Below are 109,533 nucleotides of genomic sequence, written 5' to 3'. Positions count from 1 at the left end.
AAATTTTAATTAAATTTGAAAGGAGTTTGATTATTAAAATTATTATTTAAATTAAAATAAGGATAAAATGATTTTTGCAGGTTAACAATATTATCCTTGTCAACTGCTCAACCAACATTTGAATGAATTGATGGAGTTGGTTGTATTAGTGATTAATTAGCCCACACTCTTTCTTTTTTTGGATTATATATGTGTGTGTATTTGAGTAAGTTAAGCTATCGTGTTTCTTCTTCTTGAGCTTTGCTTCTTGATACACCTTTCCAACCTTCCACATTTCATATGCCTTGTTATGACTACACAAAGCTAAAATTATACAATTTTTCTCTATTAAATGGAAGAGTTTGTTGGTTATGTACCTAATTTATTCAAATTTATAAGTTTTTCTATGGATGGACTTTTCAATTTTAATCACTTTTACCATATGCTTCAAATTCCAAATAAATTATGAACCACTATAAGAAATGAAAAAAATATCGGTCAAAATTATCAATCATTTTGAGTAAAATTTAGTTAGTAATTTTGATCACGATGAAATATTGACTAAATTTGGGTTGTCCATAATTTTATAATATGAAAAGTGAATCTTATATAATTATAAGAGATTATACATATGCACCGATTGCACCAAATAATCATACTTTTACATTATTATTTAAATTTTTTTATTTTTAAAAAATAAATATTTAAAATATTATTAAAAAGTGATTAAAACATATTAAATCTAATTTTAAAATAATTTTTAAATATTTTTCAATAATTGTCAAATAATAATGCCAGATAAACTTATATATTTCCAAATTATAGAAAACAATAAACTTTTGCGAATCTGTGGAAATGAATTTTGCTGACTCCAGTTCTTGGATTTTTGTTATAAATCATTATCTTCCATCCATAATTTATAAGAAAATCCATTGAAAAAATTGGATTTAAGTTTCATTATAAAATAATTAACTATATATTATTAGATTATTAGCTCAATAGTTTCTCTTGAAAAAAGTTTATTAAATTAATAACACAAGACCTTAATTTCATGCAAATAATAATTAAACCAAGTAAATTATATTAATCCATTTCAAGTAATTAATTAATAGTCTCCTGTCCAAGCTTGGTCCTATCTATGATTTCTCTCTCTCTCTCTCTCTATTATACATCTCTCTCTCTTTCTCTTTATATTGTATATCTCTCTCTATTATACATTTCTCTCTCTTTCTCCCTCTCTCTAATATTTGATAGTTTCTTAAAAAAAAGTGTAGAAATATATTTATTTATTTACTCTACTTTCCATCCACACACAAAAATATTTCTCAAATAATAATACCCAACAACTAAAAACCAAAACACTCCAAGTTATGGTGGACAACTTGATACATGAAAATGATGGAAATCTTACCCTATTTGGACCTTTTAGTTTAGTAAAATAAGGGGAAAAAAAATTGCACTTTTTAATGCAAGTTTTAATTTTTTTTTTTTAACTTTGTTTTAAATAAGATAACCTATATGTTTCTTTCTATTGTTCTATGAATTATTAGTGTATTAAGTAATTATTAGTGGATTAAGTTGAAGTCCCTTTCATATATATATATAATTTTTTTTTATTGGATTTTCATATGATTATATTTTTAAGAGATAATTGTAAAAAATTACCTTTTAATTTTATCCATTTTTCATTTTAAAATTTATGATTCACTTTATAATAAAAATATATATATGTGTGTGTCGTTAGTATCTTTCCATGTCAATATCTTTCAGCAGAGGCAAGATAAAAAGTTATTATTTATTAATTATATAAAATCTCAAAATTCTTTAATAAAAGTGTATCACAGATCCTAAAATAAAAAATAAATAAAATTATAGGATATTTATTTTTTATTTTCCTTATTTTCAATTACTTATAAAGCAATGATAATGTTTACCCTTACTTGACTTGATTGAGAAAATGGCCTGGCCCTATCATGACAAGAGATAATCAATGGTCATGATGATGTTATATATTTCTGTAATGTCAATATATATATATATATATATATATATATATATATATATATATATATATATATATATATATAGGTTGTTGTCCTCAGAAACACTAAAGGGATTTTTTTTTTTCACATTTAAGATTTTACAAGTTGTGTTCTAACTTCCGTTATTACCTCATTTCTTTTGTCAACCATGAAAATGACATCATAAATTCCATATATTCTGCTGGTGTTCATCTTAGTAAAATTTTTTATATAAAATTGTCAATTGCAGATTATACAAATTAAAATATGCAAAATTTTTACCCTTTTTATTTTAGTGATTTTATATAAAATTTTGAGATTAAAATTTCAGATTTTAATCATTAATCAAATACTTCAAATAAATTCAATTAATAATTCAAAATAATTAAATAAATTTAATTTTTAAGGGTAATTTTAAAAATAACTTTAAAATAGGATCGGAGTCAATAAAATTTATAGATGTATATGTCTGAAAAATAATGAAATATGCAAATAAATAAATAAAATTTTAAATTTTAAGGAAAAAAAATTAGATTTTTGAAGCCAATAATCCAATGTCACCTCAATAAATAATAAAATCTAATATTATCTATTAATTAGAACATGCATGCATGGAGTGATCTATTTAATTTATAGTGAAGTTTTTCACTCTATAATTTAGTATGTAATGGATAGTTGGACGCTCACTTTTGGATCTTAGCTTTTAGGTTGGCCATCTAATCTAACATTTCATATTTGTGAAAGAATTAATCTACATTATCTAATCAACCCGAATTAGTCTAAATTATCTAATCAACCCTCTTAACTTATCTTTTGAAGCTTACCATAAGATATATATAAGCCAATATATACTTGTAGGCTACAAATGTAAGCTTATATATTCAACGGGAAATGATGATAGCTAGTTTTATATATATACATATCAGTCTTGTAATATCTCACATCAATCGATCAGTATAAGATAACAGTGTTAAATATAAAGATTTTAGTAAATATCTCCTTTTAAATTATAGCTCATTTAATTTTTTTTAATATTTACTTTTAGCTCCCTCAAGATTAATTTATAGTTCGCTTCTCTTTGTATTATATAAGAGTTAACAATCAAGTTGCAAATCAATATTGACGGCCTTTATAATCTTTGATTAATGTTGATAATAAATCAAGTTGTGGTGGGGATTTAAAAACAATGATTAATGAGTATCTTTGCTGGGCAAAAATAAAAGTCATCGTCATGTCATGATTGAGAATATAGATAATGGCTTGATGGGTGCTTTCCAAATAATGGCCACCGAACCATTTGTTCAGTACTTATTGCTTCATTTTGGTTTATCAAATTAAGGACGACATGTTCATCTTCCACTAACCCCAGTCTAGCGACTTGGTATTTCTTAATTCACTGAATTAGATTTACTTATATTGAGGAGGCTCGTTGTAGGATAAAGTGCTCCTAATAAAATTTTTTTTCATTTAAATGATCAAACATTCGACTTTATTTAAGGAGTATAAAATTCTTTACTATTTGTATCAACCCCGTTGATTAAAAATTCAATTTCTGAATAAATACCAAGCTTTGTAATTCTAGAATCTATTTTCTTTTGTAGAAAATAATTTATATATAAAAATATTTTTTATTAAAATTACTTTTAATAAAATATTTTTCAAAAAAAATATTTTTATTTTTTAATTATAATATTAAATTAATTTTATGCATTTATATCACGTACGTCTAAATATTTTTATATTTTAATGAGATTGTTAAACCTCAAAAAATGACTTTTCTATTGAAAATATTAATTTGCAAAATATTTAATTTTTATTTATATATTTATTGAGAAAGCTCAATTTAATTTATTTTAATTTTTTTATCTAAATTAATAAAAAAAATTTCAATTTAAACTTAATTTAATTTAAAAATTGAAATAGATTTTTTGATATAAATAAAAAATTAAGAAATTTAATTTTTTTATTTTTAAATTAAATTTCTTGATTTAAATTTAAAAATTAAGAATTATTTATTTTTATTTTTAAGCTAAATTAAAATTAAATTAATTTAAATAAAAATTAAAAATCAATTAAATTAAACTTTTTCAAGTTCAATAATCATTATTTACAATTATATAATAAAAAAAGAACAAGTGGGGTTTGAATTAATGGACCCAAAACCAACAATATTATAAAATTCCCTTTTTTTTTTTTTGTCAAACATTCTATAAAATAAGGCCTGCAGTTTCTGAAATGAAAACCAGGGTTAGAAACATGGGATGGGGAGCTTTGCTTTGTGTCAAATCCTTGTCATGCACTGGAAAAAGACCCCATTTTCTAAAACCAAAGATGTGCTTAGCTTTAAACTATCAGATAGAATTTATAGTGATTCATCCTCAATCATCCACCCATATCACTGTCAATTTTTCTTTAAAGGAAAAAAATTAAACAAATTCACACTCCATAAATCCTCCCATATATATTAATTTGACCCTCCATATATACCACCAAAATGAAAGAATAAATTTATATAAAATATGAATTTCTTTTCCTGTTGTGTTGTTATTTTCATCTCTTTTGAGCTTTAAATCTATTAAACAAATCTATGTATTTAATTAAGATTAGTGCAATTAAACATTAGAGTTTTTGTTTGATTTGGCCTAAAAAGAGCTGAGATTAGCTTTGCATCAGATGAAGATTCTTGAAAGGTTTAAGTTGAATTGATTGTGATGAAGGTGAAAAGTGAAAAATTAAATTTAGGAAATTAAATCATCACCTACCAGTGCCACTAGGAAAAAGCACTAACTATCCTTGCTTAGAGGGGGATGTTCCCTTGGAAAAGCATGCTTTTATGCCTTTATGTTTGACATACCCCAGAAAAGTCTGCCAAATTTGGGCTCCAAAAGAGAGTCTTAAACCCCACAAGAGGAATCATGAGACTCTTTTACTTGATGATTCTCCACTAAATCTAATAAAATCTCTCTCTCTCTCTCTCTCTGAAGCAACTTGTTGGAAGCATTTTAGAGGTCTCAAAAGGAGCCACTGTCTTGGCTTGGGTCCTTTGTTCATGTTCTCTTGTGGGGAAATTAACCTTTAAGTCTAAAAGACTAGACCCCTTTATTTAACAAAAGGGCCTTATGTTATGTGTGGCCTAAAAGGTCAACAATTAATGAATTTCATATACATTTATTTAACATTGAGATTAAAATTAGATTAAAAAAAACAATTTTTTTATAGAAAAATTGAGAGAACAGAGATTCAAATTTACATCTGTCAGATGAGTGATATGCCTTCAACTACTGAATAAATAAATTAGGTTAGTTTATTTTTTTTTACCAACATTTAAAATAGTGATTTTTTAAAAAATAATCTCAAATCAACTTTTTAACCAAGTAAAATTCTAAATGGAGCCTTTAACTTAGTGCATGTAATTTTCAAATATGAAGTAATATTAATCCAAGTGGGATAGAGAGTCAAAGATCTTCTTAAATTGGGTAGGAATCTTGAATGTGAGTGTGTGCAAGTGTTGAAAACTATTTCAATGGTAGAAAACCTAACAAAGAGGTGATGAGAATAATGGGTGAGAAAAGAGCAGTCACAAAGTTTGAATGGTTGAGAGGTTGAGGAGTGATGATGAGACAGGGTGTCCAAACATGAACAAAGTTTGACAAAATTGAATGCTAATGTAATGAGAGGTGTGGTTTGCTCCTTTCTTGTTGGTTATAAAGCTATTGTTATTATTGCCATTGCTAGCTAGTTGTCAATACTTATTGCCTCAACACATGCACTCTGCTCATTTACCCCCCTAATGAATAGAGAAGAGAAAAGCCTTCATTTTTACATTAATGGTTACTTGGATATTCATACTTCTTGCCACATCTCGTGAGCATGAATTTATTACTCTACTTGTCATACACCATTGCAATATGGTTGAACCCATTTAATTTTTCACCCCCTTCTATATTTTTTTTTATTATTATTATTATTATTATTATTATTATTATTATTATTATTCATTCAATAGGAAATCCAACTTAAAGCTTTATAATCTTTAAAATAATTTCAAAATTATTAAATAAAAAATCATGGTATTTTTACCTTTTTTTATTATTAAGAATAAAAATTATTATGATCAAATATTTATATTTTTTTATATAATTGAATTCAATTGAATCTTATAATTTTGAAGACAATCTCAGCAACGGAATGTCTATATTACAATGTATGAGAGCCAACTATTCAAATATTAGTGTCACTTTCCTCTTCAAATATTTTTTAAATACTAAAATAAATATTAGTCAAATTTGAATTCAAGTTCTATTTTTAGACAATCTCATTTTGTTGCTTGATTAACATTCCATATTTGAGCATTCATAATAATTAAGTATATACTTGGTATAATGCAGGAAATCAAGAGAATTCTATTAACTCTTTCTTTAAGTGTTTTCAAAATATTAAAAAAAAAATGAAAATCCAGTTGAGCAAATTTAATTTGTTGCTATCACCATAAATAATTCTCGTTGAATATGAAGAAAATTTATCGTAGTCCCAAAAAGTTATATGAAGTTAAAAGAGAATATAAACAAGGAGAGAGTCAAATCTAATTAACTTAAGTCATTATAATTAGCAGAAACAATTCCAAACTCAATAATCGAATAATTCCAATAGTTTTCAACACACCCAGAGTCTAGAATTTCACAAAGTTCATGGCTTTTTATTTATCGCCAACACACCCCGAGTCTAGAATTTCACAAAGTTCATGGCTTTTTATTTATCGCCGGCCTTTTGACTTTTTAATATTTTTTTTCCCTTTTTCCAACATAAGAAACAAAAAATTTTGACTAATTGGCTAGTTTATCTTATTTAAATTTCATAATGTTGCATTCAATAATGATAAAACAAGAACAAGAAAGAAAAGCTTTTGTAATTTGCAAGAGATGAATGTATTTTTACATAACTTTGATAAATCAGCCTACTATGGAATTGTATATTTGTATTGTAAGTAGCCCATCAATTTGATTTCGCTATCACCTTGTAGCTTTCAAGTTATCCTCAAGAAATAATAATAATAATAATAATCAAAGTAAAAAAAAAAATTATTTAATCTTCAGACACACTTATATAATTTCCATTGTTGTTCTTAATTAACGATACATATTTTTTATTTTTAAAATAATTTATTTATTTTTTTAAGTGGAAAAGCCAAAATCATTGACGAGGCAAAAATATTGACATAGTCTAATATTTCATGCTAGAAATTTATAAAATAATGCGTTTGTTATAATACTATCAATGAAGGGATATTCTTTATTGCATATATAATAGCAACCAATTTAAAATAAAGAAAAATCATTGGTTGATTGATTAATAAATATCGAATTTTAACATAAAATTTTGTAAAAATTAATATAAGATTTTTTATATAAAAAATTTTAAAAGATAAAGTTTTGATTTGATAATAATAAAATATACAATAAAGAACAGAAATATATATTATGGATCATTTTTACCACAAATTACAGAAATGATCTAAGCTTAAAACTCAATTTCATCCCTGTATTTATTGATAAAGTTTAATTTAATTTATTTTTATTTTTTTATTTAATTTAGTTATATAGTTTCAATTTAAACTCAATTTCACTTAAAAATTTAAAAAAAAAAAAGAAATTGAGTTTGTGAATTTTTTAGCTTAAATCAAGAAATTATGAAATTTATTCTTAAAATTAAGAAATTTAAACTTATTATTTTTTATTTAAATCAAGAAATCAAGAAATTTAATTTATAAATTTTAATTTTTTAATAAAATTGAGCTTATATTTAAATTTTTTGATTAAACTAGATAAAAAGTTAAAAATGGACTAAATCGAACTTTCTCACTAAGTATAGGGGCTAAATTAAACATTTTACCAATGATCAAATATAAGTAATTATTTATAAAGCGTGTAAGAATGCTTGGAAATAAAAATTATATAAAAAATAAAAAAAAAATTCAATATTTTTGATAAATATGTATTTTCTGTGATAATTATATAAAATTTACTTTTTATATTTTTAAATTTTTTTTATGAGTATAAGGTAATATATTGAGATTATATTATAATTTTCAGTAAAAAACTGTTTGATTAAGAAGGTTTAAAAGTTCCAGAAGCCAACACAAATGGGCATTGGTGAGTGATGAATGAAGTTTTTGTGATGAAAATAAATTAAAAAATCTTATGTTTATTCAATGAAAATGGACAGGAATTAGTCCATTACCAAATCTGGATGTGAACACAGAAGCAAGAATGTGTATATATATATATATATATTCATTTCATTTCTGGGTTGCTTCTCAAACCCTCCAAATTATTGATGATTGAATGATAATTCAGAGATTTGACGTTAAACATTTGAGACTCTGATCTGGAACTTGATAATTAAGTTGACCTTTTTTTTTTAAATAATTTTTTTAAGAGCCTTGTGTAGATGCCTTGTGGGATCTGATAAATCTTATGTCATATATATTTACAATTCTTTGACCTTATCTCTTGAATGAAATCAAGCTTTGAAATCTTCCTGATAAAAAAATAAAATAAAATAAAATCGGCGTAGAGTGTATTGGAACATCTATTGATTTAATTTTAATTATAATATTTGTGTTAAGTTTTTCTTGAATAGAATTTTTTTTATTTATCAAAATAAATAAAAAAAAATAAAAATCTCCTTTTTTTATATATAAAAAAAGAGTTTATTAAATTTGGGGTTTGGTGATTTATTTTATTCTCTCCATTATGTGATTGAAATTATAAGATTGAAAGCCTCTCTCTATTGTATGATTGAAATTTTGGGTCCAAAGGGAGGGTCTGAAATTCGAATTTCTTTATTTCATTTTTGACAGCTAATATCTCTTTGTAGACTGAATGATAATGTTTCTGAGGCTCTGGGCCTTGGCCGTGTGCGGCCCATGGAGAGTGAGAGCTTATGAGGAATTTGGTGTGCTATCCGGGCAGGATATCCTTGTCATGGCCTTTTGAAAGACTGATGGGGCCGTCTTAAGAGTTGTCTATAAATTTTGGATGTTATAATAAAAATACCTCTAAATTTAAAAATATAATATAGAATTTTAAAATTTTACAAAGTAATATATTGATATAAATAATTTTGAGTAATGATAATGTGGATAGTTACTCTTATTTTTTAAAGATAAAGTCCCTTTAATCAGTCACATCTTATTGTCTCATATGGTTGAGATTATTTCAAGGTTGATCTATGAAAAAAATCATAATCAGTTTTGCTATTATCACTTAGAAAGAATAAAATTATCCATCTTATCGCCATTTGAAATTATATACACCGACTATTTAGAGTCAAAAGAATTTTACTATACAAAATTTCAGAATTCAAGGGATTTAACATTATATTTTTAACTTTATAGTTCTATCCCCTAAAGTTTAAAAATAACTATTAAAATTTATTCCAAAATTATATGATGGAAAGTCTCTCTCTTATTTTATTTTATTTTATTTTTTTTGGGCTTTATAATACTCCTTTTCTCTTTAGGTTTTTGTTAAGTTCAGGACTTCTCACTTCTGTTCCTCTATTGGAGTTGTAATATTCCCTTTGGGTTTGTAATTGGGCTCTCCTCTAACAAGATGGGAGGAGGGGGTTGTTGAACTTTGGGTTTTGTGATTTATTTTATTCTCTATAGTTTCTGAGAGGCCCACTGCTTTACCACTTCTAGGCCTTAATGGATTACAAACTCTTTATGGTATTGTACAAGATCTAATGATTTATTCTAACTTAGAAATTGTTTCAAAATTAATCTATTTCAATAAACCATTCATATCCCACTTTAGAAAAATCCACATTATTAATAAAAAAATATTTATATTTATTGCACTCATATATATTAAGAGATTTCATCAAACTTATGTCGATGTTAAATTAAAATTTTCTTCAAATTAATCTATTTTAATAGACAGCTGAGATTATAAAACCAAAGTTTTTCATATTGTATTTTTAAAAATTTCATATTAATAATAGAGACTAATATACATTTGGAGAGTCTCATTACACTTAGGTAGGGTTTAGTATAAATGAATTCTATAAAATTTTGTAAAATTCATTTATAAACTTGAGATTTTAGTATTTGACTTAAATAAAAATTTATTTAAAATTCTTAATAATTAATTTCATAGAATTTATTATAATTAAATTAAATTTAATTAAAATTAATAGAATTTACAAATGAATTTCAAATTTAAAATCATATATATTTAAAGTGATAAAATTATTCTCTCATTATATATTATATTATTTTATTTTATTTATTTCGAATATAAAATTTATTTTATTTGAAATAAATTTCATATTTAGTATAAAATATACCAAACAAAAAAATTTATTCATAAATAAATTCTATCATAACATTCATTTGTAAATCAAATAAATTTTACCATAAAATTAAACCAAATAGAGTCTTATATCGATGTCAGAACTTCAAATTTCCTTCAAAATTAATTTATTTTAATTGACTGTTGAGATTACAAAATTTCATTTCTCATACTATGCTTTAGAAAAATTCATACTACTAATAGAAAATATTACATTTATCGCACTCCTATATATTTGGAGATTCTCACAATATAAAACTTAAAATTTCCTTAAAATTAATTTATTTATTTTTATGGTTTTTCTAACGATTGTAATAATATATTTATTAAAATTTATTAAATATATTTATTTATTACTTAATTTTGTATTGGTAAGATAAAAAAAAAATTTATAGCTATCTTGAAAATTAATTTATTTCAATAGATAGATGGTTGAGATTGCAAAATTGTAGCTTTCCATATTATGATTTAAAAAAAAAAGGAAGAAAAAAAATATCATATCATTTGATGGATTTATCCTCCAATAAATTCCAAGATTCGAATCTGATGGAGTAGCTAGCATGTTCTTTTCGACAGGGAGAGAAGGAGGATTTATGCCATTTTAGCTCAGAAGTTATTGCCTTCTCTTGTCCATCTACATAAATGTATATACACATATATCAAATCCTTAGTTTTTTTAGGCGTATTGATTAGGTATCTCTCGTCTCTGTTTTATAGTTAACGGTAGATGAATCCTTTCTCGGGTTTTGTATGTGCAAAGTGAGCTTTTTTCAGGCTATCAATTTTGACAAATCGACTATTTGATCAATTCATATAGTGATATAGCGTGCATGTTCACTATTATGCCAAACCCACTTATGTAAATTCTTAATTTCTTAAGAAAAAGAACAATATAAAGAGAGAAATCCATCTATCTCTGGCAAAACCTCAATGGGTTTATTGCCAATTAGGAGAGCAAGATGCATAAATATGGTGCTTCCCTGTCCAAGAAGTTGGCAAAAAATTGAATGCTTGACTGCTATTTATGATGTGATGGGGATTGGGGAGCAAAAGAGGTTGGTATATTTAGTAGAACCCATCGCTTATTCTCATTTTGCTTTTTTGGTTTAGAGCTGATTTCAATGAGATCTACCTATTAAAAACCCAATAAAGAATTTGTAATGGAGAATTCGGGAGACAATATATATTACACACATATCTATTGATGGTTAGCTTAGTTAAGCAATTGTAATTACGGTTTGGCCTCAATGATATACTTGTTAGAGATATAAAATTATTATTAAAATCTTCACCTGCAAGTTTAAGTTTTTAGATAAGAAGTTTTATTTTATAATATTAGAAATTTTTTAGACTAAAATATTTAAATTCCAATCCTAACAACTTTCATTTATTAATTAAATGCTTTATTCGTTTACTTTTATCGGTTACTTGTCAAAAGTTATTTTATCCAAAATCATCTGTTATTTTGAAAAAATTAAAGTGCGTTAATTTTTTTTTAATTTTATTCTTATTTCCACTAAAAATAATTATTATTTTTAAAATTTTAAAATGAAGCAATACTTATTCACATTTTTTTCATAAAATTTGATAATGTATGCCCCATATTTAATACTTTTTCTTTTTTTCTTATTGACGACTTATAAAACATTTCATGTAGTTTTTAGGTATAAAATTAAGTGATTGCATAATTCAGCAACTGCAAACACTTACCGATGGCCAGCAGTTAGAGATTAAACGACACAAAACATTTGCCATGATCATAATTTCAAGAACACTTTATTATAATTTTTTAAGATTAATCTATTATGTCATATGGATTTAAATTTTGAAAACATTATAGCACCAATTATAATAGAGATTTTCAATTAATAAAAAGATGCAGTGCCTTAAAAAAATTTTCATGACAAGAACAATGATATGATTTCAAGGTCAAATTAAATTATAATTATTATATGAGAGAATAATTTTTTTATTATAATATTTTAGTTTTAAAAGATAATTTTATTGTAGAAGTTGTATGGTTAAATGTGAATAAAATTTTTTTTCTCTGAAATAATTCAATTTTATCAATGAATTTTTAATGTTAATAAAATCATCTCCAAAATCAATAATATGAAAAATAACAAAATGCATCTAATTAATTGGCTATTCATTGGAATTATTTAATGCTTTAAATTGATTGAATATGTAATGGTTTGATATTGAGATTGAAGGCTTAAAACTTTTTCTCATGAAAAAAACCATTATAATCTATTCTTGCCACCTTTACACATGCAAAAGTCACTCTATATAAAGTAAAAGATAATTAATAATTTCAATATATGAATCTGATCATAAACTCAATAAAAATTCATTATAATCTATTTATACTCGTCATAAACTCAATTATCCTCATTCAAATGTTATCTAAATTCATTTAGTTTTTACATATTTTAATTTATGGTTTATATAAAATATGTATTATTGATAATTATATTTTAAAATTTAATAAATTTAAATATTTAAAATTTTTTTAAAAATATAATATTAAAAATGTAAAAATATTATTACAAAAATATATTTTATATTTAATTAATTATTTATTGAATAGTTAGGATAATCGGTGCGAAAAAATATTAAGTAAATATCATCTTATATAATATCTATGTGAAAACTAAAAATTTAACATATTTCTATGGAGAATATATTATTAATATTAATGGCAATTTATAAAATTGAAAATTTTTATTATTTAAAAGTATATTTATTTAATTTTAAATTTTTTTATTAAAAATAAAGGACAAATTATTAAATATATTCACCGCACATGCGCCTTTATTTATAAAAATATAAACCTCATTTCTTTAAATTTAAACTCTAACAAGACGATTTGTCCACGTCGTTGCATGAATTTTTTTAATATATATATATATATATATATACATATATATATATATATATATATATATATGTATAATCTTATTGTAAAATTTTGTTAATAATAAATTTGGTAGTTTATTATAATTTTATTTTAAGTGTTAATAAATAAATTAATTTATTAAATAAATTGATTAGTATATATTTTTATTATTCTTTAAATTAATTGACATATATTAATAAAATGATAAATAAAGTAAAAAAAAATACATATGCCACATGAAAGTTTCTTAAGCATCATTCTTGAACTTTTTAAACTTTAAATGTAAGAAATATTTTTAAAAATAAAATTTTAAATTTTATAAATAATATTTTATTTGAATAATTATATATATATATATATATATATATATATATATATATATTAAAGAATAATTCACCCTTTTTCTTATATGATCAAAATTTAATTAAAATATAGATTTTTAGAGATACATAATATAATGAGCAGAACTTTATACTGTTTGAATTATAAACTTAAGAATTTTAAAATTTTTAAAAGATATATTATAAAAGAATTTTAAATAATAATTATTTTTTTTATATGAGATAAGATTTTAGTGGTTAAAATTTGAAAATATTTAAATAAATAAAAAATATAAAAATAAAGATAAAATGGCACACCCTTATAAAGCCTTTTTAAGGCTCCACTTTAAAATGTATAGGCTTTTTAAAGTATTTGGTGTAATGCAACCTATAATTTGCCAAAATAGAGGGGAAAGCCGAAAACAAAGCTTGCCCCTTAACCTTTTTGTAAAAAGTCATTTTACCCCTTCAACTTTTATTTCACTCAACTTTTGTTTCACCCTTTTTACCATTGAACTTTTAAATTGTGGAATAATTTGACCCCTAAAATTCTAGTCAAGCAAAACGTGTAAGGCCATGCTCTATTAGATGAGTGACAATGAGTTAACATGATGACATGGAAAACAAAAAATAAGACGAATGCATACTTTGCCCCCTCAGCTTTTCACAAAAAGTTATTTTACCCCTCAACTTTAGGTTCATCCCGTTCAACCCCTACATTTTTAAATTGTGAAATAATTTAACCCCTAAAATATTAGTCACCAAAACGCATGATGCTACATACCATTAGAGGAGTGAAGAGGATTAAATATGATGACATAAAAAAAATGCAACTGTTAGATCCCTTACCTTTCAATCTTCAAGATGCAGAGTGAGACCTTACCCTTCAATCTTACTTCAAGTTAAAGCATAAAATTCAATTAAAATCTATAATCGAATAAAATTGTAATACCCTGATCTCTACTGATATCTCCTTTTTTGCTTCCAGAACCTTGGAGTCTAGTCAATCTGAGCTCTAAAACCATCAATTGACATTAATATTCACCTTATATCACCTACAAAACTAATGAGTTGGGAGGAGTGAGTCCAATTACTCGGTAAGCGAATAAATAAATAACAAAGAGGGAACAAATAAGGTTTTGGTACTTAATAATAACAATATGCTATGCTAGAATAAGTTAGCTTAGTAAATATCATTTAAATCACATAACTAAGCTAAATAAAAAAATTCATTCTGTAAAAATATTGTAAAATTAAACTTGTTAAAATATCATAAAATCTGTAATATCCTTATATACTCATAATATACTTTTTATAGGTAGTGCTAGTATGGTACATATAATAAACTATGATAGCCTGAGAGCAATATTTGTATTTTGGGCTCTATAATGACTGTATCAGCCCAAAAGCAACAAAGATGATGGTCATACACATGTGCAGAACTATCCCCAAAGGGCAACCACTTGATTTACACTCTAAAAGCTATGTGTATATCAAGTATTGTTTTAAAGATAATATAAATATATGCTGAGTTAAAAATAAATCACCTATCATCAATGTTTCATTTATTCGGTGCATATATTGAGTGTATTCGGTAATTTATTCAACTGTAATTGTAAATCTCATTTTATTTAACAATGAAACATAAAATTACCATTCTTTTTTCCTATTTACATAATTAGAAATAATATAAATAGTTTACATTTTATAAAATTTCTATGTTATATATTTATCTATTTACTTGTCTGATAAGGTACCACCGGCAGACATCACTTTCCCATTCATTTAAAATCATAACTCCTAGAAAACAATAATATAATTATTAGAATCAACCATAACTTCACTTTCATATAAAATATCTAATGGAATTTCAAAAGCATTTTTTCTTAAAATTAAACTAAACTCCATATCACAAATTCAAATTCATAATTCAATAATTATATCAACATATCCAAATTTCCAATCATATCTCCATATAAATATTATTTCCAACGTTTCATACTCAAATCTCAATTATATCACTAAAAATCCAACTAAAACATATATATATTTGCTAAAAAATATTCTATAATCACTTAAAAATCTAACAAACTTCATATCCCATCTCAAAATAACTTTAGAATCATCATATATTTTTCTTAAAATTTTTCTCCAACTTTTATAGTCTAAGAAACATTGCAATAAAATACCATAAACTAAACAATAAGGATAAAGTCATTATCCAAGTTTATCTATTTCTCAAAAATTCTAAAAATTCATGAGAAAGTTTTTGGAAGTTGAATCACAGCCAAAGGTCACCGGAGTTATCATCGGAGCTACTAAATATGGCTGCTGGTAGCCATTCTCTGGCGATGATCACCGGATCTAAAGGCACCAAAATGTTCCTTTCCTCCTCTCGATTCCACAAATACTAATTTTGTACCATAACTCTTGCCTATTTGTTCAAATCAACTTCCAAAACTCACTTTCTCTCTATTATTTCTTTATCTATTTCTCTTTCTTTCTCTATCTAATTTCTTACTTTTCAACTCACACTCCCTTTCTTCCCCTTGTCGATGTTCACTCTTTCCAGAGAACCCCATTTGCTCAAATCAACTTCCAAAACTCACTTTCTCTCTATTCTTTCTTTATCTATTTCTCTTTCTTTCTCTATCTAATTTCTTACTTTTCAACTCACACTCCCTTTCTTCCCCTTGCTGGTGTTCACTCTTTCTAGAGAACTCCAAAAATCGAGCCAATTTTTCCCTCTCCTTTTTTCCTTCTTCTTCTTCTTCTCCTTCTTTTCTTTCTTCTTTCTTTCTTCTTCTTCTTCTCCTTCTTTTCTTTCTTTTTTCCCTTTACTTTCTCTTTCACAAATCTTTTTCCTTATATATATATATATAAATTTTATAAAACCTACTAGAGAAATCACGTGGGCTATAAAACCAGTCGTCCAACTTTAAAAAAAAATTCTATTTTGGTCCTGGAACTCTCTAAAAGTCTATTTTCTATCCAAAATTTCTAATCTTCACTTATAAATCCAACTTGATATTAAACTTTCTCCTTAAAATTTTATTAATTTTATTTCTATTACTAATAACAACTAATTTAATATTTCTTCAAAATTTAAAGTGTTACAATTCTCTCTCCTAAAAAGAATTTCGTCCTCAAAATTCTATAATTTGAGATCCATAAAGTCTAATCTAAACTACCCCGCTTCTGCTATATTTAACTTATTTTCTCCCTATGCTCAAAAGAATTATCATATATCAATCCCTTGAGAACCTAATAACACAAAATAACACTTATTGCTCTGATTACTAGAGTCCACTCAAAACCTATGCTTTGATACCACTAAATGCAATACCCTGACCCTCTATTGATATCTTATTCTTCCTTTGCTTCTCAAGACCATGGAGTCTAACCAATTAGAGCTCTAAAACCATCAACTGATAACAATATTTACCTTATATCACTTGCAAAACTGATAAGTTAAGAGGGGTGAGTATAATTACTCAATGAGTAAATAAATAAATAAATAATAAAAGAGGAATAGATAAAGTCTTAGTACTTAATAATAATAATCTGCTATACTAGAATAAATCACTTGAATAAATATCATTTAAATCAAATCACATGAATAAATTAAATAAAAAACTTAATTTTATAAAAATATTATTAAATTAAACTTGTTGAAATATCATAAAATGAAAAATTCTCGAGTTTCAAACCTCTATGCATAACTCCATTCTCATGACACATTTTGATTGCCTCAGCTGTCATCCTGACAACATTCGTCGCCACTCCCTCTTTATAATATTAATGACAACTTTTACATCCACGTGGGTGCGCGTGAATATCACGCCCATGGATACACCAATTATAGGAGTTAAATTATTTCATAATTTGAAAGTTTAGGGGTAAAAAGAATGAACCTAAAGTTGAGGGTAAAATGACTTTGTGAAAAGGTGAAGAGGGCAAATTAAATCCTATCCTACGTCGATAGCTGCTAATGACAAATGTCAATTTTTATGTCTATACAGGTGTGTGTGAATATCACACTCATGAGTATGTACCAATTATAAGAGTTAAATTATTACACAATTTTAAAATTTAAGAGGTAAAAATGATCAACTTGCTGATATATATAAGATCAACTTAAATGGTTGAGAAAGTAAAATGACTTCCTATGGAAAGGTCACAATTGGGAGTTAGTAACGCCATGAAGGGCAACAAGGCAACTACCTTCTAAAAATTAGAAGGATAAAGACAAGGATCACGCAATCCTTACCCGCGTATATGCTTCCTACGTGCAATATCACAGCCCTTAGATTGCATGAAGATTAAACGGCCAACAATTCGTTTCAAATAACACACTCAGCATCTATCTCACCTATTTAAAGACTAAATTGTTTTTCCCTTCGAAAGTTCCGAGGAGCCAAACAGTCAGCCAACCAGCTCACTTGACACCTTTCTTGCTCAGCTTACAGGAAAATTATTCCTGACCTTGTATGATCTCTCCGCCAAAATACCACTAGTTTTACTGTTCCAATGGAGGTTTCCGACGGAGAAGCATTCGGAGATCATATATGCAGCAATGGGTTATGCGTTAATAAGGATCCATTGAACTGGGGTTTAGCAGCGAAGGCATTGCAGGGTAGCCATGTAGAGGAGGTTAAGAAAATGGTTAGGGAATACAGGAAGCCGGTGGTTTGCCTGGGGGGTGAGACGCTAACCGTAGGGCAGGTGGCTGCGGTGGCGAGTGGAGGCAATGGAGTGGTGGTAGAATTATGTGAATCGTCGAGAGGTGGTGTGAAAGCGAGCAGTGATTGGGTAATGGAGAGTATGGATAAAGGGACAGATAGTTATGGGGTTACTACAGGGTTCGGTGCCACTTCCTATAGAAGAACCAACCGAGGAGCTGCCCTGCAGCAGGAGCTTATTAGGTCAGTTTCTTTTATTTTTAATTTTTTCCTTTTCTTTTTCTTTAATATATCTTAATTTCGAGTTATTTTATTTTATTTTTGAGTTTAGAAAGCTAATATATTTTTTTTTCTAGTTTGTTGGTAAATTTTATATATAAAAGTTAAAATCTATTAATTTTCTATAATTTCTTTATGTAAATTTGGCATAATTTAAATATTTAAATCTCTCAATAGAGATATAAAACATGTATAAAGATGTATTATGAAATATGGATATTATTGGGAGATACATATAATGAAATATAATGAATTTCATATGTTTATATATTGGATTTATGATATACTCAATGTAGGCTAGAATTTCCATAAAAGATAAGATATTACTACTTTTTTTTTAATATGCAACTGTGCATTCAAAGCTTAAATAGGTAACAATACATCTTGAGTCTTACGACAATAGCTAAAGAAAGAAGAACGAGCTTATGTCTTATGGCTGGCACCAGTCCAGTTAAACCAACACAACCTGAATCCATCAAACCCAAATCCCCAAACAAATCAAACCAAAGCCTAGAAACTCTAGACACTAGGATGGAAATATTGAATAAGATTCATTGCCACCACCAGGACTTGCCATCACCAGGGAAGCTAAATCCAGACGAAGCCAAATCCATTGTTGGCAACCAAGGGGCAACAAGAGCCCATTCAAGAAAAGCCTTTTTCCCATAACAACATAACTCCCCCTTTTTTCAACAGAAAATGAAGCCCTGTTCTATCGCCGACAAAAGGAGCTACCATAGAGCTCACTGGCGCTCAAGCCATCAGGAAGGTCTTTCGAGCTATAGTGCAGCTAACAGCAAGAGATACCCTTCCACCATGCAGAAGCAGTCGTAGACCTAAGAGATGAGACTCTAAAAGGAAGCTTCCAAATTGCAATCAGTAGTCAAATCCTTTCCATCCAAACCCTCAACCATACCCAGTACACAAAACCGCCATGGATGCCCTCTCATTGAAGACCAACTTGCATGCAACCAAAACAACACAAACAAGCAACTCTATATACACTAGCTGGGGGAGGGCTTTCCCTCAAAGCCAGATCAGTGATAAAAAATGAAGTTCTCTCCTGCCGAAGGCAAGGAATCTGATGAAGAAGTAAACTCGGCGACTCGAAAAAATTGACAAAGAAAACCCTAAACGAGAGAAAATTTCCCTCTCTTATACTAAGAGAGAGAGAATGGTCTGTCATAAGATATTACTACTAGATTTTGTTCCCTAGCCATCCCTCATAAATTTTAACCCAAAAGCCATGCACTAATGGTTGACTAACTACTTTGCACAACATTTACCTTTTTTTCTTTTCTTTCAGGAATGAAAGGCTGGGAGGCTTGCTTACTTTGAGGGACCAATTATACTTGCCACAACTAATGAGTGCACTGTAACACTAAATTTTATTATAAATTTGGGCCTTTCCTTAAGTGAAAAGTGAATCCCACACTTGCGTAAGTGAAAGAACACATGCTTTAAGTGTATTACATAATTTGTCTATATTTATATAGAAAAATAAAGTTTAAAATATATTTATGATGCAACATTTAAGATATTTAATTTTTAATCCAAGTCGAATGATTAATTTTTTTTTGTCCAGTTGATTTTGAAATAAAGCTTAAATAAATTTAATGAGTTCAAATTTGAGCTTCAACTTGGTATATTAATTTTACATATTCCGCGTAAGATTTGTAAATATTATAATTTATTATTGAAATGTAACATTTTTAAATATAATATAAAAATATTAATTAATTAGATTTGTGAGATTTTTAATTTTAAATATTGCGTAACTTATTAGTCAATGTGTTCGAGTTGGAAATGAACTCGATTAAAATCTAAGTAGAATTAAATTTGAGATTTTGTAAATTAAGTGCGAACCGCAGAGTAGATAGCAGTAGTCGCTGATCTTTCACAAATTTTAATGAATTAACCCCTTTGGATTGAGTGTTCTTGTCTTAATATTGCATAAATCTGGTGCTTCAGGTTCTTGAATGCTGGAATCTTTGGCAAACGAAAAGAATCAGGCCACACATTGCCACCTACAGCAACAAGGGCTGCTATGCTTGTGAGGATCAATACCCTCCTCCAAGGCTACTCAGGCATCAGGTTTGAGATCCTTGAAGCAATTACAAAGCTAATTAATCACAACATCACTCCATGCCTGCCTCTGCGCGGCTCAATAACTGCCTCAGGTGATTTAGTCCCCTTTTCGTACATTGCCGGAATCCTGACCGGCAGACCGAATTCTACTGCAGTGGGGCCTAATGGAGAATCTGTTGATGCCAGAGAAGCCTTTCGCCTGGCGGGTATTGGTGGCGGGTTTTTTGAATTGCAGCCTAAGGAGGGTCTTGCACTTGTTAATGGCACAGGAGTTGGCGCTGGCTTGGCATCTATAGTTCTTTTTGATGCTAACATTTTGACCCTTCTATCAGAAGTTTTGTCTGCTATTTTTGCTGAAGTAATGCAAGGAAAACCTGAGTTTACGGATCATTTAACACATAAATTGAGGCATCATCCTGGACAGATTGAGGCTGCAGCTATAATGGAACACATCTTGGATGGAAGTTCTTATGTTCAGGAAGCAAAGAAGTTGCATGAAATGGATCCCCTGCAGAAGCCTAAGCAGGATCGGTATGCTCTTCGTACTTCACCACAATGGTTAGGTCCCCAAATTGAAGTGATTCGATCATCAACCAAGTCCATTGAAAGAGAGATTAATTCAGTGAATGATAATCCACTGATCGATGTGTCAAGGAGCAAGGCCTTGCACGGAGGGAATTTCCAGGGCACCCCAATTGGTGTGTCAATGGATAACACTAGGTTGGCATTAGCTTCCATAGGGAAACTCATGTTTGCTCAATTCTCAGAGTTAGTTAATGATTTCTACAGTAATGGGTTGCCTTCGAATCTCACAGGAGGAAGGAATCCTAGCTTGGATTATGGTTTTAAGGGTGCTGACATAGCCATGGCAGCCTATTGCTCTGAGCTCCAATATCTTGCCAACCCTGTTACCAACCATGTCCAAAGTGCTGAGCAGCACAATCAAGATGTCAACTCATTAGGGCAGATTTGTTCAAGGAAAACAGCAGAAGCAATTGATATCTTAAAGCTCATGTCCTCAACTTTCTTGGTTGCACTTTGCCAGGCTATAGATTTAAGGAATTTAGAAGAGAATTTGAAGAGCACAGTTAAGAACACCGTGAGCCATGTGTGGACAAAGGTTCTAACCAAGGGAGTCAATGGCGAGCTTCATCCTTCAAGATTCTGCGAGAAAGATTTGCTCAGGGTAGTTGATCGTGAGCATGTGTTTGCATACATTGATGATCCATGTAGTTCAACCTACCCTCTAATGCAGAATCTGAGGCAAGTCATTGTGGATCATGCATTGACCAACAATGATTATATGAACAACATAAAAGCCTCAATCTTCCTCAACATAGGTGCTTTTGAAGAAGAATTGAAGTCTGTCTTGCCAAAAGAAGTAGAGGCTGCAAGAAGTGCGTTCGAGAGTGGAAATCCTGCAATTCCAAACAGAATCAAGAAGTGCAGGTCTTATCCACTGTACAAGTTTGTGAGAGAAGATTTGGGGACTCAACTTCTAACAGGAGAGAAGCTTAGGTCTCCTGGTGAGGACTTTGATAAGCTGTTTACAGCAATTTGTGAAGGAAAGATAATTGATCCTCTTCTTGAATGTCTAAAGGATTGGGATGGCACTCCTCTGCCAATTTGTTAAGACTTAAGAGGACTTTTTCTTCTGCAAATCTTCTTTTTTTAAAGGAGCTGTGATGAGAGTGTTTGGTTTTGTACTGTAATAGCAGTCTGCTTATATGTAATTCAAAAGTTCGTAAAGCAAGGAGTTTGACTCATGATATCACTTTGTTTCAATGGATAAATGCAGTCACTCAAGTATCTTCATAAAACTTTAATTTTTTTTATAAAACTCATTAAATTTTAATTTAATTTCATAAAAATGACTATAATAAAAAATTTAAGGTTTTTAAATTAATCTCTTGACTTATCAACTATTTTACAAATAAAATTATCTAACTAGTAGTTACTAATAGTAAAGAAATAGAGAAAAGGGAGAAGTTTGATAGTAAGAGGAGGTAGCTAGATGCGTTTTATATATCTTATTTTCTTTTCTTTTTTTTTTAATAATAAAATAAGATAATTTTATTTGTAAAGTAGTTGGCAAGTAAGTATGTTAACCTGAAAATTTTTAAAATGTATTTGGTAGAAAATTAAAAAAATCAAGGATTAAATGTTACCTTTATTAACCCTTACAAGTTTTAACCTTTAAAAGTGAAACTATTATTCTAGGTCTCCAAAGACTAACATTTAACTTCCCAAGAAGGTATAAATATTAATAAAGTGAAAAATTAATTTATTCTCTTTTAAGTATCCAAACAATATTAATGAAAGTTAAAAGTTATAAACATAACAATTATCTCTTGTTAACCTCATACCAAAGACTTTTTTAATTTTCGGTTACAGTACATTTTATAAAGTCAAATTGAAATCCAGTTAGTTTTATAAAAGAAATTAAAATTTAATAACTTTGATGAAAATACTTATAAAGTTGAGTAATTGCGTGTGATATTTACTCTTATTTCAACTGCAGTAATTACTTTTTTTAAAAGTAAAATTATAAGTATAATGTTAATATTTTTAGAAGCCACAATTTTTTAAGTTGAGCTAAATCCATTCTGCTAATTAAGATGTTTAAATATATATTCAATGTAAATGATACGTAAACTTAAATGATTAGTTTTAATTTATTGATTTGTGCCTAGTTTAGTTGGTCCAGTGGCTAAAAGCGTATTACTCATCTGGGAGGTACCAGGTTCGAATTCCCAATCCCCAATCCCATGAAAAAAAATATATTGATCTGTATAATCTAACCCAATTTATTGTTGACCTAATTAATTTAAATTTAACTCAAACATTTTTCATCAATAATGAATCATCAAGTTTATCGTGCTAGTTAAACCCAAGACAAGTTATGAAGGTACTTTAGAGAGTGTTTGAATTAGCTTATAAGAAACTAGCTTATAAGCTCTACAAATAGGCCGAATTATTTATTTATAAATTTTTGGGCTTATAAATTAAGTTTATAAGCTAAAAAAATAAACTGAGAGATCCAACTATTAATTTTGGTGCTTATAAACTTAGTGCTTTTAAACTAATTTGATCAAATATTTTATTATATTATCCTCATTTAATTTTTAAAATTTCATCATAAATCTCATTTAATATCCTTTTTGATCATTTTAATAATAAATGTACTTACAAGCTATTTTTTTACCAAACACATCAACTACTTGTTAGTCATTTATAAATATTTTAACCAAACATATAATTGCTTAAAATTTTAAATGCTTATAAATTCAAATTAATTTATAAACATTATATGCTTGTAGGCGGATTTTCATAAGTTAAACCAAATATCTTCTTAATTTTTAAGAAAAAGTACAAAAAATTATCATGACATTTCTCGTTTTTATATTTAATGGTTCAATATGAGTAAATTTATATTCAATTCAAAATAATGTAAGCTTAAATAATTAGATTTAATTTACTGATTTATCTAACTCAACTTAATATGGATTTGATAAATTTAAATTTTAACTTCAATTGAATTATCATTAATATTGTATCGCCAAGTTAATTGGATTATTTAACCCAAAACAAGCTACGAAAGTACTTCTATTTTTTAAGGATATTTTTGAAGGTAAGGTATGAATTTTAAAATTACAGGTTTATTTGAAAGTAATTTTTTTTTTTTAAAGAAAAGATAGAGTTTTTAGAGTTTTCAAAATTTCCAAAACTCTCACTTTTAACTTATTAAATTTATAGATCGGATAAGTTTTGATACTTTATTTTTCCATTACCTTATCATATGTTAAAAACCCTATATACACTCTATCAAACATAATCTTCAACAAAAGAAGAGTAAAATATTTGGCATAATCTAATTTGGATCAATGGTTAAAGGTGTATTACTTATCTGATAGATTTAGGTTCGAATTCTTACTCCCCCTATTTTTCTACTAAAAAATGAAAGAAAAAACTAAATTGTATTTTGAATTGTATGTACCAAGTTAACAATTTAAAGACCAAGCTCTGCTTGGCATGCTAGAATTCAAAATGTAGAATTGATTTATAAATGAATTCTAGTAAAATTTATTTGCAAATGAATTTTTATGTTTGATACGCTAAAATTTAAAATATGTATTTGAATCAAATTCTATAAAATCATGTTTGGAATAAATGCAAAATTAAAGATTCATTTACGTTTATTTTCTAAAATATCATTGACATACTAATCTTGTAAAGTAATAATAAATTTATTATTATATTTATTTTACTTAACATAATAATCTTGTATTTATTTTTTTTAAGATACATAATATACTTCTATTTTATATATTATTATCCTTAAAACAATATCTATCACTATGTAAATTAAATAATTTAAAATGACAAAATATGAATAATGATATGAAGATGATAGATGCGGATGATATAAAAAAATGATAGATAAATGTGAAAAAATGAGTTTTGTGAGGAAATAGAATGTTGATATGAAAATGAGAGTGAAAAAATGGATTTTACGAGGGAAAAGAAATAAAAGGTGGAAGTACATGTGGCTTTATCATAAAAATTTTTATGATAAATTTTATGAAATTTATTCGAAAATTCTACCTGTTTTGATAGAATTTATGATAATTATATTCAATTTTATAGAATTGAAATCATAAAATTAAATATATATATATATATATATATATATATATATATATATATATATATATTATTTCTAAACACAAAATTTTGGATTTGGATTTGCAGTCCCTAATGTCTATTGACCTTATTTTTATTGATATAGCAATATATAATAAATAAATAAAATACTTTCTTTTTATTAAATAAAAACAATTAAGCATAACTCTCCAAATGCAATTACTACCAAAAAAGGATCGGTGGTCTGATCCTAGACTCAGTTGGGAAAATGACTGTTCATTCGATCAAACAACCAGCTTGAAATCATATAATTTCCTTCCTCCCACCCAGAAAACCTGATGTGTAGGTGAAGACGTTGAAGGAGAATCCTCTTTGGTTTTTGAGCATTGCCTCATATTTGCTGGCAAAATCAGATGTTTATTGAGGACCCCAGATTAAGGATGGAAAAGGATGGCAATGGATGAAATATTATATTAGGAATTAAATCAAGTTACATCATCACCACCTTCTCGTTCGTTTCTTCTTTATGAAGTGTAGTCAAGAGTCCAACTCATGCAAGCTTCTACTGCTAGGAAATTATTAGCCGGATCCAAGAAATGCCAGTAAATAATTTGCTGGTGAGTCGGGAAATTTGGGCTCAAATATCACCACCTTTATTTTTCTATATATAGGACCATGTGTTAAGCATTTGTAACGTAAAAAAATTTTAAGAGGATAGTTAGTGAACTTAGTTCCAACTAGTTAAGTTAAAAAGCTCTTACGAGTTGAGTGGGGTGAGAAGTATTTGTACTATTTTTCAATCAATAAAATTATTTGAGTGTTTGTGTGTGGATTAATTAAATCCATTTCATATAGGCAATTATATTCTCTTTAATTACCAACATTTGGTATCAAAGCCAGTCACAACAAGATGGCTTTGAGTTCAAAAACAGGAATACAACAAGTTCAATAGGTGCAGGCAACAATTTTCAAGTTCGAAAAATAATTTTTTGGTGTGGAAGCATTTGATGGAATTATTTTGAAGAGCAATGGCCATGAAGAAATTTTGGAGAAAGGCTTTGTTGAAAAAGAAAAACCATCAGATGAAGAAATACAACAATTGGTTCATGATCATTTGCTCAGTGAAAAAACTTTGTTCTTGATCTGTCAGTCCGTTGAGTTTATAGTACTTGAAAAAATATTTAATGCCAAAATAGCAAAGGAGGCTTGAAGTATTCTACTCAAAACATATGAAGGTGCAGATCTAGCTAAACGAACCAGATTGAAAAGTTTGAAAAGACAGTACAAGCAAATGGAGCAAGGTAAAGATGAAACTATTCATGATTATTTTTCACGAATGCAAAAGCTAGTCAACAAAATGTGAGATAATGGTGCCAAAACAAAGGAGAAAAAGGTGGTGGAAAAAAGTGTTGCGAACATTGATGAATAAATTCAATTATGTGGCAACTGCTATTGAGGAGTCTAAAGATCTTGAGACTATGATTTTGAGTGATCTACAAGCTTCATTAGAGGCACATGAAACATCGATGAACGAAAGGTCGCAAAACTCAATGGAGCAAGCATTAAATGCCTAGGTGAATTTGAGGAGTGAAAAGGAGACTACTTCAAATAGAATGAAGTAGAATCAAAGTGGCCTAAACAATACAGGCAAAGGAGGCAGAAATTTTAGAAGCACTAGTAGACAAGGAGCAAAAGACGATGAATCTTCTCAGGACAAATCTAATATTCAATGCTATAAGTGCAAGAAGCATGGCCACTATCAATTTGAATGCAAGCGCATATCCAGTGCCATAATTGCAAAAAAATATGGCCATTATAACAGAGAGTGGCATGCTCAAAGATTAGAAAATAAAGAATATCATGCTACAGTTGCTTCGAATGATGATCCAAAGACGTTATTGCTGGCTAGTCATGAAACTAGTAGCAGTAACAATAGCCAGTGGTTGCTAGATTCAGGTTATAGTAATCACCTAATTAAGTGGAAATAAAGAAGTTTTTTTTTTGAGTTAGACGAATCCTTTCGCTCTACAGTGAAACTTGGTGATAATTACAAAATTCCAATCTTGCGGAAAGGGAGGATTGCTATCAAAGTCAAGGATGGGTCCTTGAGCTATATTTTTGAAGTGTACTATGCTCCTAGTACCTATCAAAATCTGTTGAGTGTGGGACAGCTAGCAGAAAAAGGTTATAACTCGTGTTTCAACAAGCACAGGTGCACTGCAAGTGATATAAATTATGGTAATTCTTCTTACTGTAATTCCATAATTGTTGATGATAATTGGCTATGGCATATGCGTCTTGGACACTTGAATTTTGGTAGCATCAAATTCCTTTCAAATAAGGAGTGGGTTCTAGGCTTGCCAACTATTTAAGTTCCAGACCAGATTTGTCAGACTTGTGTTGTGGGGAAGAAGCACAGAAATCCATTTCCTACAAGGCAAGCATGGAGAGTCAAAGAACCACTTGAGCTTGTGCATTCAAACTTATGCAATGTGGAGGTTCCATCTAATGGAGGTAACAAATACTTCATTACTTACATTGATGATTTTAGGCATGGGTTTTTTTCTTAAAGCAAAAGTCTGATGCATGTGAAGTACTCAAAAATTTTGTAGCATATGTTGAAAAGTAATATGGTCACTTTGTTAAAACTTTGAGAATTGATAGAGGCACTAAATATATTATTTATGATGATTACCTGAGAAGACATGGAATTAAGCATCAGTTGATGGTTGGGTATACTCCTCAACAAAATGGAGTGGCAGAAAAGAAAAATAGAACTATAATGAATATGGTGAGAAGTATGTTACATTGTAAGAAGTTGCCTAAAAGTTTCTGGGTGAAGGCCATGGCTTGTGCTATTTACATCCTGAACAGGTGCCTTGTTAAAAGTGTTTGTGATAAAACTCCACAGGAGGCATGGAGTGAATGAAAGCCTAATATTAGTCATTTGAGGGTGTTTGGTTGTATTGCCTATTCACATGTACCTGATGAGTTGAGAAAGAAGTTGGATGACAAAGCAAAAAAATGCATCTTCAGTGGTTACAGTTTAGAGATGAAGGGGTACAAGCTGTACATTCTAAAGACTCAAAAGGTGATTATTAGCTGAGATGTTACTTTTGATGAAGAAGGAGTATGGGATTGGTTAGAAGAAGAAAAGAGATTATTACTAGTACTAGTGTTCATAAACAATGAAGTGGAAATAGTTAATCAAATTGGTGAGTAGGCTTCTCCTTTAGTTCTTGAAGAATCATCTCCTCCTGCACCCGGACGTTCACAACGTGAACGTCGTCCACCTGCTTATTTACAAGATTATGAAGTTGGTGATGATAAAGATCCTGATGGTGATAATGACAAGGACAATGTTGCCAATTATGTCTTCTTTGCATATTGTGATCCAGTAATGTTTGAGGAAGCAACTAAAGATGATCGTTAGATTAAAGCAATGAATGAAGAAATTCATGCCATTGAAAGAATAATACATGGGAGTTAACTACTCTACCAAAAGGAAAGAAGCCACTTGGAGTCAAGTGGGTGTACAAGACAAAGTATAAGCCTAATAAAGAGGTAGAACACTTTAAGGAAAGAATGGTGGCAAAAGGGTACAAGCAGAAGCAATGTATTGATTACTTTGAAGTTTTTACTCTTGTTGCCAGGTTAGTTACTATTGGTCATTTCTCTTACTGCTCAAACCATTGGAAAATATACCAAATGGATGTCAAGTCAGCATTCCTAAATAGTGTACTTGAAGAAGAGGTTTACATTGAACAACCACCGGGATATGAAAAGTAGGGTGAAGAAGATAAAGTTTATCGCTTGAGAAAAGCTTTGTACAGTTTGAAACAAGCACCAAGGGCATGGTATGCTCGTATTGACTCTTATTTTCTTGATCATGGTTTTCATAAGTGCCCATATGAGCATACTTTGTATGTTAAGACCAAAAAGTATGGAGATACTATCATTATCTGTTTGTATGTGGATGACTTGATCTTCACTGGTAACAATTCAAAGCGACTATTAGAATTTATGGAGGCTTTGATTGCTTAGTTCGAGATGACAGATATGGGCTTGATGTCTTAGTTTCTTGGTATTAAGGTAAAGCAAATAAATGGAGGCATATTTATCTCACAAAGGAAATATGCACAAGATGTTTTGAAAAAGTTCAAGATGGAAACATGCAAGCTGATTCTAACTCCAGTTGAAGGAAGATCAAAGCTTGCAAAAGATTGTAGTGGTGATTTGGTTTGTGCAACAAAGTTTAGAAGACTTGTTGGATGCTTGAGGTACCTAACAGCAACCAGATCTGACATTGTCTATGGAGTTGGAATTATAAGCAAATTTATGGATTCATCATAGCAATTCCATCGGCAAGCTGCAAAGCGAATTTTGAGTTATATTAAAGGTACACTTGATGATGACACATTTTATTCAAGTACTAACAGTATAGAATTTGTTAGTTATACAGACAGTGACTGGGCTGGAGATATTGAGAGACGAAAAAGCACTTCAGGATATGTGTTTTTTTTTTTTAGTTCGGGAGCATTTTCATGGTCTTCAAAGAAACAAGAAGTAGTGGCTCTTTCAACAGCAGAAGCGAAATATATAGTAGCTGCAAGTTATGCTACTCAAGCAATTTGGTTGCAGAAAATGCTAAGTGAATTACAAGATCAATAAGATCATCCAACGACAATCTACTGTGATAATAAGTCAATCATCACACTAACAAAGAATCCAATATCTCACGAACGTAATAAGCATGTCGATATTAAGCATTACTACATTCGAGATTTAGTGAAAGATAAAGAGATCGTGGTTGAATACTATGCATTTAAAAATCAAGTTGCAAATATTTTCACTAAATCGCTTAAAGCTGATTATTCTTAAAATTAAAGAAGAGCTTGGAATGAAAACTTAATTTAAGGGAAGCAATGTTAGGAATTAAATCAAGTTACATCATCACCATCGCCTCCTTCATTTCTTCTTTATTAAGTATAGTCAGAGTCCAACTCATTTCTTCTTTATTAAGTATAGTCAGAGTCCAACTCATGCAAGCTTGTACTGCTAGGAAATTATTAGCTGGATCCAAGAAATGCCAGTACATAATTTGCTGGTGAGTCAGCAAATTTGGGCTCAAATATCACTGCCTTTATTTTGCTATATATGGGACCATGTGTTAAGCATTTGTAACATAAGAAAATTTTGAGAGCATAGTTAGTGAACTTAGCTCCAATGAGTTAAGTTAAAAAGCTCTTACGATTTGAATGGGTGAGAAGTGTTTATATTATTTTTCAATCAATAAAATTATTTGAGTGTTTATGTGTGGATTAATTAAAAATTCATTTCATATAGCCAATTATATTCTCTTTAATTGCCAACCTATTATATAAAATGCATGGTCCTTATACTTCCCAGCGCGTGTAGTCCCCGGGAGACTGTCCATCAAAGATGTACGTGGGGCTAGCCTCCTTGCTGCTGAGTTCCTTCGCTTGTTTGTTCTCCAGCCCTAACTGGGATTCTTGGGTTTGGACTTGGGCCCTTCGAATGGGTTGGATGTGTAGGATCCTTAGTTTGGAGCATGCTTGGGGTAGATTTGTGGGCTCGGACTTTATTAGATGTGTGCCTGTTTGTCAGACTTTATTTTTAAGCCTCTTGTAACTGGGTTGTAGCCCATATACTAAATGATTCTTCCGATGAATGCTTTTATTGTTTGAAAAAAAAAAAAAGTGGCATCTATCCTCATGTTATCCCTCATGATGCCTTTGAAATTTTATAATTGAATTTGTTAAATGCTCATTGGAAGCAGACTTTGTGACTAATTGACGAGTGTAGTGGTTGTATTTTGTTTGTGTTAAATTGATCATAATTGAGTGCTTAATAGATAACAAAAGGAAAAGGAACAAAAGGGAACAATGTGGCTGAGGATTGTTCATTATTCAGTAAAAAAGACAAACAGAAAAATCTCCTTGGAGGCAAAGACTATAACAAACGACATTATATGTCTATTCTCAGTTGGCAACTAACATATTGGCTGGCCGGCTCTTAATGATGCTTTCAAGAGATCCATTCTCTTATGGAAATAAGTATTTATTTATTGAATTGGTGCAACAGTTTTGAGTCTAATAAAATAAGGTGATTATTCCTTCAATTACTTTGCTACATTCCCTTGGAATGTGTTTGGAAACATTTATTGGAGCTTAAGTATGTCCTACCAGAGAAATCTCATATCAGCTTGATTGATTTTTCTTGGGTCTATTCTCTTGTTTCATTATTCTGAACTGTTCATACCTATCTTGAGTACTAGTTGAGACTTCTTTCCATTTGCTTGGATGAACATTTAGAAGAATGCTTTCATCTGATTCCACAAATTAACCATGTTGTTTCTATGGTTTCTGTCCTTGACATGCTTCAATCCAATCCAAGCTCAGCAATACTATGACTCCTCGGATTGTTCAGCAGATACCAGCTATCCAGGTTCAAGATACATTTGCAATTCCTCACAGAAACCATGCTCTACATTTCTAGTCTACAGGGCCAATCAACATTTCAAGACTATCTCAAATATCTCCCACTTGTTAAAAGTAAATGTTCGCGTGCTGCTTGACTTAAACAGTCCTTCATCTGCGTCAGGCATACTTGAACCAGGTAGAGAAGTTCTTGTTCCTGTTACCTGTTCTTGTATAGATGATTTCTTTCAGGTTGATTTCAGCTATGGGGTACCTGAAAACACAACTCTCTCAGAAGTTGCTTGTGCACTTTTTGAAGGTTTGGTGAAATCACATACCCTTGTTGAGGAAAACATGTCTAAAGAAAATGATGTTAAGGTTGGTTCTGAACTTCATGTGCCTTTGAAATGTGCCTGTCCCAATAATTTCAGCAGTAGTAATGGTATTATGTACCTTGTCACATACCCTTTGATAGAAGGAGATACACTAAGTATCCTCAGCCAAAAATTTGGCATCTCTCCAGCAGATTTATGGGCAGTTAATCATTTTGAACCTTGGCCTACTGTTTATCCAGAAACCACCATCTTACTTCCCCTGAAAAAACGTCCTGTCATCAACTTCAATATCCCAAATTCTCCACCTCCGACTCCTGGTTTTCTTCCCACAAACACAGTAGAAAAGACAACCAATACAAAGTTGATGAATCTGTACATTTCAGCTTCAGTTATTGGGTTTTTTCTGCTACTTACAGCATTGGTTGCATGTGGGTGGCATGCAAAGGCCTTATGCAAGAGAAAATTTAACAAGTTACAATCCTTCAATACTAGAAGCTCTCCGCTTTCTTGTTCAACGGTTAGAAGCTCTCCTAGATCAGGTCAAACAGGTAGAAGCTCTGCAATTTCTTGTTTATCCCCTGATCTTCTTGTTGGGATTAAGTATTCCTTGAAGAATTATAGTATAGAGGACCTCAGAAGGGCAACTAAGAATTTCAGTGAGGAAAAGAAGATTGGAGATGGAGCCTACAAGGGGTTGATTGATAATTTTGAAATGATGATCAAGCAAATGAGATTTGAAGATACTGGCCAAGTTATTGATGCACATTCCAAAGTCAATCACATCAATATTGTAACTTTGCTTGGTGTGTGTTATGGAGACAATGATTCCTCTTGGTCTTACCTTGTGTTTGAGTTACCTAGCAAGGGCTCCTTGAGGGATTGCTTAGCTAATTCATCTAGTTCTCTACAATGGCATAGGCGAACACAAATAGCTTTTGATATTGCTACAGGTCTTCACTATCTACATTACTGCATTTTTCCTTCATGTGCTCACATGGGTGTCAGCAGCAGAAACATTTTTGTCACGGCAAACTGGAAGGCAAAGCTTACATATATCAGAACCAACTCTGCTGCTGAATCTCTAATTAAAGGAAATGATAATGTAGATATTGATAAAGGATGGGTTGCACCAGAGTACATTCTCTATGGCTCAGATTCTGATAAGGTAGACATATTTGCATTTGGAGTAGTTTTACTAGAGCTAATCTCAGGCAGAGAGGATATTGATGGAAAATCATTCAAAGATTGCATTGGATTTTTAGGAGGGGGAGCTAGTGAAGGTGGTTGTTTTGAACAATTGAGGAGCTTCATGGATCCATTTCTGAAACAGGATTATCCTCTTGCTGAGGCCTTGTGTTTAGCAGTTTTGGCAAAGGCATGTGTGGAAGATGACCCACTGCATAGACCATCTATGGATGACATACTTAAAGTCCTTGTTAGATTGCTATGACTGCTAGAAGCAGAAATTGGAGAAATATTATCAAGAAGCATCACTTTAGGCCAGTTCTGGTATTATCAGTTTGTAATTGTATCATATCCCACAATAAATTACATGTATGGTATATTGTAAATTCATGAAAAATTATTATTATTATTATTATTATTATTATTATTATTATTATTATTATTATTGTTTCAACAAGTCAGGCAAAATTCTATAATTGTGGTTTCTACTTCATCTTCACTTATTTTCATTTTCAAGATTATTAATCATACTATAGTTATCTCCAAAATCATAAAGTCTTAAGTTTGAACCCAGTACACATTAAATAAAAAAATAAAATAAAATTATGCATGTATATATTATAGATGATGGGGTTGGTGATCTTTGTATTACTTACAGATGACAAGGAAAAGTCTGGACTTCTTATTTTGTAAATAATTCCAATCATAGCAACCTTTCCATCCTGGCTCTTCTGAACTATATGTGTCTCCAGATCAAACCTGCAATTACATATGAAAGATATATATATTATGTGGTCTAATTTATCATAAAATGCTAAAATAATGAAAAAATGTTAAAAATATTTTCAAAAAAAAAAAAGCTAGGAAAATAACCAAATATTGTAAAAAAATATTTCTAAGCAATAAGCTAGCACACCTCTTGCCGTCGATGGTATGCTTGGAAGGTGAACGCCAGGAACACTGTTGAAGAACCTATTCAGTTCCAATTAATTCAATAGCTCCTGCCACCATTTTCCCATTGATTCCAGCTGCGTCCACAAAACAAGATATCTTTAAAAGGGAGAAATTAAATTAATTATATTACAACCTCATAAACCAAAATATTATTTAGGTGAAATTATTATATTAAATAAGAGATAGCCTACCAACAGGTATTTGACATGAGTGGTTCGGTATTCTTATCCCTTAAGCGAGGTCGAGGTTTGATTTTCGTGGATGGAGAAAATATCAATTGGAAATGCGTTACCCCTTAATGAGCCAATCCGACGCGAATAAAGTTTAATCTTGTTTCATTCAGCTGGAGACACCTAAAATATATATATATATATATATAAAGGATAGCCTAGGTTCACTGGACATCTCAAACTATAGTTACATTTTTGTATTTTTCTTACCATAATATGACGGCCCCTATTCTTAAGAGTGCCATTGGAAGGTTTGTAGTTTATATTTGTTATAGCAAACGCCTAAATTTAAAACATACACAGTCATATAATTATATTAGACATTATTAAAAAAAAAAGAATAATAAAATATTTACATAATTCTATTGTAAAATTTACATTGGAAGATGAGATGTATGATAAAAAAGAATAATATATAATCACTTAGAACTTTTAAACTCTCAAACACTCTTATCCCTTAATATTGTCACAATATATATTCATTTTGGTTTATTTATGTATAAATTAATCCAATTTGAAGAACATCAAATCTGGAATTACCTTGTTTTTTTCCCTTTTCTAATAAATCCAATTTGATCTTTCCCCTTTAATTGCTTTTTGGATAAATTATAATTTTGTCTATGTAATATATGATAATATTAATAATTTGATCTTTATGTTTGAAAAATTAAATTAAAAGGTTCCTAGATTTTAGTTTAGTTAATAATTTCATTTTTGTCATTTTATATAATTAATTAATTATTTTAAATATTTTTAATTATTTCCTACTGAGATAAGTACTAAAGTCTATTAGAGAGTTTTTCTTTATTATTGTTCTATAATTATATTTAACATTACATTCTTATCTTTAATTAATTCTACTTATATTAAATAATTAATGAATATAGTCTCTAAATATTTTTCTTCAATAAAATTATTCTATTGTTTTTAGAATTGCATGCCAATCAGGTTCAACTGCATTATTTGTTGTCTGCCGAGATTGACTAAAAAAATGAAAAGCTAAAATAATTTTAAAAATTCTGCAAGAAAAGAAATAACAGATGAAGAAATTAAGAATTATTTTTATTGTTATTAAGAAATCCAGAATAAGCAAGTGCAACCAACAAGAATTAATGAATAACGAATGAAATTAAGAAATAATGGCAAGAGGAACAGCTCCCCATTTTGTTTAACTTCTACCCTAAATAATCTCTCTCCATTAATGACAAGTAATTAAATTGAATAAATCAAAGATTTTAATCATCTTTATCTTCATCTGGATCATTAAGTTGCACTAAGCGTCCATTTATTGGTTGGATTGGTCTTGCATTTTTACCAGATTCCTGTATAACATATTTATCAGATTTATCATCACCATATTTACACACACACACACACATATATATATTATCAAGAAAGATTCATACAAGGAATTTATAGAACTCACAGCATGAACTGCCACGCGAAGCAATCTCACTTGTTCATTGGTAACAGTCCTCACCTGAAATTAATTAATAAAGGGTTAATAATATATCTTTACAAGAAGAAAAAATCATATAGCAGAAGAATTTCATTAATTAGGCAAACCTTTCTGATAACAGTCCAGGTGACATTCTCTGTGCAATGAGGAGTTGTCAGAGATCCCATATATCTATAATACATTCTAGCCGTCTTGATATCGTTATGTTGGAGAAATAAAGAGAGATGGTGGTTTTTATGTAGAACTTACAGATGACAAGAAAGAATCTGGATTTCCTATTGTGTACATAATCCCAACCGCAGTAATCTTTCCATCTTGACTCTCATGAACCATATGCAGCTCTAGAGAAAATTTCCTGCCATTGATGGTGTGCTCAGAAGGTGAGTGCCAGTAACATTGTTTGAGAACATATTCAGTTCCATCTATTTCTATAGTTCCTGCACCATTTTCCTATTCGGGAAATTGACCATACAAGGGTAACCTAAAAAATAATATACTGAAATTGGTTAGAATGTTGGATAATTACGGGAAGGAGTTGAGGAAACACATAAGCGTTGATAAAAATAGCGTCCCAACAGAAAAACGCTATTTAAAATAGCGTTCCAAAGAAAATGCTATTCAAAATAGCGTCTTGACGTGAAAACGCTATTCAAAATAGCGTCTTGACGTGAAAACGCTATTCAAAAATAGCGTCCTCATGTCAAAACGCTATTTTGAATAGCGCCCCTGATGTGGCCCAACCGCAAGTGCACGAGTCGTACAAGTAATATAGAAAAGATATCGTTCCCACGAGGAGTTGTGTTAATGATTGAATTTTTGATATAAAAAAATTCTAACTAATTTGGACTATTTTTGAAATTAAAGTAATAAATTGATGGGTATTGGAGTATGAAATCTATATATGCAAAATTAATAATCTATTCAACTATGTAATGATTTAACTAAATTTGCATCAAATTAAAATAAAGCAAATTCAAATATGGCAATATTCAAAATGGCAAGTAATTAAATTCGATTAGAAATTAACAATGATAAAAAGGTGATTCCGGAGTTCGGGATTTCATATTCAAGCTATTTTGGGATTTTCCCTAGCTAGCCCAATCCATGAAATTTATGGGTTTAAAGGAGATTAATTCTAAAATCCTTTGAAAACTCTTTCGAGTGAGACAAAGAGTGCCTTAATTAACTTAATCCTACTTTCGTGGAGTTAAAATTAACCAAGACCCATTAGGTTCTTTAATCAATCTATTAAAACCCTCTTAACCCTTAGTCTATTTCTAGATCTAAGTTAATTAAGTCTAATTTCTTGATTAACTATCACTTGGTTTTCTCCTTTCGGTGTTTCAACCAAGGATTAAGAACATAACTTAATGGGGCCCTTCATTAAGCATGTGAATAAGCACACAAGAAATGGATTAAACCTCATAAATTCATTAAATTGGGACTAACCCAGTTCAAATCCACAAAAATAACTAAAATATTACATCCCTTACTCCAGAATCAAAAGTAAACTACTCACTATCCATAATGCTTACAAGATATGATGAGTTTAAATGGAAATAAAGCTTTAATCTAAGCTAAGAAGTAAGAAATTAAACACTAGAAATGTAGAAAAGTGTAAAGAAAGAAAGAAATCTGCAAATCTTAGTTGAAAAATGGTGTGGAAGGTGAAGATGGCTCTTCAAATTCTGCTCAGCCCCTCTCCTTTTCTTCTTTGCTCCTTTTCTTCTTTGCTCCTTGTCCCCCTCTAAAATGGGAAAATGAGACTATATATAGCATTTTTCTGACATGGAGCCCTAAAATAGTATGTTCTAGGAGGAATACATTAAGGGAATCTTCTGCCAGCTCATTAATGAACTATTTATGGGACTGCATAAGTGGACTGCATAAGTTATCCCCTTATGCGATTTCTGATCTTCCTCCTTATGCAGATCTGCATAGCTTATGCGGCAAGTTATGCACAGTTTGGTCAATGCATATTTCAGCTTGAAAACTTGTTTTTGACATCTTTTTGCTGTAGAAGACACTCCTCAATGGCAAAATTCTCTTTAGTCCTTCAAAAACACCATTTTTCCTACAAAACAAAGTAAAAATTACAAATTAATCCAAAATCGACAATTATGAAAAACTAACTAATTAACTAATAAAATTAGCTAAAAATGACTAATAATCAAATAAAAATGGTTATGAAATTAAACCTAAATGATTATGCAAAATGTATGCATCAAATACCCCCAAACTCAAGCTTTTGCTTGTCCTCAAGCAAACTTTAAAATGAAATGCAAAAAATTTTTAGGGGTACCTTATCCAAAGAGCTATGAAAATTACCTATTAAAGTAACTAAACACACCTTCAGCCATACCAGCAATCCATATACCCATCCTTCAAAATGCAAAGAATCTAATGCTTATCCAAGCTTTCACCGCTTAGCCATCAAGTCAATTATCATTCAAAATCCCCAAACCAACAAATCAAAAGAGATAGTCATGCTCAAAAAGAATTCTAGGACAATTGATAACCAAAGTATCTCAACATGGAATGATAGAATTGAATGAATAGATGAATAGTTTTCCAATCCCATAGGCAAATTCCCTACTCCTATCTCCACTAATGTAGCAAGTACTATCAAGAGATCAAAGGTCTTTTTAGGGATGTAATGAGGCCATGGGGTTTAAAATGAGGCTAAGAAGAAAGATGGGTAAAAGTATTCAAAGCATGAGAATATTTTCAATTTTTAAACATAAGGTACACTTCTTATTTTATTATAATTTTTTTCTTTTTCTTCTTTTTTTCTTTTTTTTTTTGTATATATGGAGGAGAGAAGTACACAATGAGAATTGTCAAGTGCTAGCATAGTTTACAAAACACATAAAAATGGAGGGACATTTTGATACTTTAGACTTGTATTTTGCATTTTCTTTTGATGATTGTCCCTAAAAATGCCACCCCCAAACTCATTTCTTTTAATACTTTGGGTGGATTTCTTTCATTTTGAATGGCAATAGTGAAAAGCACATATACTAGCACTTTTACAAGATGACAAGCACTTCTTCTCCCTTTTATTGTATATTTTTTTCTTTTTTTTTTATTTTTATTTTTTAGAAAGTGTACCTAATATTCAATATTATTCTCATGAAAAGGGTTGGAGTGTTTGGTTCATTGGCTAGGTAGCAATAAGGATTTCAAGAAAAATTAGGGATAAAAAGGCTCAAAGGGGTTTTCAAAGGTCAATTTTAATTAGGAAAAAGGGCCAAAGGTTTAAAATGAGAAGGTTTAAATCAAAGAATGCCTAATCATCTCTCTTTTCAAGTATAAGCTGATATTTCGCCTTGAAAGGTTTAGAAAATTTGTTCTAGGATTGGTGAGACATCATTTGACTACCTTATATCCAATAACTCCCTCTAAACACTCCAATCTCTAAAGGACTAGTTGGGTGGCTTTTTGGCTAAGAAGATATAGGCAAGGGATAGACACTTCAAAACTTTGCACCTCTTAGGAAACTTTCAATCCACAAACCCAACTAAAGGTAAGTCAAATCACTCTCATAGGCAACTTTTCAATACTCAAGGGATTTGGCAAAAGATTTTAATGCATGATGCATGATTCTACAAATGAGCAATGCATTAACTAAATGGAAGAAGTCTATTTGTGTGCAAAGTGTATAATTTCTAAGTGATGTATAATGTGTGTGTAAATGTGTTATGTATATGTATGTATGGATGTATATGTAAAATATTTACAATATATGTAAATGAAATGGGATGAGATGTTCCTATACTCAAAATGTAAAAAAAATGAAGCAAAAATCAAAATGAATGTGCACCCCCAAACTCAAAATTAGACATTGTCCTCAATGTCTCAAGTAGTGCATTATCAAAATTCAAAGTAAAGAGAAATTACCAGGAATTGTGAAATTTAAGAGCAATATGAAAGAGTTACCTGGTATAGAGCAGATGAGAATTCAAGGAATAATGGTGATGCATAAGAGGCTGTACAGGTTATGCAGAGTAAAGTGATGTCCAAAACATGTGCATAAGTAGGGTGCATAAGCCGTGCAGTTCTGCATGAGTGGCAATAAGGGTTGCATAGGCTATGTAAAATATTTGCAAAATTTTTTTTTTTTTTTTTGGTCATGCGGAAGTGCATAAGTTATGCACTCTCCTTATGCACTCTTCGGTGGGTTTTGAAATTCAGAGTCTTTGGTTATGCAGAAGTGCATAAGCTATGCACATTGCTTATGCAGGTCTCGGCAACTTTTGGAATTTTCTGATTTCTGGTCATGCACAAGTGCATAGGTTATGCACTCTGCTTATGCACCCCTCGGCAGAATTGGAAATTCAGAGTTTTTGGTTATGCAGAAGTGCATAACTTATGCACCTTCCTTATGCACCCCTCGGCAAGTTTGATTTTTCTGGGTTTTACGGTCATGCGTAGTGCATAGGTTATGCACTCTGCTTATGCACCCCTCGGCAGAATTGGAAATTCAGAGTTTTTGGTTATGCAGAAGTGCATAGGTTATGCACTCTGCTTATGCAGACTTCGGCAGAGAGAGAAAATGCAGAATTTGAAGTTGTGCAAATGTGCATAAGTCATGCACTCACCTTATGCAAGTTTTGACAGATATGAAATTTGACAAAATGAGGTTATGCAGAAGTGCATAAGCTATGCACTCTCCTTATGCACTTGCAATAAAGGTGGAAAATGCAAGAATTGTGGTTATGCAGGATTGCATAAGCTATGCAGTTGCTTATGCACAAGTTAGCAAGATCAAGAATGCAATAGAACATGGATTGCAAGTGTGAAAAATACCCTAGAATGAGGAAATATAATTCCATGAAGCATAAACCATGAGAAGTTTCACCAAAAACACATCAATATATACAAAGTATATCAAAAAGGCATCACACAAGCATGTAAAAATGGATCCTACATAAAAGACCTTTGAGAACTATGCCATTTTAAGACAAATTCTGCAAATCAACATTTAGCACATAAAACTCCATAAAATTTGCATGAAGTTACATCTAACCACAAATGATGAAATGAAGTCTCCAAGTTTTGCCAAGAAAATGCAGCATTGTTACCTTGAATCCTACAACCCAAAGAAGCTCAAAACTGCAAAAATGACTCACTTACCACCATATTAAGATTAAAATCACACATACTTAAAAGTCTCACACCCAACCTCACCAAAAACACAAGCCATCTGCTGCAAACACCCTCTTTGCTGCAGAATTTCTTCTTCCTCTCTGCATAAACCAGTTGCGGCTCAAGGAGAATCTATCTGCTGCAGACTTTTCCTTTTCTGCAGATTGCATTTTTACTCTGCAATAACCAGATTGCAGCTCCCAATAGTTCACCAGCCTTTCTTCATTGATATACATCTACAAGGGACAAGATTTAATAATGTCAAAAATTGAATTTGAGGAAATTTAAGATAAAAACAAAATTAATGAAAATGAAAGTAAATCAACAAAAGCAAAATAAAAGGACTTGGGATGCCTCCCAAGAGCGCTAATTTATAGTCCTTAGCTAGACTCTTTTCATGTTTCATGGTGGCTGAAATTGGAATTTGTTGCCTCTGTTTCCAATAGGTGCTTCAATGAATCTATACTTCATTTTCTTTCCATCACATGAGAAGATCCTTGTTGCTTTGTCTAAAAATCCACCATTTCTTTCTTGACAACCTTTGGTGCATCTTTTCTTTGAGAGATGGTTGCTTTACTTCACTTTTCTCCACTTGCTCAACTTGAAAGATTGGTGCCATAGGACAAGGTGGATTACTATTCAAATCTTGTGCAAATGCAGCCTCTTTTGGATTTTCATCATTGATACTCCCTTCATGGATAAGACAACTTTCAAGAGAAGCCTTCGGATAGCTCTTTCTAAAGTGCTCTTTTACTAACTCATCAACTATATCAATTCTCAAACAAGAGTCTACATCTTCATGTTGCTTCTTCTTATCATTGCCAATATTGAAGACTAACTGATCCTCTCCGATTCTAAGAGTAAGCTTTTCACCTTTCACGTCAATCAAAGCACCAGCTGTAGCTAGGAAAGGCCTCCCCAAAATGATTGGGATATTAGAATCCTCTTCCATGTCCAAGATGACAAAGTCAACAGGTATATAGAATTTCCCAACCTTCAGAGGCACATTCTCCAAAATCTCTTCAGGATACTTAATTTATCACCAATCAAGAGAAATGTGGGTTGGCTTAAGATCTCCCATATTGAGCTTCTCATAAATGGAGAGGGGCATAAGGCTAACACTAGCCCCTAAATCACATAAAGCTTTTACAGAACATGATTCCCCAATGTGGCATGGAATTGAAAAACTCCCTGGATCCTTGAGCTTTGGAGGAAGTTTCCTTTGGAGGATAGCACTGCATTCCTCGATTAAGGCTCTGATCTCATAATCTTCAAGTCTTCTTTTGTTTGAGAGAATTTCTTTCAAAAACTTAGCATAAGAAGGCATTTGGGAAAGAGCATCGATAAAGGGCACATTTATATATAGCTTCTTCAAAACCTCTAAGAACTTCCCAAATTGCTTATCAAGCTTGGCTTTTTGAAATCTCTGTGGAAAGGGAAGCTGTGGCTTGTAAGGCTCTGGAGGTATATATTTCTCTTCTTTCTCTCCAACCTCCTCTTTACCTTTTCTTGCACTCCCTTTTTCACTCTTTTGTTTTTCATCTCCCTCAAAATCTTCCTCATTTTCTCTCTTTTCAACTTTTTCACTCTTCTCATTATGCACTATTTTACCACTCCTCAGTGTGATGGCATGACATTGCTCCCTTGGATTTTCTGTTTGACTATGAAGTTTCCCCATAAAATTGGTACTTGATGAGCATGCTTGTTGTGCAATCTGATTTTCCAAAGATCTGTTGTGTGTTTGCATTTGTTCCAGCCTTGCTTTCATCTCTCTCAACGCTTCATCACGCTTAATTTGATTAGCAAGAATTTGTTGTAATAAAGCCTCTGTGGTGGAACTTTGTTCTTGCTGTCTTGGTAAAGGTGCAGTATTTGCATTCTTTTCTTTGAAAACTAGGTGGTGGTTGCCTAGGTTGTTGGTATTGATGCTCTTGTTGTTGTGATGGAAAGTTACGAGTTGAAGCTTGATTTTGCTGATTCTCCCATAAAAATTGGGATGATTCCTCCAAGCATATGAAGGATAATCTACTCCACGACTCATTGTTCCTTACGCATAAGTAACTTGTTGAGAACTTCGAGCATGATGATGAACCGACTAGCATACTTAAATCCTCCATTTTCTTAGCAAGGACATAAGTGAGTTAATCAAATATGGAAATGATCATGTAGAATGTATAAAGCTCATACATTCCAAAGAACTTGCCTTTTTGAGTTGGAGTTGACCCTCTTGGACTACTCCATAGATGACTGTTCTTTGCTATTTTCTCTAATAACTCATAAGCTTCATCTTCATGCTTAATGATGAATTCCCCTCCAGTTTGAGCATCAATGATTCCTCTGATAGCAGGAGTGACATTTGTGTAAAAATTCTGGTTTATCATCCATTTAGGAATGGCGTGATGTGGACATTGTCTCTCCAACTCCTTCCATCTCATCCATGACTCATAAAGAGTCTCATCTTCTCTTGGTCTAAAAGCAATCATTTGATTCCTCAACTCTTGAGTTTTTCCAGGTGGAAAGTATTGGGCAAGAAATGCATCAGTGAGCTGCTCCCAATTTGTAATTGAGTTGTGAGGTAAAGAATCAAGCCAATCCAATGCTCTATCTTTCAAAGAGAATGGAAACAATTTTAGCCTTCTTTGCATCATCGATACTCCAGTTGTTTTGCATGTCACAAATCATAGCAAACTTCTTCAGATGTGTGTGTGGATTTTCAGAAGGATGACCCCCAAATTGAGAATTCTGAATCATTTGAAGGACTCCAAAATCCATCTTGTAACTATTTGCATCAATCCTTGGTCTTACTATGCTCTCTCTCAAGTCATCAAAACGTGGAAAAGCATGATCCATCATACTTCCCCTAGGCACGTTAGCATTAACAACTTCTTCACCATGGGCTGCATTTTCATTATTTTGACCATTTCCAGCATTACCAACACCAATTCTAATTCTTTCATCAGCCATGTCTGCTTCTAATTCAGTTTCTATCAAGGCTTCTTTTCTTTTTCTGGTTTCTTTCTTGTTGGCCTTACAAAATTTCTCAATTTCAGGGTTGAATAATAAGGATGTATCACTTGTGCTTCTAGCTCTTCTCATAAAAGATTAAGAGTACCTGAAAAAGAACAAACAAACACAAAATGAAAAGATAACAGAGATAAAACTAAAAAACAACTAAAATAATCAAGAATTCAATCTTAAACAAACAACTCCCCGGCAACGGCGCCAAAAACTTGATGTGGCCCAACCGCAAGTGCACGGGTCGTACAAGTAATATAGAAAAGATATCGTTCCCACGAGGAGTTGTGTTAATGATTGAATTTTTGATATAAAAAATGCTAACTAATTTGGACTATTTTTGAAATTAAAGTAATAAATTGATGGGTATTGGAGTATGAAATCTATATATGCAAAATTAATAATCTATTCAACTATGTAATGATTTAACTAAATTTGCATCAAATTAAAATAAAGCAAATTCAAATATGGCAATATTCAAAATGGCAAGTAATTAAATTCGATTAGAAATTAACAATGATAAAAAGGTGATTCCGGAGTTCGGGATTTCATATTCAAGCTATTTTGGGATTTTCCCTAGCTAGCCCAATCCATGAAATTTATGGGTTTAAAGGAGATTAATTCTAAAATCCTTTGAAAACTCTTTCAAGTGAGACAAAGAGTGCCTTAATTAACTTAATCCTACTTTCGTGGAGTTAAAATTAACCAAGACCCATTAGGTTCTTTAATCAATCTATTAAAACCCTCTTAACCCTTAGTCTATTTCTAGATCTAAGTTAATTAAGTCCAATTTCTTGATTAACTATCACTTGGTTTTCTCCTTTGATTGCTTCAACCAAGGATTAAGAACATAACTTAATGGGGCCCTTCATTAAGCATGTGAATAAGCACACAAGAAATGGATTAAACCTCATAAATTCATTAAATTGGGACTAACCCAGTTCAAATCCACAAAAATAACTAAAATATTACATCCCTTACTCCAGAATCAAAAGTAAACTACTCACTATCCATAATGCTTACAAGATATGATGAGTTTAAATGGAAATAAAGCTTTAATCTAAGCTAAGAAGTAAGAAATTAAACACTAGAAATGTAGAAAAGTGTAAAGAAAGAAAGAAATCTGCAAATCTTAGTTGAAAAATGGTGTGGAAGGTGAAGATGGCTCTTCAAATTCTGCTCAGCCCCTCTCCTTTTCTTCTTTGCTCCTTTTTTTCTTTGCTCCTTTTCTTCTTTGCTCCTTGTCCCCCTCTAAAATGGGAAAATGAGACTATATATAGCATTTTTTTGACATGGAGCCCTAAAATAGTATGTTCTAGGAGGAATACATTAAGGGAATCTTCTGCCAGCTCATTAATGAACTATTTATGGGACTGCATAAGTGGACTGCATAAGTTATCTGATCCCTTATGCGATTTTATGATCTTTCTCCTTATGCAGATCTGCATAGCTTATGCGGCAAGTTATGCACAGTTTGGTCAATGCATATTTCAGCTTGAAAACTTGTTTTTGACATCTTTTTGCTATAGAAGACACTCCTCAATGGCAAAATTCTCTTTAGTCCTTCAAAAACACCATTTTTCCTACAAAACAAAGTAAAAATTACAAATTAATCCAAAATCGACAATTATGAAAAATTAACTAATTAACTAATAAAATTAGCTAAAAATGACTAATAATCAAATAAAAGTGGTTATGAAATTAAACCTAAATGATTATGCAAAATGTATGCATCAGTCCCCACGATCAGCAGCAACACGCTACTAATACTAGCGTCCCAGCGAGCAAAACGCTACTTATAGTAGCGTCCCAGTGCCCTCTCCGCCATGCACCCCATGTAGCTGCTAACCCAAAAACACGCTAATATGATTAGCGTCCCAAGTATCATAATTTTTATATTTTATTTATTTAATTGATTTTATAAAATATATTAAATTTATAATATTTTGATCATTTAATTTTATTTATTTATTATATTTTATAAAATATATTAAATTTACATATGTTAGTTGTATACATTGATTTTTTTTTAAAGTTTGTTTTATGTTTAAGTAGTAGTAATATTTATTTAATATTATATATTTATGAAATTAATTTTATTTATATATTGTAAATAGAATATAATTGTACGGTTTAAAAAATATTTATATTCAAAAAATTAATTTTATATTTTTGTAAAAAAAATTTATTAATCATAAAAATATTTCTTAATTTATAGATTAAAAATATAAATGTATAATATTTGAAATAGTATATTTTATACATCTTAATGGGAATTTTTTTTGTTTCTAATATTTAGAACATGGTATATTGATAAATTTAAAATTATGTTAGTTATAAACATTAAAAGTTATTAAAGTATAACTAATATTAATTTTTATTCTTATTATAATTATGGATAATATATTTTCTTCATAGCAATTAATAAATGTAATTACTTTATTACTTTTAATTACTTTATTATTTTCAAATTAATTAAAAATATATATATAAAATGTTTACTAACATGTCATACGAGCAATTGGCTTAAAGCAAGATATAAATTAAGACAAGTATTCATAATTATTATACAAATAAAAATAAATATTTAAATTAGTCATGTGCCACAACCAGGTCTTTGAATCTGTCGTCTCGATCGAAGAACTCGATGTTGTCCCCCTTCTTGCTGCTCTTCTGGATCACCTTGTGCATCTTGGGGTTGGCCAGGTTGCCCTTGTTGTTGTCCTAATGATTCCCCCCCTGCAGTATAATGCATAGCACCTTGTTCATGGTGTCCAAATAGACCTGCACCAGATGGAATATGGCCTAAGGCACCAGACTGATATAGTGCATAGTATTGATCTGAACCATATCCGCCAAATTGACTCGAAGCATATTGTGATGGCCCAATGCTAGATGGTCTGCCAAATGGAGCAAATAAGCTACTCATTGGTGTTTGTGGCTGCTGACTCTCAGTGAAGTCAAATGTGCTTCTGCTTTGCACATGAGAATGATATGACATCCATGGTGTTGATGGGCCAGGTATTGATGGGGTAGGCATCCAACCAGTATAATGTGGGGGGATAGTTTCTGAATATGGTTGGAATACTGTGGATGGACTAGGATGAGACGGTGCAGGAGCTAAGGGAATAGGACCAGGCGCTGATGCCATGCAGAAAGGGTGAAATGCGACAGGTGGGGGCATAACATCATCAGGTGGAGAGGATTGACGCATTGGATGTTGACGACGTCGAGGAGGACGTGATCGACGTCGTGCTGGTCTACGTGAGGGCCCAGGTTGGTTGATGGGTTGGTCCTCTTCCAATTCATCATTAAAAGTTGCTGCTTGAGGTGCAGACTGAGGAGGTGGCATTTGGCAAAGCCTACTTTCTTGTTCCAGAGCAATCATCATTTTCCTTAATGTACGCTTAACTTCTGCCACGTTTTGTGTTGATGGATTTTGTAATTTTATCAAACAATCCTCAATTGCGTCCTCCTGTAAAAATAAAAAATATATACATAACGTTACATTTTAGGTTAAAAAAGATAAAATTATTATTATAAGTATTTAATAATGAAAAAAATACATGTTGTTAATCATTACCACACAACCAATAGCAGCTCCACTTATTGAGATCCAACGTCTAGCAGCTCGACGGTACCACTCCATATATTCAGAATGATGGTGGAGTGGTTGTCCCATTTGTTGCCCTTGAACAATATATTGTTCTCGCCTATTCCAACGATTAATATATGTTGCATGGTGGTGTGCCCAATTACTCTCACTGAGTCGGAGAGTAATATCGTGCAACTCATCTGTTTGCATCGGTGGTGCTGGAATAGGCTGGGCCAAACCAAACTGCCTCATCACTCTGTCAGGTTGGTGCCATTCAATAATATGAAAGCAAATTAATGGCACCACTGTCTTCCAACTGGGACGACCTTGGATACACATGTCTGGCAGCTCATCCAATAATTCCTCGCTATATGGTTCCCATGTGATCTGCAAGTGAATATTAGCAAAACATGAAGTGATTATAAATGTACGGAAAAATATAACATATTATTTTTTGTCAGATTTATGGAATTTTGACTTATGTATGGAATTTTATGTCATATTATTACATCTTCAGGTCGCATCCGGTCAAGGTTATACCGAATTTGTGGCAGTACATGGGTTGTTACTTCAGTGATTTGTCGAGCTCTACTCCACCAGTTAGTTGATAAGAAAATTAAAAAAATAATACAATAAAAGGTAATTTATTCATCGCTTAATGGATAAAAATATAAATTTAATGACATACCTAGCACCTAGAGGTGTATCATGAGGTGCTGATGGATCCCTTATTGATGGAGAGATTATTTTAAATCTCTCCCAAGCCCAGATCTGCAAAATGAATAGTGGTCCTAAAATCTCCTTTGTTTCAGTAACAGCAACACGGCATAGCTCACGATAAAGGAAGGCTAAGCAAGCTCCACCCCAACTGTATGTCGTAGCTTCCCTCAAGTCTTCTAGAAGGGGTAGAAACATCAAGTTGATATGTGAGTTTGTCTTGTCGGGAAATATCGAACCAATGAGTCGTAATATGAATGCTCTTGCATGCCATAATACGGTTAAATCATCAGCCTGATGTGGAATATCTCCAAACTCATCAGCTAGCCATGATAATTTTAGTGTATGTCCTCGGATCATTTCTGGGGGTGGTTTAGCTCCCAATAATGTCTCACAAACTTACGCCGATGGGCGTGACATTCGATTCTGAGACCCATGTACTGGCAAACCGGAAATAATGCTGACATCCTGAAGAGTGATTGTGCACTCACCAATTGGCATCATAAACGTATGGGTTTCCGGTCGCCATCGCTCTATAAAGGCACTGATGAGGTGCCAATCAAGAGAAAAAAACCCTAGTCTAGCAATACTAATAAATCCAGAATCGCGAAGATGAGGAACAATTCGGTCATCAATGTCAATATGTAATATTAGCCCCTGCCTCCTGCATGTAACCACTTCATGCTCAACTGTACCATTCCAAATCCCTTCAGAACGGTGTCGTAGCTGGAGACGAAGAAGCTCTTTATCAATTGGGCCAGGCACAATGTAATCTCTTCTTTCTTGTTGTGTAGTCATACCTATTTATTATTACAAAATATACATTTTCAATGGATCTTTTGATAGGTAAAACAATGCACATATGTTTCTTGTACATTAATTAATACACGAATGGTAACAAAAACATATAATGAAGGAATTAAATTATATAAATAAACATAGTCAATACATTACTTAAAAGTACAATATTGTTGAGTACATCATCAAAACATATAAATATACATGAACAAAACATATAAATATACATCAATAAAACATATAAATATTGTTTAGAATATTAGAACTAATTAGGTCACCCTGACTATTTGATTCACAGGACATGATCTAATTAGCTCATCATAAAGGTCTTTGTCCAATGTGTAGTTGATTTTAGGTAACATGGGCTTCAACAGAGTATGTTTGTTACTATCACGAATTTTTATACCAGTTGACCAACACATTGTCCGCTTAGCGACCCAACTAGCATATTCTTTTGCGAATCCCTTAAGTAGCAGTAAATATGATGGGGTACGCTTAGCTTCTCATTTTTGCCATACGCGGTCAAGTATACCCTTGTCGTGGATATAGCTAAAAGCTGACCTTAAAGCCAAATATCTAGGTTTATCTGTTAATAGCTCTCCTTCCCATATGATTTGTTGAATGAGCCCGTTGACCCTTATCATATGCTTAACAATGCAGAGTAGGTAATTCCCTGTAGTTGAGGGTGTTACTTCCTTTGGTAGATTAATCAAATTCATAATTAGACCATGTACCCTTGCTCTCTATTGTTGATTGACAATCCTTTTTGGAGTGCGCATTATACGAGCCATTATATTATCTACGACATAAACAAAATGGAGCACAAATAAATAAATGAGAAACACATGATAATGCAAACATTATATTAAATAATGCAATATGGACCTATCATCACTATCATGAGGGTAAGCAATGTGGGAGATAATGTACTTGATAATAATACATGTTACATTTACACACATAAAATTAAAATATAAAAAGAAATACAGTCCGCAACAATTTATAATAATGATACATAGTAACATAATTAAGTTATGTTGTTCCTTCGCATGTGACAACTTTTTTTTGTGTGTCCTTGTCCATGACATAGCGAACAATGATTTACACTCCAATCCATTTCATTCTTCTTCCTTGACGAATTTGGTCGTCCTTTAGACCTTTTCTGGGTTGGGTCAGGTAGAAGAACTGGATAATTATCTGTTGGCCAATCATCAGGATGTCCAAGAGCATGAAACTGCCACTCATAGCACTTAAGCGTTCGCTCCAACGTGTAATAATTTGAAACGTATTGCTCATAATTAATTGACATTGCTTGGCATGCGGCAATCACATGAGAACATGGAATGCGTATTTCTTCAAACTTCTTGCATGTGCATATCCTTTCATCAAGTTTGACCACATGCTTCGTTTCAGATCTTCCCTTCCAAACTTCAAATTCACCACAATCGCGGTTAAAGATTCGGACATTATATGAGTTTGCTTCATTTAAATTGTCAAGTAATATTTGACGACATGCTGGTGTAAATTTGAAGCCCATTTGCAGTTGCTCATGGAGGGTCGTGCGGCGTGTGTCAAAATAATCAACACACTGGAAAAATATTTTTTCTACCATTGCAGTTATTGGTAAAGCACGGATCCCTTTGAGTATTCCATTAACAGACTCAACAGTATTAGTTGTCATGGAGTCATAACTTTTCATCCATCATGAGAACGTGTCCATTTTTCCAAAGGTATCTTTGTAGCCCATTCAAATGTATCAGGATGCTCATTCTTGATTGTGTTCATGGCCTCATAAATTTTTTTTTTCCAATTGTTGTGCTGTAAAAATAAAAAAGCCATGTTATTTGTTTTTTACTATGTGAAATTTATATTTAGATTACAGTAACAATAACTAGTCAACTTAGAAAACTAACCTACCTTTCGGAGAGCTTCTTTCATATTAGTATTCTTAAACTTTGTGTTGTAATTGCTGAGGATATGTCTTAAGCAGTATCGATGATGCCCATCAGGGGGCTGCCACCAATCTTGATTCATTGCCTTTTTTATGGCAATATGTCTATCTGATATAACACATATTCCTTTACGATCTGTCACAAATACCCTCAAATAAGATATAAACCAATCCCAGTTCCTTGTATTTTCACTGTCGACTATTGCCCACGCAATTGGGAAAATATGGTTATTACCATCAAGTGTTGTTGCACAAAATAAACATCCTTTGTACTTCCCATATAAAAAAGTTGAGTATATGAATATAACCGGTCGACAGTTCTTGAATCCTTATACTGTTTGTTTATATGCCCAAAACATTCTATCGAAAACCCGATAAGCAGGATCTAATCTATTATTAACAAAAAAAGGATCATCTTCAATGAAGAACATACTTTCAGGGTTCTGTTTTTACAAAGCAAGCATAAATTGTCGCAACCTTCCGTAAGATTCCTCCCAATCACCAAAGATCTTAAAAATTACATCGTGCCTAGCCTTCCAAGTCTTTCGATAACTTGGCATATATCCAATCTTATCTTTCATTTCAGACTATAACGCTCCTATCTTCACATTGGGTTGTTCACGTACAATGGCAAGAATGAAATCAGATATAAATTTGTTATCCAATTGCTTATGATCTTGTGACAGTGATGGATTAACACATGTATGTGGTCCGTTATATCGCGTAATTTTCCATATATCACTTCCTTTCCCTCGTGAGGCACGTAATCTCCACTTACAATTGCTCTTTATGTCTTTGCACCTGATGGCATATGTTCTACTCTTTGTCTCCTCATTACAAAACTCATGGTACCTATGTAACTGATATTCTTTGGTAGCTTTTTGGACATCCTCTCTAGATGAGAATATCAGTCCTAATTCAAACTCTTTTAATGGATCCCACATTGAACTACACTGTGGTGTTGACCATGGATCAACCGTTAGCAATGAAAAATCTATTTCACTATAAGGCGGAGGAGGGACAAGCGGCATTATTGGGTTTGCAACATGAGTATTATAGTAAAAAGGCAAATCTACTACTAACTCATTATGATGACCACCATCCTCATTCATGTCCCAATCATCACTATCAATCCATTCTTCATCAGACTCCGCATCATCCTCATCATCATCGGGACAATAATCATTGCTAGCGGATTCAAAATCATCCGTACACTTAAGTGCTTCAGTGTAACAACTATTTGATGGGCCCGCTTCATCAACAACATTTGCAGATGGTCGAAAAATGTCAATATATAATTCAATCGATGACATACCTCCAATTTCATCAATGAAATTAAACATAATATTCACATTGTCATCGTTTGCCAAACCCATGCAATCCCATTTAAATGAGCTATTTTTTTCAATGGGTTGTCTGAATAAGATTTTCGATATAAATTCATGTCCACCTTTAAGATTAATTCCACGTACAATTTTCATCCCTAAAGTACCAAAATCCATACGTTTACCAGTAGTAATGACGGTTGATGAACCCCCATAATATTCATAGCCTTCATCATCCATAATGATTTCTCCATCCCAATATAAAGTAGCAAAAGTTGGAATTGACATTTCTAATAATTACATTTTAATTAAATATGCAATGATTTCGACAAATTTTTATGTTACTATTGTTTTCAATTCTTAATCATATTTTAATAATATTAATTTTTTTAATAATTACATTTTAATTGTTATATTGAGTTTTGCCAATTTTTTTTATCTTACTATTTTTTATTTCTTTAATATTATCTAAATAATATAATTTAATAATTTATTTTTATTAATTACATTTTAATTAAAATGCTACTTATTTTTGGCAATTTTTTATATTACTAATTTTTCATTTTTTAATAATATTTTATATAAATTTATATTTTATTTTTATTATATACTTTTCTATAATATATTATGAACTCAATTTTCTATTAATAAAGAAATTATTTTCAACAACATTTTACATTTACTAATTTTTCTATTTTTTTAATTTTAATTAATAAAATAAATTAATATTTTATTTCTAATAATTACATTTTAATTAAATATGCAATGATTTCGACAAATTTTTATGTTACTATTGTTTTCACTTTTTAATCATATTTTAATAATATTAATTTTTTTTAATAATGACATTTTAATTGTTATATTGAGTTTCGCAAAATTTTTTTATTTTAATATTTTTTATGTCTTTAATATTATCTAAATAATATAATTTTATAATTTATTTTTGTTAATTACATTTTAATTAAAATGCTACTTATTTTTTCTGGCAATTTTTTATATTACTAATTTTTCATTTTTTAATAATATTTTATATAAATTTATATTTTATTTTTATTACATCCTTTTCTATAATATATTATGAACTCAATTTTTTATTAATTTTTCCTTTTCTTCTATAGCTTTTACTAATTTTTAAAAACTTAAACTATTATTTTACTTTATACTAATATTCTCTGTTCAACTTATTAAACTATTATATTTTGTGATACAAAAATTATATGACTTAATATAAAATTTATTTTGTAACATAATTTACATTTATAATTTTTATTTTCTCTTTCCTAACATTTTCTTAATACTACAAATTTATATTATTTTTTCTTTACCTTCTTTACTATTATACACTAAAAATATAATTTCTTGTATTATTTTTCCCAATAACTTTTACTCATTTTATCAATATTATGCTATTACTACATATATATATCAACTTGCTCACAAACATACCAACATGCATGCATAAAAAAATATATATTATTTTCAGAATAATAATTACATTAACACTCAAGCATTTTATATATTGCATGTTAAAAATTATCACGAAATTTTATTTCTTAAGTGATGCTTACAACAATATCAACTTGCTCACCAAAAGTTTCTCACAAACATGCACAAAAAAAAATACATTATTTTCAGAATAATAAACATTATTATCACCTAAGCATTTCATATATTACATGTTAAAAATTATTAAACAATTAAAATACATACCTGAATATAATTTTTTTTCAAATTTCTTCTTTCTTTCTTTGTGATCTACCACTGCAACTGCACCAGTCTCCTCTCCTTCTTGCTCCACCCGACTGTAAGCTGCTCCACCAAAATGAGACAATGGATGAGGAATGAACGAGCGTTTTGAGGGCTTGAGGGCTGTAAGCTGCTTCTTAGAAAAAATTACGAGATGGATGCCGTAAATGAGAGCGCAGGGAGAGAGAGCAGGGGTAGATATGGGGAGTGGGATTCACACAGGACGCTAATAAAAATAGCGTCCCGCTTCACTGGAGATTTGGCTGCAGATTGGACTTGGGATGAGACCGGAGATTTGCCACGCCACGAACACAAGATGCTAATTATATTAGCGTCCGGAGCTACAAGATGCTAATATAATTAGCATCCGGAGCTACAGTTGCACATACAGGACGCTAATAAAACTAGCGTCCCGCGCCCTGTTACAGATAGGACGTAATATTCTATCTGCAGGGGTGCGTGCAGGTTCTTGCAGGGGTGGCGTGCAAGGCATCAGGACGCTATTCAAAATAGCGTCCCAACTTCGGATGCTAATATGAATAGCGTCCGGAGTTCAGACGCTATTTTGAACAGCGTCCGGAGTTCGGACGCTATTTTGAATAGCGTCCCAGGCGCTGACCACTGACACCCGCTCTCTCTTCGTAATTTTTGGAGTTGTTAGCCCATTTCAGTATTTTTTGTTTCCGAGTTACCCTAGCACGGTCATTCACCCTTCCCATTCCATCTGCATAAACAAAACAAAGAATTAATATTGAGTAAAACTTACATATATCGAGATTATTGCAACCCCATGGACCATGGGATATTATAATATATACAAAAATTAAATTTTTTTTGGGTGGAAAGACACAAAAATTAAGTTACTCTTTGTTTAAAGGAGATGAAAATCATGCATATCTGAGAGAGGGAATACGTATTTCAAAGCACTTACTAATCCCTCATAAATCAAATATTGATAAAATAAAATTATTATATGCATTGGTCATAAAGTTTTAGCAAGTTCATTGGGCTTTTTTACCCCCTGCCATCATATCATGGCCGCTATTCCCTAGAGTGGCATTGGAAGGCTTACAAGTTCTGTTAAGTTTCCCTAAACGGGAAACTATTTCAACTTTTTCATTTCGTAAATCAATGGGTGACTGCATCGTTCCAATACCACATGTGCTCCATTCTGGATATAGTTCTCCCCATCGATCTGGCCCCCTTCCACCACAATCAAACTCTTTTTCATCCTCTGAAAAAAAAAAAAATCTATAAACATGAACATACCATCACGTAATAGTAAACTATTAATATATATTTGATACAACAAGAAAATAATTTTTTTTAAAAATAATTTATAATTTTTCATTTTGGTCTATTTACATGTGCGTAAATATGCACGTTAAAATAGATTCTTTTTATAACCAAATTAAAATTAATTATATCAATGAGTTATAACTACTCAATGTTTTTTGAATTGTTTCTAAAATTATAAAATTTTAAATTCAAACTCTAATAAGAATCAAATAAATAAATAAAAGATTTTTGCTGTGCCATATTTATGCTAAACAAATCCTTACCAACTTGGAAGGTAAGCAACATGAGAGAAATAAAGAATTGGGAAGACAACAATTGGATTGCTAGTTTTCCCATATCTTTTAGAACAAATTAAAGTTAAGAAGGAGAGGGTTGTGAATTATGATCTTATGAGCGTTTATGATATCCAAGAATGGAGGTGGCTTGTCTGCTTGTATAGCACCAACCTCCAATATGAATACGGAAAACTTAAAAAAAATGGTTGACTTCTCCATTTTGGTTAACGTTGGACGGCAAAAGAAAGTTAACAAAATCATATATATATATATATATATATATATATATATATACACTACCTGCCAAAAAATTTAAGTCAAATAATCATACTTGTCCAACATGGTAGTCAAATAGTCAGACTTTGTTCATAATCAAAGTCGGAAATGTTTTGAGGTCAAAAGAGACGAACAAAAGGTAGATTGAGCAAGACGTTCGTTCGCCCTTCTTGGCGAACGAACGATATACCAAGCAGCAACCGCACCAAGAATCAAACAGAAGCCTGAATTTCATGGATTGAGCAATAAATACGTCAGAAATTAAGTAAAGCGAATCTCATGCTAACTATCCCTGAAAATCAGCCAAAATTACCTCTATAGATGAAATAATGACTATTTTTCTAAAAATCCTATAGATACCAAATAAAAGACCAAAGGCAGGTGCGCATACTCATTCCACAAGTCTTTTTAACCAAATATTTTATAATACTCTCTAAAACAAGATCTCTGACTTGAGTATTAGAGTGGCTTACTAGAAGGCTATCCACCTCACCTTTTTCTTATTGTAGGCCTACATGATATTAAGACCAAGATCTATGGACCACTAGCAAGATCATATAGACATTTAGGAGAAATCTAAGTGCTTCCTTTCAAACTATAACATAAGATGGTCTAGAATCCATATTATTTTTCGTATTAAAGGCATCATGTAGATTGATTTTTGTTTTTTTTAAATCCATTACTTTTTTTTTCCTTTTTTATTTTTGAATTTTAACCTGGATATCCTTGTATGTCAAGTTTACAAACAAACAGAGGCAGTTGATCGAGTTGATCATGAATTAATAGTCTTAAAAAAAATTAATGATTATAAAAAAACAAATTTAATCAATAAATATATTATTTATTTTTTTTAATGAAAGAAAATGTGCATTCAGCATATCAGCAAACGGATTCAAAATAAATTATTTAAAGGAAACGAATTATGCATATTATGATTTTCAAAATTTAATCCATTAATTGTGTTACGGTACTTAATATTAAAAATTAAATTAAACTTATATCTCTTTATAAATATATTTTAATTTATATCTATTTCTCAAAAATAATATATATATATATATATATATATATATATATATATATTAAAATACAAAAACTAAATTATAATATCAATCAAACCCCAAAGGTCAAATAATAAATTATCATTAATTGAATTAAGGGTATATTTATTTTTTCACTTAAACTAATGGTAAAATTAGATGAAAAAATCTTTAATTTTGATAGAAGCATAATTGAGGAGTTAAATCATTCAATTTCTAAAATACGGGAACTGAGTTATAATATCAATCAAAATTTAAGAGCCAAATAGTAAATTTTCCTTAATATAATTATATTTTATGTTCTAGAATATATTAAGTTAATTTTTGAAAAATATGGTTAATTTTTGAAAATATGGTGATTTCGTTTTATAATCAATGCATGTGAATATAAATATTTGCTGTAGCAGTGGGTGGAGTTAGTGGTTTTGGTGATGATAAAGCCATTAATTAACAATATTTAATCTAACATATTATTTTTCTTATTGATGAAGGCACCATAAAGCCCTCTTGATTTTTCTATTTTTGACCTAACTCGATCACTTGGAGTTCTGGTATACCTCAAGTTCATGAACAATAACAATGTATAGTACGTAGTTAGGTTGATCTTAAATTTTTTTTTCAAGGAAAATGTGCATACTAATCCTTAATTTCATAGTTTAATCACCATTAGTCAATAATATATTTAGATTTTTTCAATAACAACTACATGATAATGTGTCAAACGTTTTAATGTTCAATCACTCATTAATTTCTATTTCAGGGAAGAAAATTAAACCGAGAATTAATTTCACCATAATTTTGCCTTAATCAAGATTAAATCGCAACTTAATTTCATATATGTTCCTCTTACTTAATAACCATCATATATTGTTTGGTTAATGGTACGATATAATTGCACTATTGCCAATAGTTCATAATGCAATTATAAAAAAAAATAAAGAGTATAATTATAAAAATAGTAAAATTTAGAAAATTTGTTATTATTTTTTTAATTTTGAGTATATATTACCACTTGTAATTATAATGTTACTTGAAAGAAACTTCAATTTTGATGGTCAAGTGGAATTCAAACTTTGGTCCCTTATAAACTTCAATCTATATATCAAATAATTAATTATATTTTTTTTCCTTTTTCATTCATCGGAAAGAATGTGTCAATTCTCACATGATCTAGCTTTATTTTCTAACCACTCTTTGAATTACAGTCGAGTTAATTAAAAAAAAAAAACCTTTTAATTGAGAAATCATTTGGAATTTTAACATAAGATAACAAGACTTTGAATCACCTCGAATAGAATTATAACTTACAAGAAATCAAGACTTTTCTTTTTGGGTACATCTTCAATGTGCATTTTTTTCTTATTATTTATCAACAATAAGTGCTATAGTGAGAGTTTTATTTGGGAACCCAATATAGTTGATTGTGGATGAGATCACAAGCCACTCGTTTTTTTTTATTATTATTTTTTAATTTAAGCAATGGATTGAAAGAATTCGATGGGCGTAAGTTTTATATTGTGAAAATATGTAATAACTACAATAAATATAGAAATAATAATAAAATTTTTACAGCAATAATAAATTTATTATTTATAAAAATTAATATATGGTAACAACATAAATAATTATTGTTAATTATATATAAAAAGACATTACGTCAATTATTTTATTATTGAAATTCTTTTTACAATAATAATTATTGCAATCAATATTTTTTTTTGCAGTAACTATAGTTTTATTGTAAAATACATACGGCCATAATTTTATAATAGTACAGCAATTCATATATTGTCATTATAAATTTATGACAATAAATTTTATAAATTAGTAATTAAAATCATTACTGTTAATTCTAATATTTTTTTAATAGTGAATTGTTAGAATTTGATTTTTTTTAAATTAAAAAATATATAAAAATTGGATTTATTTTCTAAAATCTATTATCAAAGTTTTAAAATATCCCTATAAAATTAAAAATAAATTTTGTCTCTTTGTAGGCAAAATTAAAAGAGAAAGGCAAATAAAAAGTTCTGTTTCTAAATGATCCCAATTTAGCTAGTCATAACACGCAATGACCAGAAGCCATATATTTTACCATGTAGAAACAAAATCTAAATTATTACAATAATACGGTAGACCTTTCTCATAGAAATATCTGTCATAATCACTATTATCAATTAAGAATTTAATTACTTTAGTTGTTTGAACCTACGAAGTGCTGTTGATAGAAAATTACAAATTGCAATGGAAGTCACAGGGAAACTCCAAGACCTGGAAAATGATTTTCTTTTTGTTTTCCTTATTTTGAAAATTTTTAAAGGAAATATAAAAGAATTTGAATCTCTAATAATCATTTGTAAAAAAAGGAATTTAATTAAATTCTTATAAAATAATATTTATTTTTTATTTTTTTAAAAATATAAATTTTTTTAAATTAAAAAATTAAATTCTTTTATTTTAAATATAAAAATTAAAAAAATCAATTAAAATAAAATTTTGTACGTGTTAGGCACTCCATCTAATAGCAAATAATTTTTCTTTTTTCTTTTTATTTTTTATAATTTATTAATAATGGAAAATTGTAAAAAATTTGGCAAAATCAATTTCAATTAATTCCTGATCCATAGACTGTCAAGATAAACCTGACCTAGTTAAAACTGATATTTTTTTTTTAATAATAGAATTTATTATATGACCATTTTTTGGCATAAATTTCTTCATGTACTACACATTAAGATGGTGATGGTTTTATGGAAAGGTGAAATCCTAAATTTTCAATAACTTCAATTTTTTACTATATATCATTAAATATGAGATAAATATACATAAAATTGTGTTGGCCACATTGATTGTTTTCTAGCCTTCACTGATTACGAGTGATTAATGATGACTACTTAGTGGTAAGGATGTTGTTTAGGGTGAGTAAATTAATAATATGTTTTTATGTTATGTATTTATAATTTTTCAAAATTTTTAATAATTTTATCAGCATTTAGAAATAATTTATTTAAAAAAAATTATTTTTTAAATGTTTGATTGATGGGTTTAAAAAATTTTGCAAGAAAATTAAAGAAATAACAGATGATGCTTAATATTAATATTAATGTTATTAATATTATTATTATGAAATCCAAAATTATACGCAAGTACAACCAACAAGAATGAGGAACGAAGGAAATTAAGAAATAATGGCAAGGGGAACAGCTCCCCTTTTATTTAATATTAATAACAAGTAAATTGAATAAACCAAAGATTTCAATCATCTTCATCTTCATGTTCATCTTCATCTTCATCTGGATCATAAAGTTGCACTAAGCGTCCATTTGTTGGTTGGATTGGTCTTGCATTTGTGCCAGATTCCTGCATAACATATTTATCAGATATATCATCACCATATATACATATATATATGATCAAGAAGAAGATTCATACGAGGAATTTATAGAACTCACATAATGAACTGCTACGCGAAGCAATCCCACTTGTTCAATGGTGACAGTCCTCAACTGAAATTGATTAATTAATAAAGGGTTCACTAATCTTTTCAAGAAAGGAAAAAAAATTATATAACAGAAGAATTTGATGATGTGATTAATTAGGCAAACCTTTTTGATAACAGTCCAGGTGACATTTTCTGTGCAAGGAGGAGTTGTAAGAGATCCCATGTATCTATAATACTTTGTGCCTGTCTCGATGTCGTTTGGATTAACAATACCCACCACTGTCTCTGCTTCTTTGGGGCCAGCTACCAATCTTAAATGTTCTGTGAGCTGATGGAAAACACAACAATGAAGATTGATATTTTGGAGAAGTAATTAAAGAGAGATCAGATAGTGGTTTTTATTTAGAACTTACCGATGACAAGAAAGAGTCTGGACTTCCTATTGTGTACAAAATCCCAACCACAGCAATCTTTCCATCTTGACTCTCATGAACCATATGCAGCTCTAGAGAAAAATTCCTGCCATCGATGGTGTGCTCAGAAGGCGTGTGCCAGTGACACTGTTTGAGAACATATTCAATTCCGTTTATTTCTAAAGTTCCTGCACCATTTTCCCATTCCAACTGCATACACAAAACAAAGAATATCGAATAAAATTTACATATATCGAGATGATTGTAACCCCATAAAACCCTAATATAGGTAAAATAAAATTATTATATATTTGCAACGGGCACAAGGGTTAAATTTTTTTTTTCTCCCTTTCTTACCTCCATATCATGGCCACTATTCTTCAGAGTGGCATTGGAAGGCCTATAAGTTCTGTTAAGTTTCCCTAAATAGGAAACTTCTTCAGCTTTTTCATCTTGTAAATTAATGGGTGACTGCATCGATCCAGTACTACATGTGCTCCATTCTGGATCAAGTTCTCCCCATCGATCAGGACCCCTTTCACCATAATCAAACTCTTTTTCATCCTCTGAGAAAAAAAAATATACACAAATATACCATCAGGTAATCGTAAATTGTTAATATATGATATGATAAGAGAATAAATTTTTTAAAATAATTTATAATTTTTCATTTGGATCTATACGTATATATAAATACGCACATAAACAAATTAAAATAGATTATATCAATAAGTTCTAACTATTAAATTTTTTAGAATCGCCTCTAAAATATAAAATTTTAAATTTAAACTCAAATTCAAGTTAAATAAATAAATAAATAAAAGATTTTTGCTGTTCCATATTTATGCTAAACAAAGCCTTACCAACTTGGAGAGATCCTGTTGGGAGGGTAAGCAACAGCAGAGAGATAAAGAATGGGAAAGACAACAATTGGATTGCTAGCTTTCCCATATCTTTTAGCACGAAATTAGACTTAACACCTAGTAAAGAAGGAGAGGGTTGTGAATTATGATCTTATGAGCGTTTATGATATCCAAGAATTGTTGAGGCTTGTCAGCTTATATAGCATCAATCCACAATATGAATACGAAAACTAAAAATTGACTACGGATATGGAACAAGTCTTTCGCCATAATCATAAATTGTCCATTTTGGTTAACATTGAAAGGCAAGAGGAATTAGTTAACAAAGTCACATATATGATGATATGTTGGAGAAATCTCAGGTGATCTTTTAATGTTCTATTTTTATTAAGTGCTTCCTTTCAAACTAGAATATAAGATTTTCTTTAATATATATATATATATATATATATATATATATATATATATATATATATATATATATATATATATATATATATAAGATGGTCTAGAATCCAGTTTTATTTTTATTGCAGTCAAGGAATATTACAAGTTAATTAATTTTTGTATTTTAATATTAAAATTAAAATTTTGATAAGAGTAAATTTATTTGTCTGACTATAATATTTAGCTTTTCAAATTTTATAATATGTTTCACATTATTATTGAAATTGCTATTGAAAAAAATCTCACTAAATATGTTAGTTAGAAAATATTAAAAATTTATTTAAAATTAAATTTAAATTATAAAAACTTCAAAATACAATTAAATAATTTTTCTCATATTATTTTTTTAACAATATTTAGAATAATTTTTTTTTAAATTAAGTAACTGAAAGGCACCATAAAAGCAATCTTTTATTATTATTATTATTATTCTAATTCCATTGCATTTTTTCCCTTTTCTTTATTTTTGACCTAGCTAGAGTTCTGGTGTGATAGCTGTGTTGATCTTTCAATAGTCTTAACAAAATTAATTAATGATTTAAAAAATAATATATATATATATATATATATATATATATATATATATATATATATATATATAATTTTTTTAATAATATATAAAAAAGAATTTTGTTTAAAAACTTTCTTTATTTCAAAAAAATATTAAAAAAATATTCTCCATATTTTCTTACATTTAGGTACTAAAAAAAATAAGTTAATAAAAAATATTTTCTTCATAAAAAAAATTAAATTATTTATAAAAAAAATAATTTAATAATTTTATTAAAATGTAAAAACACTTATATATATATATTAATAGTTTAATATTATATTTTTATTACACAAATAATTTTCTAAAGAAATTTTTTCAATTTACTCGAATCTGTTATCAATTTATAAAAGAAAAAAAAAGAAAAAAAAAAGAAAAAAAAGAAGAGAGAGAGAGAGGCACACAGCCAATGTCCAACAGAGTTTCAACATAAAAAAATCCAGACATTTTCTTGTGTTTGGGCACATCAAGGGATTGAAGCCCCATGATACTAATGTATTTATACTAATTTTTTTTTTACAATATTCAACAACTCTCCAATATATATATATATATATATATATATATATATATATATATAATTTTTAAAATTTTATACGAAATTATAAATTATGATATTAAAAAATTTAAATCATTAATTGTGTTACGAGACTTATTATTAAAAATTATAAAAAATATCTTAAATTAAAGTAAAATATATATATATATATATATATATATAACTTTCTGAACGTTCCCAATAAAAGTTGGCCAGTCATAACACGCAATGAACACTTTCGAGAAAAATACATAAAAAGTTTCAAAGTCTCGTTTTTGTCACTGACAAACAAAATCAATTCTTCCTCGTGGCCTTCGATTCTTAGTTCTGATTGAAAGGTTTAATTAAAATAATAATAATAATAATAATTACCCATTAAGAATTTGATTATTTTTGTTTGAAGCTATATATATATATATATATATATATATATATATATATATATATATATATATATATATATATAATTAGCAACGAAAATTACTTTATTGATAAATATAGAAAAATAGAAGAGATAAAATAAAAAGTAATTTTATAATTTGATCTTTGAATTTTATTTCATATTACATTTTAATCATTAAATTTTAAAAAATTAATTATTTAGTCTTTAAATTTTACACTATATATTACTTTAATTCCTAGATTTTGAGAAATAATTATTTAATTTTTAAATTTTATATTATATTACACTTTAATCTTTATATTTTTAATATATAGAACAATTCCATCATTCTAACAATGGATTCAATTATTATAAATGTTAAAATTATAAGGACTAAATGTTCTATATATTAAAATTAAAGGAAAATAATTAATTTTTCAAAATTTAAGAACTAAAAAATAGTATGGTATAAAACTCAATGACTAAATAATTAATTTTTTAAAATTTAAGAATTAAAATATAATACAAGGTAAAATTTAGAGACCAAATTGTAAATTCTCAAAAAAATAATCTGAGGCTAAACCCAATGCCAACAGTTCCTTACCCCTACTAAAGGAGATGACCTTGTCCCACCCTGATTCGACTCCCCGCACCGATGACTAAATATTATTTCTACTTAGGAGTGTAATAAGAGGTAGCGGCAGGTTGTTCAATAGTTCGTCTTATTAAGTACTACCTCAGGTTAGGTGGTAGGTCCCTTTCTATGGAGTTCAGTTAAATCGAGGATATTAACCGGTGACCTCAGATCTCAGATCCAAGGGGGCTATGATCATTATACTCGAAAAACTCTATTTTTTCATTTATAATAATAATAATAATAATAATAATAATAATAATATAAAGGCAATGGATGATAAAAAAAAACTCTTCACAAACCCTTTACAACTGCTTACAAATTGAAAGACAACAACAGAGCAGTGGAAATCAAAGAAATGGCACAAACTCATCCTCGCGATTCCTCCCAAATTTAGTTAATTGATCCGCGAAATTATTTAAAATTATTAGTTGTGGCTTAATGGATAAATTCATATTTAATGGGAATCAATGTGTTAATAAAATGGACACCAAGACTTATAAAAGATATTTTTTAAGTTGAAGTTAGCGTCATTCATTTTATTAACATAGTATTAGAGTCTTGTTTTCAGAGGGAGACTTTGCCTTCTCCCTCCCTTCTTTCTCTTTATTTCTCTTTTTTTTCTCTTTTTCTTTTATTTTTTTTTGGTGGTCGCCGATGAGTGTTTTCACTGTGGCAAATCTCTTGTTTCCTTTTCTATTAATTTTTTTAATAACTCTTAAATATATGTCTGTTTAGAACAAATTATGTTTATATATATCTCATTAGATTTATTATTGTTGATAAATTTTGAATTAATATGTTAGCAGATTCTGGGTGTATTTGCTACCTATTTTTGTGGGATTTTATTGTGGTTTTCTCCTTTAATGAAGATATTTTTCTTTGTTCAAGAGTTTTTATGTATATTTGTTGGTGAATTATTTTTTTTTTTTGGAGAAAACTGTTTTAGACGTGCAAATCCCTTATCTAAGAGATATAAATTTAAAAATTATTTGATGGGATTCATAAAAAGAAAATAAATATAAAATTAAAGATTGGAGCAATCTACCTACTCCATCAATATTGCATCCATTTCATATAGGCATTTTAGGGTAGTTTTGCATTCATTTTGGCCTTATATTTTAGTATATTTTATGTTTTTAGCTTTATCTTATTTGTTAACTTTAGTTACTTTATATTTGATTTTTGTAATTTTATTGTTTTTAATAAGTTTTTGTGGCAAATTGAGGGTCAATGAGTGCATTAGGAAGTGATTTGAAGAAATTTGGAGTCCCTTAAGCATGGAGAAAAGTAAAAAAAATCAAGCCTTCGAAGATTAAGTTGGTCGAAATTTGCTTGAGATTTTGCTTATGATGTTGCTCAGGGCATACCATATTGCTTAACCTTAAGTCTAGGGCAAGTCGCAAATCAAGCACAGCTTAAATCCAATACATTCAAGTTTTCATCCACAAACTTGTGGAGATTTGCCTAGGGTCCTGCTTGAGATCCTGCTTAAGGTAAGCAGCAGTACTTAAGGTGCAACTCAGATCAAGCTGAAAGACAAATATGAGCAGAAAAATTCATTTTATCCCAAACCTGCCGAGATTTGCTGAGGGTCTACCTAACCTTAAGCAGACAGTGCATGCAGAGGCCGAAAATTGCTGAAGATATTGCTTAGGGTAAGCAGTACCCTAAGCAAATTGCTCAGAACGTGAACAGCTTTATTGACCTGGATATTTTTACACCTCATTTCCTATTCACTCTTTGGCTCTTATCCATTTTTAGGGCAACTTTTTGGGCCATATAAAAGCATCATTTTCTAGTTTTTACCACAAGAAGAAGTGAGGAGAAAGGGAGAACAACGAACAAAAACACAAGAAAAGAATAAGAAGGAGAAGGAGCACACTATTTCTTCTGGAGAACTGCTGCCAAGTGATATCCACCTGCAGTTTTTCCTAGTTTTGGACTCTCCTTCCCCTGGGTTTTTCTATTCTTAGTCTATTTTTATGTTTCTTTTGTTAGTTTTATCATTTCCTCTTGTAAATTTTATCATGATAGAATAGTTTTTCTAAGATTTCAGAGTTGAGTTATAATGTTTTGAATTTATTTGTGGATTTGGATTGGGTTTTATCTAGATTTATATAAATATGAGTTTTGATTCTTTTCCTTGTGTGCTTTGTGACTTACCTAACGTTGGATCCCATTGGGTTTAGTTTTTAATCTTTGATTGAAGGACCGAAAGGTGAAAATCATTGGTAGATAATCAAGGATTAGAACTTGAAATCACCTAGATTTAGAAATAAATTAGGGTTTTAAGAGGATTCATTGATCGGTTACAAAACTTAATGGGTTTTAAGTTAATCAAATATCGTACGAAAGTAGGTTTGGTTTTCTTAAAATACTCTTTAGTTTGCTTGAAAAAGATATTAAAGGATTTTAGAATCAATCACTTTCAAACTCTATTTTCTTTTAAAATTGGATGACCCAAGACAAATCTCAATAGATTTAATTCATAAACTCCAATTCTAGAATCACTTTTAGTATCAATTGCTCTTTATTTTTGCTTGCCCATTATTAATTTACTTAATTTTTACTTAGATTAAGACTTTATTTACATTACCGATTGCCTATTTTCTTTATTTTCTATTTAAATTGCTGCATTTAGTAAATTTAGTTCTTATAAATTGCCATTAGTCTAAATAATCAAAACAACCATAGTCTAGTACTCCAACACAATTTCTCGTGGGAACGATAATTTACTTATCACTTTATTACTTGATACGGCCTGTATACTTGCGAACACACGCCATCAAGTTTTTGGCTAGGTTGCCGGGGAATTATTGTTTGATATTAGATGATTTGGTTGTTTGATTAATTTACACATTTTCTTTTTAATTTTCTTTTATTATTACTTTACTTTGTGTTTTTCTTTTTGAAAATTTTCTTTTATATTTCTAATTTTGTTTCCATTTGCTTATCTTGTGAGGTATTTTGAAATGTTTCATGTACAAGTCTTCACAAATTTTGTTCAACTGCACTTGAAGCCCTTTTATGCTGCTTGGGGAAAATTTAATGATATGGTAGAGAGATTTTCCAACCACAATCTTTCAAATCAGTCTCTAATTCTTTGTTTCTACGATGGTTTGGATGAAGCGACAAGAAATTGGGTAGATTATGGAGCTTGGGCAACTAGTGATCATGTTCTTCAAAGAGGTCATGAGGATGTCATTCATTTATTGAATGACATGGCAAATTTTGATTACCATTGGCATTGAGACCCTTCACTGCAGGGCTGGAGTCACCAATATGCCCCATACGATAACCAACCCAATATTTCACACCAACCATTTGAGTTTGAAGAAGAGAAGAGAGTAGGACATTAAGAGGCAGAAGATAAATTTGAAAATCTCTTTAACCAATTATTGAAGATTCAAAAAGACCAAGGAATGAAACTTAAAGAGATGGTAGCTAAATTGGATGATCTTGAGACATCAATGAAGAAAAATGAGCTATCAATCAAGATGATGAATGGACTTTATAAGGAGGAACTAAATAATCAAGGTGGGGATAATGGGTTAAGCTATGACAATGATTCGTGGGAATTTAAATCTACAGAAGAAATGGAGCTTCAATCAAATAAAGAAAAAGCCCTTGAAGATGAGTTACCAATTGATACACTTGTATTATATAGATATTTTTAAGTACAATTGTATAATATTTCATAGCATTTAGAATGGTAATCTCATGCATAACCGTTAATTTCATTAACTTCTGTAAATTCCATTGCCAAGCTCTAAATTTCATGTTTTCTGCATCATTTTAGGTGTTTGGGTGAAGTCCCAAGGCAAAGGAGTGCGGAAGGAAACCTGGAAAGGCCAAAGGATTGAGAAAAGCTACTGATACACATTACACAGGTCGTGTAAGCAAAGCCACAAACCCGTGTAACCTACTGCCAAAAGAAAGCCAGAGAGCCAAAGATGAAGCAAAAGTACACGGGTCGTGTAATCAGACCTGTGTAAGCCATGGAGACCCGTGTAAATCTCTGTCGGGTACAGGCTTGAAGAATTTTCTAAGAACAGAAGAACACGAGTTGTGTAACTAGACTCGTGTGACTAGCGCAGACTCGTGTAAACTCCTGTGCCAATGCAAGATGCAACCATTCAGCTCTAGTAAGTTACAAGGCTCTAGGCCGTGTAGTGACACACGGGCCGTGTACCATACGGCAGCCAGTTTCCTAATTCGAATTTCAGCTCTTGTTTACACACTCCAAACAGACTCCTAATGCTTTTGGGATTCTAAAGACCTAACCCTAGACCAGCTATTATAAATAGAAGTAGAACATGACAGCAGAGAGAGAGCTTTTTTAGTTCAACCCTTGTGCAGAAGCTTTTTGGAGAGTTATAGAAAGGGTTTTCACTTTTCATACTTGCATTGTCCATAGTCGTCTTGAAAAGTAAAACACCAGCACATAAGAGAAATCCTCAGCCGAAGTCCCACAAGGATTAAGACTGCAGTCATTCCTCTTCGGTTCTTCTGTTCTATTTTTCTAAGCGGACTCTTTATGTTCTTTTATTTTATTTTCTTTATGTTTGTTAAACTCACCATGAGTAAGTAATTCCTTTATTCTAGAATTAGGAGAGTAGCACTTGCAATTGTTATTATAGATAAATATTGAGTTTTATTTATTGGATTTGAGTTTAGCTCTTTGATTCAATTTCTTGTGATCTTAATGCATGCTATGTGTTGGTACCCACTTAGTATTGATTGTAGATATTAATTGAAGGACTGAAAGGTGAAGATTAATATTAGAAAATTAAGATCTTGAACCTAGGAAATAGGCTGATGACCTTTGTGGAGTTTCAAAATTAATCATAGATCTTAAGGGGTTTTAATTAATTTAATTACCACGAAAGTAGGGTTTAAGTTAATTAAAATACACGTTAAGTGCCTTGAGAGAAGACTTAGGATTTCCTAGGATTAATTTCCATCAAAGTAACTATTCTTAATTCAATGAATAGATAAGATTAAAATTCATAGTAAGGTTGCAGTGTGAAATCTTAATTCTAGAATTGCTTTTATAAATAGTTTAATTTAAAAATTACTTTCAGCATCTAAAATAGATTTAACTCATTCTCCATCTATATTCGGTAGCCTAAACAGTCAAAATTGTCGTGTAGCTTGGTACTTGCTAATTAAATTCCTAGTGGGAACGATACTTCACTCATCACTTTATTACTTGTTAGCGATCCGGGCACTTGCGATGTTTGAAAAACCAGCAAACAAGTTTTTGACGCCGTTGCCAGGAAATTTAATTTTAGTAATATTAGGTGATAAATAATTTAGCTGATTTAGGCATTTTCATTTATTGTTTAATTTTGTTTACATTGTTTTATTCTCTTATTCTTTATCAGGTGATTGGTTTCGTACATGACCAGAACAAGACCAGAGGAAGAAGTCTTTGATTTGGACCCAGAGATAGACAGAACTCTAAGAACTATCAGGAGGGAGAGAAAACATGAAGGACAAGATCAAGGAAATCCAGAAATTCCAAATATGGCCAACAATAACAACAGGCCGAGACTCTTGAAGGACTATGGAGTTCCCTCCATACAAGGATTCCAACCTAGTGTTACAAGATCCATAGTAGATGCCACTAATTTTGAACTAAAACCGGCATGGCTCCAGATGATCCAACAGACCCAGTTTGGGGGTTCACCAACAGAGGATCTGCACTACCACTTTCAGTGCTTTCTTGCCCTTTGTGACACATTCAAGATGAATGGGGTCTCTGATCAAGCCATAAGACTCAAATCATTTCCATGTTCCCTTTGAGATAGAGTAAGGAAGTGGTTACTTTCTCAACCAGCTGGAACATTCACTACTTGGGAAGACCTCTCACAAGCTTTTTTAGCAAGATACTTCCCACCTGCAAAGACTGCAAAGTTGAGAGTTGAACTCAACACCTTTAGGCAAAGGGAAGGTGAATCACTCTATGATGCATGGGAGAGATATAAGGACCTACAGAGAGAATGCCCACACCATTGCATAGAAGATTGGCTCCTGGTTTAGAATTTCTATAATGGGCTACTGGCTTCTACAAGGAGCACAGTAGATTCAGCAGTAGAAGGTGACCTAATAGAGAAAACAGTGGATTAAGCACTTGAACTTCTGGAGAGGGTCGCATATCACAACTACAAGTGGTCAAATGAAAGGGGAAATACAAGGAGAACAACGGGAATCCTAGAAATGGATGCCCTAAGTATGATAAATGCTCAATTTGACCAGCTCACAAAGAGGCTTGATAAAATACAGGCCAATGCTATAGGGACAAACAGTCAACATGATGACAGCTATGGAGGAGGATGCATAGGTTTAGAGTATAACAGCTTCAATGAACTCCCCACAGAATAGATGAACTATATAAATAATGGAGAGAACTTCAACTAGAGATAGCCCCACAACCTATATTCAAATACATACAACCCTGGATGGAGGAACCATCCAAATTTCTCATGGTTAAATTCTCAGAATTAGCTAACAAACAAACAGCAAGGGTACAGACCATCGGTACCTCCTGGATTTCAGAACAAGTGATAAAACCCTACACAGCCACCGCCACTCCCTCAGAATCAACAGCCTAAATCAAGGTCAACTATGGAATCCATGATGGAAAGCTTCCTAGCAGCCCATCAATAGCAAAATGAAATGATCAAACAGCTAGCTTCCAGGATGGACCAATTTGCCACCCGCAATAAGATGCTTGAAAATCAAATTGCTCAGTAAGCAACCTCTTCAAGTAAGACTGTTGGTAAATTGCCTAGTCAACCAGAGATGAACCCAATTGTAAGGCAGTTACATTAAGAAGTGGAAGAATTTTAGAACAGTCAGAGGAAGAAGCAACAGAGGAAACTTCTGAAAAATCTAAAAGCCAAGCAGAGAGGAAAGAGGAAGAAGCCAAGAAGGATCAGGAGGAGGAAACAAGGAAGAAAAAGAAGCTACCAAAGCCATATCAGCCTCCCCTACCTTTTCCTCAGAGATTCCAAAAAGCCAAATTGGAAAAGCAGTTTAGGAAGTTTTTAGAAGTTTTACAGAAACTTTATATAAACATTCCCTTCACTGAAGCACTCTCTTAGATGCCATCCTACACCAAATTCCTTAAGGAAATTCTGTCAAAGAAAAGAAAGCTGGAAGACTATGAGACTGTTGCTCTAATAGAGGAATGCAGTGCCATACTACAAAACAAACTGCCTCTGAAGCTGAAAGATCTAGGAAGCTTCTTCATACCTTGTCTCATTGGCGATAAGAAGATAGACAAGGCTCTCTGCGATCTTGGGGCAAGTGTGAGTTTAATGCCTCTATCAATATGCCAAAAGCTAAAAGTCGGAGAACTGAAACCCACAATAATTTCATTGTAATTGGCTGATCGGTCTGTTAAATATCCTGTGGGACTACTTGAGAACATTTCTATTAAGGTGGGCAAATTCTTCATTCCAGTTGATTTTGTTATCCTTGAGATGGAAGAGGATATTCAAATTCCTATGATCTTGGGAAGACCTTTCTTGGCAACCACCGGAGCAATCATAGACGTTAAAAACTGGCGGTTGACTCTCAAAGTAGGCGATGAAGAAGTGGAATTCAACTTGTTTGACACAATGCAACACAAATTCGAATATGATGAATGCCTTAGGGTTGACATAGTTGATAAGTAAGTTGAGGAGGAATTTCATAAGGCCCATCCTGAAGATCCTCTTGAAGCATGCATTGTGCACAACCACATGGCAAATAATGAGAACACAGAAATAGCAGCCTATGCACAACATTTAGCAACACATCCACTCCTACCCTTGGTTCAAGCTTTCATGGTAGAGGAGCTGAAGGAGAAACAAACCAAAAGCAAACCGGAGAAAAATACTGAATAGGTAAAACTCAAACCTCTTCCCTCTACTCTAAGGTATGCATTCCTAGACTCAAATTCTGAATATCCTATTATTATTAATAACAGTCTATCTGAAATTAAAGAGAAAAAATTGTTAAGGGTGCTTAGGACACATAGCAAGAGCATAGGATATAAAATAGAAGACCTAAAAGGGATTCATCATTCCATTTGCATGCATAGGATACCTATGGAAGAAAACTGTAACACCCTAGGCAAATCCCACATCGGTAAAACACGGGAGAGATGCTGGGTTTATAAGTTGGTGGTTCGTAACTCCTAGTGACGCGTTTTAAAACCGTGAGGGCTTCATCCCAGAGTGGACAATATCACTAGTGGGCCGGGCCATTACATTTGTGGTATCAGAGCCACTCTGCGTGCAACCTTGAGCGATGGTGGGGCAAACCTCAGCGAGGACGCTGAGTCCCATAAGGGGGGTGGATTGTAACACCCTAGGCAAATCTCACATTGGCAAAACACGGGAGAGATGCTGGGTTTATAAGTTGGTGGTTCGTAACCCCTAATGACGCGTTTTAAAACGGTTAGGGCTTCAGCCCAGAGCGGACAATATCACTAGTGGGCCGGGCCATTACATTTGTGGTATCAGAGCTGCTCCGCGTGCAACCTTGAGCGATGGTGGGGCAAACCTCAGCAAGGACGCTGAGTCCGATAAGGGGGGTGGATTGTAACACCCTAGGCAAATCCCACATCGGCAAAACATAGAAGATATGCTGGGTTTATAAATTGGTGGTTCGTAACTCCTAGTGACGCGATTTAAAATCGTGAGGGCTTCGGCCCAGAGCGGACAATATCACTAGTGGGCCGGGCCATTACAAAAACAATAAACCCACTATTGAATATCAAAGAAGACTTAACCCAAACATGAAAGAAGTGGTGAAAAAGGAAATTTTGAAACTATTAGATGCAGGTATTATATACCCAATCTCTGATAGCAAATGGGTTAGTCCAGTGAATGTAGTGCTTAAGAAAGATGGGACAACTGTCATTCAAAATGCAAACGATAAACTAATCCCTACTAGGGTAGTTACTAGTTAGCGCATATGCATAGACTATAGAAAATTTAATAGTGCCACCAGAAAAGATCATTTTCCTCTTCCTTTCATAGACCAAATGTTGGAAAGATTAGTAAAACATTCCTACTTTTGCTATTTAGATGGGTATTCGGGATTTTTCCAAATTCCTATTCACCCAGAAGATCAAGAAAAGACCACATTTACATGCCCTTACGGAACATTTACATATAGGAGAATGCCCTTTGATCTTTGTAATGCCCCTACTACTTTTCAAAGATGCATGATGGCTATTTTTTCCGATTATATTGAAAATATCATAGAGATTTTTATGGATGATTTTTCTGATTATGGCACCACTTTTGATAATTTCTTTGCTAACCTATCCAAAGTGTTGCAAAGATGTGAAGAATCAAACCTAGTCCTGAATTGAGAAAAATGCCACTTCATGGTAAGAGAAGGCATAGTTTTTTGTCATCTTATGTCAAAAAGAGGGATTGAAGTTGACAAGGCGAAAATTGAGATCATTGAAAAGATGTCACCACCAATATCAGTCAAAGGAGCACGAAGCTTTTTGGGACATGCAGGCGTCTACAGAAGATTTATCAAAGATTTTTCCAAAATAGCTAAACCATTGACAAATTTATTAAGTCAAGATGTTCCCTTTGATTTTGATGAAAATTGCCTTGTTTCTTTCAACAGGATAAAAGAAGTCTTGATCTCAGCACCCATTATGCAACTACCAAATTGGGAGCTACCATTTGAGGTGATGTGCGATGCAAGTGACTATGCAGTTGGAGCAGTGCTCGAGCAAAGAAAAGATAAAAAGCTCCACGCCATTTATTACGCTAGCAAGACACTCGACAATGCACAAATCAATTATGCTATCATAGAAAAGGAATTCCTAGCAGTAGTTTGCAATTAACAAATTCAGATCCTACTTAATTAGGTCAAAAGTCATTATATTCACAGATCGTGCTGCCATCCGATACCTCTTGAACAAGAAAGAGGCGAAACCAAGGCTGATTCGATGGATTTTACTCCTACAAGAATTTGACTTTGAAATCAAGGACAAAAAGGGATCCGAAAATGTAGTAGCTGACCATCTCTCCAGGCTGAAACTGGAATACACAGGAGATATTGAGGATTTGCCAATTGATAATTCATTTCTCGATGAGCAATTATTATCCTTATCCCTAGTTCCTTGGTATGCTGATTTTGTGAATTTTCTTGTGTGCAGGGTCTTACCACCCAACATGTATTATCAGCAAAGAAAAAAATTTATGCACGATGTGTGATACTATACATGGAAGGAACCTCTATTGTACAAGAGATGTAATGACGGGCTAATAAGACGATGCATATCGGAAGAGGATATAGAGAGTATTCTCCAGCACTGCCATTCATCACCATATAGGGGACACTTTGGCACCACAAAAACAGCAACTGAAATTTTGCAAGCAAGATTTTACTGGCCTAACCTGTTTAAGGATGTGAAAACCTTCGTGCTAGCTCGTGATCAATGCCAAAGAACAGGTAACATTTCCAGAAGGAATGAAATGCCACTGCACGGTACTTGAGGTAGAACTATTTGATGTGTGGGGGATAGACTTCATGGGCCCATTCCCCTCTTCTTTTGGAACAAGTATATTTTGGTTGGTGTAGATTATATGTCAAAATGGGTAGAAGTAATAGCCACACCAACCAACGATGCCAGAGTGGTCACAAAGTTCCTTAAGAAGAACATCTTCACAAGATTTGGTACACTACGATCAATAATCAGCGATGGAGGAAGTCACTTCTGCAATCAACAATTCAAAACACTATTGAAAAAGTATGGAGTGACTCACAAGGTGGTCACACCTTATCATCCTCAAACCAGTGGTCAAGTAGAAATTTCAAATAGGGAGCTGAAATGAATCCTAGAAAAAATAGTAAACCGCTCAAGGAATGATTGGTCTATGAAGTTAGATGATGCATTGTGGGCATACCGCACTGCATATAAAACTTCACTTGGAATGACAACCTTTTGGCTAATTTATGGGAAATCATGTCACCTCCCTGTCAAACTTGAACACAAAGCCTATTGGGCGATTCAGACCTTGACTTTTGACCTTAAGGCTGCTGGTAAAAAAAGACTACTACAGCTCAATGAGTTGGAAGAAATCCAACAAGATACTTATGAGAATGCCAAAATCTTCAAAGACAAGACCAAAAGATGGCATGACAGATGCATAGCAAGAAAAGAAATAAGAGAAGGAGACCTTGTCCTCCTCTTCAACTCTAGACTAAAACTTTTTTCAGGGAAGTTGGAATCAAGATGGTCAGGTCCATTTAAGGTAATGCAAATCTTCCCGCATGGAGCTGTGGAAATCTAGAGTGAAACCTCAGGAGCGTTCAAAGTGAACAGGCAAAGGCTGAAACCATATTTTCAACGAGAACCCATAGAGGAGGGAACCAACTATACCTTCAATAACCCTCCAAACAGACCGTGATAGAACGAAGGTAGAGTCGAGCTAATGACTATAAACAAGCACTCTTTGGGAGGCAACCCAAAATTTCTATTTTTATTTTTACTTTATTTTATATAATTTCCTTTAGTTCAACTCTTATTTTTGTCTTTTGTTTGTTCATGCTTTATTTCATAGGCTCCCCAAGTCTCAAATTTGCAAAAAGCACATAAGAGAGGAGACGTTAAGTCTAAACCACACAAGAGGAGACCGTACAAAACTGGGTAAGTAGCTCTGTTACTAACTTTTTCATTCATTTTATGCATAGTGGTGAGCATAAAATTTTCATACGGGAAGAATTGGAGAGTCAGAAAATTACACGGGTTGTGTATTGGTTTTACACGCCTCGTCTAAACTTTTGGGGTTCGAAAAAAAAAAAAAAACCCATGCACAAGCCCCAGGAACTTACACGGGTTGACCCCGTGTAACATTACATGGGTTGTGCTTTGATAATGGAGAGAGAAACTTTAAATTTGAAGGAGACAGAGAATTACACGGGTCCCAAGTTAAATTTACATGAGCTATGTAATTCATCTAGCATTGCCATTCTCAGACAGAAATTTACACAGGCTGTGTAACTCGACAGAAAAGAAAAATCTCAGACAAAAGATTACACAAATCTCCAGGTTGGGACCCGTGTAGTAATACACGACCTGTGTATCATGTCGCAGACACGACTTCTGGGGTGTGAAACGCTCAAAATGAAAGGTCACAATGACCTTTTAAATTCATCCCACTCCCTTAAACTCCCTCACAATCAAAAAACCCTTCCTCTCCAAGCCTCTTTCTCTTTAAAAACCCCTCAAATCTCCTTCTTCTCTCACAAACCCTAGCCTCTCCTTCTTCAAAAACCATCAATGGCACTTGCAAAGAGACCAGCCTAACGAATGGGCTCTTCCTCAAGGTAAGGAGGTGGCTCCACACCTTTTCCTCCTTAGCCATCGCCCCAGTGCCCGATAACCAAGCAAATCCAGCCATAAGCCGCACCACAACCACCCCAACCACAACCATAACAACCCCAAACCCAGCCATAAGCTGCACCACAACCACCACAACTTGAGTTTTCCATCGCTTGACCATTCAGAGATAGCACCCACCAAGACTTGTGTGCTCGGCTGAATAACAAGAGGATTATCTCCACCAAATACATGGACTTCAGGCTGTTGGAGCAAATCGGCATTCGAGAGGAGATTGACGGGCTGCTAGATAGCATTGGGTGGACTAAATTCGCCCAACTACAGTTCCCAGCCTACCATGACACCACCCTGGAGTTCCTAAGGAGTTTCAAAGCCACCCTATGGCCCACAAATCCGGAAGACAGGCGAAGGATAGAGTTTAGGCTTCTTAGTGTTGATCGTGTTATGAACATGGATGAGTTCAATGCGGTGTTTGGCTTTGACAGTGCTGGCTTCTAAGAAATTTCACAAAACTGAATGATCTACAACAGTGTGGACTTCTGGCTTTCCATCGCATCAAACATCAAAGGTTATAACTTCAGCAAATCTAAATCTACCGGCATCACCAGCCCAGCCCTAAAATACATGCATCGACTCTTCGCACACACTATAATGGGCCATGGGGACAACCTAGGTGTAGTAAATGCCAACGAAATCTTTTTCCTATAGTGTATGGTCACTAGGCAGCGCTATAGCACTAACTTCTTCTTCTGCAACCACCTTCGCCACCTATGTCACCAGCCTACAGGGCAAATAGTGCTTGGTGGCCTCATCACAACCCTCACACTCCACTTTGGCTTTGTCCTGGGGCATCACAGGCTGTGCTCCATTGCTGGTATAACCAGAATCAATCAAACCATTTGCATATCCATGGGGATATGTAAGAAGGTTAGGAACACCTGCTTCCTGGTCGATGCAGAAGGCAATGTCATCCCCAGAAGAGAAGAGGCACAACCAGAGCCTGGTGAACCATCAAAGCCACAGGAGGAAGCACAAGAGCCACTCTACCATGATTCCCTAGCTCGAGTGCCTCCCTACACTCCACCCTCGACAGATCCCATCCTTGCATACCTTTAGCAAATAGAGACTACCATAAACAATAGGATGCAAGCGATCGAGGATAGTCTCCAAGAGGCTCACAACAAGCTAGACATGATAATGGAGAGACTCGATGGCGAGGGACCATCATCCCCATTAGAGACGTTTTAGAGCTATGACTTTAGGATGAGATCTTTCATGTAAAAATTTATATGCCCTAATCCTACTCAGTGCTCATAGGTCTTTATTACTTGCTTTTTGTCCAAACTTTAAATTTCTTAATAACATAATATGCTTTTTGATAATTCTGTGTGCTATCCCTTAATTTTGCATACTGTGTTGACATTGAGGACAATGCCAAATTTGAGTTTGGGGGTACTGATGCTGTAACGCCCTCACCGTAGGTAGTCCGTACATTTTACTGTTCCGACGACTAATGTCTGTTCGGACAGTCAGGATGTCTGGAACTACACTTAAACTATAGTGAGGAGGCATAAATTAATGAAATAAATATTAAAAAATATAGGAAAAATTTTGAGAAATAAAATAAAATTTAGAGAATTTATTTATTTGGTACAAAATTAATAAAAATAACCCGATATGCACCATGAAAGGCATTTTGGTCATTTCACCCCTAGATGTGAATTTTGACTTAAATGTCAAATTAAAATTTGGAAATAGAATAATTAACATAAATTAATTTTATGAATTTGAAATTGAAAAATGAGAAGAGAAAGAAGAAGAAAAGAAAAGAAAAGAAAAGGAAAGAAAAGAAAAGAAAGGAAAGAAAAGAAAAGAAAGGAAATAGATTTATGAAATTTAAAAACAATAAAGTACACATAAATATATATATAAATACCCACAAGAGACAAAACCTACCAACCCTCTCTTCTTCTTCCTCTTCTCTCTCCTCCTTGCCGCTCCCTTAGTGTCTCCCTCCTCCATTTTTGTTCTTCTTAAAGCTTGATTTTCCAAGCTTTCTCCTCCCAAAACCCATACAACCCATCACAAAAAAATTAGACCACAACATAAGGAACATTTAGATACACATTATAATAATAAAGATTAAAATTTGAAGTGGGTCACAAGAGGTTAGTGCACTAATCCTCTTCTTCTCTTTATTAAACATGAAAAGCATGTTTAGCTAAGCATAAATACCATTAAAACAAAAGGAAATCTAGAGGAAAGAACCCTTGAATTTTTGGCAGCCATGGAACTTGAAGTTTATTGCTTTTAGGTGATGAAAAATGGTTCCATGAGAATGTGTAATTAGTTGAAATGTTTGGGTGTTTGATTGTGTAAATTTGAAACTTTGAAAACTAGGGTTTGTGTAAATGTTGAGGACTTTGTGTAAAATGTTGAAATTGACCTATTGGGATGAGATTGTTGCTTATAGAAGTGTATTGCATGCAAATTGAAGTAAGGAAGTTGGAGGAGATTGAGTTTTGGAAGTGTTAATTTTCTGCAGGTTGTGTTGTTGAGGGCAGTGTCCATTTTAGGCCATAAATAAAATTGTGTGACCCCAATTGGTATGAGGCCAATTGGAGGTGAAACTAGACCCAAAATAGACCATTTTCCATGAAGAAACCATGCCCACATTCTGTCCAAAACTTGAGCTAAATCTTGCCCAAATTCGGATTTCCTGCACCCAACCCAGAAAATGACCAAATGAACAGTACCCTGTTCATTTGGTCATAACTCTCTCAATACTGGTCCAAATGACCTAAAATTTTACCCATGGAAAGTTTAGACATAGGGCTACACTTTTCATGAAGACCACTTAACCCAGTTCTGCCTTTAACAAATTCAAATTGTTAGCACAAGTTGGGTCACTGAAACTGCCAACCCAGAAAATGACCAAATGAACAGTACGTGTTCATTTGGTCATAACTCTCTCTATACTGGTCCAAATTACCTAAAATTTTAACCATGGAAATTTTAGACATAGGGATACACTTTTCATGAAGACCACTTAACCCAGTTTTGCCTTTAACTAATTCAAATGGTTAGCACAAGTTGGGTCACTGAAACTGCCAACCCAGAAAATGACCAAATGAACAGTACGTGTTCATTTGGTCATAACTCTCTCTATACTGGTCCAAATTACCTAAAATTTTAACCATGGAAAGTTTAGACATAGGGCTACACTTTTCATGAAGACCACTTAACCCAGTTTTGCCTTTAACAAATTCAAATGGTTAGCACAAGTTGGATCACTGAAACTGCCAACCCAGAAAATGTCCCAAAATACTGTTCCTTTGGTATGCTTGACCAGTTTTGGCAAAATGCCATAACTTGGTCTCCAAATCTGCAAATTGAGTGAAACTAGTGCCAAAAGTTTTATAAGACATAGCACAACAATTTTTATGTTTTGACCAAGCTCTAGAAACCACTGCATCCTAGGGAAAATATTAGCTAAAGTTAGGAATTGAAATCTAGAAAATGTTAAGTTGAACCCAGAATGCCATTTGATACCTGTGTGTTCATTTGGCCATAACTCCCACTAGGAAATTCCATTTGAGATTTGCCAATATGATCTAGAAACATGATCCTTAGGGATACAATATTGATTTAGACACCTTTGCCAAATTCTAAGTGTAAAGACCCTAAAAAGAGGGTCAAACATACTGCCCTGAAGTTGATTTTTGCCCTTATAGGACTGAGAGTCCAGGTTAATACATTGACCATAACTCACTATACCAAGCTTGAAAAATTATGAAATTGTACCTGGGAGTCCCTAAGACATAGAGGAACATATCTTGTGAAGGAACCTAAGTCTAAAAATGACAATAAAATGATCAAATGACTGGTCAAAGTTTATTGACTAGAAATTGTAAATTCTGGACAGCTTAGAGGCAAAGGGACCAGTTATGGTATTTTGACCATAACTTGAGTTCTATAACTCCAAATTCAGTGATTCAAAACTGAAATTCAAGTTTAAACATAGAGGAACAATTGTTATGAAGGAAGTGTGACTAAATAGACATCCTAACCTAGTCAAATTCGTTGATAAAGATAACAAATAAAACTGAACCTATAGATAGTTTCATGGGAAAATTGCTTTATATAATAATTAAAATACTCATAAGTATAATTAAATATTAAAAATGATATGAATATGTAAATTGGGACTAATGTCCCATTAATATGAAATTAATGGTACCAATGAACAGTACTAGAAAATAGTAACAGTGAATAGTGCTAAAATAATTAAAAATGTTTAATTGCCCATAGTATACCTAGACTTATTTATTTAGTTTGGATAAATTGGTATACCAATTAGGGACCACAGATAGCGATCGCTTATAGAGCAAATCATGAACTGACAATATATGTCCGATATGATTGTTCTACAGGCTATATGCCTACTTATCGCCATTGTGCCTACTTTATTTCTCGCTTTACAAGCTCGACAATGGTCCGTGCGACACGGTGGCCTCGTGCCCATGGATGTATACTGGTAGACATATGGCTGTCTAACCCGTATACTCCCGTGTATCCAGCTTTTATAATTTGTTATAGGTTTCTTGGGCATTGATAATAATTAATTAATACTGAATATACAATAAGTAAACAGGAAAGACCCCAATAATTTTAATTGATTCCAAAGTGTAAAAAAATGTAAAAGACCCAGAATTTATGATTTGTAAATATTATTTCAATTGTTTAATTATTATTATTATAAATCATGCACCACTAAGCGTTATGCTTAGCGCGTTGGTTTTCCATCGCGTAGGTACTGAAGATCAGCAGCCACTGAGTATTCGGACGCAGTTCCAGATCTGCCACCGATAAGAGTCACCTCATCAGTCTTTTGTATTTTGGTAGGGCCCATGTGTAGACTAGTATTTTGGTTCATTATGTCTAGTCATGACGTAATTACTAGTTTATGATGTATTTCATTTTGGACTTGTAATTAAACTTTGAGATTGAAATGAAAACTTGTAATTTATTATCTATGAATTTCTATATGAATGCAATAGATAATATTTCATTTTGAGATCTCATAAATAATTGTAAATGATATGATATGGAAATGTGTGAAATGAATATGGACATGTTAACAGATGATTAGTGGAACCCGCCAAATGCTAATAAAATAAGGGAGGCTCTGTCCGGGTCTCCACAGAAATAAGATATAAAAAAAAAAAAAATTCTACACATAGAATACATGTTTTAAATGACATCAAAAGTTTACAATAGATATGATAAAACAAGATAGGGTGCTCCGGCACCGAATGTGGCACTTCTTGCTTGGCTATACGATAGACGGGTAAGGGGCGTCACATTTAGTGGTATCAGAGCAGAGGTTTAGGCGATCCTAGACCTAGATAGATAGAAAGAAATAGTTGCATCACATGCATGGGCCTTTAGATAGAGTCGAGGTGACACTAATGCAGATCTGTTCTTTGTCTGTTTTATAGGATCGATGACATCTGATCCTTCAGAGCACGGACCTCCAAGACCGATAGAGGAGGAAGTAGAGAGTCACGCACCTGCACCTGCGTTTAATCAGGGGTGCAGTAGCAGTAGAGCAGAACCATCATTGGGTACTTTAGTAAGGACACAACAGGCCTTCCTAGAGCAAATGACTCAATTGCTCCGTCAGGTCACTGGAGCTATGCCACCACCTCCCCAGCTAGTATATAGGACCCCCGTAAAGATAGTTAGAAATGATGAGGAGTTTAGGAGGGACAGCAACGTAAGAGAGGGTCTGGACTGCCACCCAGTACCAAGCATAGAGAGCAAGAGACCCAGGGGGTCTCAGGGTTAGATTCAGAGTAGAGAACAGAGGCAGAGGTTCCGATTTACCCGAGGAGAGGAGGTCAGATGAGTGTATCAATTGACAATTCTGTGGGTCCTATAGCACGGAGATCAATCCCGATGCCAGTTTGTACACATTGTAGGAAGAACCACAGAGAAAAGTGTAGATTACTAATGGGTGGATGTTTCAGATGTGGGTCCATAGAGCATTTTTTTTTTAGAGATTGCCCATGGAGGAGTGCTCCCACAGCTCCACCACAGACTCAGAAGTCTGCCCTGACAGTACAGAGGGGTAGAAGACCGATGAGACCAGAGGTAGCTGGTACATCACAAAGAGCTTCTAAGACTATAGAACACCCCGAGGCTGAAGTAGCATCCCGCGTGTACGCTATGGCTCGAGAAGAGCCAAATCCGGTAGATGTTATCAGAGGTACATTTCCTAATTATAATACCTTTAAGTATGTATTGATAGACCCTAACTATGTTCACCCCTATATATGCATTGTACCTCCTGTTAAAAGAGGATACCGATAGATGGGTCAGAAGATGACATACTTGTCACCAACCTTTTAGGTCACCAGGTGATTGCAGATTATCAACCGAAAAGAATCATGTTAAAGATAATAGATGGAAATGAGAAGGAGGCTGTATATGAGATGAAAGAAGATGAGTACAGAACTAGTTGAAAAAAAAAAAAAAAAAAAAGAGTTAGTTTATTGGGATATACCGTAGTAACTATGCAATGCTCTTGATGTTTGTGCTGTAAGCTGCAGATTACAGTACCGACATGGGACTATTGTGTAGAGCTACGTATTTTCAATAGTAAATCGAGATAAGGATAAGATTGTAGAATAAAGATTAATAAGATAGACTAAAAAAAAAAAAGTAAAGTATTATAACACAAAATGGTGAAAAGACAAGGAAATAGCAGTCGCTCGATTAATTATACTGTGTAAATTTCGAGGACGAAATTTTATTTAGAGGGGAAGAATTGTAACGCCCTCACCGTAGGTAGTCCGTACATTTTACTGTTCCGACGACTAATGTCCTGCTCGGACCAGGATGTCCGAACTACACTTAAACTATAGTGAGGAGGCATAAATTAATGAAATAAATATTAAAAAATATAGGAAAAATTTTGAGAAATAAAATAAAATTTAGAGAATTTATTTATTTGGTACAAAATTAATAAAAATAACCCGATATGCACCATGAAAGGCATTTTGGTCATTTCACCCCTAGATGTGAATTTTGACTTAAATGTCAAATTAAAATTTGGAAATAGAATAATTAACATAAATTAATTTTATGAATTTGAAATTGAAAAATGAGAAGAGAAAGAAGAAGAAAAGAAAAGAAAAGAAAAGGAAAGAAAAGAAAAGAAAGGAAAGAAAAGAAAAGAAAGGAAATAGATTTATGAAATTTAAAAACAATAAAGTACACATAAATATATATATAAATACCCACAAGAGACAAAACCTACCAACCCTCTTCTTCTTCCTCTTCTCTCTCCCTCCTTGCCGTCTCCCTTAGTGTCTCCCTCCCTCCATTTTTGTTCTTCTTAAAGCTTGATTTTCCAAGCTTTCTCCTCCCCAAAACCCATAGACCCCTTCACAAAAAATTTAGCCCACACCATAAGGAAGCTTTAGATACCCATTAGAAGAAGAAAGATTAAAGTTTGAAGTGGGTCACAAGAGGTTAGTGCACTAATCCCTCTTCTTCTCTTTATTAAACATGAAAAGCATGTTTAGCTAAGCATAAATACCATTAAAACAAAAAGAAAATCTAGAGGAAAGAACCCTTGAATTTTTGGCAGCCATGGAACTTGAAGTTTATTGCTTTTAGGTGATGAAAAATGGTTCCATGAGAATGTGTAATTAGTTGAAATGTTTGGGTGTTTGATTGTGTAAATTTGAAACTTTGAAAACTAGGGTTTGTGTAAATGTTGAGGACTTTGTGTAAAATGTTGAAATTGACCTATTGGGATGAGATTGTTGCTTATAGAAGTGTATTGCATGCAAATTGAAGTAAGGAAGTTGGAGGAGATTGAGTTTTGGAAGTGTTAATTTTCTGCAGGTTGTGTTGTTGAGGGCAGTGTCCATTTTAGGCCATAAATAAAATTGTGTGACCCCAATTGGTATGAGGCCAATTGGAGGTGAAACTAGACCCAAAATAGACCATTTTCCATGAAGAAACCATGCCCAAATTCTGTCCAAAACTTGAGCTAAATATTGCCCAAATTCGGATTTCCCTGCACCCAACCCAGAAAATGACCAAATGAACAGTACCCTGTTCATTTGGTCATAACTCTCTCAATACTGGTCCAAATGACCTAAAATTTTACCCATGGAAAGTTTAGACATAGGGCTACACTTTTCATGAAGACCACTTAACCCAGTTCTGCCTTTAACAAATTCAAATTGTTAGCACAAGTTGGGTCACTGAAACTGCCAACCCAGAAAATGACCAAATGAACAGTACGTGTTCATTTGGTCATAACTCTCTCTATACTGGTCCAAATTACCTAAAATTTTAACCATGGAAATTTTAGACATAGGGATACACTTTTCATGAAGACCACTTAACCCAGTTTTGCCTTTAACTAATTCAAATGGTTAGCACAAGTTGGGTCACTGAAACTGCCAACCCAGAAAATGACCAAATGAACAGTACGTGTTCATTTGGTCATAACTCTCTCTATACTGGTCCAAATTACCTAAAATTTTAACCATGGAAAGTTTAGACATAGGGCTACACTTTTCATGAAGACCACTTAACCCAGTTTTGCCTTTAACAAATTCAAATGGTTAGCACAAGTTGGATCACTGAAACTGCCAACCCAGAAAATGTCCCAAAATACTGTTCCTTTGGTATGCTTGACCAGTTTTGGCAAAAATGCCATAACTTGGTCTCCAAATCTGCAAATTGAGTGAAACTAGTGCCAAAAGTTTTATAAGACATAGCACAACAATTTTTATGTTTTGACCAAGCTCTAGAAACCACTGCATCCTAGGGAAAATATTAGCTAAAGTTAGGAATTGAAATCTAGAAAATGTTAAGTTGAACCCAGAATGCCATTTGATACCTGTGTGTTCATTTGGCCATAACTCCCACTAGGAAATTCCATTTGAGATTTGCCAATATGATCTAGAAACATGATCCTTAGGGATACAATATTGATTTAGACACCTTTGCCAAATTCTAAGTGTAAAGACCCTAAAAAGAGGGTCAAACATACTGCCCTGAAGTTGATTTTTGCCCTTATAGGACTGAGAGTCCAGGTTAATACATTGACCATAACTCACTATACCAAGCTTGAAAAATTATGAAATTGTACCTGGGAGTCCCTAAGACATAGAGGAACATATCTTGTGAAGGAACCTAAGTCTAAAAATGACAATAAAATGATCAAATGACTGGTCAAAGTTTATTGACTAGAAATTGTAAATTCTGGACAGCTTAGAGGCAAAGGGACCAGTTATGGTATTTTGACCATAACTTGAGTTCTATAACTCCAAATTCAGTGATTCAAAACTGAAATTCAAGTTTAAACATAGAGGAACAATTGTTATGAAGGAAGTGTGACTAAATAAACATCATAACCTAGTCAAATTCCTAGATAAAGATAACACATCAACATGAACCTAAAGAAAGGTTCATGGGACAAATGCTATATAGGATAATTAAAATACTCATAAGTATAATTAAATATTAAAAATGATATGAATATGTAAATTGGGACTAATGTCCCATTAATATGAAATTAATGGTACCAATGAACAGTACTAGAAAATAGTAACAGTGAATAGTGCTAAAATAATTAAAAATGTTTAATTGCCCATAGTATACCTAGACTTATTTATTTAGTTTGGATAAATTGGTATACCAATTAGGGACCACAGATAGCAGTACTGCTTATAGAGCAAATCATGAACTGACAATATATGTCTGATATGATTGTTCTACAGGCTATATGCCTACTTAATGGGCATTGTGACTACTTTTTGTCTGGCTTTACAAGCTCGACAAATGGTCCGTGCCCGACACCGCCTCGTGCTCCAGGATGTATACTGTGGTAGACATATGGCTGTCTAACCCGTATACTCCCGTGTATCCAGCTTTTATAATTTGTTATAGGTTTCTTGGGCATTGATAATAATTAATTAATACTGAATATACAATAAGTAAACAGGAAAGACCCCAATAATTTTAATTGATTCCAAAGTGTAAAAAAATGTAAAAGACCCAGAATTTATGATTTGTAAATATTATTTCAATTGTTTAATTATTATTATTATAAATTATGCACCACTAAGCGTTATGCTTAGCGCGTTGGTTTTCCATCGCGTAGGTACTGAAGATCAGCAGCCGCCACAGTAGTATTCGGACAGAGTTCCGACCAGATCTGCCACCGATAAGAGTCATCTCATCAGTCTTTTGTATTTTGGTAGGGCCCATGTGTAGACTAGTATTTTGGTTCATTATGTCTAGTCATGACGTAATTACTAGTTTATGATGTATTTCATTTTGGACTTGTAATTAAACTTTGAGATTGAAATGAAAACTTGTAATTTATTATCTATGAATTTCTATATGAATGCAATAGATAATATTTCATTTTGAGATCTCATAAATAATTGTAAATGATATGATACATGAGAATATGATATGGAAATGTGTGAAATGAATATGGACATGTTAACAGATGATTAGTGGAACCCGCCAAATGCTAATAAAATAAGGGAGGCTCTGTTTGGGTCTCCACAGAAATAAGATATAAAAAAAGAAAAAAAAATTTCTACACATAGAATACATGTTTTAAATGACATCAAAAGTTTACAATAGATATGATAAAACAAGATAGGGTGCTCCGGCACCGAATGTGGCACTTCTTGCTCGGCTATACGATAGACGGGTAAGGGGCGTCACATTCAGCTCAATTGGTGAGAGGCGAAGCAAACCCGTGAGTGATAAGGGTTCGAATCCTAGCTCTGCAGGGCGAAGGGATTTAATTCCACAAAGCGGACAGTACCTTGTGAGTCGCAGGTCCGGCCTCTAGAAGGGTACGCTGGCAAGAAGGCCACCCATAGAGGGGCTTGAGCTGAGGCCCCCTAAGCCGGGGTGTGACAGATGCATTTCATGCATTGCATCTCATTGCTTAATTATATCCATATCATACCTGTGTATCAAAAATCCAAAAAATTTTGCAAATTCGAATTTTTGGACTGGTTTTTAACTTAGAACTATAACCTAAAAAATCAATGAGCTAATAATTGGACTCCACAGGATGAGGAATGAATGTATCTAGATAGGAAAAAAAGGCTTTAATATGTTGTTTGTAAAACAACTTAATCACCTTAGTGGACTTAGACTAGTTAAACCCCTTCATAGCTATTAATTTATCACATTAAACTTGCAAAGTTAGGAGAAAATTTTTGAAATACAAGCGAACCTAAAAATGTCTCACTAGCTCTAGAACATGTCTCTTGGACCTATCAAGGCGAAATCCAAGTATATGCTTGATGAAGAGATGATTAAGGCATTCCTTGAAATATCCTCACTAAGCCTTAGCCATCCCTAATTAAAATATATATCCCTTGTAGCCAATTTAAAACCTATATTTATCCCTTAAAATTTATTGTTTATCCATATTATTTACCTAGCCTCTAGCCTAAACACTTACCATACCCTTTTGAGTAAGCTAAATGCATAAGTAAAAAGTATATTAAGTGTAAAAAAGGAAAATGAAGAGAGGATGCAAAACTCAAGAAAGAGTGCAAGTGTGCAATTGAAATCAAAGAAAAATTTGCCTTTCCAACCCAGCAAAAGCAATGAGTTTGGGGGAGAGGACAAAAGGAACATAATGTAATGACCTGAATTTTAAAATACAAGTTTTAAAATTTTATATATGGTATTAAAATATTAATTTAATAGTATTTACCTAATTTATAATTACTAAATAGTCCAATTTTAATTGAAATGGTTAGTTTTATACATTAATATTAAATCAATTATCATAATATAGTTTAATTAAATTGTTATTAGTTTTATACACATTATAATAATAATAATAATAATAATAATAATAATAATTATTATTATTATTATTATTATTATTATTATTAACATTGTCATTATTATCAATTTAAATATATTAAAGGAAGATTAGGGACCTATGTGAACAAACAAGAAAAGTTTAGGGATTTTAATAAAATTAAAAGTTAAAAAAAAAAAAAGAAGAGCAGAGTTTTAAAATTTTTTTTGCAAATAGGCCCCCCCTCTCGTCTCTCTCTCTCTTCCTCCCGTCTCTCTCCCTCTCCCTCTCCGTTCACTGCGTCTCTAGTCAACCCAGTGGTAGACGACGATTGGCAAAGGTCCGGCGAGCTTCTAGCAGTTCCTCAGCGAACGGCGGCAAAGGGAGGCCTCAACTCGCGCAGCAGCAACGTCCTTTTAGGTGCGATTTCGGCAGTTTCCTATGGCATTCTAGCCAGTGGAGGGTAGCGCTCGACACCTAGGACCATGGGCTTCCCATCCCGACTGGCGCTGCTCCATTCCATGGAGGTTTTCGACAAGTTTCGAAGAGAGAGAAAGAGGAGAGAGAAAATTAGGCAGTGGGCTTTCCGACAAGTTTTCGATCTATCTGACCTTCGGATAGGAAATTCGAGGCCACCAATGGACTCAGGACAGTGAAATCTTCGAGATAGGACTAGTTCTGCTCCGATTGGACACCGTTTGAAAAAGGCGACAATCGAAAGGTCCAGATCGCTTGGTGAGACTTTCGAACTTTTTCGATTTCCAAAAATTTAAAAATAATTTTATGATAATTATTAACAAAATTTAGACTAAATTTAGGTGTAATCGGATTAAGGATAGCTCACCAGCGCTGGGATCACATTTTTAGTCAAATCTGACTGTCCAGTGGCTTGTCTCAGAATGTGGTCTATATTATAGTCAATCCTAGTGTTTTCAGATGTTTCAGACACATTTCAAGTGTCAGATTTGACACAGGTAAAGCCAAACTCTACATTGCTCAAATTTTGCCTTATACTGGATTAGAATAAAATTCATAAGATATTCATGGGTGATTAGAAAATTATAATTCCTTTTGTGTTAGCTCTATAATATTGCTAAGGACTGCAGGGCAAAATTTTAGAATTTTTAGAGCTCGTTTGGGTAGTTTTTGCAAAAAGGCTAGTTATAGGGGCTAAATTGTAATTTTTTAAATTGTGATTATTGACTGTTTGGATGGGCCCAGGAGGGGCCATGTGATGTGATTGAGTTGTGATTGTGTGATTTGTGGAAATTGAGATTTAGAAGTATTCTTTTAATCTTTTTGCAGGTTGGGTAGGTCCTAGGTACAAAAGAAACTCTGCCGAATTTTCAGCATAAATTAGGATGTGTTTGCCTCTTTAAATTTATTTTTATTTGAATTAGCACTAATAAATCCACAATAAAATTATGTAGGAGATCAGGGTCAACTATTTTCCTTCACCCAATCTCTACAATCATCTCTGATGTACTGTGAGTAAAATATTAATTTTAATTATAATTTCAATATTTTTATATATTGAGGCATATCCATGCATCACTTATAAATATGTATTTATGTAGTTAAACATTATATTTTATATTGCATTCTTAATTGATGAAGTGCCATGGTTATTGTTTATGGTAATTTGGAGTAGTGTGCGTGTATGTGGTGTGTGGTATTTGATATGGATAGGATGGGTAGACACGGCTTGAGAGACACTCGCTGGGACCCGGTCCTTTATGGATAAGTCAGGGTAGGCATGGCTTGAGAGACACTCGCTGGCCCCCCGCATTTGATTTATTAAGAAAAAGTCTGGCTTGAGAGACACTTGCTAGCAGAGGTTGAATTAAGAGAGCTGTATAGGGGATCAGCTCCCATATATGTATTTTTTGAACAATATTGGGTGTGTGAGTACTCCAAATTGCCTTTTTACTGTTATTATGTGATTTGTATGAAATTTATGATGATGTTACATTCCATTTCTTAGGATGTATTAGCTTTAGATAGCTATAGAAATTATGGTTAAAATTAGTATTTTACTCTTTGAGTCGAACTCTCATTCTTGTTCACCTATTTTTCTAGGCTACAGGAGGAGTTTTTTATAGAGCAACCTGCTTTCTTTCTTGTAGGTTTAATGTCAATTATTTAATTGTTTTATTACTTTTTTAAATTTGAAATCTTGAACTCCGCATGTGTTAGTAGTAGTATGGACCTTATTAGAAATCGAGTTAATTTAAATTCTTAAAATTAATAAATGAAGATTTATATGATACTTAAACAATTTATAAATGATGTAACTGGGTTAAGCTGGGCTCCCCTAATTTGAGTTTTTGATAATTATTGAGTTAAGTTGGCCCGAAATAAAATTATAATATTTTAATTTAAATTATTTTTATATGCATGTTGGACCTAAATTATGGGCCTGGTCTTGGGTTTAGGAACAGTAAGGCTTACTACGGGCCTTGAGGACTTTATGCCTGCCCAGGTCCTAGTGCTGGTCCGACCCATAGGTTGGGTCGTGACACATAAAAAAAAAAGGAGAGAAGAAGTCTCAAGATAAGTATCATGGAAGAATGCTTGGCACTATAAAAAACAAAAGGCCCTCCTCTCCATACAAAATCAGTGAATAAACTTAGTATACGTGATATTTTATGCATACATGCTATCCTCATATTTACATTCCCTAAAAACCTTTCATTGGCAACCAAGTCATTATCCTCTAGCCCCATTACAACCCTTTTAAAGACCTTTTGATCTTTTGAAAAGTGTATGCTACATTAGTAGAGACAGAAATTAAGATATGCCTATGGAGTTGGAATTGAGTCACTCCCTCACAATTATCCATAATAGATGCAAATTCGAGGGAGTAAGTATTTCTTAAGTCTATCCTGATAAAACAGGTTATTTGTGATTTATTAATAGCCTTGCATAGAGGAATAATTAGTTGAAACTCCATAAAAAGTATGAAGGTTTAAGCAGGTAGCTATTGAAGCCCTTATGCCTTGAAGGAAGGGAATTGGTATGAAGGTTGAAGGAGTTCAATTATATGCATATTGAATCTATGGTTATGTTTCTAAGTTTTCCCCTAAAAAGTGTTCTAAAAAAGAGTTTTGATTTGCTTGAGGATAAGCAAAAGTTTGAGTTTGGGGATATTTGATGCACTTGTATTATATAGATGTTTTTAAGTACAATTGTATAATATTTCATAGGATTTAGAATGGTAATCTCATGCATAACCATTAATTTCATTAACTTCTGTAAATTCCATTGCCAAGCTCTAAATTCCATATTTCTTGCATCATTTCAGGTGTTTAGGTGAAATCTCAGGGCATAGGAGTGTGGAAGGAAACTTGGAAAGGCCAAAGGATTGAGAAAAGTTACTGATACACATTACACGGGTCGTGTAACCAAAGCCACAAACCCGTGTAAACTACTACCAGAAGAAAGCCAGAGAGCCAAAGAAGAAGCAAAAGTACACGGGTCATGTAATCAGACTCGTGTAAGCCATTGAGACCTTTGTAAATCTCTGTCGAGCACAAGCTTGAAGAATTTTCTAAGAATAGAAGAACACAGTTCGTGTAACCAGACCCGTGTGACTAGCGCAGACCCATGTAAACTCCTGTGCCAATGCAAGACACAACCATTCAGCTCCAGTAAGTTACACGGCCCTGGGCTGTGTAGTGAGACACAGGCCGTGTACCATGTGGCAGCCAGTTTCTTAATCTAAATTCCAGCTCTTGTTTACACACTCCAAACAGACTCCTAATGCTTTTGGGATTCTAAAGACCTAACCTTAGACTAGCTATTATAAATAGAAGTAGAAAATGACAGCAGAGAGAGAGCTTTTTTAGTTCAACCCTTTTGTAGAAGCTTTTTGGAGAGTTACAGAAAGAGTTTTCACTTTTCATACTTGCATTTTCTGCAACCGTCTTGAAGAGTAAAACACTAGCACAGAAGGGAAATCCTTAGCTGAAGTCCCACAAGGATTAAGACTGCAGTCATTCCTCTTTGGTTCTTTTGTTCTATTTCTCTAAGCGGACTCTTTATGTTCTTTTATTTTATTTTCTTTATGTTTGTTAAACTCACCATGAGTGAGTAATTCCTTTATTCTAGAATTAGAAGAGTAGCACTTGTAATTATTATTATGGATAAATATTGAGTTTTATTTATTGGATTTGAGTTTAGTTCTTTGATTCAATTTCTTGTGATCTTAATACATGCTATGTGTTGGTACCCACTTAGTATTGATTGCAGATATTAATTGAAGGACTGAAAGGTAAAGATTAATATTAGAAAATCGAGATCTTGAACCTAGGAAATCTGACCTAGAGATAGACTGATGACCTTTATGGAGTTTCAAAATTAATCATAGATCTTAAAGGGTTTTAATTAATTTAATCACTATGAAAGTAGGGTTTAGGTTAATTAAAATGCACCTTAAGTGCCTTGAGAGAGGACTTAGGATATCCTAGGATTAATTTTCATCAAAGCAACTATTCTCAATCCGATGAATAGACAAGATTAAAATCCATAGTAAGGTTGCAGTGTGAAATCTTAATTCTGGAATTGCTTTTATAAATAGTTTAATTCAAAATTTTCTTTCAGCATCTAAAATAGGTTAAACTCATTCTCCATCTATATTTGGTAGCTTAAACAGTCAAAATTATCGTGTAGCCTGATACTTACTAGTTAAATTCCTCGTGGGAACGATACTTCACTCATCATTTTATTACTTGTTAGCGATCTGTGCACTTACGGTGGTTGAAAAACTAGCAAACACCAATAGAGTTTCCATAAGAAAATGAGTTACTTGAAGAAGAAATAGAACTTAACGTTGAAGAAACCAACTCTTTTATCCTTGGAGGGTCATTAGAAGAGGGCTTATATGGAAATGAGTCAGAAATGAAGTTGGTGGTTGAGGAAATTGATAAAACCATCAACTTGAGCTCATTGATGGATCTTTCACATACACTACCAAAAGACCCTTTTCTCTCATTGTAACACCCTAGGCAAATCCCACATCGACAAAACATGGGAGAGATGCTGGGTTTATAAGTTGGTGGTTCGTAACCCCTATTGACGCGTTTTAAAACCGTGAGGGCTTCAGCCCAGAGCGGACAATATCACTAGTGGGCCAGGCCATTACACTCATGGATACCTCCTTCATTATTTTATATCCTCCATGAGCTAAAGCTTTCTTCAACCCAAGCATGTAATTCAACTCCAAGTGTTGTTCATGCTACATGGAAATTTGCTTCAAATCAGGCCAATCTTAAGGGCACTTTACATCAAGATCCATTTGTCATATTATATGATAATTATTATGGAAGGAAGCCACTTTTTGATTAGCATATCTGAAGGGGTCAAGCTAATGACCTTAAACAAGTGCTTCTTGGGAGGCACCTTAAGCTTTATTTTTATAGTTTGATTATTTTTCATTTATTTAAATTTTAAAATTTTAAAGTTTTATTTTAGTTTTTACCCCATTTAACTCAAAAGTGACATTTGATTATCTTTTGTAGGTTATTCATGAAGGTTTGGCAAATTGAGACTTGTACCAAAAAAGGGAAAGAATTGAGAAGAAAGTAAGTATAAAGCAAATTTCTGCATTTATCCAGTCCCTGTGAACAGTAACACATTTAAACTTGTGTTAACTTGCTGATATAGAAAATCTATCTGATTACACATGTTTAAAGATATGTCTTGTGTAAATTTTATGAAATGCAACTTGAATGATGATCAATTTTGATATTTAGGACTGATGTGAGCTTTATTGAAGTGCAAAAATAGTGTTTATTGAGTTTTACCTTTTAGTGCATATATAGTTTTTATAGTTTCTTAGAATTTTCATAATTTTGTTTAAGTTACTATTTATGTTATTGTTCATGCTATTGTTCATATTGCTTAAAAAGTCAATTTCTATGTCTTTTCTACAATTTTTGAATGCTTGGAATTTGTCTCAAATGCTGCTGAAAATGTGTTTTGGGTATAAGCTTAGGAATAAGATCATTTCATTAAGTTTGCAAGGGTAATCTACAATTTGTGCCTAATTTGAGCTATTTGTCTTTCAATTCCCACATGTTTATATCATGTTTGATAAGTTTTTGAGAGATGATGAGCTTAAATTCTTAAATTTTCTGGTGTTTATGTGTAGTTGATAATTGCTGAGGGTCATGATAGCATTCCATAGCATTTGGACTATTTTTGATAAGTGAAATTACAATTTTTCCTAAAACTTGCCGAAATTTGCTGATGATATTAAGCTGTACCCTATGCAAATCCTGCTTAACCCTAAGCAAATTTGTACAGGTCCTAAGCATTACCCAGAATCTTTAGTTCAGTAATTGCTATATGTTTAACCTAAGCAACTACCCTATGCAAGTCATGCTTAACCTTAAGTAATTTTGTGCTTATCCCAGTAAAATCCCTTGTGCCACCAGTAGACCCACCACCGGCAGATTGAACAACTGTAAAGCCTTGACAGCAGAGCCTGAACAACAGCAGTAGTTTAGTAGTAGTTTTAGTTCTTCATTTTAGTTTTAGTTTCTATTTTAGGTTTATTTTGTAATCTGTTTGTTTTAATCTTCAAACTTTGATAATTAGTTTTTATGATTATATTCGCATTCATTTCCTTTAGTTTATTTTATTTTATTTTATCTTCTGATATGAATATAGTTATTTTGTGAATGCTTCTTGGTTTAATTTTTTATTTAACTGTTAGATCTTATTTCATTATACTTTTTCCTCTTCTTGCACATTATTTTCTAATTTATCTTTTATTCAGTTCTAATTTTGTTGATATTGATGAGTGACACAGTTTACCTTAAGCTAAATATGTTCAACATCATCATGAGGTCATGGCTTACTTGCTACTCTTAATGACTTTAGCATGTTACCAGTGCTTAAGATTTTGCTTAACCATGTGCAAATCCTGCTTACCCTAAGCAACATGTTAAGCAACATCTTAAGCAATTTCTTAAGCAGTGTAAATTCATACATTTGGGATACTTTTTCATATTTTTCTCTCTAAGGCTTCATTGTTAATATCATTTTGAGCTTAATTTTGGAATTCTTGAGCTTATATTGATATAATTCTCAATTATATATATTTCATTAATTGATTAATTTACACAATTTTGCCCATCTTTGCATTCATTTTAGACATTGAAAACAATGTCTCATTTGAGTTTGGGGGTGAGGGCAAAATTTTTACAAATTTTTTTTTTTTAAATTTTTTGAGCATTTTCATTCATTCATTTATTGCATTTCATTCATTCATACATAGTTAATCCATACACTATACTTATACCACATATAACTATACACATACACTTGCATATAGTTTTTATATAGATTACACTTAGTTTTAATTTGATTTATGCATTCATTTTAGGATCATATACATCATAAAAATAAATTTTTACCTTGTCCTAAGATGATTGAAAGTTGCTTTGAAGAGTAATTGAGCTTACTTTTAGAAGGGTTTGATGGATTGAATGTAGCACCGCTCACCCGTCTACAATGTAGCTAAGCAAGGTGTGCTACATTCGGTGCCGGAGCACCCTATCCTGTCTTATCGTTTGCAATATTAATTTAATATCCATTTAATTTTATTATCTCACTTGTAGAAAAAAAAATTTTTTTTATGGAGACCCAGACAAAGTCCCCTTTGTTCTATTAGTGCATGGTGGAATTCATGTTACCTGTTAAAACAATTTATATCCATTTCATCATATCACTTCTCATGCTTATATCAATTTTAAGAAAATAAATTACATTTCATTCATATAAAGTTTACATATACAACAATTTACAATTTATATACAATCCAAAATTATTTACATCATTATTTATGTACAGTGATCCAAAATGCAAAATTTAAATACACATAAGCCCTACTCAAAATGAACTGGTGAGGTGACACCGACCCTGTAACAGATATGATCCTCTCTATCTGTACTCTCCTGCTACTGTTGCGGCTGCTGGTGCTCTCCAGTACCTATGCGTGGTAAGAACCAACGCGCTAAGTATAACGCTTAGTGGTGCATAAATAAGGAAAAATAACTAAACAATTTAAAATAATTAATTCACGCATAACCTTATAAATAAATATCAATTTTCATATATTTAAAATCTAGTACATGTTTTCTAGAATTTTGGAAGTAAATAAGCTAATAGGGATCTTTTCTGTGCATATACCCTATATTCAGTCTTACAAAATTCATATTAATGATTTTCTCATGTACTTATTTATATTTAAGGCTTATTGCTTTTATCTGTGTGCAAGTAACCTATGAAAGACTATAAAGACTAGATACACGAGAGTATACTAGTCAGACATCCGTATGTCTACCTAGTATACAATAGTTATGTCAGGCACAAGGCCAGCGGGCAAGCATAAGCTAGTAATAATGAAAATTGGCACTATGGCTATCGGGCAAACATAAAGCCAGTAGAACAATCATCTTAGACATATGCTGTCTGTCAATGATTATCTTTGTGGGTAGTACTGCAATATGTAGTCCCTAATTGGTATACCAATCGATCCAAGCTATATAAATGAGTCTAGGTGTACTTTGGGCAAAATAATGTTATTTCATACCTATAGTTTCATTAATTCATGTCATTTTTATGCTTAACAAAGTATTCTATTTTATTTCATATCATATGCTAAGTTATTCTATGAACCTTTCTCAAGGTTCAAAAATTGGCAGTTTCTAGAGTCTTTCTTTGTCTAATTAATTGGTCATGTTATAGTCATTTTTAGGCCTAAGGTACTTCATAGAAGTTGTTACCCTATGTCTTATAGTCACTTAAAAATTTTGTAAGTTTTATAGAATTAATTATGACCAAATCACTGGCCTGGACTCATGTACCTTATTCTACCAAAATTCATGTTCAGGTCAGAAATTTTGACTCTCATTTTAGAGTTCTTATGTTCATAATTTGAGGACCAAGTCTAAAAGAAAGTTGGAGCCCTATTTCTTAGGGTTCCAGATCAGTATGGCTTATCCTAATTTGAGCTTCCTAGTGGCAGATATGACTTAAAGTCTATTTTGGGGTCAAGTGCAGTTTGGTCAAACTCCAGGTTTTGATGTGCTAAAATTTTCTAACCATTTGACCTAGTTCCTTTGGGTTCTGGGTTTTGGTCAAAAGACCAATATTGTAGACCTATGTCTTTTAAAAATTTTGCCACTGGTTTTATTGGATTTGGGTTTTTGTAGACCAAGTTATGGCCATTTTTCCAAAACTGGTCGGGTGAGCTTTAGTCTAGGATTTTCTGGGCAGAATAATGCAGGTTAGTTTGGTATCCTAACTTGAGTCAATGATTTCATTTGGTTAGAGACATTTCTGGGCTTGGTATTCTCAATAAAAGTTGTAGTCCTATATCTAATCTTTCCAATGGTATAAAATTCAGGTCATTTAGACTTGTCTAGAGAGAGTTATGGCCAAAATGAACATTTGGTCATTTTTTTGGGTTAAGTGTTTGGATGCTTGGATTAGGACAGTAAATTGACCAAGATTTTGACAGAATTTGGGCAGGATTTCTTCATGAAAAATAGGGTATTTTGAGTCTAGTTTCACCTCCAATTGGCCTCACACCAATTGGAGTCACACAACATCATTTATAGGTCAAACAAGACACTAGACTCATAGGTCTGAATTTCCTGCATAAGAGAAGCACTTCCAATATTCCATCCTCCTTACTCCCTACAACAATTTATCATTCATAACACTTCAAATGTTCAACAAACAGTCTCAACAAGATCAATCTCAAGTCATAACACTAAGGTACCAAAATTAATTCAAACCCTAACTCAAGGTCTCAATTTATGCACACCACATGTAAATCAATATGTTAATCACATTTACTTGTTAATCAACACTTGTAACCATTAGTATAACTTTCATGTCATCAAAATCCTATCAATTCTCATAGCTGTCAAAAATTTAATTCCTCACAAATTTGTCATTTTCTTTTTATTTCAAGTAATTTCAACTCTTCTTAAGACTAAATCAAGCATTAAACAAAAGAGATAATGAGATTAGGCACTAACCTCTTGTAATTCAATTTTTTACTTATGTAAACCTTGGAATTTCTTCACTTTATACTAATCAAAAGCTTCCTCTTGGTGTGGGGATTAATTTTTGTGAAGGGTGTTTAGGGTTTTATGGTAGAACAAAGGGAGAATCAAGCTTGAGAAAAGAAAAAAAAATGGAATAAGAGAGGTTATGAGGTTCGGCCACGGCTCCTAAAAAAGAAGAAGAAGACTCTTTTTTAATCAATTTTAGCTCTTCCTTATCTCTTATAAATGGGATGTTGAATCCCCATTGGTTGCTACTTTTTTTTATGATGCCATTATGACATCATATATATATATATATATATATATATATATATATTAAGCTTATTTCTTTTCTTTTCTTTTCTTTTACTTTTTCTACCATCATTCATCATTTTAATTTATTTTATGTATTTTTAATTTCTCTCATTTTAATTAACATTTAGGTCAAAATTCAACTCTGGGGTTGAAATAACCGAAATGCCCTTCATTAGGCTCACCGGGTTATTTTTTATTTGTACCGATAAATAAATTTTTCTGAATTTTTTTTGGTATTTCTAATGTCATTTAGACTTCAATAACTATTCATTAGAGTCCCAAAAATTATTTTCCTAGGGTTCCTCATGGGTCTGGGGTCCGCAAATGTCTTCACAGTCGCTTCCCCATACGGTCACCCATCGCTGTGACCCCGGCTCGTTTAACTCATTTGCAATTCATTTCTTTTATTTTTTCTTAATTTTTCTTGGTTTTTATTCAATCAATTTATGCCTCCTCACTCTAGTTGGAGTGTAGTTCCAATCATCCTGGCTGTCCGGACAGACATTAGTCGTCGGAACAGTAGAATGTATGTACTACCTAAAGTGAGGGCGTTAAAATTCTCCCCCTCTAATAAAAATTTCGTCCTCGAAATTTACTCGGTGTAAATAGTCAAGGCACTACTAGCTCTTTAATCTATTTTACTAGTTCTGGTTTTACATTGTTATTCTCAACTAATTATGCACTTATCTTTTCTCATCTCATTTACAGGGTATAATATTACATATACTAAAACATTATAATGAAAAATATACCTTTGACAGCATCTGCCAGCTCTGGCTCCTCCTGTGCCCTCATAGCATATGCATGAGGTGCTACCCGGGCCTCGGGTCGCTCAATGGTCTCAGAAGCTAGTCTCTGTGATGTACCCATCACCTCTGGCCACGCAGGTCATCTACCCCTCTGAGCTGCGGGGGCAGATCTCTCTGTTGTGGTGGGGCAGTGGGAACACTCCTATGGGGACAATCCCATAGAAAATGGTCAGTAGCTTTGCATCAGAAGCATCCCCCGGTCAACAATCGGCACTCTCCTTGGTGCCTCCTCTCACAGTAGGTGCATAATGGTATGGAGGTGAATCCCTCTACTGCTGTGCCTGGAGAACTCCCCACTGATACTCTGGATTGTCCTCCTTTTTTAGTAAACTGAGACCCCTATCTCTGGCCCTGGCCCTGGGAAACCTTGGGCCTCTTTCCCTCAGAAACTGGTGTACTGGACTGACCTTGTCCAAAACTCCTCTTTCGCTGTCTATCTCTCCTAGACTGCTCCTCATTTCATACTCTCTCTACATTTAGTGATGCAGCCACTAGCCTGGAGAAATCTGTATACCCATGTGTTGTCACTATAATTCTGATATTATCATTCAGTCCATCCTCAAACCTACGGCACCTCTCTGTCTCTGTAGGCATTACGTCCCGTGCATATCTACCCAGCTTCACAAACTCCCTCTCATACTTAGAGACCGTTAACTGTCTCTGCCTCAAGGTTAGAAACTCTCTCCTTCTAGCCTCTAAGTATATGTAACTAATATACTTCTTCTTAAACTCAGTCAAGAAGAAGTCCCAAGTAAACTCCATCGGTTGTACCGCTCTAGACACTGTATCCCACCACTGGTAGGCTTCCCCTTGTAATAATGACAAAGCGCACTCTAGCTGTTGCTCTGGAGTGCAATGTAGCTGCTTCAGCACTCTCTCAGTCCGCTCTTGCCAATGCTCAGCCCATAAAGTCAACAACCCCATTCTTTCTTAACTTCTCTAGTGGAGACCATTGTGTAGGCTATGGGGTGGCTCCCGTAAACTGGCGGAGCATTTGAGTCATCTGCTCCAGGAATGCCTGCTATGTTCTACCCGCTGTACCTGGGATGACTCCTCTCTCCTGTCTCATCCTTGACTGCGGACAGATGTATGACTACCAATCTCCTCCTCCTCCACTGGTCTATAAGACCCTTCCTCTGAAGTATCGGACTCCATCAATCCTATAAAACAAACAAAGAACATATCTGCATTAGTGTCACCTCAACTCCTAAATAAGGGCTCATGCATGTTATGCACACTATATCTTTCTGTCTACCTATCCCTAGGAACGCCTAAACCTTTGCTCTAATACCAATAAATGTAACACCCTTCACCCGTCTACAGTTTAGCCAAGCAAGGTGTGCTACATTCGGTGCCGAAGCACCTTATCCATCTTATCGTTTACAATATTAATTTAATATCCATTTAATTTTATTATCTAACTTGTAGAAAAAAAATTTTTTTTTAATCCCATTTCATTTTTATGGAGACCTAGATAGAGTCCTCTCTGTTCTATTAGTGCATGGTGGGTTTCATGTTACCTGTTAAAACAATTTATATCCATTTCATCATATCACTTCTCATGCTCATATCAATTTCAAGAAAATAAATTACATTTCATTTATATAAAGTTTACATATACAATAATTTACAATTTATATACAATCCAAAATTATTTACATCATTTACTTATGTATAATGATCCAAAATGCAAAATTTAATTACACATAAGCCCTACCCAAAATGAACAAGTGAAGTGACACCGACCCTGTAGCAGATCTGATCCTCTCTATTTGTACTCTTCTGCTACTGTTGCGGCTGCTGGTGGTCTCCAGTATCTATGCGTGGTAAGAACCAACGCGCTAAGCATAACGCTTAGTGGTGCATAAATAAGGAAAAATAACTAAACAATTTAAAATAATTAATTCATGTATAACCTTATAAATAAATATCAATTTTCATATATTTAAAATCTTTTACATGTTTTCTAGAACTTTGGAAGTAAATAAGCTAATAGGGATCTTTTCTGTGCATATACCTTATATTCAGTTTTACAAAATTCATATTAATGATTTTCTCATGTATTTATTTATATTTAAGGCTTATTGCTTTTATCTGTGTGCAAGTAACCTATGACAGACTATAAAGACTAGATACACGGGAGTATACTAGTCAGACATCCGTATGTCTACCTAGTATACAACAGTTATGTCAGGCACAAGGCCAGCGGGCAGGCATAAGCTAGTAATAATGAAAATTGGCACTATGGCTATCGGGCAGGCATAAAGCCAGTAGAACAATCATCTTAGATATATACTGTCTGTCAATGATTATCTTTGTGGGCAGTACTGCAATATGTAGTCCCTAATTGGTATACCAATCGATCCAAGCTATATAAATGAGTCTAGGTGTACTTTGGGAAAAATAATGTTATTTCATACCTATAGTTTCATTAATTCATGTCATTTTATGCTTAACAAAGTATTCTATTTTATTTCATATCATATGCTAAGTTATTTTATGAACCTTTCTCAAGGTCCAAAAATTGGCAATTTCTAGAGTCTTTCTTTGTCTAATTAATTGGTCATGTTATAGTCATTTTTAGCCTAAGGTATTTCATAGAAGTTGTTACCCTATGTCTTATAGTTACTCAGAAATTTTTATTACAATTTTTCAAGTTTTGTAGAATTAATTATGGCCAAATCACTGGCCTGGACTCATGTACCCCGTTCTACCAAAATTCATGTTCAGGTAAGAAACTTTGACTCTCATTTTAAGGTTCTTATGTTCATAATTTGAGGATCAAGTCTAAAAGAAAGTTGGAGCCCTGTTTCTTAGGGTTCCAGATCAGTATGGCTTATCCTAATTTGAGCTTCCTAGTGGGAGATATGACTTAAAGTCTGTTCTGGGGTCAAGTGTAGTTTGGTTAAACTTCAGGTTTTGATGTGCTAAAATTTTCTAACCATTTGACCTAGTTCCTTTGGGTTCTGGATTTTGGTCAAAAGACCAATATTGTAGACCTATGTCTTATAAAAATTTTGCCACTGGTTTTATTAGATTTGGGTTTTTGTAGACCAAGTTATGGCCATTTTGCCAAAACTGGTCAGGTGAGCTTTAGTCTAGGATTTTCTAGGCAGAATAGTGCAAGTTAGTTTGGTATCCTAACTTAAGTCAACAATTTCATTTGGTTAGAGACATTTTTGGGCTTGGTGTTCTAAATAAAAGTTGTAGTCCTATGTCTAATCTTTCTAATAGTATAAAATTCAGGTCATTTGGACCTTTCTAGAGAGAGTTATGGCCAAATGAACAGGCTGTTCATTTGGTCATTTTTCTGGGTTCAGTGTTTGGATGCCTGGACTGGGATAGTAAATTGACCAAGATTTTAATAGAATTTGAGCAGGGTTTCTTCATGAAAAATGGGGTATTTTGAGTCTAGTTTCACCTCCAATTGGCCTCACACCAATTGGAGTCACACAACATCATTTATAGGTCAAACAAGACACTAGACTCATAGGTTTGAATTTCCTGCATAAAAGAAGCACTCCCAATATTCCATCCTCCTTACTCCCTACTACAATTTATCATTCATAACAATTCAAATGTTCAACAAATAGTCTCAACAAGATCAATCTCAAGTCATAACACTAAGGTACCAAAATTAATTCAAACCCTAACTCAAGGTCTCAATTTATGCACACCACATGTAAATCAACATGTTAATCACATTTACTTGTTAATCAACACTTGTAACAATTAGTATAACCTTCATGTCATCAAAATCCTATCAATTCTCATGGCTGCCAAAAATTTAATTCCTCACAAAGTTGTCATTTTCTTTTTATTTCAAGTAATTTCAACTCTTCTTAAGTCTAAATCAAGCATTAAACAAAAGAGATAATGAGATTAGGCACTAACCTCTTGTAATTCAATTTTTTACTTATGAAAACCTTAGAATTTCTTCACTTTATACTAATCAAAAGCTTCCTCTTGGTGTGGGGATTAATTTTTTTGAAGGGTGTTTAGGGTTTTATGGTAGAACAAAGGGAGAATCAAGCTTGAGAAAAGAAAAAAAATGGAATAAGCGAGGTTATGAGGTTCGGCCATGGCTCCCAAAAAAGAAGAAGAAAACTCTTTTTTAATCAATTTTAGCTCTTCCTTATCTCTTATAAATGGGGTGTTGAATTCCCATTGGTTGCCACTTTTTTTTATGATGTCATTATGGCATCACATATATATATATATATATATTAAGCTTATTTCTTTTCTTTTCTTTTCTTTTCTTTTACTTTTTCTATCATTCATCATTTTAATTTATTTTATGTATTTTTAATTTCTCTCATTTTAATTGACATTTAGGTCAAAATTCAACTCTAGGGTTGAAATGACCAAAATGCCCTTCATTAGGCTCAACAAGTTATTTTTTGTCTGTACCGATAAATAAATTTTTCTGAATTTTCTTTGGCATTTTTAATGTCATTTAGACTTCAATAACTATTCATTGGAGTCCCAAAAATTATTTTCCTAGGGTTCCTCATGGATCAGGGTCAAGAATCGTCTTCTGATCGCTTCGTCTGATCACCCATCATTGTGACTGGCTCGTTTAACTTATTTGCAATTCATTTCTTTTATTTTTCTTTAATTTTTCTTGGTCTTTATTCAGTCAATTTATGCCTCCTCACTCTAGTTGGAGTGTAGTTCCAGTCATCCTGGCTGTCCGGACAGACATTAGTCATCGGAACAGTAGAATGTATGGACTACCTAAAGTGAGAGCGTTACATTAAAAGTTCTGGATAGGTGCAAGGTTATTAGATTCTTACCTTAGTTTATACCTTCTTAGCCAAGGGCTACCCAATCAATTGCACTGAGTTTAAGTGCCTAGAGAAAACTCTAGGGTAAGAAGTAACTAATTGATGTCTCACCAATCCTAGAACAATCCTTCTAAACCTTTAAAGGCGAAAATCATAACATGCAATTGAGAAAGAAATGATCTAGGCATTCTTTGGATTTTAAACCCACATTTTAGCCTTAGCTAACCTCACTTTAAAATTTCCCTTTGGAATCAATTTGAGCCTACATTTATCCCTTTTATTTCTTTGAAACCCACATTACTGCCTAGCCGTAAACCCAAACACTTACCTACCCTTCATGAGAATAATTATTTGAGTGATAGATACACTTAAAAAATAATAATAATAAAATTAAAAAAAAAGAAAAAAAAGAAAAAAATATAGAAAAAAAGAAAAATAAAAATATATAATAATTAGTTGGGAGAGGTGACTAAAGTAAAAATGCTAGCAAATTCAATTATGGTATGTAAAGTAATTCACCACCCAAGTACACAAAGAAATAAGTTTGGGGGTGAATTAAAAGGGACAATTGTAATTCAAAGTCAATGTTATTTATGTAGTTTCTCCAAAAGCTTCAAAATTATATGCTAGCATTGGTAAATAGTTTTAAAGTTAATAGTTGTAAAGTTCCTTCTCCCATTTAATTCTTCAAAAAAAGAAAAAAAAAAGAGAGAAAAAAAATTGTGTTTCTCGATCTTTTAACAATTTGATTATTCTCATGTTTTGTTACCTTTATCCTTTCCTTGTCAACCTCATTATCGCTCCCTTAGCCTTATTACAATCCTTGAAAGTTCTTTTGATCTTTTGATGGTGTTTTGCTACATTAGTGGAGATTTGAATAGGAGAATTGCCTATAGGATTGGGATATCATTCATCCATTCATTTACTTCCATTAATATTTTAGATGCTTTAGTTTATGGACTGCTCTAGAGTCTATTTAGGTATGATTATTCTTTGTGATTGATTGGTTTGGGCTTGATGATATAGATAATTGACCCAAGGCTAAGCGGTGATAACTTTAGTAAGAATCAAATTCTTTGTACCTTGAAAGTGGGTATATGATTTGTTGGTAGCTAATGGTAAGCTTGAGAGTTTGGATAAGTAGTTTTCATGAATTTAAAGGAAGGTACCCCAATTACATTAATTATTTTTAATTGCTTAAGGACAAGTAAAGGTTTGAGTTTGGGGGAATTTGTTGCACTCATTTCAATTAGGCATTCTAGGGTAGTTTTGCATCCATTTTGCCCTTATATTTTAGTATATTTTATGTTTTTAGCTTTATTTTAGCTTATTTGTTAACTTTAGTTACTTTATATTTGATTTTTATAATTTTGTTATTTTTAATAGGTTTTTGTGGCAAATTGAGGGTCAATGAGTTTATTAGGAAGTGATTTGAAAAAATTTGGAGTCCTTTAAGCATGGAGGAAAGTTGAAAAAATCAAGCCTTAGAAGATTAAGTTGGCCGAAATTTGCTTGAGATTTTGCTTATGATGTTGCTCAGGGTATGTTACATTGCTTAACCTTAAGCCTGGGGCAAGTCGCAAGTCAAGCACAGCTTAAATACAACACATTCAAGTTTCCATCCATAAACTTACCGAGATTTGCTTAGGGTTCGCTTGAGATCCTGCTTAGGGCAAGCGGCAGTGCTTAAGGTGCAACTCAGATCAAACTGGAAGTCAAACATGAGCAGAAAAACTCATTTTATCCCAAACCTGCCAAGATTTGCTGAGGGTCTGCTTAACCTTAAGCAGACAGTGCATGCAGAGGCCGAAAATTGCTGAAGATGTTGCTTAGGGTAAGCAGTACCCTAAGCAAATTGCCCAGAATGTGAACAGCTTTGCTGACCTAGATATTTTTACACCTCATTTCCTATCCACTCCTTGGCTTTTATCCATTTTTAGGGCAACTTTTGGGGCCATATAAAAGTATCATTTTCTAGTTTTTACCACAAGAAAAAGTGAGGAGAAAGGGAGAACAACGAACAGAAACGCAAGAAAAGAATAAGAAGGAGAAGGAGCACACTATTTTTGCTAGAGAACTGCTGCCAAGTGATGTCCACCTGTAGTTTTTCAGAGTTTTGGGCCCTCCTTCCCCTGGGTTTTTCTATTCTTAGTCTATTTTTATGTTTCTTTTGTTAGAATAGAATAGTTTTTCTAAGATTTCAGAGTTGGGTTATAATGTTTTGAATTTATTTGTGGATTTGGATTGAGTTTTATCTAGATTTATATAAATATGAGTTTTGATTCTTTTCCTTGTGTGCTTTATGACTTACCTAATGTTGAATCCCTTTGCGTCTAGTTTTTAATCTTTAATTGAAGGACCAAAAGGTGAAAATCATTGATAGATAATCAAGTATTAGAACTTGAAATTACCTAGATTTAGAAATAAACTAGGATTTTAAGAAGATTCATTGATTGATTACAAAATTTAATGGGTTTTAAGTTAATCAAATATCGTATGAATAGCAGGTTTGGTTTTCTTAAAATATTCTTTGGTTTACTTGAAAAAGATATCAAAGGATTTTAGAATCAATCACCTTCAAACTCTATTTTCTTTTAAAATTGGATGACACAAGACAAATTCTAATAGATTTAATTCATAAACTCCAATTCTGGAATCACTTTTAGTATCAATTAGTCTTTGTTTTTGCTTGCCCATTATTAATTTACTTAATTTTTGCTTAGATTAAGACTTTATTTACATTACCCATTACCCATTTTCTTTATTTTCTATTTAAATTGCTGCATTTAGTAAATTTAGTTCTTATAAATTGCCATTAGTCTAAATAATCAAAACAACCATAGTCTACTACTCAAACACAATTCCCCATGGAAATGATACTTTACTTATCACTTTATTACTTGATACGGCTCGTATACTTGCGGACACACACATCAATCAACTATTAGATTTTCTAATTTTTTATATTATGTTTTATATGAATAATTAATTTTATTTATAAAAAATACAATATATTAATTTGTACTTCAATTGTGTATTATATTTTTAATTAATAAAATATCTTTCCTTTTTTATTAAAAAACATAATATTAGAGTTAATCCCAATCTCGATACTGGACTACTCATAGATGTTTAGTTACTACAAATTTTATGCTCAAATGTTAAATCCTACAAATTACAATTTAATCTAATTATTTTAATTTTGATATTTAAATCATATTAAAAAGAATCAGTATATGGCAATTAAAGTCTCAATTGCTAAATTTGAAGTGTTTGGTAATTATTTATATATTTAGATTTTTTCAATAACAACTACATGATAATGTGTCAAACGTTTTAATGTTCAATCACTAATTAATTTCTATTTCAGAGAAGAAAATTAAACCGAGAATTAATTTCACCATAATTTTGCCTTAATCAAGATTAAATCGCAACTTAATTTCATATATAGTCCTCTTACTTAATAACCATCATATATTGTTCGGTTAATGGTACGATATAATTGCACTATTGCCAATAGTTCATAATGCAATTATAAAAAAAAAAAAATAAAGAGTATAATTATAAAAATAGTAATATTTAGAAATTTTTTTTATTATTTTTTAAATTTTGAGTATATATTACCACTTGTAATTATAATGTAAAACTTCCCTTTTGATGGTCAAGTGGAATTCAAACTTTGGGCCCTTATAAACTTCAATCTATATATCAAATAATTAATTATATTTTTTTTCCTCTTTTACTTATTGGAAAGAATGTGTCAATTCTCACATGATCTGGCTTTATTTTCTAACCACTCTTTGAATTACAGTCGAGTTAATTAAAAAAAAAACCTTTTAATTAAGAAATCATTTGGAATTTTAACTTAAGATAACAAGACTTTGAATTACCTCGAATAGAATTATAACTTGCATGAAATCAAGACTTTTCTTTTTGCGTACATCTTCAATGTGCATTTTTTTTTCCTATTATTTATCTTCAATAGGAGCTATAGTGAGAGTTTTATTTGGGAACCCAATATAGTTGATCATAGATGAGATCACAAGCCACTCGTTTTTTTTTTTTTTTTCTTTTTTTAAGCAATGGATTGAAAGAATTCGATTTGTGTAAGTTTTATATTATGAAAATATGTAATCACTACAATCAATATAAAAATAATAATAAAAATTTTACAGCAATAATAGTTTTATTATTTATAAAAATTAATATACAGCAACAATATAAATAATTATTTTTAATTATATATAAAGAAATATGACATCAATTATTTTATTATTAAAAATTTTTTATAACAATAATTATCGCAATCAATATTTTTTGTTAGTAACTATAATTTTATTATAAAATATATACGGTCACAATTTTATAACAGTGCAAGAATTTATATATTGCCACTATAAATTTATAAGAGTAAATTTTATACATTTAGCAATAAAAAAACATTACTATTAAATCTAATATTTTTTTTAATGAATTATTAGAATTTGATTTTTTTTAAAATTAAAAAATATAAAAATTGAATTTATTTACTAAAATCTTTTATTAAAGTTTTAAAATATCCCTATAAAATTAAAAATAAATTTTGTCTCTTTGCAGACAAAATTAAAAGAGAAAGGCAAATAAAAAGTTCTGTTTCTAAATGGATCCCAATTCAGCTGGTCATAACACGCAATGACCAGAAGTCCATGGGAGGTGTCGAAGTCACATATTTTACCATGTAGAAACAAAATCTAAAATATTGCAATACTATGGCAGACCTTTCTCATAGAAATATCAGTCATAATCACTATTATCAATTAAGAATTTAATTACTTTAGTTGTTTGAACCTATGAAGTGCCGTTGATAGAAAATTACAGATTGCAATGGAAGTCACAGGGAAACTCCAAGGCCTGGAATATGATTTTTTTTTTTCTTATTTTGAAAATTTTTAAAGGAAATATAAAAGAATTTAAATCTCTAATAATCATTTGTTAAAAAAAGGAATTTAAT

The 109,533-nt window shown here is 32.1% G+C and overlaps 5 protein-coding genes, 2 non-coding genes and 1 pseudogene across 7 annotated transcripts; 5 read left to right on the top strand and 3 right to left on the bottom strand.

Moving 5' to 3' along the window:
- Nucleotides 1-18,047: 18,047 nt before the first annotated feature.
- Nucleotides 18,048-22,344, top strand: LOC110642341 (phenylalanine ammonia-lyase-like). The gene is made up of 2 exons (XM_058149268.1): nt 18,048-18,498; nt 20,506-22,344. The coding sequence occupies exons 1-2, from the start codon at nt 18,104-18,106 to the stop codon at nt 22,253-22,255; spliced, it is 2,145 nt and encodes a 714-aa protein (XP_058005251.1). The 5' UTR covers nt 18,048-18,103; the 3' UTR covers nt 22,256-22,344.
- A 6,401-nt stretch (nt 22,345-28,745) lies between these two features.
- Nucleotides 28,746-29,937, top strand: LOC131180937 (secreted RxLR effector protein 161-like). Its single transcript, XM_058149250.1, has 4 exons — nt 28,746-28,811; nt 28,920-28,985; nt 29,344-29,505; nt 29,620-29,937. The coding sequence occupies exons 1-4, from the start codon at nt 28,746-28,748 to the stop codon at nt 29,935-29,937; spliced, it is 612 nt and encodes a 203-aa protein (XP_058005233.1).
- A 1,564-nt stretch (nt 29,938-31,501) lies between these two features.
- LOC110641177 (lysM domain receptor-like kinase 4) lies at nt 31,502-33,623 on the top strand. The gene has a single exon (XM_021792808.2). It carries the CDS (start codon nt 31,635-31,637, stop codon nt 33,489-33,491), a length of 1,857 nt encoding a protein of 618 aa, XP_021648500.2. The 5' UTR covers nt 31,502-31,634; the 3' UTR covers nt 33,492-33,623.
- Nucleotides 33,624-35,645: 2,022 nt separating this feature from the next.
- Nucleotides 35,646-55,799, bottom strand: LOC110644958 (alpha carbonic anhydrase 7-like; annotated as a pseudogene).
- Nucleotides 43,409-43,516, top strand: LOC131181226 (small nucleolar RNA R71). The gene has a single exon (XR_009149852.1). It is a non-coding gene; the product is annotated as a small nucleolar RNA R71 (small nucleolar RNA).
- Nucleotides 55,800-60,136: 4,337 nt separating the features above from the next.
- LOC131180950 (alpha carbonic anhydrase 7-like) lies at nt 60,137-61,921 on the bottom strand. Its single transcript, XM_058149267.1, has 6 exons — nt 61,773-61,921; nt 61,267-61,475; nt 60,910-61,119; nt 60,660-60,824; nt 60,507-60,560; nt 60,137-60,414 (listed from the first exon to the last, which is right to left on the bottom strand). The coding sequence occupies exons 1-6, from the start codon at nt 61,858-61,860 to the stop codon at nt 60,310-60,312; spliced, it is 831 nt and encodes a 276-aa protein (XP_058005250.1). The 5' UTR covers nt 61,861-61,921; the 3' UTR covers nt 60,137-60,309.
- A 7,808-nt stretch (nt 61,922-69,729) lies between these two features.
- On the top strand, nt 69,730-72,011 carry LOC131180936 (uncharacterized). The gene is made up of 2 exons (XM_058149249.1): nt 69,730-70,063; nt 71,797-72,011. Exons 1-2 carry the CDS (start codon nt 69,730-69,732, stop codon nt 72,009-72,011), a joined length of 549 nt encoding a protein of 182 aa, XP_058005232.1.
- LOC131181197 (small nucleolar RNA R71) lies at nt 70,243-70,349 on the bottom strand. The gene has a single exon (XR_009149825.1). It is a non-coding gene; the product is annotated as a small nucleolar RNA R71 (small nucleolar RNA).
- Nucleotides 72,012-109,533: the final 37,522 nt, after the last annotated feature.

Source organism: Hevea brasiliensis, chromosome 6 (genome assembly GCF_030052815.1).
Source record: "Hevea brasiliensis isolate MT/VB/25A 57/8 chromosome 6, ASM3005281v1, whole genome shotgun sequence".
Taxonomy (NCBI): Eukaryota; Viridiplantae; Streptophyta; class Magnoliopsida; order Malpighiales; family Euphorbiaceae; genus Hevea; species Hevea brasiliensis.
This window is presented reverse-complemented; position numbering and strand designations above follow the sequence as displayed.

Excerpts from the sequence above, each read along its gene's own strand:
- LOC110642341 (XM_058149268.1), top strand. The coding sequence starts at position 18,104 with ATGGAGGTTTCCGACGGAGAAGCATTCGGAGATCATATATGCAGCAAT. Across the intron at positions 18,499-20,505 it reads CTGCAGCAGGAGCTTATTAG|GTTCTTGAATGCTGGAATCT; the intron begins GTCAGTTTCTTT and ends CTGGTGCTTCAG.
- LOC131180937 (XM_058149250.1), top strand. The coding sequence starts at position 28,746 with ATGGGAGTTAACTACTCTACCAAAAGGAAAGAAGCCACTTGGAGTCAA. Across the intron at positions 28,812-28,919 it reads AAGTGGGTGTACAAGACAAA|GTTAGTTACTATTGGTCATT; the intron begins GTATAAGCCTAA and ends TCTTGTTGCCAG. Across the intron at positions 29,506-29,619 it reads AAGATTGTAGTGGTGATTTG|CAATTCCATCGGCAAGCTGC; the intron begins GTTTGTGCAACA and ends GATTCATCATAG.
- LOC110641177 (XM_021792808.2), top strand. The coding sequence starts at position 31,635 with ATGTTGTTTCTATGGTTTCTGTCCTTGACATGCTTCAATCCAATCCAA.
- LOC131180950 (XM_058149267.1), bottom strand. The coding sequence starts at position 61,860 with ATGGGAAAGCTAGCAATCCAATTGTTGTCTTTCCCATTCTTTATCTCT. Across the intron at positions 60,561-60,659 it reads CCTGGACTGTTATCAAAAAG|TTGAGGACTGTCACCATTGA; the intron begins GTTTGCCTAATT and ends AATCAATTTCAG. Across the intron at positions 60,415-60,506 it reads TTCGCGTAGCAGTTCATTAT|GAATCTGGCACAAATGCAAG; the intron begins GTGAGTTCTATA and ends TATGTTATGCAG.
- LOC131180936 (XM_058149249.1), top strand. The coding sequence starts at position 69,730 with ATGACCAGAACAAGACCAGAGGAAGAAGTCTTTGATTTGGACCCAGAG. Across the intron at positions 70,064-71,796 it reads TCAGTGCTTTCTTGCCCTTT|TTGATTTTGTTATCCTTGAG; the intron begins GTGACACATTCA and ends TCTTCATTCCAG.